Genomic DNA, 142,465 nt, shown 5'->3' on the forward strand with positions numbered 1-142,465 from the left:
GACTCTTTGACTCTTTGACTCTTTGACTCTTTGACTCTTTGACTCTTTGACTCTTCGACTCTTTGACTCTTTGACTCTTTGACTCTTTGACTCTTTGACTCTTTGACTCTTTGACTCTTTGACTCTTTGACTCTTTGACTCTTTGACTCTTGACTCTTTGACTCTTTGACTCTTTGACTCTTTGACTCTTTGACTCTTTGACTCTTTGACTCTTTGACTCTTTGACTCTTTGACTCTTTGACTCTTTGACTCTTTGACTCTTTGACTCTTTGACTCTTTGACTCTTTGACTCTTTGACTCTTTGACTCTTTGACTCTTTGACTCTTTGACTCTTTGACTCTTTGACTCTTTGACTCTTTGACTCTTTGACTCTTTGACTCTTTACTCTTTACTCTTTACTCTTTACTCTTTACTCTTTATTCTTTACTCTTTACTCTTTACTCTTTACTCTTTACTCTTTACTCTTTACTCTTTACTCTTTACTCTTTACTCTTTACTCCTTACTCCTTACTCCTTACTCCTTACTCCTTACTCTTTACTCTTTACTCTTTACTTCTTTAACTCTTTGACTCTTTGACTCTTTGACTCTTTGACTCTTTGACTCTTTGACTCTTTGACTCTTTGACTCTTTACTCTTTACTCTTTACTCTTTATTCTTTACTCTTTACTCTTTACTCTTTACTCTTTACTCTTTACTCTTTACTCTTTACTCTTTACTCTTTACTCTTTACTCTTTACTCTTTACTCTTTACTCTTTACTCTTTACTCTTTACTCCTTACTCCTTACTCCTTACTCCTTACTCTTTACTCTTTACTCTTTACTTCTTTAACTCTTTGACTCTTTGACTCTTTGACTCTTTGACTCTTTGACTCTTTGACTCTTTGACTCTTTGACTCTTTGACTCTTTGACTCTTTGACTCTTTGACTCTTTGACTCTTTGACTCTTTGACTCTTTGACTCTTTGACTCTTTGACTCTTTGACTCTTTGACTCTTTGACTCTTTGACTCTTTGACTCTTTGACTCTTTGACTCTTTGACTCTTTGACTCTTTGACTCTTTGACTCTTTGACTCTTTGACTCTTTGACTCTTTGACTCTTTGACTCTTTGACTCTTTGACTCTTTGACTCTTTGACTCTTTACTCTTTACTCTTTACTCTTTACTCTTTACTCTTTACTCTTTACTCTTTACTCTTTACTCTTTACTCTTCACTCTTTACTCTTTACTCTTTACTCTTTACTCTTTACTCTTTACTCTTTACTCTTTACTCTTTACTCTTTACTCTTTACTCCTTACTCCTTACTCCTTACTCCTTACTCTTTACTCTTTACTCTTTACTTCTTTACTTCTTTAACTCTTTGACTCTTTGACTCTTTGACTCTTTGACTCTTTGACTCTTTGACTCTTTGACTCTTTGACTCTTTGACTCTTTGACTCTTTGACTCTTTGACTCTTTGACTCTTTGACTCTTTGACTCTTTGACTCTTTGACTCTTTGACTCTTTGACTCTTTGACTCTTTGACTCTTTGACTCTTTGACTCTTTGACTCTTTGACTCTTTGACTCTTTGACTCTTTGACTCTTTGACTCTTTGACTCTTTGACTCTTTGACTCTTTGACTCTTTGACTCTTTGACTCTTTGACTCTTTGACTCTTTGACTCTTTGACTCTTTGACTCTTTGACTCTTTGACTCTTTGACTCTTTGACTCTTTGACTCTTTGACTCTTTGACTCTTTGACTCTTTGACTCTTTGACTCTTTGACTCTTTGACTCTTTGACTCTTTGACTCTTTGACTCTTTGACTCTTTGACTCTTTGACTCTTTGACTCTTTGACTCTTTGACTCTTGACTCTTTGACTCTTTGACTCTTTGACTCTTTGACTCTTTGACTCTTTGACTCTTTGACTCTTTGACTCTTTGACTCTTTGACTCTTTGACTCTTTGACTCTTTGACTCTTTGGCTCTTTGACTCTTTGACTCTTTGACTCTTTGACTCTTTGACTCTTTGACTCTTTGACTCTTTACTCTTTACTCTTTACTCTTTACTCTTTACTCTTTACTCTTTATTCTTTACTCTTTACTCTTTACTCTTTACTCTTTACTCTTTACTCTTTACTCTTTACTCTTTACTCTTTACTCTTTACTCTTTACTCTTTACTCTTTACTCTTTACTCTTTACTCTTTACTCTTTACTCTTTACTCTTTACTCTTTACTCTTTACTCTTTACTCTTTACTCTTTACTCTTTACTCTTTACTCTTTACTCTTTACTCTTTACTCTTTACTCTTTACTCTTTACTCTTTACTCTTTACTCTTTACTCTTTACTCTTTACTCTTTACTCCTTACTCCTTACTCCTTACTCCTTACTCTTTACTCTTTACTCTTTACTTCTTTAACTCTTTGACTCTTTGACTCTTTGACTCTTTGACTCTTTGACTCTTTGACTCTTTGACTCTTTGACTCTTTGACTCTTTGACTCTTTGACTCTTTGACTCTTTGACTCTTTGACTCTTTGACTCTTTGACTCTTTGACTCTTTGACTCTTTGACTCTTTGACTCTTTGACTCTTTGACTCTTTGACTCTTTGACTCTTTGACTCTTTGACTCTTTGACTCTTTGACTCTTTGACTCTTTGACTCTTTGACTCTTTGACTCTTTGACTCTTTGACTCTTTGACTCTTTGACTCTTTGACTCTTTGACTCTTTGACTCTTTGACTCTTTACTCTTTACTCTTTACTCTTTACTCTTTACTCTTTACTCCTTACTCTTTACTCTTTACTCTTTACTCTTTACTCTTTACTCTTTACTCCTTACTCCTTACTCCTTACTCCTTACTCCTTACTCTTTACTCTTTACTCTTTACTTCTTTGACTCTTTGACTCTTTGACTCTTTGACTCTTTGACTCTTTGACTCTTTGACTCTTTGACTCTTTGACTCTTTGACTCTTTGACTCTTTGACTCTTTGACTCTTTGACTCTTTGACTCTTTGACTCTTTGACTCTTTGACTCTTTGACTCTTTGACTCTTTGACTCTTTGACTCTTTGACTCTTTGACTCTTTGACTCTTTGACTCTTTGACTCTTTGACTCTTTGACTCTTTGACTCTTTGACTCTTTGACTCTTTGACTCTTTGACTCTTTGACTCTTTGACTCTTTGACTCTTTGACTCTTTGACTCTTTGACTCTTTGACTCTTTGACTCTTTGACTCTTTGACTCTTTGACTCTTTGACTCTTTGACTCTTTGACTCTTTGACTCTTTGACTCTTTGACTCTTTGACTCTTTGACTCTTTGACTCTTTGACTCTTTGACTCTTTGACTCTTTGACTCTTTGACTCTTTGACTCTTTGACTCTTTGACTCTTTGACTCTTTGACTCTTTGACTCTTTGACTCTTTGACTCTTTGACTCTTTGACTCTTTGACTCTTTGACTCTTTGACTCTTTGACTCTTTGACTCTTTGACTCTTTGACTCTTTGACTCTTTGACTCTTTGACTCTTTGACTCTTTGACTCTTTGACTCTTCGACTCTTGACTCTTTGACTCTTTGACTCTTTGACTCTTTGACTCTTTGACTCTTTGACTCTTTGACTCTTTGACTCTTTGACTCTTTGACTCTTTGACTCTTTGACTCTTTGACTCTTTGACTCTTTGACTCTTTGACTCTTTGACTCTTTGGCTCTTTGACTCTTTGACTCTTTGACTCTTTGACTCTTTGACTCTTTGACTCTTTGACTCTTTGACTCTTTGACTCTTTACTCTTTACTCTTTACTCTTTACTCTTTATTCTTTACTCTTTACTCTTTACTCTTTACTCTTTATTCTTTACTCTTTACTCTTTACTCTTTACTCTTTACTCTTTACTCCTTACTCCTTACTCCTTACTCCTTACTCCTTACTCTTTACTCTTTACTCTTTACTTCTTTAACTCTTTGACTCTTTGACTCTTTGACTCTTTGACTCTTTGACTCTTTGACTCTTTGACTCTTTGACTCTTTGACTCTTTGACTCTTTGACTCTTTGACTCTTTGACTCTTTGACTCTTTGACTCTTTGACTCTTTGACTCTTTGACTCTTTGACTCTTTGACTCTTTGGCTCTTTGACTCTTTGACTCTTTGACTCTTTGACTCTTTGACTCTTTGACTCTTTGACTCTTTGACTCTTTGACTCTTTGACTCTTTGACTCTTTGACTCTTTGACTCTTTGACTCTTTGACTCTTTGACTCTTTGACTCTTTGACTCTTTGACTCTTTGACTCTTTGACTATTTGACTCTTTGACTCTTAAACTCTATGTCTTTTCAACTTTTTGACTATGACTTTTTGAATGTTTGGCTCGTTACTCTTCAGTATTTACTACTAAACTCAGGACTCCTGAACAAAACGCATGATTAAAAATGTCCAACAAATAACAACTCACATATCAGGCATTCAACCGTGTCTTCCTGTTCAGTTGACATTACCTTAGATGTTCATGTTAGTAGCCTCTAGTTTATTGTTCTCCTGCCGCCCAACGAACGCCCCGTCGGAGTCGTCTTCATCTTCAGCAACGACAGTCACAAACAAACAGTATATGTGACTCATTCCAGCGAAGGCTCGACTACTTATCTCGTCATCGCACCAACATCGGAGGTGCCTGCTGCTGCAGCAGAAGAAATGTCGACGTCCTTGAGCTTTGCCGAGCGCTGCCAGTGACCGCAACGCAGCAGCAGACCGCTCCGCAGCGCAAGGACTTCCGCGAAGGGTCAACGCAAAAAGAAGGCAGAAACAATCCTACCTATGTTGTCTGGTGTTTGCCTGTCTCTCTCTCTCTCTATCAGACAGTCGTCTGTCTGATATTAATACTATGTGCGATGTGAGATCACAATGACTACCGAAGGAAGCCAGTTCGTGAGTCATCGCTCTTTTTTGTTTATGCACCTTTCCGTCATCATGTGCCATTAATTATATTTATCGATTCGCACCATAAGGAAGCACGGAAAATTATTGCCATAACAACGCAACAACTGCTCGATTGTTGTTGACGTTTCGCTGTGGTTGCGTACACATTTCGATAGACGCATTGAGACATTCCGTCGCTGCCGCTTTCGAAAAAAAATAATTCGTTTTCTGGCCGTTCTTCTGATGACTTCATATTTGAGCGGGAATGCATATGGTTTAAAATTATCACTGCAACAAAACCGTTCTTCCCGATGGGTGGTCCACTGAAGTCACCAGTATAGACAGTCGGAACACGTCACGCACTGTCAGCATTCTGCGGTTGGTTGCTCATGACGCCGGAGGAGACGCCATTATCGCCGTTGTCACCCCCAGGTTACGGGTTTCACGACAAACACCAATACCGACTATTGCGGTACTACACAGAAATGATTAACCGGTGAAATATGAACAAACGGTGTAATTATATGAAAATCACGATCACGATCTACATTCCCCCGGTGGTGTGGTGTCCGCAGTTACAGAACACCGCAGAGAACTCGTAGATCTTTGTCGGTACGGGAAGGGAGTGTGACTTATCCGTTTCCAGCTGTCTGATGTCCGCGCAAAGCGTTCGCACAAAACCATATTCTGCCGGACTCTGTCTGTTAGATTAGTCATCATACCATTGAAACATTGTTTGCTGGCACCGGTGCTGACTCAAAGTTTGAAGAACTTTCCTTTTCTGGTCATGACCTGGTTTTGTCTTCGGTCGCACAACCATGATCATTTAGTGTATTGACTTAAAAATAAAGAATATCCACGCTTGAAACAGATTACGCAACTTCTTGTCGATCATCACACATTACTCACTAATTAGTTCAGAGTGATGTCAAAATATGAATAATGCACGCACCATTCGACTTTCGTCGAATTCACCACACAGCTTCATGTGTGTGATCTAAGCTGTTTGACTTGCAGACACGATCGAAGCTAGTCTTATGAGCTCATAGTTTGAACTGCCCGAGGGAACAAATTGTTTACCGGTGTCGTAATTTATGAACATTTCCTACAGTATTCAATCAAAATATTCGAAAGCATTTGACTAGATATTAGAATTATTATTTTTTTCTATTTTTAATTATTTATTTCAATCAGTAATATTATCATTTGCAACCGGTTCGAATATCCAATCACACAAATTATCTCTGTAAAAATGTACATACATGGAAATAAAGTTCTTTCTTTCATCAGAAAAAAAGATGTTAAATAGTATTGCTTTTCAATATAATAACGATCGTAAATTGCACACGGCTATCAGGAATTCACGAAACTTCATTATGACAAAACGAAAAAGTTCGATTATCGCGGACATTGTTCACTGTACACACAGATAGGCAACTGACTACTGAATCAAAACAATATCTTAAAAAGCTGCACGAGTAGTGCTCATACAAACATGAACAAGTCAAAACGTGTTAAGACTGATCGATTTTGAAATACGTGCAAAGGGCCCTTAGATTTCAAATATGCATCGTTTAAGTACTAGAGTTGGAACAATATTAAAAACCTGTTTCTATCCACCTAGTGGCGTGATGTACTTTTCTTCCAAACAAAACATTTCATTGTTAGGGAGTAAATCAGCATAAGCTATAAACTGAAACAGTTGTAGGCAAGTCTTAGTGAGATTTTTCTTAATTTTGTATGGTCGGTCTAAATGATAATTTAAAATTTTATGCTCACTTCGGAGCTGGAAGCCGGATTCGGATAACACTTAATAGCATTCTAGAAAACCGTATTACGATTCAGTTGTATCGGTTGGGTTTTCTCTAAGGAAATGAAGTGAGTTCCTATTTGGAGTTTTTGACCAGTAGTTTGTGCTTAGGACACATAGCTGTTTTTACTTTGCTTTACGTTTCATCTTAGACTCGTCAGTGCAGAGCAGTTCAAATTGAACTGCTTAGTAAGGAGTGTATCGATAAGAAAATTCTGCACACTTGGTACTCGGAAAGTGGTGTCACGTACAAATAAATTGCAAAACGGGTGAAAGTTCACCACACCAGTGTCAAAATACTATCGAGAAGTTCGGTAAGACCCTTTCCATGAAGGATTTGCCCCGATCCGGTAGGAAAACGGGTCCCAGCTAGCCCGGCCGGGACTTAAAAGTGGTTGAGTACATCAAGAAAAACCCATCGGCGTCGACACGAGATTAGGCCAAACAGTTCAACACCAGCATCGGGATGATTCAACGGATCAAACTTAGGAACTCCCTGAAAACGTACAAGAAACAGAAGGTGCCGAAAAAGTCCCTGGTACAGCAAATTCATCCTGATGCATCCTGATCGACGACGAAAACTACGCCAAGGAAGACTCTCGAGCGCTGCCCGGACCGCAATATCATACGAAATCGGTGTACCAGGACCTGGACGACGCTGACACCACGGTGGCGATGGAAAAGTTTGGGCAGAAGGTGATGGTCTGGCAAGCAATTTGTACCTGTGGTTTGCGGTCGTCGATTTTCTTCACGAAGGGCACAATTAAGGCCACGGTGTACGAGGAAAAATGTTTGAAGAAGAGAATGCTGCCACTGTACAGAAAACATAAGGCTCCTCCTCTCTTCTGGTCGGATTTGGCTTCAGCCCACTACGCCAACTCCGTTCTGCAGTGGTTGTCAAAAAAAAATGTACAATTCATGGAAATGGACATCAACCCACCGAACTGCTCGGATCTTCGGCCAATTGAAAGGTATTGGGCAATTGTCAAGTGGCACTTTCGGAAGGAAGGTACAGTGTCCCAAAACACGCAGGAATTAAAAAAAACTGGACAGCTGCCACCGGGAAAGTCACAAAAGTAACTGTGCAGAATTTAACGAAGAATGTCAAGTCCAAAGTGCGAGCGTTTTACAGAAACTAGGATTTTCTTCAATATAATCAGTGAAATGCATAAAAATGTAATTTTTCTACAATATATCGAAACCTGATATCAAAATATTTTTTTTTCGCTTTTTTATTCAATAATCAATGTTGCTAACTACTTTTCGATACACTCCTTACAAACTTAAACAGTTCGACTTAAGCCGCTAAGCAGACGTAAAATTAATGCTATTTGCAAAATACTTTTTTAATTGGTACCGAAGTGCCATGTCTTTACTGACGTGACGAACGAAAACGTCGTTTTCGGCTAAAGACATTGAGTTTTGGGTGCCAATTAAAACAGTGTTTCGAAAATAGCATTAACTTTACGTCTGTTTAGTGGTGGAAGTTGAACTGTTTAAGTTTGCACTAAGCAGTTCAATTTGAGCTGCTCTGCAACTGACGAGTCTAAGACGAAACGTGAAGAAAAGCAAAATTTCCTTCCAAATGCTGAATCTAGAAACACTATTTAGATCAAACCCAATAGAACGCTATTTAACATGAATTTGATTCATACAAGAAACAGAAGCGCAAGATTTTGCATATCTCAGACACAAATAATACGCAACGTTTGTATGTGCGTAGCGATATCCTGCGCTCCTGTTACTTCTGCGTATGATATTCACGTTAAATTGGATAATATGTTTCAATCAGCTACATAACACAGCATGTATGTAAATATTATTTGCTGTTTTTATTGATGACATAACTCCACCACCACGGTATTGGTGGATAAATTTCGAATACATAACCACTATTGAATCAACAGAGCATCAAATTGCAAGAGCTAAAAATGTCACATTTTTTAACATTTTCAGTAAGGTTCAGTTTCTGTTTATCGGAGAATTTATTCGTCATATAACACATGGATCAATAAGTCCCGAGACTAAAGCAGAGATGGCGCTCGTAGTAAATCAGTAACCACGTCTTTCTAGAGTACTAACCTTTGCTTGAAACGGGTCAAAATTTATAGTCGATCCGACCTGAAACAGCTGAGTTATCGAGGTTGGAGTAAAGTCGTTTTGTAGTTTGTTTAAAAAATGGAAAAAATCGAGTTTCGTGTTTTGATAAAATATTGTTTTTTAATGGGTAAAAACACCGTGCTAGCGAAACAATGGATTGAAAAATGTTATCCGGACTCTTGTCCATCAAAAGCAACGATTTGTCGGTGGTTCGCCGAGCTTAAACGTGGTCGTACCGACACAAATGACGCGGAACGCTCGGATAGACCTATGGAAGACGTTACACCGGAAAATGTGAGTGAAGTGACAAAAATTATAATGAAAGATCGTAAAGTCCGTGAGATTGCAGAGATGACACAGATATCATATGGAAGTGTATTCACTATCCTTCATGAAAAATTGAGCATGAAAAAGGTTTTTTCCAAGTGGGTGCCGCGATTGCTTTCGACAATGACAATGCACCCTGCCACAATGCTCGCCAGATTTAGCCCCCAGTGACTACTGGCTCTTTGCTCGTTTGAAAGCTACTGTCGGGCCATTGATCAAGTTCGAAGATCAAATGACCGTGACTTTTGGTTCCGGAGATATGAGGGTATAAATGACGTAACCGACAAAACGCGTTGTATTTTCACCGCTCAATTTGCTCGGAGATGGCTAAACCAATTTTAACTAGCTTAGGCCCGTTTAAAAGCTTTTATTATGCCATTGATCAAGTTCGAAGATCAAATGACTGTGACTTTTGGTTCCGGAGATATAATGGTATAAGCGACGTAACCGACAAAACACGTTGTTTTTTACCGCTTTAATGTATATAATGATTCCAATATTTTGGGATCACCTCTAATTTCGTAAAGCACTATTGTTCAAAAGTTTAGGCACCTCGAAAAAAGTCCTCATGCTAAATTTGAGCTAAATCGGATATGGGTAAAGCACCCCTTCCCTCGGCGGTTAAGGTTTGAAAAATTGTCGATCTTGAAAAATCACCAAAGGAGGGGGTACATGAGATTTCCGAAATTGAAAAAAAAATTGTTTATGTCAAAAGCCTTAGAATTGCATGAAACGTGGAGATTTAGTGTCATCTAAAAAAAATTTTAAATCGTCTTTCTGGGAAAAATTTTGTCCCAGAAAGTCGATATTTTAACAAAAAAATTTATTCGAGATGCCACTAAATCTTGACGTTTCATGCAATTTTAAGACTTTTGGCATCAAAAATTTTTTTTCGATTTCGGAAATTTCAAGTTTAATAAAACGATAAAAAATATTTTTAGACGACTGTTTTGAAGAAAGGCATTATCACACCACTAGGTTTACCTATTTTAGCAATGGCGGTTTTCCAATGATTCTAGTATAAATGGATTTGAATGTGATTTTTATCGGTAATAAAAATCTAATCATTAATCATGTAAATTGTTATCATATTTTTTCTAGGACTAGTCCTGTATTGTAGATTATAGTATGACTAAATCAAGCTTATCAGTTTGTGCGTTCAATACACCAGACAAAGGATTTCATCACCCAATATTCGATTCAATACGTCACCGGCAGGCAACCCTTCGAGAAAATTGTTCCCGAGCTATCGCAAAAAAAACATGATTAAAGGTGTCACTCCAGCGCTATCTCAAACCATGACGCAGACAATTGAGAGTGTTTATCTCGAACGTGCTAGAAAAGTGCATAATAATCAACAATCGATCGATGTTTTCGTTTTTCGCTATCTCATCGTACCGCAGGATAACAAACAACTAATAGCGGACGTCACTTGCTCCGGTAAACAAAAAACAACGGATGACAGCACGGATGATGTTTATTGGTTCACATTAGCAACACTCATCTCATGCGCGAAGAAGAGTACGTCTAGGGTAAATCTCAGCTACATACATGACGAGTTGCGAAACAATAAAGGTGACATTAGCAACAACAAAAAATGCCAATGTCATCGACCAGCAATCACCATCGTTACCTTGCTCAAGGACTTAACCTATGATTCATTGCTATCAGTCTGAGTGGGTGGTCATTTCATTGATCAAAGCACGCCTACTCAGTCGGGTCCGACGCGACGAAATTCGTTACCCGCAAAAGCGCATACAATCGAGCATTTCGGTGCGACCCAGAAAAAAAACATGTGCACTCGCCTGCTAGTCTGGCAATGCAACCATGTGTCAGAGTTGTGTCGTCTAATGTCGTAATGTATTAACCCAACATGTAGCATGCTTTCCTTTCGAACCTCACCCGGGTTCAATCACGACTTTCTCCAGAACCAAGAAACACACGCGAAGACGTGTCATATTTAGTTAAACTGTTTAGAGCATGTACCATCACAAGCTCGCTCGCAAGGGTTATCGAAATAAAACAGTACGTTTTAGTTAACCGAAACAAAATTTATGTACACATACGATAAATCAGTTGGTACCGAAAGCGTCCAAATTACCTACAACCATCAACGTAGGCCAGTCACAGCAACAGCATGCAAAACCCGTATGCCTATAATGCACGGGCACACTGTTCGGTAGTGGAAGGAAACAGCAAACATCAAAACCAGAGAAAGAGAACGGCCTGAGCAGCATAGCGGAAAAGCGTAGAGGCCGCAAAAGTATAATCATTTAGGATGAGTCATACTTTTCTATACGTGCAGCAGCATCGGTGAAGCACGGCACGAAAGCGGGGCAACGCCGAGAAGAAGAAATATAAACACAACATCACTCACAACTGGTTGTACGTGGTTTGATATACATACCAGCATGTAATACATCACGGTGGTGAGTTTTCGATGTATGTGTGAAAGCCAAAAAGCTTCCCGGAGCTTTTTGTTTCGGTGATTTCTCATGCTTGTGAAGGTGATACTAAGTGGTGGGTTCGATTCTGAACCGTGTTTTAAAAACGGGGACTACAAACCTGTCCTAACTGACGCTGAAACGCTCTTCCAAGACCAAGACCAACATGGAAATGTAGCTCCCGAAGCAAATTACTGTTATTTAATCGCATTTTATAACTGGTTGACAAATTGAACCGATAATGCAACTGATAACGAACAATTTTAGAAATCAGCCAACTGAGTCAACTAACATTCAATTGTATTGCCATTTGCTTCAAACACCTGTCGCAATCAGTAAAAACTACCAAAGCTACCACAGTCCGTGATTGCGACTTACATTGCGATCATAGTTGATATCGGTGAATGTAGTCTTGTTACTAATACAACCTCAATATGTAATTGAAGAAACATTTTCGTTTTTGAAATTGTCCGAAACTGGCAAATATCCACCGAGGTAGATTGAATTGAACAAATCAAGTCTATCATTGGAAGTGAGTGTAGCTTTTAAGCGCCATCAGCCAGCTGGCTTCTATTTGGCACGGTTGTATGTTTTCGTGAAATCTGTTTCACGATTAGAAAACAATTTCTCGAGCATGGACAGAACTCTATGCCAAGCGCGTTGCGGTGAAAAGCACAATTGTATTTTGCAAATTATTTAAACTGCCACTCGTCACGACATTTTAAATAATCAAAATTTAAAATACATTAATTAACTGAGTTTATATCAATATTTACTACTCGAGTCGAACACCAGATTTGGTCAAATCTTGTTTTCATCTACCTAGCGATGTAACGATGCCTTTCTCATTACCGTCTATATTAAATAGCGTTGAAATTCTTTCTTCAAACTTTTCGGAACTCTAACGTCGGTGCTCAACACGAAAAACCGGGAATCGGTAATATTCAAAATGAAAATTATCTCTAGAAATAGGGTATCAGAGGTATTTTGGCCCACTTAAGGATTGATTTTATTTTGGCCCACTTTGTAAAAATATCCACCAAATGTTATAATATCTTTGAAAACCTTAGGTTAGGTGAGCCAAAATACCTCTGTTACGGTCGCAATGAAAATTCAGATCTGTCAGTAAGAAAACTTGCAAAACAGCTGCACGTTTTTCCTGCAAGAACTGTCCAAAAAGTTCCTAAATCTTTCGATATACGTTTGACAACAGCCAGGAAGGCTAGGGCCGGAACAAAAACGGATCTCAGGAAGCATCAGAAGGTGAAGCAAATATTGCAGAAAAGACTAGAGATCTTTCGGTACGTACTGGGGCTAGAAAAAATGAAAATATCTCCAACTTTCGTGCAAAAGCACCGGCAAGGTATGAAGTCGTTCAAGGGGAGAACTGTACCGAATCGTAATGATAAACAAAATGTGACGGCTAAACCCCGGGCTCGCAAGTTGTATCGCGAAATGTTTGGTTTGGCAGGCATTATGCAGTTGTGGTCGAACAAGCCAAAGCTTGATATCTACCGGAACGGTTAACAAAGGAATAAACCTCTAAGAATGCTTAAAGAAGCGATTGTTACCATTCCTACACAGCCATGGCATTTCCTCGCTATTCTGGCCTTATTTGGCATCTTGTCACTACGTCAAAGATGTTTTGGATATAAAGTGAAGAGAGCCCATGTTGTACCGAAAGAGACAAATCCACCCAACGCCTATCGAGCGGTTGGGCTCTCGTCAAGATAAAACTCTCTCAACACAATCAACAAGCTAAAACTTTAGACAAATTTCGAAAATCTTGAACAAAAACAACTAAATCTATTGCGAAGAATTCTGCACCGAGCTGGAATAAACTCAAAAGTTTGTAGTTCCTTTATGCAGCTAAATTAAGTACCTGTTATTAGTTTGAGGGCGACTAATAGTGCGCAATTGAATGAACATCAAATACATATTTGAGCGAACTAAAAGCAAATTTGTTTTCTTTCAAATTCAATCTGTCCAGATTTTGTCATAAATAAGTCTTAGCTTTGGTATTAATTGTTGAGATTTAAAAATATTTTCGCATAAGACCGTTCGTTTGAACACGGAACCGGTAAAACCAAAATGAGTTCATGTGACCATCAACTAAATTGCAATAGGTTTTGAATCAATTAGTTGGATTTTATTTTCGTATGAAGCGTCTGTACGAATGGAGTTATTCAAAATTTTCCAATTCAACACTCTGTAACTGTGGAAACTGAAGTCGGATACCAGATAAATTTAATTAAGAGTCAGTGAAAACATGAGGCGATTCGTATTATTATTATTATCCAAGTAACAATTTTTGTCATTGTAAATTATTTGTGATCAGTTTGCAACAAAAATGGGAGTGATTGTGACTTACATCTAACCTCTTGCGTAACTTAAAAAGCGCAGTTTTGACTAATGACTAGTGGCATATTGAAGATCACTTAAGAATAAATTTAAAACTAGTTATCGTTTTGTTGCAAGAACATGATAGAATAACATATCTTTACGCAACATGACAATAACTCATATCAAGTAAATTGTGTTGCAACTTGTCATCAACAACAATTCAGATAATGGATAAATTATAGAAGCTTTTCCAACCATTAAAGACAGAAAGCAATTCTAGTTGAATGTTTTAAAACACGTCTTCAAATAAACTTTGTTTATATTGTAATCAAAATCATCAAAGCTTTTAAGTGCTCGAACATTCGACTTTAAATCCCACCATGAAGAAAATGTGCATGTTGTTGAGATCGATTCTCAATCCTTATAATGCCGTGTTCGGTTTCATGGTAGTGCATCAAAGCAAAGTGGATATTTAGTAGCTTATTATTTTTTCTCAAAGAACATGTTTAAGAAATGCAATATTCTTGTAATATTTATGTTCCGTACGTACATTTCCTGAACCGCCATTAAATTATTGTAGTATTCAAACCACCTTTTCACCTCTACCGTATAACAAAACTCAGGGTAATATTGCAATCTCTTCGCCGTTACGTTGCCGCAATCAATTAAGAGCCATCTGAAATAAACTGTTGAAGGAGATCTGCACAATCAATTCGAGATTGGATTAAGTCCGCGACGAAAACAGCTTTTAGTGTATAACGGCGGACAGATAGCAAATCGAGGTGTATGAGCCTACATCGATTTTCGTAGCTTGGAAGATTCGATGGATCTCTCCAGGGCAGGCGACGCAAAGCAAAACGATTGGACTTGCGCTGAACAGTTTCAATGCACAGCTTATCAGTTTGGTAATATGGTGCCCGAACAACAACAGCATACTCCAGTGTAGAACGAACTAGAGCGCAATATAAAGTTTTCAGGCAGTATATGTTATTGACATTTTTTGAAATGAGAAAGATGAAACCTAGCATCTTGAATGCTTCAAAGAGGGTATATTCTATGTGATCTTTGAAACTAAGTTTTGAATCCACTAACACTCCTAGACCATTGATTGATGTCTCCCGTTTTAGTACAGCTTGCGAAATAGTGTATTCATACGTGATCGTTCGTTTACGAAAGAAGGAGATACGGGGCATTTAGAGGCGCTCAGAACCATTTCTTTGACGTGGCTCCGTTTAGAAAATACATCCAAATGTGACTGCAAGAAATTTGAATCTTTCAGATCTTTGATGAGATGAAACAGCTTGAAATTGTCGGCAAATGAAATTCAGATCATTTGGATACAGCAGAAATATGAATGGTCCTAGATGGCTTCCCTGAAAAACGCCAGAACTCACGATGAATAATGGAGTAACGCTGTCGCCAATTTTCACGGTCATACTACGACCAGTCAGATATGATTTAATCCAATTGAGAAAGGGGCCGCTACATCCAAGCCGTTTTACAATTGCAATTTGACGGTTAATCTTGTCGAATGCAGCAGTGAAATCTCTATAGACGGAATCCACTTGATGGTGCGCTTGCATAGATCAAATGATGTATGATGTATATTTAGCAATTGAAAAGCTATGAATCGATGAATGCACATAAAGAAGCGTCATAATTCTCTTGAGTTTTCAACACAAACCATGTAAAAACAATCCATGTTATCAAACTTCTCAGCAAATTCTCTGAATTTGACATCGAAACAGACACCAAATTTTCACATGTTAATAGATTTATATATCTCGGTTGATTTTTCATTAGGGCGTATAATCAAGTGACAGTTTCTCTTTAATCACTCTCTCTTTCGATTATTGTGATGTGATTAAAAAGATTTTCTTTGATATCACTATTCTGTTTGAAAGTCGAAAGTTTCGGGTATCATTTCATGCAAAGAGTTGAGTGAAAAACGTGGTAATTAATAGACGAGAAAGTAAATAAAGAGAAACTGTCACTTACTTATACGCCCTAATGACAAATTAACCGAGATATTATATTCTGTCATCATGCATGGCATGCTTGAATTTACATCAATTAAAATTGTCGTTTTTTCCTAAAAGTGTCAATCGTCCACGTCTTTTGTATAACTCAAAAATGTCACTCTTCGTCGCACCTGCAATCGCGAGAATTATGTAGTGACTGGTAAACATTTCTACATTGGATGATAACATACAGGGTAGTCGAAAAGTGGAGTCAATAAGCAACAAACACAATTGACCAGCCAAAGAAAAAGTACATAATTTAAACCAAACTGGAGCGTACTTTTTTGTCACTGAAAATGTGAAAAAATGTCTACCCTGTTATACAAAAAAAAACACACTCACAACACCAGGCCACGTGCATCCACCGTCTGTATCAACTATCATAAAAGCCCGGAGCTTTTAAAAATCATTTCCGTGTGACGTCATTCGCATTGCGGCGCACTGGTGTGCGTGCCGTTCGCAGCCGAGCCGATGGTACGACAGTATTGGTGCGACCCATCCGTCGATCGAATCGACTAACAGGAATGTGGTTGGTGGATGGTAAGCGAATTCGAGCTACTAGTCAACCGTCAGCAATTATTCGTACTTCTGTCGTCGGTTGAATAGCACACGCGCGTGTACATCCTTTTTTTTTTGTTGGTGTGTATTCACTACTTCGAGCCGTTGATTTTACGGTTCTCCAGCTGAAAATCCTGGTTCTGTTGTTACGATTCAGACTGACAGAATTGGAATCAAAGCTTCCAGTGAACCAGTTTACCGCTCTATCGGTGGACCGAAAATTCTATCAGCGTCCTCTCCGGAATAACTGTCGAAAACGCGCGAATGTTACATCGCCAGTACTAGGACCAAACAGGATTACTCGTCAAGGTTTGCGAACTCAAACAAAACCTACCTGTACCGAATTGAAAACAGCCCCGATATGCTAAACTTCGAGTGATATAAAGTGTAACCAAGTGGTTTAGCTTTAGTGACCAACAAATCTACGCATACATACAACCTGGTGTGTGTTTTTTTTGTATTAAAAGGTAGAAGGTTGTGAAGATAGAAGCAATTCAAATAGCAGTGTAACAAGTGCGAATAAATTGAGCCGCAGCGTAAAAAGAGGTAGTTCATACGAAAGCAAACGAGCTAAATAAATCGGTCTTAATTCTCCGACAGTTACAAGTACCTTGCATAATGTAAAAGTGAATAGAAGCGATTTATACAAACGAGTTGTTCCGTGTGTCTTACAATACTAATTACAACTGTAAAGTGATCTTGTCAAGTGAGGGTATCTGAGAAACACGAAGTATTTTCACTGGTGTGAAGCGAGTGAGATCATTTCTAAATAGGAAGAAAAAAAAATAAACACAGCAACCACGAAGAATAGTTTTCTGATTAAGTCACCACGCTTGCTCTGGTTCCGTTAAATATAGCCAAGCATCGTTTCATTAGCAACTGTCAGAACCCAACCTGTCAATTGTCAAAATTATCACCAATCAATCATCATCGCCGTCGGTCGCGTCGTGCTCCTCCAAACCGCCACCGTCGACAACATCGGTAACTAGCGGACCCGCCACAACGTCCACCAAGATGAGGATAAAACGCGAATCAACCTGCCTCGGACTACGCCTAATGCCAACGACGAAACTCGGTATGTATCGATTTGGACTGGGAGCTTCAGTTTCCTTCCTCACGCACTCGTCTGCCCTACCTACGACTTTAAGTTCTATTTTTGATCCTCAACACCGATCGCCTACGGTTCGGGAGAAAGTAGACCAAATGTTTCTGCAATGAGTCTTCCACCGAGCACTACTCCATTGGTCACGGTGAGTCATTCACCGAAACCATCCATCCAAACCCCTGCTGATGCCTCGATGCCAACGGTAGAGCACTACACGGTACAAACAACGAATTTATATTTTTATAATTAGACTCTCGTTCGTCCGCGCGCGCGACGCAAAATCCCCGCGTCGATCCCGAACTGCCGACACGCCGACAAAGTGTCTCCTGAGCATCCGTGGGAAATTAGTCTCGCCCCGGCTAAAATACCAGAGACAAGTGTCCGCGTCCGTGTCTCCGCGCTGTTCTGGTTGATTCAGGTGCCCCGTGTCTACTCCCTCCAGCCGTCGAGTGTCGTCTACCGCAGTCAGATTCGTCCGAACGTCGAAGGATTAACATGGCTACCGGTAGGTGCGATTTTTTTCACCGAATTTCCTGTGGAATCCTGTGGCACAAACCGTCGTTCGGTTTCCGAGCACGTCTCAATCTCTGAGGCCATGAGCGTTCAGATCGGAAGCAAAATATTGTGGTGTAAAAAATTGGATACCTTTCATAAACCATTAAACTCGGAAAAAGTTTGTTTATACAGCGTTTGAACGTCAAACCAATCAATCGAATGCGGTGTTGTTTTATGATCAAAACAAAGCGTCGTGATTTACGCAGTAGAACTTGTGCCAAGGTTCAGCACACATCATATTTGCAAATCATCAGTGCACTCAAGTTTGCACACAAGTTTCTGTCGTGCGACTGTTGAGTTTACACGCTAGATCAAAATAACTCAGAATCTCGAATAATATATAAAAAGATCAAAATTTCAATGACTTCTACTATCAATTTCAATTATTTTTTCGTTCAAAAGTTATGAAGAAGCTACTCTATTTCACGGTTTTTTCCATTTTTTCTGAATATGAGAAGGATCTTACTTATTTTTGAGTAACTTTTTCTAAGCCTGTACAGAATTGTGGGTGATATCAAGTAAGTGGAGCGCCCCTTTGAGATCCTTCAAGGGTTATTTTTCTGATCTTCAGAAAAGACATCACTAAGGCCGTAAACCATCTCGTGAATAATATAATTTTAGTTTAAATCTGACTGTTCAGTAGTCATTTTCTTCGTTGTCAAGCAAAGGCATGTTTGAGCACATGTTTGTTTGACAGTCATTATAGTTATTTTTAGATATTGATAAAAAATCTTGACTCAAACATACGACAACTGACTTGCAAGTCCAGCGCCGTTTGCATTGACCTACCAGTTGGATGGAATCGGACAGAAAATACTCAGAATTAGATAGTGTTTTTGTTCCGTGTAGAAATCTTCGTTGCACTGGAGACTTCGTCGAATTGCAGTTTAGTGCTGCAGCTACAATAATTCATACCTACGAAATAGTGTTGTTAGATCCAAGGATATCTCGGACTAGATCTAAGAAAATTCAATGGATCCGTAAATAAAATCTATGGAAATCAGATATTTTCACCGAAAATATACGAATATAAATATCAACAAAGTTCATAATCATGAGAAGATACTAAAAGTTTTGGCATGAAATATGACACTTGGGGATCTTCTTTTATCCTTTAATCCTACTTAGAAATCCGTTCTCGTTTTTTTCTTTTGAATTGGATGGGAATTGGCTAGTTTTCTAGCTCATTTTCGGTTGATTTGAATTCTTGCTCAGTTATTGAAAATTTTTCATTTCCATTTATTTTTTTGGCTTCGATTATAGAGGTCATAACCTTAAAGGTTTCAGATCATGTGCCTCTTCGGTCCAGAGAAACTTTTGTGACCCTTTTAATGAACTTTTCAGGTAACAATTTTGAGTCTATTGAATTGTCGCTGGAAAAGCTATGAAGTCGATAAACTATATCACCATTGCATTTTTCCAAACTCTAGTTTTCGGAAGATCGTATTTCTCCGATCGGTTCATAATACCAAGTAACTCATCTTTTCTTCTTTTCAGAATAAATAATTCTCAATTTACAATATTGAACCAAAGAAAACAAACGGTTTTCTATTTGTAAATCCAATAGAAGTTGACAAAAAATCCTCAATAACCATAATGCATACCATAACTTTCAGTATCTTCTCATAATTATGAACTGTTGATAGTTAAATCCGTATGTTTCCGTAGAAAATATAAAATTTCCGAACATTTTATCGCCGGGTTCATAGAAATTCTTAGATCTAAAGCCACTGCATTTTTATGTACTGTACCTTAGATCATTTTGCATCATTTTACTAAGATTGAAAAGATCCGGTTCAACATTTCAAAGTTCTACATATGTAAGATAGTGATTTGGCAAGACATCTGAAAGGAGAATCACTGGATCCATAACGAATGTAATGCTTTACGATAACAAATATTTCCAGAAAATTGTTTGTTATTTATTTAAACGAAAGAACCTCTGGAATCTACACAGCCTCTTAATTTTTCAATTCCATACTCGACGATGACCGGTTCTGTATCCGCAAAATATCCGGAATCGATAAAATTTAAACTGCGCGGATTACTATTTTCAACCGCTCCTTTCTTTATTTTGGATGGTAGCACTGTTTTCTGACTTCCATGTCAAAGTTCAAGTACAGAGATGCCAGGTCTGCAGATTTTTCTACAAATCTGCAGATTTCTTAGGGCATATTCAGGAGTGTTCTTGCTCTAGATGCATAATTTATGTCAGTTTTAAAATTTTAATCTGGATTATATAACAAGAAAAACTGGCAGTCCTACCAGTGTTTTACTCGTGTTTCAAATATAGAAAAAATAGTACGGCATCGTAGACCAGTTTTAAATTTGACAGAAGAACTGTTCAAATAAATAAAACTAGAATGGCTTGCTGGGGATACGTTTGTTCCAGTTTCAATTCTATTATAGATCTTCCATATAGAACTTCTAGCTGCTGAATTTGCTCTTATACAGTGCTGCAGACATTGTCTGTTGCAGACTTTAAAAAATCGAGTTTTTCACAGACTTTCGTCAAAATTTACAGACTAGAAGTTACCACGACGTTTTTTTCGCACAAGAATTGAAGCCTGAAGAGATTTGAAATTTTTACCTGACATCTCTGTTCAAGTAAAAAAAACTCATTAGTGTGTGGGATACGCATGGTTTTGAGAGACCACCAACAGTTAGTCTTTCGAGTTCTTTTACGATCACAGAAAAAAATAATCGAGTTTACCCGACATGTAACTCAATAATAATATGAAATAAACATTAGTTGAATCGATAACTTAATTAAAAACCATCATCGATGTAAACCTAATTTGAATAGCGGTGATTTTTCAATACAAAAGACTAAGTATACTAAAAAATAAAGCACTGATTAGTAGTTTTACGTCAGTGGCGTCTTGTTCTCATTGGTTCTCATTGGTTCTGTGAGAAGTTGTATGCACCTTCAGGAGTAAAGCTTCAGTGGCTTTTGCGTATGACAGTATAATACAAATTGCTGTCTCAGTTGCAACGTCCAAGCGGTTTTATTGATGAAGTAGTTGACAGATTTGCTCGCAAAAAAATTTTTTTTCTATTGTATCGATGATACGAAATAAGTTTAGTTATTTAAAAATTCCCATCCAAAAGTATATTGTTATTGCATTGTATTGAAAAACATAAGCGAATTCAATCCGACCTCTGATATCATACCACATAATCAGAGCACAAACTGCAAATTTACATTAAATTTTTTGCTTCAAATATGTGCATGGAAAAACATGTAAATTTACAAAATATTTTAATCTATGATGTCGGAAATTGCTCAACAAAGATGCTTTTTTTTATTTAATAACCTGCAGAAGGCTCACCAACTTCTAACTCTAGGATACCTAACCCTAACAAAACAACAACATTTGATCGGTACTAAATGTTTAAACAAGGCATGTAATGCGTTAAAAAATAACAGCCAACCAATAGACTATTCACATCAACTGACGGGAACTCGTCAAAAAAATCTAGGAAACTGGTACTGGGAAACCGTCGATTGATAATAAGATAGATTGCTAAAGATATTGGCATCTAAACGAGATCAGTCAATACAATTTTAAAGAAAATTTTGGTTCTCAAACGCGTCAAATCTCGATTGCCAGCAAAAACACTGAAAAAGGCGTCATGTTGAAGCGAGTTAAACAATGCCAAAAATTCAACAAATATCTTTTCATAACCACCGTATTCGTCTGATTTGGTTCCGTCTGATTTCTGAGTGTTCTTTAAACTCAAAAGGTCACTCCGGGAAACACGTTTCGAGTCGATTGAATAGACAAGATCCGAATCGAAGAATGCCATGCTGAAGCATTATTCAGGGACAGAAACAAACGTTGGTATAAATTGCATGTTATTGGAAGGGGATTACTTTGACGGAGACAAAATTGATTTAGGAGAATAAATTAAGACTTTTCATGTAACGCGAAAAACTTCTATTGGCAGTATCAAACATTAGTAAATTTTTGAAACGATTTACCAAATACGTGTCGAAAGTTTCGCAATGGCATACTGGTAAAACCATGATACAAATCCCGTTTCATACGCTTTAATTTTGCTTCTCCGACATTTTTTATAGTTAACAAGGACGCTCGGAATCTATCCACTTATTTCACCAAACAATCGTTTCTAAGAAGCTCGTATGCCTCATCTACACCGTTCGGACAGTTCCAATAATCTTCGACTGACATCACCTGTCGCACCACCACGATACCGGCTCCAGAACCAGAAGCATTCTATAGAACCGTTGAACGGACGTCATCATGCTGTTCCAACAACGAGCTTGAAAAAAAATCATAACATAGTTTCTGTGAATCAACCAACCGAACCGAACCGAACTCCAGTGATTCATCATCGGTTACAGTAGTGTGTCCAGTGTAAAGCTCTAACACGGCTTGGGAGTGATTCCAGGAAGTTTGGTGAAGCCAGCAATACCAACAAACACCAGGCCATATCCGGGAATTCTCTGCATCACCCGTCGATGATGAATATGCTATTCGATTTCACAACAACCCAGAGCATATATTTGTAAACGTTGATGGATCATATTCCGACTGGAATGTATGAAAATTCCTGGAATACTGGATTCAACGAAACGCTATCTAAGGTCTGATTATTTTTATCTCTCCGTCATCTTAGAAGATTCCAGGAACAAACTCGTGTACTTCGCGTGTACGATTTGCCATCCAAGATCCAAGCAGGAGATCTCGGTCATTGGCGGTCTACCGAATTGTCATGCTGGCGAGATTCTGCGTACCCCCCCAAAACAAAAAAAAACACTCCAACTTCAACTGCGACCGCGTCTACCAACTATTCGCATCATTCGCAGTCGTTGTACGTGGTGATGGATGAGTCATAACTCTTTGAGCCGTCTGAGCTGAACGGCAACCAGAGCACCAAGCGAGTTTAGTTTCAAAATATGTGAAAACACCAGCAACAACATCGGCAACCCAATCGTCGTCGTCGATGGGGAAAAGAGTAGAGAAAATCCGAAGCAGGAAAGAAAACGAAAATAATCCGCCCCTCGCATGCTGGCTACTCACCGCATACTTCGATGATATGTTGCTGCTGCTGCTGCTGCTCCGGCTGCTACTACTTCTACTACTGCGAGGGGAAACGCAGCCTTGGGGGTCTGCCGATGCCCAGTCGGTCTGCACAGGCGAAGATCGAGCGCAACCGCTTCGCAGCCGCCACCATACGGTTAATCCGAAATGGATGTATTATTTTTAAATTAAAACCTCTATAAACATCTGACTCATCGCCGCGCAGTGCAAGCGCAAAAAGTAAGGAGCATGGAGCAGAAGCAGGAGAAGCAACACTCTTCGATCAAAGGAAACCTGAGAGGGAAGCATTGCGTCTGTTTATAAAAAGAGTTCGTTTAATTATATGTGGTGGATTACGATGGAAGGAGGAAGAGAGAGGTAAGGACGCAACGTGTTGCGTTGTCGGTTTGGATCACATGGCCCGCTACACACAGGTTGAACCTGCACGGTCTGAACGGAATCGGAAAACGGCCTTGCATGATGTTGCGTGTGAGATTTAAGCGAAGGCACCTTCACGGCACCGATGAGACTGGCAGTTTTAGGTTCGATCGTTTTCGTTAAAGATGTTGGCCAGACATTGCAAATGCATGACATACCTAATGCCCTCTAAGTTTACGGGCTGCAAAAGATTACGATCGCAAAATGTTCGCACATAAATCACACTCATTTACGTACAATGTGTTCTAATAATGAACTGAAGTGGGTGCTATAAAACAATTTCCTTTTCTAAACTCCAGATCTTCGCAGGGATCGATCCCCAATGGATCATAAGACAAATAATCCGAACGTCTCGTAAATCTAGCTCCATCTGGCAGAGTAATATGTAAACAGAGGTGCTCTTTCAGTACTCTTCGACCGAATAATGACTGAGCTCATTGCTTCGAGGGCATATTCATAAACAAAAAACGCCTATCACCAAGCAGTACAAAATTTGCACCGACCTACGCCTCATTCCAAGCTTGCAGAATTTGTCTGGTGCTCGCAAAGTCTCCGATGGTAAACCAGGAAGAAACACAAACGGTAACCTCTCAACATAGAAACCATTTTCTGCTGATCGTTACTTTGCCAACCAACCAACCAACCAACCAACCGACCAACCAAAGCAAGGCTTGCTGAGCTGGCACAAGCAAAAATGTTAACCCGTTTTTTCTTTCTTTCTTTCCGCACTCCGCACACCCTCCCTTACTCCACGCAGCCTACATAGAAACGAGAGGAAAAAAAATCCAGATTCGACCTTTCCAAGTTTGTTTGGTGGCGGGTTTTGCTACAACAGCACACGAAACAAGTTATTCTCGCTTCGGAGCCCACGGATCAAACCAATGCTCGTCGTAAGCTAGCTGATCTGGCGACCGCTGAGAGCCGTTCGTGGTAGGGAAAAAGGTGCATATTTATCCACATAAATCAGCCACAAGTCCACGGAAAGGTAAACAAAAGGGTCGCTCAAAGGTTTGATGAGATCATTTGCTTGTTTGACCGCGTCCAGACATTCTTTCGTTTGCCACCTTGGCCACACGGAGGTCTGGTCCTACCTACCGACGACAAACAAACTCCACTACAACTAGATGCAAATGCAATTCCATTGAAAAGTTGTGCAACTCGTCGGTACTCGTCGGTGCGCAATCAGAGTATACAGGAATTAATGAATTTAATAAAACATCCAGCTTTCCACAAGGAGAGGCAGGGGGGGGGTTTATGCATCTCAAAAGAGAACCGTTTCGTTAGGTTATGCTTCGCGAACAACGACATTTTTGTTATTCTAATATTCGTCGACGAGTCTAACCGCATCTCTCTTTTTATTTTTGTTTTTCCCCACAGCTATTCACAATCCCCATAAGCGACACAAAGATACCTGCGACGATTCGTCGATCACACCAGGAACACGGATCCCGTTGGCTCGTAGTTGTTCCAGCCCGGCAGTATCTTACGGTAAGCGAAAAAGTTCCTATTCCAAATTTAAATTTTCCCCCATGTTTGAGTGAACTAGTGAAACTATAGATCTTATTTAAAAGACTGCCAGGCTCAAATGCAGTACTACATCGCAAATTATTCCGGTAAAGTTTACTCTCGATGAAATGGTTTCCGGCAAAATTATCCGCTCCCAAAGAGAACAATCGTAATTTAGGGGTTTTGGTTGCTCAAAACAACCGGCTAGTGCGAGGTTCACACAATTTATGTCAGTTTTAAATTTGAAATCGGGAGATTATAATGAGAAAAACTGACAACCCCAGCAGTATTTTATTCGTGTTTCAAAAATACAAAAAAATAGAACGGCAGCGTATGCCAGTTTCAAATTTGACAGTAGAACTTTGACTGTTCAAATAAATAAAACTAAACCGGCTTGCTGGAGATACGTTTGTTCTAGTTTCAGTTCTATTAGAGATCTCCCATATAACACTTTCAGCTGCTGAATTTGCTCTAAGAAGAAGGTAAAATAACATGATTTTTTTTTTGTTCGAGTAAATTTAATTTGAAATTTTAGCTCTTTCACTCAAAATAAAAAAAATCATTTTTCACTTATATTCTAGTCAAAATCCCTAGTTTGAGTTCTTTTACTTCCTAATGGAGATCAGAACTACTAAAAGTAATTTTCATTGACTCAAAATGTATGAAAATGACGAAAAATAAACGTCACTCTTAATTCCGCTTGCAAATTTTGACAACGAGGTCGAAGTCCAGTCAACGACAAAGTTTCTCTTTGTTCGCTTTCGACATTCAACCGAAACTTTGAGAATCGATAATGAAAGAAATTGTTACGTGTTTGTTATACAAGTTTTAGTTTCTGTGGAGGACAGAGACGCCAGGTGAAAATTTCAAATATCTACAGGCAGGATTGCAAAAGTCTCTATATCTGCAAAAAAATCTGCAGTCAACAATTATGTCTTGATGGCAGCAATTTTTCTATAAAGTATGACACGCAAAACTGACTTGGCGAGCAAAAAAAAAAAATTCGCGGCAATTTCAAAAGTCTGTAAATTTGGACGAAAGTCTGCGAATGCCTCGATTTTCAAAAGTCTGCACAACAAAAAATGTCTGCAGCACTATACAGGAAATCTGCAGATTTACAGACAAATCTGCAGATATCTGGCGTCTCTGATTGAGGAGCACACAAGAAGCAGTTGTCAAAATACTGGCGACACTGCACAAAGTGGCATAATGCACGGAACCGCAAAACAACCTAATTTTAAGTACATTCCACCCAATTTTGGGGTTCCGTTCAATAACCTAATTTTAGGTAAAGAGTCTCTAGGTAGTTTCCGTAAGGCGCGTATGAAAAAATACTTAAAGATGAGTTGAGTCGTATTGGCTCAATTTCAGGTTGATACGGTTTACTTAATTTTAGCTTATTGATCGAAACTCTCGCTGTTGGGTACTTTTGCTCTTTGTATTTTGACAACAATAGCGAATGAGAGAAAAGATTCGAAAGAACTCGAAATTAAGTAACAAGAAGTCAAATAATAGGTAGTTTTTATTTTGTGGCTATCCAAAACAGAGATGCCAGATATTTTTTCATAGAAAATAAATGTTTTGTATGAAAAATTTGTATTTATCTACACTTACTAAAAAAACGAAATTTCTACAATAAAATAATGCTACAAGATGTTATTCCAATAGATTATGGTTAAAGAATAACAGATTAGTTGAGCATTCATTCTTCATATCTTCGTAAGTCATTGCCGCACTCACAAGAATATTCATCGACGAAATTTAATAGTTTTCTAGTTCTAGTTCGAAAGTGTTGACTTCATAAGTTGACATGGAATTCCAATGCTCAATATTCAAACAACCTGTTTTCCTAAGATTGTAAGTAGAACCTTTATGCTCAAATTTGTTGCCCTATCCTGCTTATTCGCCCGGTTTGGCTCCCTCGGATTATTATTTGTTTTCAAACCTCAAAAGATGGCTTAATCATCGAAAATGCAGCATACGTGAGGAGAGATAAATGTAAAACCCGTAATCTATTGATATCAAAGGAAATTACGATGAATAATAAAAATAATAACAGTTTTTTTCATGTCCCAAGGAAGTTATTTTTCAGCCTATCTAGCTTAAATTTGATTTTTGTCGAAAATCTATCTAATAGTAAAATTTATTTACTAGTTAGATCCCTTACAAAAATGCATGATTAATTTTCGTTTGGAAACATCGTTGTTTTTAGATAGTAACTAATTTATTTCATAGAAATATATTTCAAAATCTAAGCAAATTTTTCACCTGACAAAAACCTAACCAAAATTTGCCGTTTGCTAACGTGAACAGCTCAAACCACTTTCCCGCATATGCGGCTTCGATATCGGAACATTTGCTCTTCAAATGCATCGTTTGCACCGGATTCCGGCGGAGAGTCGAGAAAGTTTTCTGACCGTCCTTGAAAATGGGATGAAACAGATCGCTGCCAGCAGGAGAAAGAAACGAAACAGATAACTTTTGTTGTTCCTCTTCCATCTATTTCTGGTGGCAGCAAACCGAATCGATATAAAGAATGAGCAGAGAAAAAAAGACTACTTTTAATTGCTTTCAAAATGGGTTGCCGGCTGCTTGCTGGCAGGTTGACGATCAAGCTGCTGTTGATCATCCAACAGGTGAAATTTTAGATTTGTGATTTCATCCGAACTCGTCTTCGTCGATCTTTTTTTTTTGTTTCGCCAGCACTGCTACTGAGCTGTCAGCTTTGATCATAATTCCACGGCGTCAATAGACAATGAAATATTATGATGCGGGCGACAATAATAACAATAATGTTTGACAGGTTTTCGATAACCAATCTTGGTTATTCGACGCTTGCTAAGATTTGCCACAGCTAAATACTTGAGCAGACAGCTCCTAGCTCTCTCTCTCTCTCTCTCTCTCACCCTTGGGGTGCTCGAGCTCGGTCTTGAAGTGCGGAATATTTTTGTAAATGACATCATTTCTCGCTTGACCACGGCTGCTGGCTCAGTAAACGAAGAAAGATGCCGCGAAACGATGAGTTCATATTATTTTTCACAGCTACCCGTCAAATGAAAACCAATAGGTTCTGGGCAGGCAGGCAGACAGACAGGAGGGACCAGTATCGGAACGAGGACATGTAACGCAAATCGTAGTTTGTTTGCTGTTCTTTCCCGGGCAATTGTGGCTTGTTTTCTGATTCAATAATAATTCAAAAAAAAACATTCCGGCCCTCGGTTTTGAATGTTGAAGTGATGTAAACTTTTGCAATTATGACAAATGGACTATTGTCCGAAATGTCATCGTGAAGATGGTGCCAATTTTCCGCATAACTGGTTGTTAGTGAACAGTTGCTAGTGAACAGGACAGGAGTAACGAACAAAAAACGATGTGTCTAGTTAATTAAATGTACGTTTGCCCTAAATTCTTATGAGGATGATTATCTACCAAGCAGTTTATAACTCTAGTTTGTCAATATTTTGTGCTATCTTGAAGATGGAATGGACGTACGAAGCATAAAAATTGACTAAATTTTCCAACGAAGTTCCGAAATTCTCCCGCAATTCACACGTTTGATTGCCGTGTGTGACGATATCGAATTGACTGTCAATCTGACAGTTAAGCAGTGCTGCCAGCTATTCGTGTGGGGAGATAACCTGCACCGAGCCAGGTCAATCTTGTTATCACGAATTACTTGTTTGTTTTTCTTCATTCACTCATCATCATCATCATCATTCTCAGCGGTGTTGCTGCATGGGCTTACATATGCGCTATATTTACGCTTACACAACATGCTTCGAACCGTTCCATCTTTTGTGCTGGAGTGATATTTTTTTTTCGTTGAATGAAATTCAATCCCTGGAGTTGTTTCATTGAACGCAACCGGAGGAAGCCGCGAATGTGGGGAAAAACAATAAAATTGTATAATGAATACCCATGCGGCATGAATGAAAGTGACGAGGATTGCTCGTTTTATTTTTTTTTTATTTGTTCCACGTTGGAGTGCTCCCAGTCAGTGGCGCATTGACGACAGATACAACACGTGTTATCGGGACTGTCAAACTTTCGGTAATAAACTGTGCGGTTTGTTGTTCGTATTACAACTATGCTGTCCAACGTGAAACAAAACGCAGCAACCCATCATCATGTCCGACTTGTCTGGGAATCTGTGACAGCGCTCACGATGACAACAAACTATGCGCGCGCGAGAGAGCGTGTGATATTAATGAATTACAATAGCGATAGTTTGTCGTTTCTCGCTCAACGACGCGTGCACGGGAGGACACACCCACGCGCGGTCATTTCCGGTTCGAAATTATATGGAACTCGGCCCGTCGAATCGACTGATGAATGGCTTTCGCCCTGACTTAACTGACTGGACTCTGTGAATGAGCTCAAATGGTTCTGCTTAGACGGGCTGTTTAGTGTGTCTGTCAAATCGACTGATATTACAAACTTCCTCGTTTATTTCTGTTTTTTTTTGTTTTGTTGTTGTTCATGACAGCACTTGTGGGCGACAATATAATACGATCCGAAATTGAATTGGACGGCTGGTACGAGGAAATTGTTTTGCATTTTACAAGGAAAACTAATGCAACAAAACTAATTTTAATCTGAAATCTGACAGCTTTCAGATAAGGTTGTACATTAAATTACATTCTTTGCTACGGGTTTGTAAACTTTCAACTTTCAACTAATCGCTTGTACAGAAAAAAATTGAGACAAACGCTGAGAAATCGTACCAAAAACACGTTCATTGAAGTCAACATGTCACAATTTGAGTATCGGTTAGAGAGTTACGTCAACCGCGTTGAGTTGTACGGTGTGTTTTCATTCACGCAATAAGAATAGGTCAAATTCAAGAGCTCTAGAATACATCGATTCAAATTGATGATTCCGATGGGAATTTTTGGCTACAATTATGTCAAGTTAGAAATCCAACATGCTACTGTGGGCAAAAAATAGTAAGACTTTGTTCATAATTTCAAAATTGTTCCTTTATTCTCCCAAATCTATTTCACCCCCTCAAAGAACTCCCCCTCGGCCACAATACACTTGAGCCAAAGTTTTTTTTCCAATCCTCAAAACAGTTGTTAAAGTCAATTTCCGAAGTAGCCTTCAATGCGTGTAGCGATTCACGTTTGATGTCTTCAATCAACTCGAAACGGTTTCCCCGGAGCGGTCGTTCGAGTTTGTCCAATAACCAGAAGTCACACGGAGCTAAATCAGGCGAATACGGTGGTTCGGGAACGATATTGGTTAAATTTTGCCGAAAAAATCACGAAGAATCAATGCAGTATGCATTATCGTGGTGCAAAAACCAAGAGTTGACGGCCCATATTTCCGGACTCTTTTTACCAATAGCTTTGCGCAAATGACGCAAAATACTCAAATAGTATTCCTTGTTGACAATTTGGCCAGTCGGAAGGAATTCGGAGTGCACCACACCTCGATAATCAAAGAAACCTGTAAAAAACTGACGTCCTGGACGTGGTTCGTCGTCAACGCGTTCTCGACCCTTGTTTGAACAACTTGTACCAATCTCGAAAACACTTGTCACCGAAGGCCTTTTGCAACATCCACTGAACGTTTCGGCATCAGAAATTTGATTCCGCACGCAAAATTTAATGGATCTTCTTTATTGAATAATTTCACTCATTGTAAAAATCGCTGTTTGCACTTTTAATATTTCAGAAATACAGCCGTATACTAAACACTAATGAATATTTTGACACTTGGCATAGATGTCACTGACAGTCATATCAACCTAAGAAAAAAAACATTTCGTCGAATAAGGTTTCCGCGCGAATAGGAGTATTGACAATACTTTGATCGTGTAATGGAAACTTCATTGGATTGGTGAAAATATAGTCAAAAAATCAAAACTGCTCATCTATACGACAATACTTTCTCTCCAGAGAGAAACTGTTAAATATGGGCAATGACCTCTTCTCTCAATATTTTAATATTCAGTTGCAATATTTAAAGCGCCAAACGCTTGATTTTTTTTGAAAAACTCGGACTTACTCGTGTAAGGGCCGCTAAATATAAGTCTTAATACTTTTTGCTCACAGAAATAAATAAATAATTCAATAAGCATGGATTTTTGTCGATCATTTAAGCTAATATTTCCTTTTCTAGTACTGAGCAAACGATAGAATTTGGCTCGAAAATGATAAAATCTAACTCTATTCACTTCTAACGAAAGTGAGTGAAATTGTACTCACTTTAGAGTAACATTGAACGAGCACGTGTACTTTCTTCAAATAAACGTCAATGATGCAGAGATGCCAGGTTCACAGTTTTATTTTTGTATTTCACAGATTTTCAATATTCAATTTCAATCAATAATATCAATTCAATAAATTACTGATTTCTTAGGAAAAACTCAGAGAAAATATATTTCTGATAGAGCACTGACAAGACCTTTGTTTTTTTGCTCGCTGAAACGATTTCGATAAGCAATGATGATATGGACAGATGACACTGGCAAAGGTTTACAGATTTTTGGTTCGATCACAGATTTTTCAAAAAATAACCTGGCATCTTTGCAGGTTGTACAGAGATGCCAGGTCTGCAGATTTGTCTGTAAATCTGCAGATTTCGTATATAGTGCTGCAGACATTGTTTGTTTCAGACTTTTGAAAATCGAATTTTTCGCAGACTTTCGTCAAAATTTACAGACATTTGAAATTGCCGCGAAGTTTTAAGTTTCTTTTGCTCGCCAAGTCAGTTTTCTAGAGAAATTGAAGTCTACAAACATTTTTCGAATTTACTTTACTTTTTGAAATTTTTACCTGACATTCAGCGATGTCAGATCTACGGAAATCTCCGTAGATCTACGGATTCGAACATTTTCTACGGATCTACGGATCCGTAGACAAAATCTACGGAAATTGGATTTTTTCTACGGAAATCTACGGAAATTACAATTTATCAACGGAGAACTACGGAAACTAGTTTTGTCTGGCGAGCAAAACAAAAAGCTTTTCACCGTGAGAGCTTCCGAGAGCTTGTCAATCTACGGAAATGACACTACTACTATCTGGCATCGTTGCTGACTTATCTGCTGATGTAAATCTGAGAAGGAATTTCAGCTGAATTTGACGATCAGTTTGAGAGAAAATTGTACCTCTTTTTGAGGCTACAGTAATGAAAATTTGAATCAGAAGTCATCTGGACATTATTTCTAGTTTCTAGTTCTAGAACCAGGGATTGTTAACTGTTGTTCAAAAGTTTGTTGGGCATTTATTGCATTTTTATCCGTTTTAATAAATGCATTCTTAAGACATGGGTTTTTTTTTATATATTGAACTTGTCAACTCAAAACTTTGGAACCAAAACTCGGATTCGCAAGAAAATCTGTTACAATCAAGAGAGGCGTTGTTTATATCAATTGAATTCATTCTTGGCGAACTTTACCGAATACTACGAAGATCTTGCCTCCTGCCTCTGGGTATCTGTTGAAAAAAGTAATTGCATAACGATATCTATACGAGAAAGGCAAAAAGAGTCGAAACCTGTTTTGACCTCCGCCGTTTTATGTTCTTGGTAGTAGTATCATCAACGCAACAGGTTAGACTGGGTTCGATCATCACAACAATGCGCTGTGCAAGAGCCAGAATCAAAAAACCAAACAAACTAGATTCGATTGCTCTGTGTGTTTCCCGAAAAGGGTAACCGTACCCAATGTTCATCTCAGCTCGATTCACTCTAGACATAGACAATCAAAAGAAATGTAATTTTTAGTTCCGTGCTTCGACTAATCGGACAAATATAGATACAACAGCTTTATGTTTTAGCCCGATGTGGGTTCGCAATTCTCATCCACTCCCACTCACGACCATTTTTGCAGCTCGATCCCGCGCTCGATGATCGGTTCGTTCAGGAATTCCGATTACTTCACACGGTGAAGAGTTCCGCAAACATCAACCCTCCTTCTTCTCCTTCCCGTTGCATGTGCGGGAACGTGAATCCAAACGGGAGTGATCGCGACCTAATACGGGAACCCGACAATATTGGTTTGCTCACTGCTGCGTGTCTGTCACGTATGAGCGCGTGCGTTGACAGAACTGTCAGAAATTTGAATTTTCTGCCGATCAAGCAGCTGGGGATTTGCGATCAAAAAACAAACCAACACTCTGCAAATGCGAATATTCACGGTGAAATGCAATCAAAGTAATCAGGTCCATTAAATAAATTCAGCATCATTTACTCAGTCGTCACTTACTATGATGTGAAATTTTTTTTTTCATTCAATACAGCGACTACTAGCACGTGTTTCGTTTGGCTATTTTTAACCTAGCTTGCTTGGGGGAAAGGTAGATAGATGGATTGGAGGCAAGTAGTCGTGATAATTTGCACAATTGGCAGCAATTTACCCAAGCATCATAACCAAGTGAGCGTGGAGAGGATGCGTACATCTGAACTTTAGTGCGATTGGCTGGTTGGCTGCCGTTACGGTGATCACACAAGTAGGCCGCATTTGTCATCACACATAACACTGTAACTGCCAGGCGGTGACCGAAAGGAAAGATACAAATAATCACGAGAATCACAATGCGACAGAAATGTGTGAATTGAACGTACGATATTTCGTCTACGAAGAAGCAACATTCTTTATTTAGATTAGCAAATCACATGACTCATATTCGTTCCGATGCGACGGATGCGGGAGGTATGATGGTATGGAAGACTGTCAATCGAATTGCGCAGTCACTGTGAAACGATCGCATTAATTAAATCCAGAACCAGACGCGTAATAATTTTCTCCTAGCTTGGAGTTTGCTAATGAACGGCATGGAATATTTCCTCATTCAGTAGTTTGCCCGGTTAGAGCTGTGTGTCAATAATAATTGCACAGCAGTGCTGGCAGCACCGAATTACTTGCCGCACTCAATGAAATCGATCGCTGATGGTCGCGGATTTTTTTTGGTTTGTTCAATTTTTTGCTGACAAACTGTGTGATTGTCGCCGTAAGGTAAGGTGATCAACCTGCCATTTCACTACACGACAATTTTCGATGTAGCAATATGCCGAATTACTGTTTTGAACTTTGAAATCTCGATTCGCTTCGCTCGGCTGAACACACAGCTAAACGATCGTGATGGCATTTTTGGCACATGATGATCGACACGAAGAAAAGCTTCTGAGTCGATAAACACGATCGTCGATTGCGACATTTAAAAAAAAAGTCGTGCGTGTTTTATTTCTCGTACAACTAAAACTAACAGATTTTGATCGCCACTCCAGACAAATAGTAACCGAATGTAACCGTCAATTGGTTTCATTACCCAATCGAAGGGAGAACTGTCAACTCCCATCCCCTTCCCGAAAAATCGGAATCAATATTATGTTACAATAAGCATCGCCTACTCGGTGCTTGTGTGTTTCTTATCGAACCAGAGCTCGTATCGTATCGTATCGTACAGGCCCAGCAACAGTGTTCAAAGTGTCAAACAGTGACTCATTTCTTACACTCACCCCTCGTTCGTTTCGGACATCAATTTTAATCACACCTCCTCCCCCTCCCACGCTGTGAGACCAGTTTGGTTTCTTAACTACAGAAGCACTAGAACTAGAAACATTGCACATAACGGCCGCTGGTTTATTGATGTATTTGGTTGTTATCGCCCTTTTGATGTTGGATTGCGCCGTTCTTCGTTCTTCGCCCCCAAAGGGACTCTGCGGGAGGACAAGTGTTTACATTAATTTGTTGGAAATTTATTACCGAGTGCCTGGCCGGAACAGCCGGAACCAGTCGCGCCAATCGATATCAATGACTCATACAAATTCGATTCAATTAATACAATTTTCCGTCTATTTCTGTTCCCTCCCTTTCCAACAGACATTGAAACGCATCCCGCATCGCCCGTGTTTCCACATCTACTGCTCGGCAACGGCCGGGACGCAATCGATCCGTCAACCGTGGGAGCAAACTGTGTTCTGAATGTGACCTGCCAGCAACCAGCGGGTAGTCTGCTGAAACCGGGACTCGAGTACAAACAGATTCCTGCCAGCGATACGCCCCATCAGAACATCAAGCAGTACTTCCAGGAGGCGTTCGATTTCATAGGTAGGTACCAACAAAAAAAAAGAAGAAAAAAAACTAAGCAAAGATTGGTGACTTCTTACCGACCGGAACCAACCGGGTTCGGGTCTGGCCAAATCAGCATTCCTCAACTGTCAATCGAACCGACGCCGACGGGTTTATTGCTCTAATTATAATTCATGACAACAACAAAAAAATGCGAAATGCGAAAAATATAAATCAAAGTGTGTAACAGCTGAGTCGCAAAACGGCTGCTACTACGCTTGTAAGTGGTTCGAAGTTTTGTAATAAAATTAGAACTTACGCAACAAGCGACCAACCGGAGCGCACCACTTGCGGGGACAGGTTTTACTTCAAAAACTGCATTCTTGCCTGTTTCAGTACTTATCCGACCAGGCAGGGCGCAATCAATGGTGGGTCCAGGACAACCTTCAAGCGACCCTAGACTCGGTGCAATTCGCGCGCGCTTACAAAAACAACCAGGAGGTGGTGTACTCAACAAAACATCATTCATAATTGCCTTTTGCACGTCGGTCGGTTGTTGATTTGCACTATCACTGCCTGGCCTGTTCTGTATGTGTGTGTGTGTGTGTGTTTTTTTCTCGTTTTCGCTGTGTTAGTAACACAGAACCGGCCACCGAGTACTGTTTTAAATGCATGACTCATCAATGTACCTCTCGCGTTCGGTGTTCGTGTTCTGCCAAACGTAGCATGCCTAGCCTTGGTCGCTGGGAGCCGATTTGTCGACTTCAAGTAAAAAGAGTAGTTTTCACAATTCTGGGCTACTGCGTTAAACCACGATTGTGGCTGTGACTTTCCAATGGCACATCTGTCTCACGATGAATAAGTAAAATCTTCCGCAATGAGTAATGATAAAAAGAAACAGTAACTCTTATCTATCCGCTATCAACGGCTGATAAGAGATTGTCAATTTGTCCCTTCTTGCACCACGTGGTCTGAGCTATAGCAGGGACAACCGTGTAAATTATTATTCAGGAAACACCGCTCAACCGGAAACGACACACAAACCAAAACCGATGTTCTCACGCATCGCCTATCGCAGTTGATTTGTGACAAATCTTCAATGCGATCAAAAACCAAGCTAAACGAACTCGCCGACTTCCGGCAACGGTGCGGTTTCAGTTTATTTTATTTTTTTGTCTATCGTTCGAGAACTACCAACGCCACTGACGCTGAGAGCTTGCTGTAGTCTGGTCATTCAACCAACAAATTTATACAGGAAGTATCGCAATCTCGCGTAAAATTAAATTCGTTAGATGATTTCACTATCGTTTATGTTTCGACTGAACCACGAATGGAATGCGCAGTAGTTAGAAGTCACCGGTCGTGTCCGTCCAAGGACATTTGGATAGCAGCAGCAGCAGCAGCAGAACGGAAAGTGATCAACCGATTTTTAAGGGTTTGCCGTTGGTTTTCGTAATTAGTAAACACCGATATCATCCTTCGGCAAACTCTACTGTCATGCGATCAGGCACAAAACAGATGAACCCTGCGGCCGACCGACCGACCGACCTGGCTTATGTCACTGCTATATTTGAGTAACTAATGGGCAGGCAAGAGAAACGACGATGAACCGCCACATTTCACCGACCTGCTTGGCCCCGGCCGCGCTGTGTCCCGCGGGCCAGCCCGCCAGTGCGATCAAACCTGCAATGGTTTGAGTTAAAATTAAATCTTACGTGGTCACACACCACAGCGCAGTTCGTTCGTTCACAAATGTAAATATAAATAAATAAAGCTTATTTAAAATGTTCAAACCATTGCCGCTGCTGCTGCTGCGCCACCAGCTGTGCCAATACCCGTCATCAACATCATCATCATCATCGTTGTCGACGCGCGAAGAATTGAGAATATTAAAGTTTCATTCAACTCTGGCTCGTATTGAGCTCGTTCCATCGTTTTACTGTCATCTGCAATCGACGGTACCGATAGTGATTGTGTCATTTTGCTCGACCGGAGTTGTGTGGCAAACTTTTCAAGGTACTTCGGTTTGTTTACATTTTATGGCACCTTATCGTGGCTCTTAGCATTCAAATTTCAGGCTATGGTGATGCTGTAATTAAGTTTAACGGAATGATGATTGTGTTACGATATTTTTATCTACCTATGCAAAATCACTTAAAACGGAAAAATGACGGATGAAAATTTTCGAAAAAAATACCACGGAGTTTAGCATCCGTATCTTCGCCCACCCAACGTTATTGTTTTACCTTTTAAACTATTCTGAACAAAAATTTCTAATGATCTCCAATCACACAGTTCAATCAATCGTCACACTTTTGAATCCGCAGTTGCACGAGAGTCTGCTTAGATTGATCTTGATTAGAAACCAACACCGAACATTGTTTGTCTCGATTTGTATTTGTTTTATAGCCGACGAAATTACACCAATATCCCAAATGTATGCAATTATATCTTGTTACATGCTTACGATAAGGATTTGGATATTTAAGTTTCTCTTCGCTAAGCTTGTGTTCAAGTTTTGTATGCAAGCAGTTATTTTTATAGCGTTAAGTTTCTCTACCATTCTGCGATTTCGGTTGAAGTAATTAACTTTTTCTCATTATCAATCAAATTCATCTTATATAAATTAGAAAAATAATCTTAAGCACTCTAAATTCACCCTGGGGTAGTTGTTAATTTCTCAGACTAAATGACATAACAATGACTTTCATCCGAGCTGGCATGACACAAGATCAGAGCATACCAATTAAAACTTCAAATCTTTTTATAGCACTTTTTGTCTTTCTGTGTAGCAACAACCTACCTCTGAAACGTTAGCTATAATTTCGCTTTTATTTATAGATTCGCGTATTTTCAGAAGCTTTGCTTTTGCATCGATTAACCAATCAGAACGATGCTTTCCCTTTGATATATCGCTTACTTCTTCGGAACCGTCGTCTATGGCAGGGAAATCCGGTATGCGCGAGAGATTTAGCAGACAAAATAGGACTATGCTCTCTACTAATCCAAATTTCAATCATTTATAATTGAAAATACGTGGCTTGACACATTCAGATCGAAACTTAGAAATATTTCCAATCAAATGATGAGATAATATTAATAATTGATACAAAATAGACTGAGCTGTAAGTGTTTAAAACCTGAGCACATTTCTACGTGTATTTTTCCTTGAGTTACTGATTTGCACTCCTATATAGAAAATAAAGATGTGTTCCACATCAACAGAAATTAGCCTAACCGAACATGTTCAACTTTGTACGGCCGCCACGCGGTTCAATTATCGATCATGCCCCTGTGACATCCTTCGCGTAAGCACCGACTGCCCTCGCTGGATTCTGAGGTGCGATTAGAGAGTATTACTTAAGAAGAACAGATCTAGAAATTAGCAGCAGAGAAAATTTGTTCACATTTCCAGTATGACAAACCATGCAAATCATGCTCGAACATACACAGAAAAAAACATATGAATTTTACAGGAGACATAATTCCACAAACAATACAATTCATAACTACTTAACTTTCCAAATGACGCAATATTTCACTTGTACAGAATTTAACAGGCTCCGAGTATCGACTAGCAAATGCGACTGCTTAATGAACTTAAATGCACCATTTACCAGCCGAACAGATATGTGCGTCTGTGGTTCAGTCGATTAACTGACGTACTTTTTGATCTAAAGGTTCTCGGTTCAAGTCGCACATCGATCTTTTGCTTTTTTTTTTACTTCATTCGATTTCAAGCCAAGTAATTTTCGAATCACGCAATTCTACATTGTTCTTGAATATAAATTTGTGTGGAATACGATGCTTCATTTATATGCATCTTATAACATGTAAACTCACAAGATTTTTTCGAACTGTTCAGAAACGACTGAATACTGTTTTTTTTCCTTTCAAAAAGCACATGAGTTTTTGCAGAACTTTCTTCGAATCGTTGTAACTCAAAAGCTGGCAATAGCATGAAAATGCTGTTCAAAAGTTGTAGAACATATTTTTTACTTCTATAAATGTAATTTTTTACTAATCAAATTCACGTAATGTAATGTTGCTTCTAAGAACAACTTTTTAATAAAAATTCTGCCATTTTTTTCATGTTTTTATCGTTTTTATTGGATTTGAATGATCAGTTAATTTTCTATTTTTGAAAAGGCATCATCTTTTTTTCAGTGTGTATGTTTTTTTAATCATTAATTCTCGGTTGATTTTTCATTAGAGCGTATAAGCAAGTGACAGTTTCTCTTTGTTTACTTTCTCTTCTATTAATTACCAGGCGATTTTCACGTTTACCACTCAACTCTGTAAATCAATAAAATGATACCCGCACAACTTTCGACTTTCTATCCGTGCTAAATTAAGGGAGTACATTTGTGTGAGTGCGGTATTTCGAACGCCCTTTCAGGAACTTTTGTTCGGAGTATTTTCAAAAATTGGAATAAGCTCAACGTTATTTTGACGGTTGATACAAGGTAAAAAAATACCGCGCAAAAAAAACACGTAACAATCGGAAATCCGCGTATAAAAAACCGTGCAACTGCAGAAATTTTTTGTTATGCCAAATATCTCAGAAATGCATGAAACGATCTGATACAATCAAAAAAAAATTTTGTTCTATAAAACTCGACTTTTGGGCTTGAACAATTTTTTGAGATTTCCGATATCGAAAAAAAAATTTTTTTTTATGCCAAATCTCTTAGAAATGCATGAAACGTTAAGATATGGTGAACTAACAAATAAAATAATTTGGAAAAAACGACTTCGAGAGACCGCGTACTTTCGAAAACCCGCTTAGAAAAAAAACCGCAAAATTCAAGAATTTTTGTTTGATGCCAAATGTCTTAGAAATACACGAAACGTCCAGATCTGGTGTAATGTATGTTTTTATTTTATTTTATAAACTATCGAATTTGAGAATGTTTTCTTCAAATTTGGTTTCAAATGCCGACTTATATTATTTATAAGATTATTTACATTATTGAACATAACGAAACGAACAGTGAAATTGAGAATTGAAGTGTTCAATATAATTCATGGAAGAGTACTAAATAAATGAGTAAGATGAGTAACCCAACCATTGTAACATACAATCTGTGTTGAGAATTGCACTTATCATGCTCTCAAATTACTAGGTGTTTGTCTCTTGAATGAATTGTCCCTCTAGACGGTACGTTGTCTTGTAATACTCTAAATGCATTTCAATTTGCAACTTATTCCCGGCTAATAGGAAAAATCTGACTGTGTGTGTGTGTGTGTATTAGAAAAGAATTACATTCCATAGGGTATCCATTTTCTTTTAGCCCCGATAATTATGAGCATCCCCTTCGCCAAATGCTAGTTCGTAACGAATGTCTTAGTTTGAGTTTCACCACAGTTGAACCACATAAATTCGAATTGGGAATCAATTCTAGGCATTCTAGGCCGGTTGGCCAGCTTGAAATCACTTAACAACTAATCGTCTATTTTCTGCGGTCTTCGGTCTAACTCCAACATCGATCGGTTCGGAAAGCGTCGCGATTTCTGACGCGAATGGAATTCAATTCTAATCACAAGTAATTGGTCTGGGTTCAAACCCGGGTAGAAGTTTGCTAACTTTATCATTAAAACCAAATAAGTCAATGGTTAAACTTAACATTATTTTGTTGAAAATGAAAAAAAAAATCTGTCTTTGTAATACCAAACCAAGGATAAAATATTTCTGAAAGACAAAAACTTTAACATTCAGAAGAGACAACTATTATAAACACTCCTCTTATCTAATTCTGAAGCAGTTTATTAAGTTGAGTTTTATTCGATTATGGAACTATTACATCAGTTCTACTTGATACAATTGAAATATTTCATCAATAACAAAATGAGATGCCATAACTGATATTGATGTTAAACAGTTATTAAAGACTGTCCCAGAAAGTATGGACGCATTTTGATTTCGCTGTTAATAATTCACAAGTGTTAGATATTCAAGTTTTATTAGATATACTGATAATATTAGACTACAACAAAAGAATATTATTCTCAACATTTGCTACTTAGCCATTGTAGACTAGCTGGCGCACCTTCTTGCGAACGTTCCTCATTAAATTCCATACAGACTTCTTGGCGACAAGTTTTGACACTTTTTTCCAATCATTTTTTAACTGTTGAATGGTTTCGGCTGTCGAGACATGTCTCCTAAGATGTGCTTTCGTTAATGCCCAAAATTCCTCAATTGGTAGAAGTTGTGGGCAATTTGGTGGATTCATGTCTTTTGGGACGAAAGTGACATTTTTGGTAGTATACCATTCTACCGTTGATTTCGAGTAGTGGCAAGAAGCAAGATCTGGCCAGAAGACAACAGGATCCTTGTGGCTTCGAATCATGGGTTGAAGTCGTTTTTGTAAACATTCCTTGATGTATATTTTGCTGTGCATTGAAGCAGTGGTGATGAAGGGTTTCGAAATCTTACCGCAGCTACAAATTGCTTGCCAGACCATAGGTTTCTTACCAAATTTTTCGACTTCAATCGATGTCTCGGACTGGTTTAACACTTGTCCTTCTCGCACCGTATATGTGGTCCCGGCAAGGCTATTACTTTGGTCTTTGTTTGCTATTTACAGCCACCCGGGAGGTTAGTGAATTTCAGACAAGTGTAAAACTGTCACATACGATATGATTGTTTGAAATGTCTAGAAATATTTCTAATAAATTAAGACATATAGAAGTGTGATTAATTGTCGTTTCCATTTTTTTTTTTTGGCAATCACTTTTTTGCATAACTTTCATTAGCACCCAACGAGAAAGCAGATTGAAAAAAGAATGAATTCTCACAGAGACGGAATTCACATCCATAACTTACGCATCCAAGGGAAAAAACTTGGAATTTTGTGTGATATGATAATTTTACTATAAAAATTACTGAAAATTTGACCGTTATCCACAGCAAATTTGTCCCTAATTCCTAAAATATTCCTATCCTGACAGCTGCTTAAGAATCTGCTTTGCAGATCGCAAAATGTCTGCTACTTTTCTAAGCAATCTGAAATATTTACAGAGAAATCCGTAGACCTGGCAACTCTGTTCGCAACAATAAACCGCAACCCAAACATTGTGAAAGTTCCAACAACAAACTTTCCGTGGAATCCCAAATGTGACAAGAAAGTATGTGTTTATTCGGTCATTTAATTTCATGCACGTCCACCAGACGGATGGAGGTCAATCGGTCGTTGTCATCGTTAATCCAACTCAAAACAATTCTTGGTTTCGCGCTGTCCCTCCGGTGTCCGTAAAACCGTAACTGAAACAGATCATGGAACTCTTCACACCTGCGCTGCAGCGCTCTGGGTTCCATTTGGTGCCATCTAACATGAATCATCCTGCACGGTACTGTGCTTTCGTACTGCCTGCTTTCACCTTGGGTAATATTTCGATTGCGCGGCTCATGCATCGACCAGAAACCCTAGCACTGAAAAGAAATCGTCGCGTTATCATCGTTCTTTTTTCTATTATGGCACAATGCTCTATTTATGGAGCCCCTTTATTATCAATGCCTGGTTTTGCCGCTACGCGCTCACCTTGCGGGTAACGTCGCGGGGCCCTTATCAACCCATAAGGCGCCTTTCGTTATTGAATAACAATGACTCATTCGATGAGCGCAATTGTTCTGCGATAGCGCTGTGTGTTCTGTGGTATTATTTTAAGTGCAACTGTATCGGTGTGGCTTCGTTATCAACGACCAGTTTGCCACGATAAGGAAGTTTACACAAGGCTGTTAATTACTACTTCTGAATAGTACACAATTGTAGACCCATATATGGTCATCCTGAAAATATGGACCGTGAAACCCAAACTGGTTGATTTGGGAAGCGATGGAATCATATGTAACAGGGACAGGTTTATATTTTCACAAGCGTGGTTGGCCGCCATTTTTTTACTATGAAAAGCAAAATATAAAAGCTGAAAAAAAACACACAACCGTTCAATGCGTTTCGATTGGCTGTGCTTCTTCCACTCACTTGTACTGAACGGTGTGCATTTAAAGAAGACTAACTACCTTGCTGACTTTTGCAGTAATGATTCGGCCAAGGAACGATGGTGTGGGCTATGGTTGAAACAATAGAAGCGAAGCGGAGACTACTGCCGTCCCCTCTCCTTACAGCGGACGATGAATCATAGTGCTGGTAACACAGTAGTTGTAATACCGACCGCAATCAATCAATGTTGTGGTACGGCGGCTTTCTACCTCGGTGCTGCGGTCTCTTTAACTTGCAACAGTTTCCTAGCATGCCATGACAAACGGTTGGTCGGTGGAACACTTGCCATAGGAACCGGCACGAAACCGACCAGAATAATTCTGCCTGAAGGGACTTCAAGGCCTACTCTCACCTGTAGAAAACTATGGAACCTCAAGTTGAAAATGGCATAATCACTAATTAGAAACGTTCGTTACGGTGATAAATGGGTCAGGAGAAGTGTTAACTGAATCGCAATTTTTCTCTTCAGTCTTAGTCTTTGTCGCACGGTGAAAACTAGAATAAATTTTTGAAATTTGAAATATAAGTAAATGTCAAACCGTCTGTCAAACTATCTCTTCTAACACCGTTGATGTTTGATAAAAGCCAAATTGAAACAGACCAAACCCTACGGTTACACCCTTTTATTAGTTTACCATCTCCCGGTTTAGTCATCAGCGATATGTCAGTCCGGTCCGACTAATAGTTTTTTTTTCTCTCGCGCCGTGCAATTAACATGGGGCGTAGAAAAAAAACCCTACCACTGAAGGATTGCGTGGTACTAATTACTCGTAGTCTTCCTTCGTTTTTTTCTCTCGAATCCCCACTGAACTAACCGCATCAGGTAACGCTATTTTGCTATCGGTTCATTAGTCACAACTTTGTTTCTTACTTGAACTTGTATTTGTTTTAAATTTTTTAAGGTTTTACGGTGAACATTTGTGCTTTGAATTTAGTTTGTTGTTTGGAATATTCTAACGTTCAAATTTAAAACAAAGAAGCAGTCTTAGGCTGTGCACTATTTCACGAAAAATTTTAGCATTTGGCTTAAATTTGACATTTTGATAGTTACTTTTGATCGAGTAATTAAATTTGACTTAAACTTCGATTCACACGGTAGAAAAATAAGTTACTCAAAGTCTGAGTGCTGTATTACCCAATCTCTCCTAAACCTTTTTAATCCCGCGCATATCACACAATCTCTCCTAAAAGTTTCTAAACCTAAATCTAAAGATTAAGTTTAGAGTGATAAGCCCCTTGATGGTTACCATCAATGATCACGAAAAACTTCTACTCTCAGTTTGTGTATTTTTTTAGTCCGAGAAGCCAAATTTGAGTAACTAAGGAACAACTCTTCATCAGGGTTGTTCCGCATTTCCTGAATATGAGTAGCATTTTAGGTGGCCTTTTACACCCGCTTGCATGTACCTGGCGGATTTCCCCCTGGCAGCGTTTGCCAGAAGGTTTTGCCGGAATGCTGGCAGAATTCCGACAAGAGTCTTGCAACAATGCAACAACCGTTTCCGGAAGAGAATTTCGCCTAGAGGTTATTATAGGTACTGTTTCTGCCGGATTTTTACCATACCAAACTGGAAGAATCGTTTTGAGTTGGTTCTTCATTTTTAGCGCCTTTGGGTTTTATTTTTTTCATTAACAAGTTAAATGAAGGGCAAAGATAACTTTTGAACTACCAAATATGACATGCTTCTTCTCTCAATATACCAGTATTTTCATTTCACTCACCTGGTCTTAAGACACGTTTTCATTTTTGGATGTACATGCAGAATTGACGAACATCAAATTAAGCCGAACAGAAAAAAGAAGGAAGAGAGATCTCGCAAGACGTGACGTGGCGAGAGAATGATGCAATTTCGCCTGCAAAATTTTGACAGCTGCCGGAATCTTGCCAGGCTTCTGCCGGCTGCCAAAGTTTCTCACTAGCGGGCCCGATCATTGAAAGTGTCATTACTAAAAAGTAATGTCATTTTCAATGATCGTGTAAGGGTAGTAATGATGGATTCTTCATACGAGTTTGGAATGCCATTACTTAATAACAGGAATATCAGGTCAATTTTTCAAAAATCTCTGTAGTTTTTTGCGCTAAACTGTGATCGATTTCAAAAATCTGTGTTCGATTTCAGAATCTGTGAAAATCTGTGATCATTTCCAGAAATCTGTGCCATTTATAAAATCTGTGCAGTTGAAGTTGAAAATCTGTGAAACACAGATTAATCTGTGAAACACAGATTAATCTGTGAACCTGGCATCCCTGACATTAATAATTCTCGTGTAAAGGCCGCTTCACACCTTTTCTAAGTGTGTAATTTCGGTAGACATTATATCTACACTTTTTGCTGAGGTATTTTCTTTGAAAAAAGTTCACAGAAATGAATTTTACAAAACATTTGAAGTTAGCCCTTTTTGGGATGATTTTTTTTCAGTGTCTTGGCTTATTTTTGACAACGAATAAAATAACCACTCGTGACTGTCAGATTTTAACCAAAAAGTTCAAATTATTCTCGAAATGACTCGCAGCTTGAAATTTTATGTGGGAAATGAATAGTAGAAATGAAACAAAAAACATACGCATCCCCAGCAAGAAGTTTTTTTTTCATTAGCATTAGCATTATTAGCATTAGAGACCGCCCGTGTGTTGCTACTCCGTTATTGATCTGGACCAATTGAGATTGCAAAATGATTTTTTGAAGTAACATGTTTGGGAATAACACATTGTTTCACACTGTGCAAACTGTATTGAACCATGCATGCTGATCAATACCGACGCCGGCCACGTCCGAATGCAGATCTACTTGGGAGGGAAAGGATTGTTAGTTCGATGCATGTTGCTACTAAGAACCGAGGAATCCTCTGCATTCCCACATGCATCACAGGAGAGGATACTTTGTTAGTAAATGTTTTAATAATGTTATCATGTGTTTATTGCTCTGGGTAGCCGGCTACCAAGAATGTTTTAAAGTATTATCGTTTTATGTGTTACTTTGTGCTGACAATATAATGCACGAAACAGTCAATCTCCGAAATTGACAAAACTCCGGACAGCCGGCTGTCGAGTATGCAGTCACTCGTTTATGCATCTACCTTTCGCGTTTTTTTTAGTCATGCAAAAAAAAACATATTCGGATTGATAAAAAAAAGGTATCATCTCACTGCTAGGTGGATTAAGCACGTTTTTATAAATGAAACTACGTGATACAAAATAAACGAGCGAATAGGATTTAGACAAAAAAGTTGATTCATTGCATTGAAATATTCTGAACAGTTATTATAAAATCATTTTAAATCACTAAACAAAGGTCAACAGATTTCTTTATTATTTTCGCTTTATTATTTCAATTATTTATTAAAATTATTAATTGGTTATATTAGTTGATCTGGGCAGCCGGCTACCGAGAAAAATATTAATTTACTGTTTGAAATATTAATATCAAGTGTTTTGCCTTTCTCTATAGAAAGGTATTAGAATTGCTGGAAAAACCGACTTTCGAACGGAGCCTCGGAGACCCATAGTGTTATATACCATTCGACTCAGTTCGTCGAGATCGGAAAATGTCTGTGTGTGTGTATGTGTGTGTGTGTGTATGTGTATGCACTTTTCGAAGATATTTGAACGCGCTCAATTTTCTCAGAGATGGCTGAACCGATTTGAAGAAACTTGGGCTCGTTTGAAAGCTACTGTCGGGCCATTGATCAAGTTCGAAGATCAAATGGCTGTGACTTTTGGTTCCGGAGATATGATTGTATAAGTGAAGTAACCGACAAAAATCGTGCTATTTGAACGCGCTCAATTTTCTCAGAGATGGCTGAACCGATTTGAAGAAACTTGGGCTCGTTTGAAAGCTACTGTCGGGCCATTGATCAAGTTCGAAGATCAAATGGCTGTGACTTTTGGTTCCGGAGATATGATCGTATAAGTGACGTAACCGACAAAAAGCGTTGTATTTGAACGCGCTCAATTTTCTCAGAGATGGCTGATCCGATTTTAACAAACTTGGGCTCGTTTGAAAGCTACTGTCGGGCCGTTGATCAAGTTCGAAGATCAAATGGTTGTGACTTTTGGTTCCAGATATATGATGGTATAAGTGACGTAACCGACAAAACACGTTGATTTTTACCGCTCTTATATATAAGGGTGCCAAAATTTTGGGATCAACTTTATTTTCGTAAAGTTCTAGTGCTCAAAAGTTTAAGCACCTCGAAAAAAGTCTTCATGCAAAATTTGACCTAAATCGGACATGCTTAAGGGGTGCTGCCCGGTGGTAAAGGTTTGGCAATTTTCGATCTTGAAAAAGCACCATAGGGGGGAGTACATGAAATTTCCAAAATCGAAAATTTTTTTTGATGCCAAAACTCTTAGAACTGCATAAAACATCGAAATTTAGTGTCATCTCGAAAAAAAAATTTTTTGAAAAAATCAACTTTCTGGGACTTTTCATATTTTTTCTAAGTCCCAAAAAGTCGATTTTTTCAAAAAAATTTTTTTTCGAGATGACACTAAATCTCGACGTTTCATGCAATTCTAAGCCTTTTGGCATCAAAATTTTTTTTTCGATTTTGAAAATTTCATGTACTTCCCCCTATGGTGATTTTTCAAGATATATGAAAATTTCACTAAGTGGACTAAGAAGGTTTTTTTTAGATTAGCATCACTGTTCTCATACAAATAGGAAACGCAAATGTCAAGCACTAGTTTGGAAAAATGATGCTGACTGTGTGACATAAACACTGAAGCATGCTTTTGTGAACTACTCGAATCAATCTGAATCAATTGGTGTCAAAATTAGTATCCAAAATTATTTAATAAAAGTATGAAACATATTTTCATGAGACTGTTATGAAAGAAGAGAAAGGCATTATCACACCACTAGGTGGATTAAGAAGGGTTTTTTACTATGTATTCAATATACCGATACATGTCATCTCTGTTATTAACTTTGTAATATAAACGGATTTGCGCAATGGTTGATTTTTATCATTCATTTTATAATCCTGAAAGACAATCAATAACATGGAAGAAGAAATCATTCCTAATAAAACTTTTCTACGAAGCTAGACGGAAATTGATAGGTTGAATGAAGAGATGATTTAGTAAAATAGAGTAATCAGAAGTAAAACATTGAAAATATCTGATAACTGAAAGGAAAAAGAAACTCCTGCAATTGTCGCCTTTTACGACATGGAAGCAGGAACCCAGTGGATCTATTCTTGGTTCATTTTTTTCCGCCGGATTCCACACGGCATCTAGGCTGGTACAGTCCGGAGAGAGCTAATAGGTACTATCAATCTCCTAGTGGACCCCAGCCCCTCCCAGCAAGAAGTTTTTTTTTCATGCGAATAATTCTAATGTCAAATTTGAAACTGGTATACGTCGCCGCTCTATTTTTTTCACAGAAAATGAAAATTAGCTATAATTTAGTTACTTTCTACTTGAATTCAAGCTGTTTTAAATCTTTGCCTTCATTCACTCTTTCGATTGTTGTCAAAACAAAAACAGTAATTTTACCCAACTGCAAAGTTTTTGTTCAGTAAGCCTTATTTAAATAAACCGAGATCAACATCAACAGACGTGTAAATATAATTTACCTTTGAGTAGATGTAATGAACCGCACTTCAAAATTGGGTTAAAAGTGCTCAAAATTAACTAGTTTTTCGGTTGCGTGTATGTTTCAAAATTAAACGTAGACTGTAGGTTTTGTTTTCATTTTTAGATTCAAATTTTAAACTGCCATAAATCAGCGTTTGTCAATGGAGTTTTAGTATAAGAAGCATAATTTGTGTCAGTTTTAAAATTTGAATTTGAAAATTATGGCAAAACAACTGGCAACCCCAACTCGTGTTTCAAATTCAAATAAAAAATGACTCATTTTTCAAGTTAAGGAACGAATCTGTCAAAGTTTGACTAATTTTACTGAAATCAGAAAAAAATAATGTTTAAATATTTAAGTAAGTTCAACTCTAAAACTGAGGTCTTTGCACTCAAAATAGCAAATCGCTTTTTCGCTCATATTTAAATGTATGAAAATTCGAACTTGAATAATTCTTCTTCCATTCCGAGAATGAAAACGCACCGAACAGCAAAATGCTGTTGACTAGAAAACTGAACGCTTAGTTTAATTTATGATTATATGCGAGAGCACTCATGATTTGAGTAAAATTTTACTCAAACCCATACTCAAATTTTGACACATAGGTCAAGTTTATGTATTTGAGTAAACGCAAAACAACCTAATTTTAAGTACATTTAACCCAATTTGGGGGTTACGTTAAAGAACCTAATTTTAGGTAAAGTAGAGTTATATTTACTCTACAGTTGAGTCGTATTGATTCAATTTCAGGTTGATATGGTTTATTTAATTTTGGCTTATTGAACGACACTCTCGCTGTTGGTTGGTTTTGCTCTTTGTATTTTGACTACAATGGAAGGAGCGAATGAAAGAAAAGATTCAAAAGAACTCAAAATAAAGTAAAAAGAAGTCGAAAAATAGGTAGTTTTCATATTTCGTGTAAGTTTTGCGTAGTTGCAGGGTTTTTTTTAATTTTTACAAATTTTCAAATTGACAGTAGAACTGTTCGGAAAAAATTAAACTAAAACGGCTTGCTGGGGAAACTTTTGTTTCAGTTTCAGTTCTGTTAGCCGTGTGCAATATAAAATTTCCAGCTAACCGAGACGAATGAAAACAAAACCTCTCGTTTGGAGTTTGGATATTTTTGGACAGGGAAACGAAACAAGAGCAAATTTAACCTAATCAGGAACCTTTTTTGCATACATAATCTAGTTCTACAGATGGTACCCATGGCATTCCTAAACCCAACAAATTTAGATAAACTTTAGATAAATATTTAGATACATTCATGCAAGCTTTAAACGAGAACACACGCTCTTCGGACGAAATAAGGGGTTATAAATTCTTCAGGCAGGGGTTGGAATGATGAAGCGGTTTTCCAGAGCAGGATGTGGGAGTTTCAGGAAATTAACTGTATTTTATGGTACTCCTCCCTAACGCTCCGATGCTAATGTGAAAAGGAAGTTGCGAGGGTGCCTGCACAGGAACAAGTTATCCTTTTTTTCGGATACTGAACAGGGGTCGAACCGAGCCACAGTTAAACTCTGGTAGATAGATAAACAATACAACCTGCTCACACCCGGTTGTCTGTTTGTATTTACACAGCGCTTATCTCAACGACAGCGCACGGTATGTAATCTTCCAACAATTGGTACCACCAGTTGAAACAAACAACCCGAAATCGTCGTCGACAGACGTTTTTTTTAGAAGCACTGTCAAAATATCGGTTTGACAACACCCAACCTGCTAATGGCTCTATCTCCGAGATACGGACACATACGGGGCTAGGGTTTTACCACCTCATTCGTTGCGAACAAAAGTGACTGATTATCGCAGATCAATCAAAGTTTGACGGCAAAATACTTTCGTTCCATCACACGGACACTGCTCCCGAGAAACGGAAAGACTTATCACTTGAGAAATATCCTCGAACGGCTGAACGCTGAGAAACGTGTTGACCGCAGCTCTGTTCTAGAGTCAATCATCTGGGCACCTTTTGAGCTACCTATAATTGTCTGTGAGTCTGTTCTCTGTAGCACAACCCTGAACCACGATAGCATCAATCAATCAAGAGTGTGATTATCACAAAATTTGGAAATATTTTCGTTTAGTGTGTGCGACTGGTGTGATTTGAAGCGTCACGAAAAGAAACCACAAAAATCTGTCAAACACAAGATAAGATTCAAGCACAGCATGCTGTGCTGGAGTATGGATGGCCAAGAAATAAACGACGGAGAAAAAAAATAATATGACTGAAAAACGTCCACCAGCACGTGACAGTCGTAACGTCGAAGATGGCTCTGGAAACGATGACACGTGTTAGGATGATAATCAGCTGCACACAGCCGGCAGCAGAGAGATAGAGAGAGCAGCCGTCTGCCAAGCGACCAATAAATTGGTTACGTGTAACGAATTAGTTTCTCCACATACACTCCTAGGTATGATGGTTTTTCATTTAATGCCGAATGTTGGGCTGAACGAGTAACCAGCATGCGATTGCGATAGTCCGCACGTTTACTGGCTCCGCCATCGCTTTCATCGTTTGCAACAACAAAATCACAAGCCACGGAACCGAACCGCGCTTTTCCTCGATGCTATTTTTACCAGCCAATGTTTACATTCAGTCGATACTCGCCGCCAACATAGCGAATGAAAGTTGAAACCCTTCAAGAAGGTAACCAGCCAACCACGAACATTACGACGCAGCAAGCCATTCCATTTCGAACGGGGAATGAGTCATCGCAAAATCGATTTTCGTCAAAATTGCTTCACTATTTGTTTGCTGCAGCGCGACCAGAATGACAACCCACACGCCACGCCGAACCAAATCTCCGTTGGCCAATAGTGGAAGCAATTCCACGGTGACTGAAACGCACCTGTTTTTACGTTTTTACTATTTCATTTTTCTGTTTGGATTGTTCGCACAGTTCTGCTCGTGATCGCAATGTAGCACAACAGATTTTGCACTGATAATGAACAAACGGCTGGCTGTCCAAACACATAGTTGCTTTAAATGCCCGCCAAATGTGATACAATTATTTTAATATTTGGGAAATGCTTTCGAAAGTAGTCACGCAAAGTTATCAACTTCGTATTTGAAACTTCTCGCATGAGTTGTGCAAACAATTAGCCGGGAATGAAAACATGCCATTTCCTTTGTAGCCAGCCAATCACGTCATCGCAGTAAACATCGCCGGCGGGAATTTACACTGACAGAGTCCTTATTTTTCAGCACTCCTCGAATGCATAGTGTAACAAGCGAGGCGGACTATGCGTGCACCGTAAATAAAGGAATTTCGATTTTCAACACAATCCTACACACTCGGGTGAGTTTTTCCGCGCGGGAGTGTTGATTAACTTGACACACTCACGAATAAACGTCACGGCACCAAGTAGAACAGGGACATTTCCCTATGGGTAACCCAATTTTTGGCTAGCGTGACCCCATCTGCGGGTGTGCCGACCAAAATCGCCGCTGAAAAGCCGACGGATATTTTCACTGCGCTTGTACAAGCAGGCCAAGATTCTAACGGTCTATCTGATATTCGGTCAGTAAAGGTTTTTTTTTTAAGTAAGTCGTAGTAGTGGTAGTAGTGATCTCGCTACGCCAGCAACTTTTGACATAAAGAGCCTACTTGATTCAAATTTTCAATTTTATGTCGTTTTCGATTAGGAAAACTGAAATTAATTCAGGGTACTCATCGAACAAACAAGTAGAACATGATTACACATTTTTTTCTAATTAAGCTAAAATTGTTTGTTGTCTTTATTACCTGATACAAATGCCTTCAATAACGAACAACTGAGTGGCTAACATTTTCTGATTCCTTTACTATACTGCACAGGTAGTAATTGTCACTTCGAAAAAATGTTCTTTTATTGTTTCCTAGTACAGCTTGAGGCATTAGACATGTTTAGTCAGAGTTCGCTATAGACAGTTACCTGATTCCATGAATAAGAATTCTATTCAATGGATAACAATATTTGAATACGACAAACAAACAACGATTCCAGATTGCCAATCGAACGAGAAAAGTATAGGAAGCGTCTACAGATTAGTTCTATTTAAGTTAAACGTTTTTCACTTGTAATCTTTTAAAAGTAAGTGGTTTACGGATAACATACATTTCATGTCAGAGAAACTAGGCTACGTTGCCCAATTGACTACTGAAATCCTGGCTATTCCCGAGGTTGTTTGGAAATAAAATTCTTTTAATTTGTTACTCTTGTTTCTACTGTTTGCTGCTGAACTGTACGATGAACTCAACTTCTAACTTTATTTACCATAATTTAATGAGATTCTTCTTACGGAAATCTCAGTAGATCTACGAACCTCGAGAAATTCTACGGATCTGCCGATCTGCATATTAAATTATCGACCACCTTTTCAGGCATTTGAGGGCGTATTTCAGCAATAACACGTTGAATGTTGGTTTCCAAAGCATCAATCGTTGACTTCACGTATTCCCACAACAAATAATCGAGTATCGTCAAATCACACGAACACGGAAGCCCAATTCACCGGTCCATTTCTCAAAAAAAAATGTTGTTGAAATGTGCATTCAATAAGTCGATTGTTTCGGCCGCGCAGTATGACAAGTGGCACCATCCTGTTGCAACCACATTTCGTTCACATCCTTATTTTGAAGATTTGACAACCAAAATGCATTGATCATGGTTCTGTATCTATTTCCATTCACGGTAACGCGTTGTCGTTTCTCATTTTTAATGAAAGAAGGGCCGATGATTTCACTAGTCCATAGACTGCACCAAACTGTACACTTATCGGGAATCGCTGCAATTTTGTCATATCCATTCAACCAAAAACGCACCTCATCTCTGAAAAGAATTTTGCGCTAGAGACAGTTTTAATTGAACACTGATTCTGGAAATAAATTTCCACGAGTTAACCTATTCAGAATGATTTGCCAAGCAATACTGAGTAGAAACGTCATTTTACACTGTCAAAACAAACTAATTCAATTTTGTTTCATTTTTAACCACGAAGATGCCCTCGATTCCAATGTTCATGAGTACAACGTAGACTAGTATGTCCAGTTTTGCTGAGTAGTTTCAGTTTCAGATAGTTTTGATACATTTTCCGCCCATCCATGAATAAGATTCTACGGCAATGAAATTAAGGTAATCTGACATCACTGTTTGTTTCATTACTCATTCAAATTGCATGGTTTTCGATAATAGATTTGTTTAATTATTTTCATTGCAGCTTCAGAAAAAACCTTCAAGTAATTGAACGAACAACTACAAATGCCTTGCTAAATCATTAACTTTAGAACAAAATAAAGTGTAAATTTACTTATCAATTTAATCGAGTTTTACATTATTGAGAAGAAAAATGATTTCAGTGTTCAAGCGGTCAACGTAGCCTAGTTCCTTTGATACGAATTGTTTGTTATCCGTATGACACTTGCATCTGAAGGACTGAAGAACTAATCTTTTGGCGCTTCCTATGCTTTTTGCGTCCAGGCAAAAATATTGAAATTTTGGCATCTGATCCTGGTATAAAAAAACACCGGTTTCGAAAACCAACTGAAATTCGCCAATTTCAGCATAGGTAAAGGACTTACTTTCGGAGTAATTCCCTTGCTCGAAAGCATTTAATTTTTACAATTTTTCCCTGGAGACAACGCTCACAAACCGAACTTGTGTATTCCCCTAAGCAATCCGAAGCTTGCGACGTTAGCCCGTTCAACAAACATTTCTAGAACCCTTGGGACCGAATCTCACGATCAACAAGCGAGTGAGGCGAAAAAAAAAACCTCTCAAAACCCGACCTAACGGTTTTGCAAACGCACCAGAATCCATTACCCTAGCGCGTTCGTCAATGTGAAATCCCGCAAACAACACAAACAACCAAAACCCTTCAAAAGTTTTCCCTTTGTTGGGAAAACAAAGATCAGCTCGAAAAAATAAAATAAAAGGAGGAGCCCCGTACGGGGACACATTCGGATCAGTGCTCGGTCGTTTGTGTTGATGAATGAAAAATGCCCGAAGTCGTGCCGTTGTTGTTCCCCCTTCGGATCAATCCCTCGGCTTTTGGACGACTGCCAGGCCAAACTGCAGGCAAACGCGGAAAGTATGACTCATCCTTGGTCTCTCGCAGCACAGCAGCAAGTGACAACGTATCGGATCTCGGATTGATTTTTTTTACGATGCTGATGCTGCCAAAAGAACCAACTAATGAGGGGGTGGAACCCCGAAAGGTATATTATTCTAATGGCTCGGTGAACCTCCTCCCTCTGTTTGAACCAGCGGAGCCAGCGGCGGCTGTGATAGTAAGTTATGGGAAGCTCATGGCAGAGATTAAAATAACAATAAAAATCTAAATCTCCCCCTCGGTAATGTGTGTGTTTGTGTGCGGATTTGTCCGTTTCTAAGTACGACGACCCAAAGTACCGGAACATCTTGCGGCTTGTGCGAAATCATTACGATAATGACTTTGGACGGCGGTCCAGTGAGCACCAGCATAATTGGCCTTTCGTTTCCGAACGATTAATCTGTAGCTGGGGAATCAAATGTTATCTGGTTTCCTGTTCATTAATCCGCCTTGTTCATCGTAACACCCTCGTGCCGTAAGTGTCGATAATAAATTTGATCCATCACGGCTGTCATCGACAGGAAGAAGATTGGAAATTTTGTGTTTCGGTTGGCGATAGTGCAGATAAACAATGGCGTCTGTGTTTGCAACTCTTACCTCAAGATGGAAGCAAACAGACGATATACGCAGCAGATGATAAAGCGAGAGAAAGAAAAAGAATTTAATCTTGAAATGACAAAAAGACTGTTTGAGTTTCTTGAGTGGATTGCGTAAACAGATCTACGGTACGGTTGTAGATAACGGCATCACATATTGTTTTAATAACAATCTTTCGTGTGTTTGACAGCTTGCCACACGATGACTAAGTCTTGACAAGTTATACGCAATTGCGTTTTTTTTTCTTCAAGTTCCGTCCGCTTGCATGGTTAGGGGTTACTTTTCTCCGCAGGCAGCCAGTAAGAATCCGGAGAAGGTTATGGCGTACAAATTTTATAGCTTCCTGACATACGGCCTGTTCTTTGCTCTATTGGGTACCAATGAGTCATAGATCATAAGGCGCAGAGCGGCGTCGGGTTGATTTCGAAGGGGTCACGGTTTCGTTTCTTATTGGTTCGGTGACCTCAACGCGGGTGTGTCCTCTGAAAACACCGACGAACGGAACGAAACGAAACGAAACGAAACGCCAAAGCAGCAAAACGATGAGTCATATCGCAATCTGTTCGACCAAGCGAAAACAAAGTGTACTGCGCAACACAACCGCTTGTGAGGCCCCCATCGACCGAACCCCAAACCAAAAAGCCGAACTCGAAGATCCAGGGTACCGGTTCGAGATACGCGTCGTGTTCATTCCTTACCACCGTGTGGAGAAGAGATATATTGTCGCCGTGGTGAGCGAAATCGACGGCGCGGCGAATCATGAACCGAAAACAACGGAGCGAAATCTACCGTCACTCGAATGACCTTTGTTGGATCGTGACGTCACTGTAAAGGCCGTAGGAAACCGCTAGTGGTAATAAATTGCCCATAGCGCTGCCATACACATCTAACATGTTCTTTTTTTTCAAGTTTCTTCATTCCCTCCATCTTCGCAACTTATGCTTTGCCCCGCTTACCTCTCTTGCACGGACGGCGGTAAAAGATACATTCAAGCTGCTCGGGCAGATCAGGTTTTTTTCCACCACCACAAGACAGGGTTCTCTCGCTAATGTTGAGGTGGAAAATCTTGTTTCAGAGCAGCCATGCTTTGTCGATGTGAATATGCAAACACACACACAATGAAGGCAGATTATGTCGACAGTTATTTCAACCTTTGCGCCATACTTCATGTAATGTTGGCATTACTTTAAGCACTCGATAGAAGCTTTGCAACAGTTTGAAAAAAAAAACTTCCGAAACGTCATCAGTTACTGGCCCTACCGAATCGTAAACACAAACAGATCAATAAAAATTAACGCAATTTCAACGCCTACTGTGTGAAAAATTACTCTCATCAATGCTCGGCCGAAGGAAATGAATTAACTTTTATTCAATTTACCGACCCTCACCAGAAAACGGCCAACAGCTCCCTCGTGTGAATCAAACGCAAACTGTTCGTTCTAAGGGTTCGAAAAGATTAATGACTGCCGTAACTAACATCTTCGATTGCGATTAGGTTCGGACGGAACCGAAGATGATGACAGGCTGATGTCATCTGATGTGCGCTACCGAATGCTACGGAACTGTTTACGTGTGTTTTCTCACGCTCAGGTATTACACAGGACTATTAACACCCTTCGTCGAGCAGGGCAGTGGCAGCTTCCGAAAATGGGAAAATTGAATTTTCACCAACAATGAAACTCATTTTTGACAGGTGACGAAAAGTGCTTGAATTCACTGCGAAGGAAACAGCATCATGATTTTTCATCTTTTCCCCCACCACGTTCCTTTTGAATTCGGAATATCCTGAAAATGTGTTCGAAACCACTTCTGCATCTGCTACTAATGTAAGGAGGAAAAAAATGTTTTACTTGTTATTCAATAAATGCGACTCCCGCAACTTCGTCGCTCTCGGTTGGTCCCGCGAGTCACGCACAGCATTTACCCGAACGAAAAAAAAAACAAGAAAAACACAAGGGGGAATAAATATTATTTTATTAGCTCTTTTACGTCCACGGCATCACGAGTGGGAACCTGAAAGCAAGAGCCCCTGAAAAGGGAAACAGGATACCGAAATGCTTGTAATCATTTCAAGAATGCATTTTATTACACCCCACATATGTGAAAATTTATCCAACCCCGGGCCCTGCTCCGTGCGACTCATTCCGTGACTGACGGTACGCAACGGCCCGGTTGCAGTAGTAGACCCAGCAGTTTCCCTTTTTACCGGGCTCGAGATTACAACAAATATAGACACTCATTGTACTGCTAGTGCGAATCGGAAGTGTTAAACTCCATCAGAAGAAGGAATGGTGAAGATGTCAGGAAGGCAGCAAAGCCATGGATGAATGAATCATCCCGGCAACGGCTGCGACTGCTACCAAATCCGAACCTAGATGCAGTCAACGGAAAAGAATGGATCGTTTCCATGTCCTGTTCATTTACGGTATTTATTCGCTGCCAGTGGCAGCGAATAAAGCACACCATCTGCCCCGGGGTGGACAATGACTGTGGAAGGAAACAACCCTCGGGCTGGCGAGCAATGGGAACCGATAAACATTGATTTTAATTAAATTTTACGATTGTTTCGGAAAGACCAAATTCCACCGTTTTTTTGTATACAGTGGGGTGCGACGGAGTGACCGATTTAACGCGTCATTTGACAGCCGATTGGTGAAATTGGTCAATCGGTTTTGTGTTGAAAGTAATCGAACCGAATGTGCCAATTGCTGAGGGTTCTTGTTTTTCAATTTATAATGTTTTCAAGTTTAGATTGTCCGTGGAAAAAGAAAAAGGATGAACAAATTACACTCTTAAATTTTGTTGCCGAATCTAGGTGAAAAATTTACCGAGATTTGTAAAAAATCGGCAAAATGTATGGAGCGGTTCTTAGTGTCAGTAAGATCATAGCACTAGTCATGCAATGATTGCGATGAAAATCGACTGCGAAGTCTGCTGAAACAGTAAGGTTATATTTCACGAAAGGAGTGTAATGCCAAGACTGCATTTTTGACAGTTACCTGGTCTATTGTGGCCAAAATTAGATTTTTTTTTATCGTCACAGCAAGCCACGATCTTTTTGACAATTTAGCAGAACTGTTTACATCTTCATGAGGTAACTTGGTTTTAGCTGTGACGGTAAAAAATCTTGAATTGATAATATGAAAAAATAATAAAAAATAGACTCGAAAAATAAATGCCGCTGAAAATTGGTTTTAAAGTATTCCTAAATGCGCAAGGATCAAACCACTTGAAAGATGTCGTGACAACGCTTCTCCGTGAAAATAAGCATGTATCTGAATAGTATACACTTATTTTTCTCCTGAATCTCGACAAAAATTTACCGAACTTTGAGAAGCCAATCATCCCAGTAGACTATGAACCAATTGAAATTCTCGGTATTAGTAGCCTGGCAGTACGCATTACCTCATTATCGAGATTTTCGTCATTTTTTTAAAGATTAATTCTGATTTCGGAGAAAAAAATTACCGAAAAAACGACATTTTACCAAAATTTCGGCGAAACATTTTTTTTTTTCAAAATATTCTGCGTATAATTTTTGAATTTTCGGCATTTTGAAAAACGAAAATTCAATTTATATTTTACATTCGATTCCAAAGAGTTACTGAATATCTCGGCAATAGCTCACACACACGGATACCGATAATTTCGGTAATTCTTTTCCCAAAACGACAAGAATCTCAGTGATTTATAGTCTTCAAGAAACCGAACAACTCGGTAAATTCAAATTAGCTGTCGAATGCAAAATACATTGCTCCAACATTTACCGAGATGATTATCTAGCCCTCAGCCGTTCAAATTTCGGCAAAGTTTTACCGAAATTCGGCGAAACAAAGTAAACGTGTAAATTCGGATGCAACTCCAGATTGAAAACTATACCACATACGAGCAAAATCACCGGCATTTGGTACATTTCATTTTAAAACGTGCAAAATGTCTTCACTGAGGTCTTTTTTAAGCGATTTGTTTCGCAGGTTTTTTACGTGGATTTTCGAAGATACGCGGTTTTTTTTACGTGGATTTCCGAACACGTTTTTACGCAGATTTCCAAAGTTACGCGGATTTTCGAAGGTTTGTTTATGCGGATTTTTGAAGTTACGCGGATTTCCGAACAAACGCGATTTTTTACGCAGATTTCCGAAGTTACGCGGTTTGTATCGCGGCTTTTTTACGCGGTTATTTTACGTAGATTTCCGAAGAAACACAGGTTTTTTTTTTACGCAGATTTCCAAAATTACTCGGATTTCCAAAGAAATGCGTTGTTTTACGAAGATTTCCGAAGTTACGTGGTTTTTTTACGCGGATTTTCGTAGTTATGTAGTTTGTTTCGCGGCTCTTTCACGCGGTTTTTTTACGTGGATTTCCGAAGAAACGCGGTTTTTTACGAACATTTCCGAAGTAACGTAGTTTGTTTCGCGGCTTTTTTACGCGTGTTTTTTACGTGGATTTCCGAAGAAACACGGGTTTTTTTACGCAAATTTTCAAAGTTACGGGGTTTTTTATGCGGATTTTCGAAGTAATGCGTATTTCCGAAGAAACGCGATTTTTTACGCAGATTTCCGAAGTTACGCGGTTTGTTTCGCGGCTTTTTTACGCGGTTATTTTACGTAGATTTCCGAAGAAAAACAGGTTTTTTTCACGCAGATTTCCATAATTACTCGGATTTCCAAAGAAATGCGTTTTTTTACGAAGATTTCCGAAGTTACGCGGTTTTTTTACGTGGATTTCCGAAGAAACGCGGCTTTTTACGAACATTTCCGAAGTTACGTTGTTTGTTTCGCGGCTTTTTTACGCGTGTTTTTTACGTGGATTTCCGAAGAAACACGGGTTTTCAAATTTTCAAAGTTACGGGGTTTTTTATGCGGATTTTCGAAGTAATGCGGATTTCCGAAGAAACGCGTTTTTTACGCAGATTTCCGAAGTTACGTGGTTTTTTTACGCAGATTTCCAAAGTTACGCGGATTTTCGAAGATTTGTTTATGCGGATTTTTGAAGTTACGCGGATTTCCGAACAAACGCGATTTTTTACGCAGATTTCCGAAGTTACGCGGTTTGTTTCGCGGCTTTTTTACGCGGTTATTTTACGTAGACTTCCGAAGAAACACAGGTTTTTTTCACGCAGATTTCCAAAATTACTCGGATTTCCAAAGAAATGCGTTTTTTTTACGAAGACGTGTTTTTTTACGCGGATTTTCGTAGTTATGTAGTTTGTTTCGCGGCTTTTTCACGCGATTTTTTTCCGTGGATTTCCGAAGAAACGCGGTTTTTTACGAACATTTCCGAAGTTACGTAGTTTGTTTCGCGGCTTTTTTACGCGTTAGTTTCACGTGGATTTCCGAAGAAACACGGTTTTTTTTCACGCAGATTTTCAAAGTTACGCGGTTTTTTATGCGGATTTTCGAAGTAATGCGGATTTCCCAAGAAACGCGTTTTTTTACGCAGATTTCCGAAGTTACGTGGTTTTTTTTACGCGGATTTTCGTAGTTGCGCAGTTTTTTATGCGGATTTTCGAAGTTACGCGGTTTTTTTACGCAGATTTTCGAAGTTACGCGGATTTTCGAAGCTATCCGGTTTTCTTGTTTTGTCTTAGAAATACATGAAACGTCGAGATCAGTTCTTATCCCGAAATTTTCCGATATCGGTAAAAATGTTCAATTGCCATTTTCCACGATAGTTTGAAGAATCGCTATAACAGATTGATTTCGGAAATAATCAAGCGAATACTTCGAAAAAAAAAATCTGTTTTCGCCGAAATTTCAGTTGGATGTCATTTTATTGTGATTTTGTGGTATCTTCCTAAACAAGCTGCTGACATGTTGCTGTTGCATGGTTTTTCTAGACTTGTCAAAGTCGCAGATTTTCGTCAAAATTCACGGACTTTTAAAATCTGCGCGTTTCACCGATTCCATGCATCAGCTAACGAGTTAACAGACTTTTTCAACTCTGTCTAGACAATAGAAATTCTGAGATCTCAGAAAGTAACAATTCAACTGACGTCACACGGAAATCTTCGCTGCGCCGGACTGTCCTGCGAAGTGCAGGTTAGTGCTGCAGCGATAATATTCACAGACAAATTCAGTGAATTGTTATGCCAAACTTCGGCAAACAAAAAGTTGTGCCTCACCTAAATATCTGAAGATGTTTTTAAACTAATCTAGGGAAAACAGCGTTTGGATTACTGAACAATCAGAAACTCGAAATCAGCCGTCGAAACAATCGTCTTTTTAGAAATTGCTAATAAATTTGTAATCTATTTCAGTATAAGAACAAAATCCGCATCTGTTTCCCGGGATAGATTGGCAGGAATTAGGGTCGAAGAGGTATGCTTGAGCCGGATAAATGCTTAAAAAAAGCCATCTATTGATGTATCGTTGACCGTTCTTCCCACTGTCACTTGTTATGGACTTTTTTTTATGACTCTACATTAGCCAAATCCCTTGGGCTGAGTTAATCCCTTCTGAAGGGCCCAACGAAGAGAAAGGGGAAAAAACCTTCGCATCTAGGGAGAAAGTACAATGAATGACTCATGCTTCCACGCTGCCGAATATCATTGACAGTCGAATCGTACGTAATTTTACGCATAACTGAACTTACGCTACCTACTTTTCGAAACCCTCGTGCCCTTCGAGCAGCCGATCGCCGTGTTTGCCAGAATTATGCTACTTGAAGTCACCTCTGAAAAATTGTGTATGCAGACTGAGCTCCAACAGGAAATGCTAGCGGACTCTACACGGGCTATAGGCGATAGACGTCATGACACACAAAAGTTGATAGGCCACACATTCGTTCCCACTTTACCTCTATTGTTGTTTCAAAAGTCGAATTGCTACTGCTGCCTGTACGCGATCAAGAAGCAGCACGCCCGATGACGGTTGATTGTTTGCCTGTTTTTCCGTTGATTCTTTCAGACATATGACTCACTCATTCCGCGTTCAATTTGTTTGGACGCTTTTGACAACTGTGGAGAAAGAAAAGATCAAATAAACACCCTCGCATCTTTGCGGCTATTAAAGTCATTGAGTATATGGGTTCCCTCCCCCCACATCTGCTGGTAGTAGAGAATCTAGACTGCGCAATTCACATTGGCTCTGCTTTGTTAATTAGTTGCGTGTATCGTCAGTGCTGCCAGCCATGCTGAATCATTAATCAATTTCCGGTTCAGTTCTGTGAAACCGTTGAGTAAGCTCTCTAATTGCACAACGGATAAAAACGAAGCGGAAAGCTAGACAATGCAAAACCCTTCTCTTCCTCCATCAGCGCAGATTTCAGATCTCTCGACGGATAGGGTAAATGTTATCCCTTCCCTTCCCGCCTCTATCGCCCTTCAATCACTATGACAGCAGGATCAAAATTAAAAACTAATCACGGCTGTTTGCTGCTATGTGGGATGGAAACATGGCCAGAAATTTGATCCGTCGTCGTCGAAAAACGTTCGCAGGATGAAGGGAGTCACAGCCAAAAAAAAAAAGATCCTGATTGAAATCAAATGCTTTTTAGTACAGTCTCTCTCTAGTAAACTGATATATATTACACATCCGCTGGTAATAAGGGATGAAAGAAAAAAACGGACGAAGAGGATGTCCTGGCGAGATGAATCATCCCCGTTGTGATGAATCATCTCTGGTTGTCATTCGGAGCCGAGAAGACAAGTATCAGTCATATCACGTGCCACACGCGTAGTAATGCGCACTGTTTATGACACTGCCCAAACAAATTAAAAACAATCTTTCCCATGGTTGGTTTCAGTGCTGGGGTGCTGGGGAACTCGTCATTTTAGTATGCCATTCTTGACCGCGCACCGTACCGGGCGCGCAGTGACATCATCATTGACTGTGGCCATTCGCATTGTTGAACCATTAATCATTACTCGGTTTGGCCGGAACTTGGATTAAGAATCAAATATTGACGGTTTCGGTGTTCATTTCAAGAGAGGAAACAAAATCGAATCGATAAACCACCACCACCACAACAAGTTCTAGAGAGCGACCTTCAGTCTCACGCGACTCTGGATTGCAAAGAAAACAACAAGAAACTATTATCGTAGTGATGGCATTCCGAGGGAAGAAGACGAAAAAAAATAAAAACCACTAGCTAGCAAATGCCAAAAATGTGTTCGAGCGATGAATCATACGACTTTATACGATTCGCTGTGCACGGGACTGCCCTCGATTTAGTTTGCCGTTTTCATTGTCATTGGTGATGTTTACAGCAAGCCACGAGTGTGATGCTTGTCTGCATGTACATATTCTTTATCAAATATATAAATTCGATATTTAATTCAATTTCTTTTGGATAGAGTAAAATCGACCAACTCAAACTAACTAAACTCAAATCACAAGAAGTGGTAAAAAATTTAGGCATTCAGACGAGTATGGGTACAACTACCCTATGACTCATCTAGATTTATAATTTTGTCAAAACGATTTTCATGCACCGATGCAAGCATTTAAGGTAAAATGGTTTCTGTAGAATTATGGCGACGGTGACAAATAATCTGACGTAAAATCGGTGTCTTTGTCTGAAATAACAACGCTGTTTTTACGTTTCGTCTTCGACTGTTCAGTGTTTAACACTGCTAATCAAATCTATCTGGTTACCTGTCGTACCAGAATTTTTGATTGCAACTTTTTTGTATTTACTGTACATAATCTATGAATCCAAAGTCGCTAAACTATGAAGAGAAAGAGAACGTATATTTCGCTAAACAGGGCTATTTGAACCTGAAAAAAATAACTTAAATTGGTCAGATTTCACTTATAGTGATTCTAAGTTTTCTACTTTGAAAAAAGGTCGAACTCGAGTAGAAAAGTGATTTTCATTTATTATGCTTTCATTTATTATGCTATAAACACATAGCCAAACAGACATGATATACGATCTAAGACAAGTCCTGACAACTAGTGGGGTGGTTTTGTTCCGGTTTTATGTCATAATGTGTCCCAAGTGTCGAGACGTGGAAGAATAATTTTTCCAAACAATTTTCTGATGCAGGACAACACTGCAATGGGTCTGTATGAGCTGTGATTGGAAGCCTGGTTTCCCCGGCTTTTGAATGGCGATAACTCAGGTGGAACAATATGTTGCTCAAGAAACTTGTTGAACAATTCCAACAAACGTCTTTTTGTGAGGTCGCGCTGATTCTTCACCAAGTTGAATTTAATTCTGTCCAACCCAGGAGCGTTATTGTTTCAAGACAAGAGTGCTATAGAAAATTCTATCATTGAAAAGTGGCTATCAAGGGAACCATTATTTGGGATAGACTCCCGAATAATGCTTTGCGTAGGAACAGAATCTAGGCAAACTTTCCTAGCAAAGTCAAATACCCATCGGTTCGAGTATTCCTCACTCTCATTTTCTTACGTTACGATTCCTCATTCGTCTGGCCGTGTTCCAAAGAGTGCTCATTGAGATTTCTCTAGACAAACCTTCGACCAAATGTCTCCAATAGCTGCATTTCTTCGTCCGAAGTATGCTCCTTGTACTTGGTGTTTAAAGTCAAGAACTTTTCAAAACTCTGAGGAGTTCCTCCTCCTCGTTTTAAAAACGTCTTGCAAGCATTTTGTTTTGCGTTTTTAGCAACTGAGCATTCTTTGTCCCACCAAGGGTTTGGAGACCTTCTGTTAGTCGTCGGACTACTAAAATTATTAAAATTGTAAAAATTATTAAAACTATAAACTTATCAAAATTGTTAAAATTATTAAAATTTAAATTAAAATTTATTGAAGTTATTAAAATTATAAAAATTACAAAATCTTAAAAATTATAAAAATTACAAAAATATGTAAATTATAAAAATTATAAACAATATAAGAATTATGAAAATAATAAAAATTATGAAAATTATAAAAATTATGATGATTATAAGTTATAAAATCTATAAAAATACTAAAAATTATAAAAAAATATGAAAATAATAAAACAATTGAAATTATTAAATTTATAAAATTTAAAAAATTATAAAACTGTTATACCACGATTTCTCCTTAGTCTCAAAAAACGCCTTAGTATTAGCGATGACCATTTAATGCAACTCTCCTTTCCGGAAGCTTTTTTTTTTTAATTCGAAACAAGAAAAAATAGTCGCTAGAAGCTAAATCTGGCGAATATGGTGGATGCGGTAGCAATTCGAATTTCAATTCATGGAATTTAACCATCGTAATGGTCGACTTGTGACATGGTGCATTTGATGAGCTATGAGAAAACGCGGCATCACCTCTTCAAAAAAAAATCTGTCGCCATCTATCTGTCAAACCGCCGTGTTAAATGGTGACCAGGTCGATCAAAATGATCATCGAATTTACACGAATTCAAGCAAAATTGAAACGAAAACTTGGCTTTTATGAAATTATTATTCTTGTCTCGAAATTTCTGAAAGTTTACAAAAATACTGAAAAAAACGCTAGAAAGGCTGAAATTCAAAAATGTTAAACAGTGACTTGGAATTTTATAAACAACATGCAATCTAAAGCGGCCCTTACACGATCATTAAAAGAGTCATTACCAAAAAGTTATGTCATTTTTAATGAACGTGTAAGGGTAATAATAATGAATTCTCCATACAAATTTGGAATGTCATTAATTAGTAATCATTAAAAATTCTAACCCTCGTGTGATGACCCTTTTAGAAAGAGTAACGTTTTAATTACTCAAATTTCGCTTCTCAGACTTAAAGATTGAATCTTTAATTGAAAGTAGAAGATCACTCATGATCATTAAAGAATCCAACTGTGAGAGCCCTGTCTGTTTGGCTGTGATAAAATCGTCAACCCTCAGTTCGCCATTTTATCACTATTTAACACCTTCCAGGGTAGTTTGATTGGCAGAAGGTTCGAAAATTCGAGTCATAGTTTGCTTCGATTGTTACAGCATTTTAAAACACCCCGATAAACAAAGGCTTGTCGCTAAGCAACGATCTAAAAGCACGATCGGAATTAGAAAATCGGAGCTAAAAATAATCCTTTCTCGGTTATTCATAGATTGGTCATACAGATAAGATAAATAAAATGAGCCAGCGGCCGTTTCCCGTGCTATCGCGCCTGAAGTCATCAACGTCAAAATCGAAAATTATCGACAGTGCTTCAATTTATAACGGTTTTTTTTTTCGTTTTCTTTTTTCCTTTGCAGAAGATGCCCGCAAAAAGGGTTCCACCGTGCTGCTGCACTGTCAGGCCGGTATCAGCCGCAGTGCCACGATTGCCATAGCCTATGTCATGCGGTACAAGGCCATCTCCCTGCTGGAGGCGTATCAGATTGTGAAGCTGGCCCGACCGATCATCTCACCCAATCTGAACTTCATGGGACAGCTGCTGGAGCTGGAACAAGCCTTGATCGCCGACGGGAAATTGGAACCGCCACCTCCTTCACCGATAGTGCCGCCTAGTCAACCACCATTTTTTCTTATCAATAACTGCAGTAAGTTTATCCCGCACGATGAAGAAATGGACGCCGATGATCATGAAGATCATGATGATGATAGTAAAAACAATAACCGGGATAGCGGTTGTAGCACTGCCAGCAGCAGTAGCACCAGCTCCACCAGAAGTAGCATCAGCCACGTCAGCAATGGCCGATGTCCACCACGATTGACACTGAAACTTCCGACATCGCCGCCATCGTCTCCGTCGTCACTGTCGTCACCTTCCTCGTTATCATCCTCATCTTCAACGCCCTCGCCCACGCAAACATTAGCACCTGTTCCTGCCACGCCCGTCAGCACCATCGCTCCCAGCTCATTTCCATCCTGCAGCAGTTCCGGTGTACGATCTGTACCACCCAATTCCCGCTCATGATAAGTTAGTTAGAAGTAGACTTTTCGTCCCTCTATTATGTAATCTTAAATTTGTGTGATACAATATTTTTAATGTGAGAGCTAATTTATGGATTTTTATTGAAAAACAAAACTACTACAACAAACGATCTATGTACATAGTAGCCCGTAAGGTACCGGCTTTCCTCTGTTAAATGAAAAAAATGGCATTGAGATAATGTGTAGTGAGCTTTTTCGTGGAAAGAGAAATATATCTTTATATGACTTTTAAAGATGAATGAATCGCCCATATCATCGTTGTTTCGAAAACATGTTAGTTGAAGAGAAGAAGAATTTATACCTTTGGATGCATTTAGCGTCATCACAACAGCGACTGGTAGCAGCAATCACAATTCGTGAAAATCGCAACAATCGCAAAGAAAACTCACCACCGCCATATTTGTTTTTCTTCCTTCAAAAAAAAAGAAACGAACTAAAATACTATAAAGAAAGCAAATTCTAGTCTCATTTACTATTTAAGTTCTAGTTACTTTGCACTAAGTTTAAAATATCAAACAACAGTAGTTTTACAAAACGAGCTAAAATAAACTAAAACAACCGATTCGGATCTATGTATGAACGTATGAACGATTCTGTTTTTATTTTCCTGCCATTACAAAACAAAAGAAAAAACGAAAATCTTTCTTTCATTCGCTCTCACCGCTCTAACCGTAAATTTAAATCCCGATGATGGAATGGTTGCATTACAAATCGCAAAAAGGCTGTGTTAAAGTTGAACCGAACATTTCAACTATCTACCTGCACTGATGTAAATTGAGCAACTTCGTTGTAACTGTAATGAAAACAAGAACATATGCTGAATATTTAAACTAAACTAGCAAACAAACTCGTTCACATATCTTTTCGAAACCAGTTAAACGTTGATTTCCTAACTTGCAAATTTCTCGGAAAATTATTCCAGAACATATGCCGTATGCCTTTTGGTTTGATTGGAGATAGTTTTTGTTTATAATATGTGCAGTACAATTTTTGCACTTGCGAGTTGTTTCGTATTATTCATGTTTTTTTTTAACAGAAATCAGTTTAACAGTACAACAAGTACAATAAAAAAAGGCACAAGTTAAAAAATGCACCACTGTTGCTGTTGAAACAAGCAGCGCTTCTAAGTAAAATCTTAATTTTGTATGTTTGCGATAGATATCGAGAGTCAATTTGTATAAAGGAAGAACAAAATACAATAAAATTCATATTTATTGAGCAAAAAAAACCTAGAAACTTTATTATATCCTTAGTTAATGTTGAAATTATTTAATGTAGGTTTTGTGTAAAATATTATGCTGTATCATGAGGAAAGTCGACACTCAAAAATATAACGCAAAAATGTAAGAAAGCATGTTCTTTTATTTCCAAACAAAAACATGAACGAAAAAAATCCCATTTTATTAAGCGAAATCATTTTTTTTTCAAGTACATTCGACTGTACTTCTGAGGGTTTCCGGTCGCAACTCGAGATATTTACGATTAAGTTCTACCCATTCTTCCACTCCCATAGCACAGACTAACAGACATGACAGTATGAGTAAATTCTTATAAAAATCATTTTTCGTGATGCACTAGTTCCACCTATATTGTACTGCGCGAACTATTTACTATCGGTACACCCCTTATGTTACGTAAAAGTTTTTTTACTAGTTGGTTCCCCCTCGTTTGTCAACACCGATCAGCTGCTTGCAGGGTTGCCTGATTTCATCAAAATATTTGAAAATGCATCGTCACAATAAATTATTGGATTACGTTAATAATATATTTAACATTTTAAGCGATGTTGGAAGGTTATTTTACTCAAGATTGTTCATCTAGACTATTTTTGATTGTGTTGGTAATATTCACCCGAAATTAAGTGACGGCAGACCAGAAGCAAGTAAATATTGTAACAAAACGGGTTCGATTTTGTATTGCGTTGGAGGATGAGAAGTAACACAATTATGTATATAGTTTTGGCAATATGTATTAAATCTGTATCCTACATGAAATTCGCATGAACGTATACAAATCAATACATTACAGGTAAGTATGAATGGCAACTCTGTTGGTAAATGAATAAAATAAACACAGTCTAGATGACAGACAGGATGTTTTTGATAGGGTAACGTGGCGACATCATGACATATGCGTGTACTGTCCCAACTAAAGGAATATTCGAAATGACCGTTAAAATGATTGAAGAATCTAATTTGAGTGTCCTGTCTGTTAGTCTGTGCCCATAGTAAAGTAAGACGTATTCACGTCAAAAACAACTAATATTTCGCATAGAATCTCCACATAATTACAATCATAAAGCCTTCTTCTACTAGTTTACCAGTTCGAGTGATCAGCATTGATTTATGCCTGGACGATCAATGAATTAATGGTAGAATAGATCATGGAATACCTATAACGAAAATGTCCCGACTAGGCGCTTCGAAAATGTTTGCTAAATGACTGAGCTCTTATTGAGGCGATAAAGTATAACGTTTGGAGCATGACTCTTGTTCTTCTACTCCGTTTACAAATAAACTCGGTATTCCTCAGGGCAGTAACCTTGACCCTCTACTGTTTGTGCTGTTCTTCAACTATGCTACTTTACTATTTGACGATGGATGGAGATTGTGTTCATCTTTAGGAGCTTCTAGATATATTGATTGACTGGTTTCGAAGAAACTTTTTAATAATCAGTAATGTAAAATGTTATAACTTTCCATCGTAAACCCAATCCCATTGTATTCAACTATCAAATTGATAAACAAACGCTTGATAGAGTCGAACTAGTCAATGACTTCGGCGTTTTGTTGATTGCTAAATTTAATCAATACCGATCAACTTTTATTACCAAAGTAACGTTTTCATTGCTTAGCTCAGCTTAGTTGACCACCCGTGAGTTTCCCGTGATTGATCAGAAACCAGTTGAAATTGCATATTGAACCAAATGCATGATACTTTGGGAGTCGTAGATCATGCTCAACGTGCAACCTTAACTGACTTAGAACTTGGACTGATCAATAACTTAGATGGCCACGTCCATGCAGGTCAATATGGGATGGGGACGGAATGTTAGTTCAACAATTGTTGCTACTAGTGACCGAGAAATTCTCTGCATCACCACTTATTACTTATAATATTATCATGTGTTTATTTCTCTGGGTAACCGGCTACCGAGAATACGTTTCAATTTTATCGCGTTTTGTATTGATATGTGCTTCCTACTAAAATACGAAATTTCATCCGATACTCGTAAAACTCCGGAAAGCCGGCTATCGGGAGGTTTGCCATCAATTCATACATTTGATTAACTGTGTTGTTTTTTTTTTTTGTTATAGACAGCCGTAATACTGGCAAGATATCACTCGATCATCATCAATTGAACAATAACGCCATGCGCGATACGAAGTAATGTCGATATCTACTTTCTAACAAAACATTAAAATACCAAAATGGATTCTGCTCGCAGTCTAAACTATATTTACATCCGTTCTTGATAGGCGCGATCGCAAACAATATCTGCACTGTTATAAACAACACGCGATCATCTTAAACTTAGCGTTTAACGCGAAGGAAAACAGATCAAATGTTCCCCGAACAATCGACGGAGTTTAGCCTAGCCTGATTTTTGGTAGGGAGAAATATAACAAGATTGCAAATAAGAAAAAAATTCGCTAAGGAACGCTCACCAGTATCCTGTTTTTTCTATTCGCATTGCTGTAAACAACTCGAGATGACGCACCACTACCGAAAAAATAATATAAAATAAACACTTGCGATTGGGTTTCCGGAAAATCAATTTTTGATTTTCAGTTCAAATCACACACGCAGAGAAAAAAATTGTAAATATAACCAAATTTGGGTTTCTCGCAACGATTTTTTTGTTAAAATAGTGACAAAAGAAAATCTGGTTTGATATAGAAAACATTGCTGCTTGAAACTACAAAACATGATAATCAATTTTACTCAGTGGGTTAGTTTGTTTCAAGCGACATTTTGATAAAAACAACAAATATTTCTCGTGTGCGTTCTTGTCATTTTTTTGACAAACAATTTCACAGTGAATTCAATTTGAAACATTTATTATGAATGAACGAACTTTCGATAAAGTTAAGAAATGTTGCGCTTTAAATTAACAAACTTTTTAGTTGAAATAAATTACCTTAAATTTAGCTATTTTAACTAACGTGTTTGATTGTTGAAATCATACATTTTTGTTCGTTTTTAGGAATGAAAAGATTTCTTTCAAACTAATTTACAAGGTAATTTTTGATACAACTTTTATTTCGATTTATATTTGTTATAAAATTCCTGAAAAACAATTTTTTTTTCATCATGAATTTTTCAAAATATTCAGGAGTTTTGTCGATCAACGAACGAATTCACATACCATAATCAAGGTTTTTCGATTTTTATAACATCCAACGGTTAGGTGCTCCATCAGTCCAGTTTTTTGTGAAGAGAATGTACACTTGAATTGTTGAAAACCTTAAACGAGAATGAATAAGCAGATAAAATTTTACTTATGAAACGCGTACAAACTTTATCCGCGAGAAAGAATGCCCTGGTTTATTCGCGCGGGAAAAAAATTCTCTGGTTCACAAGAAATAAAACTATTACGGTTCATTTAAACGGTAAAGTTAGTTGTATCTTAACACAAATAAAATCATATATAAATCGAACCAATTTTTTTTCCTGTTTTGAAGATATAGCTGAGTTGAATCAACAAGGACATGGCTGATAACATTAACTCAACTTTGGTTGACATGTAATAAATAGTTAGTTCATTTCAACAATAAACTCAGACGAAACAAATATACTTTTCGTTTGGTTATACCAAAATTTTGATTCAAATTAAACAGAGATTATTTTTAATGTTGATGGGAGAAATTGGTTTGTAACAATCATGATCTAGCTTGAAATAAACAGAAATCAAGTTCGAAAATCTACTAATCGATTTGTTATTTTAAACATGCTCAATTTCTCTGCGTGCACGAGTTCCTTGTAAATTTTCACACATTCCATCTAAATCTGGGAACACCGACAATGATATGCAGATGGTGCTTCGATCGGTTGATGTCGTTTAGTTTGGGCGGTAAATTCACAGTTTTCGTCGCTTGATCATTTTTTAGTTTCGCTAATCAGCAACATTCAATAAATAACGCTTTTCACAGCTGCACTATCACTTAAAACAACTGTTTCGAACAATCACTTCACTATAAGTTGTTTTATTAACATTGTAATTAGACTTTTTCTAGAGCAACACTTAGGCACCGCATGTACTCCCAGTGATGCCAACTCTCCCGCGACAAGTCGGTTTCATTACGTTTAAAGTACAAACAACCTTTTTTCTTACATGCTAAATTTCGAAATAAGAGCTGACTCTCTATAGCTAACGAGCTTCAGTACGAAGCTCATCCCCGCATAGCGTTTTGGCTACCTGGGCAGCCATGGCCACCAGAAGGCTACCAAAATTGATTCAGTTACGGTTGTCAAATCCAATTTGACAAAACAAAGTCGCCTGTATCCAAGTTAACCGAGCGTTTTCATCTTCTCACCTTCGCTGAAAATGTCAAAGATATCAATGTGGAAAAATCCTGGTGGATACGGTTGTATCGTTTGAGTTGTATTCCTGGCAGCGGTGAGGCAGCCGGTCACCAGATTGTCTGCCAGCCATATTTTTCCAGCTGGCAGCGTTTAGTCAGCCGTCTGGCAGCCATGCGTATGCGGGTCATAACTTATCCTTTACAAATGCTATCACAAAATTCACACTTACAGTTTCGTTCCATCATACCAAATCAACAATCTTGATGCTACTAAGCTTACTTAAGTCAAATTTAAATAGTTCTACATTTGCTTCGCATTTGTTTTTACCTCACTGATACCCAAAGACGTGTACAAATTACCAACACATTCAAGAATGATAAATGATTATACCTGTATAATGATCATTGTTATGAACTTATGAATCACATTGTCAAAATATTCCTCGATATGTCAAAAATGTGAATATTACAGCTGAACAATTTCGCAATAATACAGGTATCTATTTCATATTGTTACTTTTTAACACGATCGGAAGATTGTATTATTTCCAGCCGTAAATTCGTACAGGAAACGGAACCTACAATATCTATGCTTTCGGTGATACAGTTTACAATTCGGAACTCATCGCTTTTACCGGCAGACTTCTTTCCGTTACGAAAAATCGGAGCAGGACTTATCATCAAAATTCTCGAGTTAAGTACATTTGTCACTTACAGACAACTCCGTTGTCACTCCGTTGAAGATGAGCAATTTGAACAAGAAAAATTCGCAAGCAGCATCTCGCCAAGGGCGATACTCTGATCACAGATTAACACCGCGAAAATTGTCATGGTTACTACGCCACTCCGTTGATGTCGCTGAACACATGGACCCAGATGGGTTTGTTCCGTTCGATATTCTGCAGCAGATCAGCGGTGCCGGTCTAGAGCAAATTCAGGAAGCAATTACTAAAGATAGCAAAGGTCGCTATGAGGTTCGCGATGACGAAGTGCGGGCCGTCAACGGTCACAGTGTTCACTTTTGTCAGAATTATGAAATTCTACCTCAACCACCGGAATATCTTTACCATGCCACAAACAATAAAGCCCTTCCGCTAATTATGGCCGGTGCGCTGAAAAAAATGGGACGACATTACATACATATGTACGAGAAGCCACCTCAGAAGACGTCGGTACGGTACAGAATTTTAAAAATAAAACCTCCGAGTGGGCATGTATTTTTTCGAACTAAAAATGGGTACATCCTGTGTCAAGACGATATACCAGCCGAATTCATAGAAGTTGTCAGCTAGTATAGGAAATCACTAGCTATCACATAGAGTAAAGAATCAATTCTACGCTGGTGTTGTTACTAACATAGGTACTGATTTCTGATAATGGACAAGCCAAGTGCCTTCGTTTTAATCAAAAGGTAATGTCATAAACTTTAAATTGTCAGTGATACGATTGTATTTTTGTTTTTTGCCATGCGGTGTCCAAAATACTAGTATAAACATGATCATAATGCCCAAACAAAAAGTCCGTTTACTCAATTCCGTTATTTTACTTGTTAGTTTGGGTAAGTAAGCATTACTCACGGCAGGGTACGAATATCAGATTGTATCAAAGTAGGCTAGTTTAAATTTATAAACTCAGCAAATTACTTGTCATTTTCGTTTAGGAAACCTGAATCGATTTTTTTTTCAAACAAGAAATTTCAACCAAACTGGCTTGGGTTTGCACTAAACAGCGGTGTTGTGATCGAGCCGGAAATACAAATCAGGGTTCAAACCTAACGATTTGACACTAATTACAGTGGAAACTGGGTTAGGTTCGGCACCAAGCGAAAATGACATTACTGAAAAATTGTCTTATTGCATTTTATTATTTTTTTTTTTTTGCAGAAGGAATGCAATCCTTGATTGAAACGAAGCTCCTGTTCACGTTATTATCCGCGAGGGAATTTTATCGTGTTGCTGCTGAAGTATTCAACATAACAGTTACTTTGATAACGGCTAGGAAGTTTGAAACAGGATCCATGCCCATGGAATAAACTACTTATTCTGCATTATAATGCTTTTACTAACTTTTCATTATTTATATAAAGCATATTTCAAAAAACAAAATTTATCTAGTTTTACTCAATTGTCTACTTTCAACGGGGAATCCTCGCTTCTCTATGACGAAAATTAACATCAATAACGTATAAAAACAAGCCACTTTCGCTACGACGAACGGCAACAGCGACGACAAATCAATTGACGATGTGGCGACTAGTGAATCATAATCCCCGCTGGTTGGTAAAGCGACCGCCAATCCAACTTATAACGATGTTTCCAACAGCAACTACAACAACGAAAGCAGCGACGACAAATCAATGGACGAAGGCGCGACTAGTGCACCGCTCGATGATGATGAAAACGCCTCACTCTTTAGGTAAAGAACATTAGAATAACGCAGCAAAAGAAATTCTGTTTATATCTGAGCTAAAAATGCCTTGTATTTAACCTTTACCCCCGGCGAAAGACTATAAACTGGGGTTCAATAAACCTATTACTAACGATTAAAATTAGTATACCTGATGAACTAAAAACACCACAAGTAGAGCGAGAATATACCGTCGTTGTTGACCTCAAACGTGTTCGTTTGCAACCTCCTGCACGAGTTAAAGTTTTGCTTCAAGAGAAAATTCTTCCCAATCGCAAGGCCGTGTATTCGCTTCAATTAAATAAAACGAATAGTGTTACTAACGTGAAATTCATTGAGAACATAGCAAATGAATTCTTCAACAATAGTCTTACTGTATGGTGTACGAGAACACCAAATGCTACATTCCAGCGTGACACATCGGAAAAACAATCCCCAGTTTGACTCTAAGAAAACTAAGATTGAAGAGCGATATAATTGTTCCAATATTTCTGCGCCATTTTCATTCCAAGATTTCTTCTTAGCCTAATAATCGCTCTAGTCTCAGTGATGACTTCTGAGTTCGATGCAAGCTTCCTCTTTAAAAAAAAAGAACAGAAAATAGTCGCTAGGGATTAAATCTGGCAAGTATGGTGGATGTGGCAGCAATTCGAATTTAAATTCATGGAACTCTAACATTATAACGATCGACTTGTGATACCGGGCATATAATTAGCTGTGAGAAAACGCGACATTCACTTGCAAACAATTTTTCCATATTTAAGTGCTCATGGTATACATTTACTTTTGATGTTTTTACAGTGTTTCAATGTTCACTTGTAACTTGTGTTAATTCAGCACACCGGTAAATACTGGTTGATTTGCTTGATCTTACAAAAGAAGCGTCACTGAAAGCACAACAAGTAACACACTAATGAACCGAATGTCATGAAATTTCAGTAGATGACATTTGAAATATGTTTCTATTGAGCACTAGAAGAATTTTTAGTTAATGACACCTTCGTCTGTCAGTCAGACCGGAGACTTGGAAATGTGCGTGTGCACGATTTTACAATGGCAGCCTCTGACATTCGAAAAATCATGTCCGAACCCAGAGAATTCGTTCCACCGATTCTCATTTGATTTCCGCTGATTGTACCCATGTAAATCGCTGGTCACCTACAACAATCAGCTGGCCACATGGTTATATTGAAAGAAAGCTGTTCGCTATAGTAATCCACACGAGAAACTGTTTAGTGGTTTACGTTTAACTACTAGCTGACATAACAGTTCGAAATAATCTGGTTTGCACTGACGAGTCAGTATCGAAGCGTTAAGAAAATTGAAAAATAAAGGATGATTTTTAAAAACAGTATCAATATGGATTCAAATAGATTTTTTATTGCAATTGCACACACCTTGACTAATAACTAACCTAAATAAACGGAAACGTTATTTCGGAGTAATCGAACGGTGCTACCTGAGACGGTACGGTTCCCATCATGGGTGGCGGTTCTAAAAAAACCTGCTTTGGTGGCTCTTCATGTTCGGCGGCTATGTGCCGGGTGAGGGAAGCGTTATCCACAAACTTCCTACGACAGCAAGTGCACTCATACGGACTCTCTCGCAGATGATGATTCCGGATGTGAGCCTTCATACCTTCCTTGTACGTGAACAGTTTCCCGCAAAACTCACACGCATAGTTTTGTTCGTTCCGATGCAGTTTCAAATGTTGGGTGAGGTTGTTTTTGTGTAGAAAATCTTTCCCGCAAAAATCGCATTTGTACTGCCGGATGCCGGTGTGCACTACGTAGTGAGTTTTCAGTTGAGATTCGTTCACGAATTTCAACTCGCACCGGTCGCATTTAATATCTTTGAAGTGGTTCTTAAGATGATTGTTTATCTTCATCACTGTCTTCGTGTACGACTTGCCGCACAGTTTGCACGTGTACACTCTGTCCTGGCCCGGCTGTTGAGTAACCGTGTAGTGTCCGCTCCAATCCTTATGAGGTTTATAGTTTGCGTTCCCGGAATGAATCTTTTTATGTAAACCTAAATTTCCGGCCGTGTAAAATTTCATAGGACATAAATCACACTCATAGGTTTTCTCACTCATGTGCATTTTAAGATGCGAGTTATAGCTTTCCAAGGAATGCACTACCCGATGACACATACTACATTCGTACTTCTCGGCTTTCTCGTGCACCCGAGTTACGTGTTCTCTCAATTTGTTGCGTCTATGGAAAATTTTACCGCAATAGTCACACTCAAGACTCAACCGATGATCTCTCACGTGGCTCTTGAGGGCGGCTATCGATTTGCATACTTTCCCGCACTGATCGCACGTTGACGGACAGGGAGCGCTTTCACCCAAATGGTACGTTTTAACGTGAAAATCACGGGCCCGGTCATCGCAATATCGCCTATCGCAGTATTCACATTTCATCGGCTGGGCATGCATCTTCATATGGACATTCAACGATCGAACGCTTTTCAGTACGACTGTGACCATTTTACATTCCGTGCAAGTGTACGGCGTACGATCTAAATGAGTGGTCAAATGCTCCAGTAGCGCTTTGGCCGATCCCATCGATTCACTACGACAGATGTAGCACTTATGATCGTTCACTTTAGGTCGATTCTGTTCGTCCCCGGAGGGCCGAGATTTTCGTTTACCTTTTCCTTTATTGATTGCATTTGTCCTGCTCCTGCGGATACCTTTCAGCTTACATTTTGATCGGGGTTTATCAGGTTCATAGTCTAAATCACTTTCCGGTTCAACGGAATCATGATCCTTGTCAGTGGTAGATTTCAGCTCCTCGAATGCATCTATGGCAACTAAATGTTTAGCATCCAACGATTCTAAGCTCTCCAGTGAACTTTCGTTTGCATCTTCAGCAGTATTCAAATTGGGAAACGAAAGTACGATATCTTCCTTCAGCAAGTCGTGTAAATTTCTAAAGGTAAAAATAAAATAGAACACAAAAACATGAACAAATAAATGTATTTACTTACACGCTAGTATCATCCGTATCCCTGGTTTCAACCGATTTCGTGCTCTCTGGTAATCCCAGATTGCATTCTTCGGCTACTAGAACTTTATCCCGCAGTTTGCGCTCATTTTCTCGGAAAACCCTTATAGTTTCCTTCATGCGTATCAACGCGTTAGCACATGGTGTGCAGATGTTGGCCGGAAGGCCATCTCCTTCACTAACATCCAGCCGAATAACTTCGGTGATGAAATTGAGCAATTGTTCACGTTTGTAATTCCTAAAGATGGATTTAATCCGCGACTTTTCCGATAAGCACAAACGGCATATTTTACTGAGAATCATTGCTTTATTGCTTCGACAGAACACGGTTTCCAAACAACAAACCAATGCTATTAATACAATCGTTATGATTTCCCTGCAACAGCTGGACGGGAAACACTACACACAGACAGGATTTGTGTTTGAGAATGAACGAAATAAACATTGATCAACACCCACGATGAGCAGCAACAGCACTCACCGTGATTTACTCTTGTAAACTGTGAGTTCCGTGAGTGCCGATCCACTGGCAACTCAGCGTGTGCTTTCCCGCAGGGCTGCTGGAAAATAAATCGAAGGAAAATCGTGGAAAACGTCAAATACGCCAAAACTTTTCATTCTTCATCAGGCTCAATATTGTCCTCGGAAAAGTTTTACATTATTTGAAGAAAAACTTGTTTTATCATTTGTTCAAACAATAAAAACTTTAATATTGTATCTTTATCGTGATTGAAAGGAAAACCGGAAACCGGACCAATGGCGCCAAACTGGTGTACATATGGATGTGAGTTGAGATTGAATCGAAGAAAAATTTTTCATTTGACATCTTCTTACGATTTCTGATATAATGCAGTTTTATTCAAGCGAGAAAGCACGTAATCAGAAAGCGTAGGAGTACAAAGTCCCGAAAATAGTGTTCAACAACGGTGGACGACTTCACACACTCACGCAATCAACTATAAATTGCTTTCGCATAAAATGTCCATGGAAATTGCAATGAACGAGTACAGTGGTATTGCATCGGATCCTCCGGAAGGAACGGAAGACCAACGGCGTGTAATGATTCTCGATAACGAACAGCTGTTGCGAAAACCGGTTTCAGATGATGAATTCGATTTTGATTCGGCGTTTAGTTCCGAATCGAATAACGTGTTGACGGACGAAAGCATGGAAATAGCAATGCCGGAATGTTCGGCGAGCGGAGCACTGGAGTGCGATCGACTGCGGTCCCTGGAAGATGAACACGAAACCTTATCCTCCAATTTAATGGCACTAACATCACATTTTGCCCAGGTGCAACTGCGACTACGTCAGATTGTTGATGCACCTCAGCAGGAGCGAGATCATTTGTTGAAAAACTTGGAAGAGTTTGCGTTTTTGGGTATTCCGGAAATGCAACAAAATCCAGTTAAAAAGAACATTCCAGAACTGGTAGCCAACATGGATAAGGGTTCCGAATCGGTCGATAAACTTCGTAAAAAGCAGTATGCTTTAATCGATCAATTGAAAACTCAACTCATTGATTTGGAACGTTACGCTTACGAGTCCGGAACTGGCATACTTCCGCATACGATTCTGCTAGAGAAACAGAAAGTGATTATCGATGAAATCAAAAACAAAATTAATTTAAATTTGGACGAACTGGATCTTCCCCAGCTGACTTCTGAGGACCTAAGGAATCAGGTGGACACAGCACTGGATGAACAACTAGTGAATCCGCTGAAGATGAAGGAACAATTGGTGCTGCAACTTAAAACCCAAATTCAAGACCTAGAACGATTCATAAATTTTATACAGACCAATGAGAAAGCGGAGATCAAAAAACGTTTTCTTCAGCAACAGGAACTAGCAAAAGCAGAAGCAGCTGGTCGTGCGGAAGCTCAAGAGCGGGCTAAACTGCGATCACTTGCCGCCAGTCAACGTGAAAGCGAAACACAGAGGGCAACTGGGGATACCTCTTCGAAAAAAGAATCGCTCAACAGTAAAGCGTTCGGATTGATGGATAAAGCAAGCACGATACTGCAAATGTTTGCCCTATCACAGATCAACTGTAGAAGCGACAGGAATCAGGACGGTTTTCAACGCAATATGATGAAACGGTCCAAGGAGAACTGCTGGGGTGACATACGGGCAAAGTTGGAGATTGACGTACAGGAAGTGGTTTCGCTGGCGATGGAAAAACAAGAGGATATGCAACTTACGGATGCGTCCAATACGGACTATGAGAACTGGAGAACGGACAGTTCGCGAAAAAGCTACGAACTGACAATGATCGTGCGGAAGCAGCTGGCAAAAACCATTCAAGGTCTGATGCAACATGGACTGCGAGGAATTTCCGAGAGTAGCGGAAGCATTGTGCCGTTCATTTCGGGTTGTTTTTCCGGCGGTGGTTATCATCAGCAGCAACATAGTCAACCGAAATCCAGTCAGGAACACTTCTATCGAAGTGACACAAGCAGAAAAACCGACACCACCCGGATGACAAAAGCAGCCACAACTCCGCCCAGACGCAAATCTGATTTCGTGGAAGAAGACGAACCGGCGGAACCGAACATTTTTTCCCAACTTTATCAGGAGGAAGAAGACGAGGAAGTGGTGCCCTACAGCGCTGATGAATCCGAGATGCACGTCTGGGAGCTACTGTTGATATATTACAACATTAAGAACGGGGACCGATACAACTCAACTCCGGCGAGAAAGCTATCGGAGAGTTTCAATTTGGACTTGGTTGATGGGAGGCCACAGTCGAACAAACAGGTATTGGTACTTTTTTGTCTGATGATCGATAGTGTTCTATAATAATACTGTTCAATTGCAGAGCTTGCTCAGTACTATCAGTACGATAGTTGCATTACATAGCCCTTACAAGAGAAGCTACAACTCGCAGTTCAAGGCTTTCATATGTGCGGCTTTGAAGTAAGTACAAAGCGAGAATGTTTCTTGTAATGAAAGAAAAAACTTTTCTTTACATTTCGTCTTTGATTTGTCAGTGCAAGACAGTCTATGTTGAATTGTCATACCACCTAGCAGTTCAACATAAACCGCTAAGCAGCTTCAGCTTTGCGATAGTGTCTCCTCTATTCTATTATTAGTAAGCATTTTACTTATTTTAACAATGTAACTATTATTATTTTTTTACAGCGCCCAGAAGCTAAGCCAGTGGCTTCACTTGATCTACCAGTGCAAGGAACTGATCAGCTCTTACTACACCAGCTGGAGTTATGTCGCGAATACGGGATTCCGTGATGCGACAAAGACGCTGGACCGTTTGACCCAGTACCAGTTTGAGTTACCGATAGATTTGTCCATACGACAGTTTAAAAATATCAAAGATATATTTATTTAGAATGAACCGACTCAGTTCTAAACAGTAAACCCCATTTTTTTACGTTTCGTCTTCGACTCATCAGTGCATTAGCAGTTTCAATTGAACTGGTAATGCCACTTCGCGATTCAACATGAAGCGCTAAGCGAAGAATAAGACTATACCTTAAACTATTGCTAACTAGAATGACTCGTTGGAAATTTTCCTATGATGGGACAGCAGTGCAACATTCCTTTTTCCACATTTCCAGCAAACCAGAAATTCCCCCTTACACATGTTTCCTGTTAGAACTATAAAAAATATGCTTACTTCTCTCACATAGTTGTTAAACAATAGAAGAGCACGTACAATCGAGATTGCTGCAATAAGAGAAAACATTGCGACAACATCCTCAGAAAGTAAATTTAGGCCGCGTGCTAATCCTATCCAATATGACTAACTATACGATATTTATATGGAATGCCGGTGCAATAAAAAATTCAGCTACACTGATAAAAATAGGCACGATCAAATCATGGGAATTCAAACTATTACTCATTTTCAATCAACTTTGATAATTTTTGCTATCTGCTATAGAGTTTTTCCAGTGTATAAGTGCGTTTCTGCATGGAAAAAATAGATTTCACAAAAACATGATGCAATTGAAACCCAACTGATTACCAAAGTGCCATTCACGCTTAATTCCGCATGGTTTAAAACTTAATTTTTTTTTTCTTTACAATTTTAGAATGAGTTCCGATGAAAATTTTTAATGTGATACTTGAAAAATCACATTTATTTCGTGATATAAGTTTGAACCTAAGCTAAAACTATGATTTTCGTTATTGCTCTGATACCGAAAAAAAAAATTGTATTAATTGACTATCAAATATGATGATATGAAATTGTTAACGACGATTAAAGAAAGTGTAGTTGAATGAAACATGAAACGAGAATAATTTTAAACAAGTAGGCCAGCGTATCTATTTTTCTCAGTGTTCCTATCGTACTATAGTAATTTCGTTTCCTCGTAGACGGGAGATTATATCAAGAAAAAGCAAAGGAGAAACCGAAAAATATCGGAGAATGAATAAAACAGAAAGTTAAACAATAAAATTATGCAGCTTCATGAAAGTATTCTAGTCAATATAATGTTGTTAAGCTACAGATGTAACATATGAAAAGTATTTAATAAACAAAATGTTTGTAAAGTTCTGTATCAGTATGCAGAAATGAAAAAGAATTATAATTAAATTTCTGTTATTCTTTATTCGTCTTTCTTCTCAAACCATTTGATTCTTTGACATCGTTCAAGATGACTAACCAGCGAGGCTATTGGTTATCAGCTCGCGTTTTTGTCACTGTTTTTTCTTTTCTTTTTTTGTTGCTGTCTTAGGTATCGTAAGAGAAATTTCGTCGCACCAATATTTAGTGCTGGCAATGCAGGCACAAATTTTATTAATGTAAGATAAACTATCATTGAATCGATTTTTGGATATAGCCGTTACGATAATTCTTCTTGGATAGTTTGCGTTTCGATCTCAGTTCCTCGTCAAAATAGCTTCCTTCAGAATCAAACGTATTGCTCCCATTTATACTCACAATTTCATCCTCCGAAGCAACAATTTTAGGAAGAGATTCAGTTCTTTTTCCATAATTTTGACCAACATCAGATGTAGGTATTTGCGAATCTTTCAAATCGGAATTATCTCGAACATATTGTGCTGAACGAAAGATTTCAGAATATTTCTCTCGAGTGTTTTTTTAAACCTGAAAAGTCACTGTTTGAGCTGTCTTCCGTGGAAGAGCCTGTCCCAAGTTCTCTGCTGAGCATCACGTAGGCCATTCTCTCTTTCTCTCTTCCGTTACAATGTCCGCATGTTCGTATACTTAGTACAGCTCGTGATTCATGCGGCTGCGCCATTCTACATTCTCTTCTTTACCACCGAATATCAAGCGCAGGATTTTTCTCTCGAAGACGCCGAGTACTCGAATATCTGTTTCCTTCAAAGACCATGCCTCGTTGCCATGTAGGATAGTATCAACGACTTCTATAAAGCAAGTTTTGTGCGCGTCTGTGGGCTACGGGATTTCAGCCGGTTACGGAGTCCGTAGAAAGCCTTATTATTAATAACTATATTAATAATGTAAATAAATCATATCACTCTTGATAACCGATATTAGATATTTAGTTAGATTACACGTTACATTTCAAACTATTTCAAGTACTATTAGCCAGCCAGCTACTCTGATAAACTTATTTGAATATTTTGGATTGAGATTTGTTCTATATATTATTATATATTATATTATGAATGATTTATTCATCGTAAAGATAAAAGTGGAACAAATGAATGAAGGGCCAAATCTCCTGACACCCGGCTGTCTGTAATTCGGCGAATTCTGGGACTTTATCGATTCGTATACCGTATTTTCTATTGAGATCGCTTTGTTAAACGAAGCCATATCGCAGGTTTTCTACCATCCCTACTAACACATCTCCTATTCATGTGATATTCGTGGAGATGCAGTGGCACCCACGGTTTCTAGAAACGAGTATCGGACTAATATTCCTTCCCTGCCTCAGTCGCACAGCCTTCGGTCGTGGCCGGCGTCGTTATTGATCATGCAATGAAAAGTTTTGAGTGATTGACTCATTGCCTTACTGGCTTTATCTTACAGAGACGATGGTTTTAAAACACTAAACGAAATATCAGTTGGAAAGTATCACTTTAATTGATTATACAGAGCAAAAACGACTGTGAAAGCACGCGAATCTACATACTCGAAACGAAACGAGTTTCAGGGGAAAATGTCGTTTTCGCTTGAAAAAACTGAAACTGGCCCGGGGCGGTTGCATCAAACAGACACTTTTCACATAACTGTGTTGGTTTCACACTTGACAACGGGGATTTGAGCAAACCTGATATAAAAACCAGGTTCGAAAAGGACTCGATTCTCCGTTCAACAACGTTGATATTAGGTTCGAAACTAGCTTCAAAAAAACGGTTTGACAGCAGTTAGTGTGGAAACTGGATGAGGTTTGGCATTAAACGAAAACGACATAAGTGTGTATAAATGTACGCGAGATGATTGCGAAGCTTAAAGCAAGTTTAGCAGCTTCAAGATAATAATATAACTGAAACTGAAACAAACGTATCCTCTTCTTCTTCTTCTTCTCATTTGATGTGACAGCTGTCACATCTGTTTATGGCACAGCTATTTGCTATAACGCGTCAGTTAAACGTATCCTCAGAGCAAATTCAGCAGCTGCGAGATTCATTTGGGTGGTCTATAATTTAACTGAAACTGAAACAAACGTATCCCCAGCAAGCCGTTCTAGTTTTATTCGCCCTTATTCTGAATAACGACGTATTGATTTTTCGATCGAATGTGGTTCGATCGAATCATAGCTACCTTTGATTTTGCTAGCGTTATGGGGAATACAAATGAAATACGAGCGTAAAAACGATACGACGTTATTCAGAATAAGGGCGATTTATTCGACCAGTTCTTCTGTCAAATTTAAAACTGGTCTACGATGCCGTTCTATTTTTTTGTATATTTGAAACACGAGTAAAACACTGCTGGGGCTGCCAGTTTTTCTTGTTATAAAATCCAGATTTAAATTTTGTAACTGACATAAATTATGCATCTAGAACTAAAACACTCCTGAATATGCCCTCAGCAAGCCGTTTTAGTTTAATTTATTCGAACAGTTCTACTGTCAAATTTAAAACTGGTATTGAAGAATCCAATTAGAGTGATAACCACGAGATAGCGTTATGATGATTCTTTTGACATATTCCATGTATTTGGAAAAAAAATTTGGACAATTTTTTCAACTTGCGTTTGTACGAATGCAGATGGCAAAACCATACAAATATGGGTAAAAAAATTAATTATTCACGTGTTGTCATCAAACATATGATTTAAAATTGTCCTATACACTTGAAAATCTCGGATAAAATTTGAAATTTTCAGTTCACATACAGATTTGATTCAGATGATAAAACATGAGTATAATGTGCGAAACAATAATTATCTGGATAGAACTTTTCGGGTGTTTCGGTAGTTGTTAAATAAAACATGTTGTTTGCTTGAAGTCCAATCGAAGAAGAGACCAGCTCTTTCTCAGACCATGCTTTTATCTTTCATTTTCAGGTAGTCATTGTCATAAACACACTAATTGAATGTTACATAATATCTAGATAAATAGTTCATAGTAAAGCGCAGTTACACTGGAAGAATTTAATATTCTGATCGCTGATACAACAATGAGTAGACTAATAATACAGCTTTTGATCATAATTTCTCAATTAATCTCAATATCCAACCATAAAAACAAAGAATTTCCCAGATATCAAAACAGTACCCAACCTCACTTCTTCGGATTTGATATTTCATCTTACGATTTCTCCTTAAATATCAATCAAACACGTCACGGAAAGTTACTGAATCATCAATGATCGATTTTTTACCAAATTTTCAGACATTTTTGCATGTTAGTATTCGGGGAAAGCTTCTAGGAGATGGCATTCTGGGGAATGGTACATTCTGTTGTGTGTCTTTCTACTAATTAGTACCTTCGTGAATATGGTTTTCTGGAGAACGATACATTCTGGGGAAAATACTTCGTTGCTTTATTTTCTAGGAAATGATTTTCGGGAGAAAGTCGTACAACCGTTGAAACACGATCGAACAATTTTTCAATCGTATTTCAAAATGAGTCGTCGAAATAATCTATTCTCTTTGCTAAATCGTCTAACTTGCATGCACGCAACGTATCGTCAAAGACGACTCCAAGGAAACACTTTGTTTTGGGACAGTTTCTCTCAATACACAAAATATATTTATCCTAGATATAGCAATATAGTTTTATTAGTGAACAACATGATCTCAATCTTACTTACCGTGACAGCCTAGCCGTTGTAACTGCCCGGGGGAAGCATCATCGCAGTACTTCCACCGGCGGAATAGATAAACCCAGCCGGATAGTGAACTCGATCTAATTGCGCTGTTGTAACGTGATGATACTGCTGCAACTGCTGGTGATGTAGTACTGGCTGCTGCTGTTGCTGTATATGTTGCGATTGAGATGATTCTGACGACGACAACAAGGAATCGTGATTCGTGTCCACCGTCTGGACCGCTGAACTGGAAGGTGCTGAAGCAGTTTGCGTTTCAGAAACAATAGTAGCAACAGCAGAGCCGACTTCTGAGGCTAATTTTGATTGGGCCGTTTTGCGTGAACGGCTGCTCGTTTTGTACAGTTTGACGCCCTTGAACTCCATACCATGTTCACGCATTTTGTGTTGGGTTAGCATATAATTGAATCTGCGGAAAAAGTTGATAAACTCAATAAGCTTGCCTCTATTCGTCGTCTACATTTTTGCTTACCTATAGCCAGCTCCGCAAATTTCGCAGGTAATTCTGTCTCCAGTATGTTTCATAACGTGTAGTCTCAGCTGATTCGGCAGAAGGAACGCCTTTCCACAGTACGTGCATTTATGTTTGAGTGAACTTTCATCAGAATGTTTGTTTTTCATGTGTCTCTGAAGTCCTTTCCGCCAGGCGCATTTGATTCCACAGATGTTACAGACAAACGTTTTCTTCTCATGCAACGACTCGATATGCATCTGTAGCTCTCGCCGAATATAATACTGTTTTCCGCAAATGTTGCACACATAATCTTTTTTATCGCTATGTATTTTAAGATGAGAAGTGAAATTACCCTTGTGCACAAGGATCTTACCACAAATGGGGCAGATTCTACTGGTTTCACCAGCCCCGGATGTTGATTTTACCCGCTTCGATTTAAGTTGGGGCGTGGGTTTTTCCGATTCGCTTTCCTGGTCTGACACTGGAAAATCATCTACAATCTCCGATGTTGTATTCCCGTATTCTGCATTCTTTTTAGGCTTCTGACCAGGCTTCTTTCTATAGTGGCGTTTTTGCACAGGTTCATCATCGGAATCACTTCCCATATCACTCTCATAGGTTACCTTTGCGTGAGAAGATTGCGGTTCAATCGTTAAAGAATCTGAGAGAGTCACATTGGGTTTGCACTCATCATACTGTTGCGAATCCGAGCTCACTCGGTCATCTTCCAACACGACGAAGTCTTCATCTTCCGATACGTCATCAGGAATTGGTCTTTCTTGTTTCACATCGAGCACTTCTGGACTGCCGGGCTGATCAACATAATCCGAACCATCGTCATTCTCTTGTTTCATGTCCTCTAGAAACTCGTAAGAGGGTTCAGTTTTCAGGAATTCTTTTGCAACAAAAATCCCATCTAGTCGGCGTTGTGTTTGTTCACACTGTTTAACAAAATTCAGAACATATTCTGCCGTTTCCATGCAATTTTCGCAAATCCCTTGTGGAAAATGATCCTTTGAGTAATATTGTCCAAGACAGAATTTTAAAAACGCCTCGCCATCCTTTAGCTGATCCAACTGATTCTCCAACGGACGTTTGTCTTTTTTGCCACACAGTCTACAGTAGATTCGAGGATTTACTTCCGCCCTAACGCTATTGCTCTTCTCGGTATTATATCTGCCTATCAGTTCGACTGGGTTCGGCAAATTGACATGCATCGTGGGCCAGGCCTCCGTAAACAAACGAGGCATTTTGTAGCTACGATCAATGTACTTTTCCTCGAAGTGCTTTTCGCACACACGCGAATTTTTGGGGATCTGTTTATTTTTGCGTTTTTGTGCCCAAGCCGTTTGACTCCACCAGCGCTGCAAGCCATCCGATTTGTATGCACTCATAAACACCACTTGTCCCATTTGCGATGAACATCCCGGGATGAAGCAATCCCGACGGGTCGGTTTTTTCTGCATTCCGCAATTAATATGCACAACAACTAACACAATTATACAATTTTCACTTTTAGAAACTCGAAAGAAAATTTAAGAATGAAATAAAATACAAAGTCCGCTTGTTTATGTTAGATTTGATTAATTTGACATACGCTCTACACTGACTGACAAAAGAGTTTGTTTCTACACGGTGTCAGAAACTTAGACGATGTTAGGTTTTATTATTGGTTGGAACAATGACGCTAAAATGAGATGTAGAGGCGCTACTTGTGTGGAAAAATTGGAATTTTTTTAATTACATCTTCATTTTTAACGTTTTCTTATAAAAATGGACAAATTCATTTAAAAAATCAAAGCAGAATTGGAAAAAAAAGTTTTTTCTGAGGTGGTCATGTTGATCTAATTTTATTGTGATAAATCTAATGTTTATTTAGAATGGAGCATTACACTTGGTTCGATACCATTTTTCAAATGATTGGAAATAACAAATAAAGTATCCAAAATGAACGATACTCGTTCGCTTAGTATCTAAAATGAACGATACTAGTACTTTCTAGAATTCCGTAACAAATTGTTGACATTCGCTGGAAATCCTATCTTAGTCAGCATCGTCCATTCCTCTAGCTGGAGTGTAATGGAACGGCAAAACACAGACTAACAGACAGGACACTCAAATTTGATTCTTCAATCATTTTAACGGTCATTTCGAATATTCCTATCATCCTATCACGTTACCCTATCAAAAACATGATGTCTGTCATCTAGACTGTCTTTATTTTTTTCATTTACCAACAGAGTTGCCATTCATACAGAATTACCTGTAATGTATTGATTTGTATACGTCCATGCGAATTTCATGCAGGATACAGATTTAATACATATTGCCAAAGATAAACTGAAGATTACAATGTTCCATACGTTTCATTGAAAAATGTTGGGTCAGTAATCGTGAACCAGTTGGTTCAGTAATAATGTAATTTTATTGACCCTCCGTTAACAAGCGTCGACTAGTTCCGACAAAATGCCATGGAAACAATACAAGTTAGAAAGGAAGCACACATATGTTTACATTCAGCATATAATGATTTCTTGCCACAACTGATGCTTCATGGGATGAGGCTATAACAAACTAAATAAATTCTAGACAATGGTTCTAAGTAGTTTTCACTTTCTTATTCTAAGAATCACTGATATAAAGCGAAATTTCTCAATATCGTTCATACTGTAACTTGATATTTTTCCAAACATAAACAATCATTGTCATAGTTACGACGCATCTAGTGATCAGACACTTGTTGTTTTGCTTCAAAATACTCAAATTGACAGTGAACCGAGCTCATCGAGGGGTCCTATTCAAATGATACCTAAGAAATCGCAGACTACTCTATCTTGAGTTTATCTTTGATATTGCCTAAACTATATACATAATTGCGCCTACTTCTCATCCTCCAACTCAATAAAAAATCGAACCCGTTTTGTTACAATATTTACTTGCTTCTGGTCTGCCGCCACTTAATTTCGGGTGAAAACTACCAACACAATAAAAAATAGTCTAGATGAACAAATTTGAGTCGAATAAATGGTTACCCTCCAACATCAAGAAAAAGTTAAATATATTATCAACGTAATCCAATAAATCATTGTGACGATTCATTTTCAAATATTTTGATGAAATCAGGCATCCCTGCAAGCAGCTGATCGGTGTTGACAAACGAGGGGAAACCAACTAGTAAAAAAACTTTTACATAACACAAGGGGTGTACAGATAGTAAATAGTTCGCGCAGTACAATATAGGTGGAACTAGTGCATCACGAAAAATATTTTTTATTAGAATTTACTCATACTGTCATGTCTGTTAGTCTGTGGGCAAAAGTCGCCTGATTTGTAGACTTGCACATTCGTCCAGTGAGCGAAATATCAATGACATTTACAAAGTCACTGTCATTCGAGTTGATCGTGTACTCAGAAACGAAGGCATCGTTACTTAGTCCGTCTTTGATACAATGTGGTTGATAGCAGTGATGAGATAAAAGATTTGTAATCAATTAATTAATCACAAATTCATTTTTTTAATTGTGCAGCACTGAAATGTTATTATTTAAAAATGAGATCCCATGCTAACTTGGAATGTCAACATTTTCAAGCTAGATACATACATACAAACATATGGATTCCGAAAGTTGAAAAAAATACAACAATTCATTTTTATCATTGTATTTTCCCGTGAGCGCTGCTGTGGAATATAAACATGTATATAGTGATTGCTCATGTGTATTGTAGTGTAGCACCGACTATACTCGCTCCAATGTTGAACTAACCAAAGCATCCTTTATAGTCCTAAGCCGGTGTAGTGCCACTGTTGAAAAAGAATATTTGAGCTCTTCATATTTGAGCTCTCTATCAAAATGGCTGGTGATCACATACTTATGATATGAATCTAGATCTCCAATTTCGTCTCTTTTGGCTATCTGCTCCCGTATTAACTCACTGCATCCGACATCTCGGATTACGTCCAAGATTTAGTTGGAGACAGGATGGTATGTTTGTTATTAGTCGGCTTGCTTCCCAGCAGTTGATCCATTTCAAAATGGATTCAATAATTTTAAGTGCAAATTTAATAAATCCTTAGTGTTCCGACCGAAATAGAAAACTTTTTTACAGCAGACGTGGTAACGCACAGCTCAAAACTGCAATATATTTGTCGTTAATTTTTTCTTCGTGAATAAATTTACCTGGTTTACATTAAGTAATCTTCTCCGATTTTCAATTCTCGATCCGAACAATGTTTTCCTTTCCTTCACCTACTATCCTTTCATAAATATTATAATTAGTTCAATTTCACAATTCTTGCAATGTTTACTTACAAACTGAATATTTTAATGTTTCCAAAATCAAAATTCTTATAATTTCATCAACTTATTTCCGAAATCTATAAACCACGTTTCTTGCTCATAAATTACTTTCTTCTTGCTTCTCTTACGTTCACACCGATAAGTAGCGAGCAGCGTTGCCATTCAGTTCCTGTCAACTCGCTTTTCGCCAGGGCTTGCGGACGTTCCCAGTGGTGTTGACATTTCCCCCGACCGTAACTCTGGTCCATACTCACAACCTTGATCAGATTTACCTTTAATCTCTAGTAAGGCTAACTTGGAAACTGGACGTCTAAAGACACCTTTCGAAGTTCGAACCATCGCTTGACGTATCCTTCCATCTTGGCCTCGAATGACATGCTCCACGATTCCCCGGACCCAAGTCCGCCAGTTGTCACCGTCGATGATGAATACGAGCTCTCCTACTTTAATCGATTCTTTGTCCTCGAACCACTTAGTACGATGATTAACAAGCGGTATATACTCCTTAATCCATCTCTGCCATAGTACGTCAGCCAACTTCTGTGATTTCTTGTAACAGTCTCTCAATGCTTCTGCAGAACAGGTCGGCATGGTAATCTCTTCACAGTTTCCGGCTGGAAATCCGCGCAAAAAATGATTTGGCGTCAACGATTCGGTTTCAGCTCCGTTATGTGGAATATACGTCAACGGTCTAGAGTTTACCATATCCTCAGCTTCGGATAGCACGGTCAATAGAACCTCATCGCTCAAAGTTCTTCCATCATGAATCGCCTTCAACGCATTTTTTGTAGATCTAACAAGGCGCTCCCAACATCCTCCCATGTGGGGCGCCGCCGGTGGATTAAAATGCCAACGTGTTCGGGCATCTGTGAAAACATCAGCGCACTCCATATCAATTTTTTGAACTTCCTTTTTGAGCTCATTGCTCGCTGCTTGAAAATTTGTGCCGTTGTCGGAAAATATATCCAAAGGTACTCCACGGCGACAGATGAATCTTCGTATCGCCATCATACAGGCTTGGCTGGTTAGGCTATGAGCAACTTCCAGATGTATAGCTCTCGTAACCAAGCAAGTGAACAAAGCGACCCAACGTTTTTCTGATCGGCGCCCTACTGTGACGATAATCGGTCCGAAATAGTCTAACCGACGACACGACCAGGCACTCCGAAGGAAGATAGGAATAAAAAGCGTTCGTAAGTGATTTACCGCCAGTTACCACAAATATAGCGACCCCTTGATAATGATAAAAATAATCTTCTTGCGCAACACTGTTTAAGTTGCTACGAGCTAGTTGCCACGGAGCTCCATAATAAATAAACAAACCATTTGAGAAAATGTAGAAAAAGTTTTATTAATTTAAATTTTGTGCCATCAGAACCAAATTTAAAGACTTGAAATTATTGTGAAGAAATCGAGATTGTGAAAGCTGTACGAGGCCCTGCGACCCATCGGCCGTGAACTGATACCCCTAGGGGAATATAACTGTCCGGCCCTCGTTTAACATTTACTTCTAAAATACAAACAGATACCCATGTTTACAGCGCTGAAATGGAATTATCAAATATGACGGAGTTAGACGCTTACACAATACGCATAAAATTTGGCTTATTGAATTCATTTATTCCGAATTGCAGAATCATCCTGCACCAGAGCCAGGTTCAACAGTTTATCATGTATTGGAACAAATTAAAAAAATGTAAGATACTATCAAGCTAATGTTACAATGCTCTTTGTGTATTTACGGCGACCGGAATTGGAAGTAGAATGTCAAATCTGACACTAGGTGTATTGCTGCCACAGACAGGAAGTTTTAGTTTAGGAAGTCATTACAAAAGAATAAATATAAATTTTGTTTATAAGTATATTCGTACCTGCATATGAAGTGCGATTTTGGCATGGATAAAAATATAGTTCAGAAATTCAAGTATCTTTGATTTGCTGCAAATGAGTTTCTTGCATTTCGTACAATACTATACTGATATACCAGATCGACTCAGCTATATCATTCATATTCCGTTACTAAATTTTAATGATTATGACTGAAGTTTGAAGTTTGCTACCATTTTGTAACTCGTGTACATAGCGGAGAGCCGTCATAGATCTAAGTCTGATTACGTTAAAATATTTAACTAGCATCGGTAGATATTGAAACATTGCGTCATACCAACAACGCAGTACCCAATACAAAAGTTCTTGGCCGCATACGGCAACCTGATTGCAGTGGTATTACAAGAAATTTTTCGTATGCTCGAGACCTAGCTGAGCTAATCGATCTAATAATCTAACGCGTGATGATGATGCAGAATTTGCAACTTGCCGCGAAATAAGGATATTCCTCTCGAGGCACTTTGTTTTGTTTACTTTCTTCAAGTCTTCAACATGCAGTAACCAAGGTTTTGGTAACTGTTTATTCAAAACTAATAATTGATCAACTTGTGTTGCTAGTTTTAATAGTTTTTCAGATAATTTCATTTTGACATTACCAGTTACTGAGGGGTAGTTAAATTTGCGATACAGTTTTGATAGGCGAGTGGCAGGTCGTGTCGTCGGTCTAACCCAACGTGACTGAACGGTCTCTGATGAGGCACGATACGCTGCGATGGTAGAGGTGCCATTCTTGGGATAGATGGACGAGATTTGCGAACTTTACACCAACAACAATCTTTCACCGCGTGCCACACAGCTGCTCTTAGCTTCGGGATATAAAATCGCTGACGAATTTCATTCACGATGGTCTCTCTATTAGCATGACCAAATTTATGATGATAGTGTAACAGCAATTTTGTGGTTATATTATGCTGCTTCGGCAACACCACGGGGAAACGAAGTTCAAACGGTAGAAATTCGGCATATGCGGTCCTTCCTTCCATCCGGATCACTCCGTTTTCATCTAAGAGAGGCGAATGTTTGTACAGTATACTGTCTTTATCGATTGATCGTTGTTTTTCACGAGGAAGTTCGCGGTTCTTCAGTAATGTTTTCAATTCATTTCCAAATTCCTCGCGTTGTGCCTCCTGCCACAGATGGTTTTCGGCTCGTTGATATTCTTCACGCTTCAGCGGTGTCACGATTGATATAACAGAAATTTTGATTAATTTTCTCACTTTGGCCGCAGCCGCAATCGTTTCTATGGGAAGGCCTTTGATTTTTCTTCTGCAGTTCGACACAAAACGAAGCACGCAGGCCAGACAGCGCACCAAAACACTCCATTTGGAAAAGCGACTCGAATCTATGAGCGAATCCTGTAAAATAATCTCGTGAAATAAGTGATGTGCTCTCATTTCCTCCTTTACGTTGGCAGGCGGGACTTCATTCCTTGGCCAATTTTCCTCTTGAGTGTTCAAAAAATCTGGCCCGGTCACCCATTCTCCACAGAGTGTTAGCGAAGATGTGCCGCCCCACTTTGTCAGTATGTCGGCGATGTTTTTACTCGTTGGCACCCAGCGCCATTCTACAACCTTAGACTGACTGAGAATTTCGCCAATACGAAAGGCTACAAACTGGGAATACTTTTTATGATCAGAGCGAATCCATGAAAGCACAGTTTGAGAATCAGACCAGAAAACTCGTCGTCTAATCGGTAAAGAATGCGATTCTTGAACCATGTGTGCCAGTCTTGACCCTAGTACCGCTGCTTGGAGTTCTAATCGCGGTATAGAGAGATGTTTTAACGGCGCTACTTTAGATTTAGCTGCTACTAACGCACACTGTGGTATGCCATTGACTAAAATTCGGAGATAAGCCACGCACCCATATGCATTTTCACTTGCATCTGTGAATACATGTAGTTGGAGCGAGTCATAATCTGCCTGTGTGGCTTCGGGAAAATAACAACGCGAAATTTTTATTTTGGTTACATCTGCCATCGACGTTGTCCACCTCAACCATTTCTCTGCATTCACATCGTCTAATTTTTCATCCCAGGAACAGCCCAGTCGCCACAGATCCTGTATGATGATTTTCCCGTAAATTGTGTAAGGAGCTATCATGCCAAGTGGATCGAAGAGGCTCATGACGCAACTTAAAACTTCGCGCTTCGTCGGTCGTCTTTCTCCCGAAACAAATGGACGAAGGTCTTCTCGCAGTGTGGGGCAAAAGATAAAAACATCTTCTTCCGGATTCCAGGAAACGCCCAGAACCCGTTCCGTATTACCGGATTTACTACAGTTGAAATTGACTACATGATGATCTCGTCGCTCACCGAGTACACCCAAAAACTCTTTACTATTCGAGACCCAATTTCGAATTTGGAATCCGGCTTTGGAATGAATGAAGCTTACTTCTTTTGCTCGTTTTACCGCCTGTCGCACTGTATCTACGCTATCGTAGTAATCATCGACATAGTGCTTCTCCATGATAGCTTTTGTTGCTTCTGGGTACTCCGCTACGAAATCGTTGGCATTTTTGTTTTTGATAAACTGCGCCGAACACGGAGAGCTCGTCGATCCAAACGTTGCCACATCCATTATATACACTTCTGGTGGGTCACTGGAGTTCGAACGATAGAGAAACCTTTGATATTGTTTGTCACTGTCGCGTATGAGAATTTGGTGATACATCTCTCTTATGTCGGCTCCGAAAGCGATACGTCTTTCACGGAAATGACTAATTACGACTGGTAAGCTTGTAAGAAGGTCTGGCCCTTTTAACAATACAGAGTTCAGGGATATTCCTTGGACGATAGCAGCTGCATCCCATACTAAGCGTATCTTTCCTGGCTTTTTTGCATTTAGTACAACGTTTAAGGGTAAATACCATACTTTTCCTTCCTCGGAACTCGCTAATTCCTGTGCCGTTGCTTTGTGAGCATAGCCTTTGACTACATACTCACCGATCTGTTTCTCAACAGCTCGCTGAAGATCAGGGTTCTTAGACAGTTTTTTCTCTAAGTTACTCATACGTTTTACTGCCATCGGAAAACTATTTGGTAGCTTGGGATGATCGACTCTCCACAGCAGCCCAGTTTGAAACCGATTACCGATTCGCACGGTCGTTTTTTCCAAAATCTCTCGAGCTCTCCGTTCTTCAGCAGACTCCGGCCGAACAGCGACAGTAACTCCCGACTCATCCAAGGTATAATGCGCTCTGAGCAGATCATGCAGATCCAGGTTCGACATAATATGTGTGACATGATGTCCGGTGAATCCTTCTAGTGTATCACTACTATCTTGATGACCGTATACAGTCCAACCTAGCGGAGTTCGTACGGCTATTGGTTCTCCTGGATTTCCAATGCGTGATTCTAATGGAGCATACACATGGAGATGCTTTAATCCAATTAGGACTCGAGGGGTTCCTTGCATGTAGTCAGCTACTGGCAGTCCGTTCAAATGTTTGTAACGCGCCGCTACGTCCGAAAATTTCAGCCTTTGCTCGGGTAGTTGTAGTTGTTCAACAGTGTGCACATTTCTTAATAAGTACTTGTCACACGAGTTTCTTGCCGATATCGCAAGATGTAGACGCCTAGAGTCCCGCTCTAGTCTCGACATACCAGCCGTCCATTTAACGAGAATCGGTTGAATCGTACCATTCAGCTTTATCTGATCAGCTATTTGATCTTCAATTAAAGAATACGAAGACCCTTCATCTAAGAAAGCGATTACATCTACATAGTGTGCTCCATTGTGCAGTCTCACGGGGACCATTCGGAAAATAACTGGTTGATTGAACAATGTATTATGAACATTACAAACGGTCTCTCTAGGAGAAGCAGCGTTTCTTGCTGGGTGAAGCAATTGGTGATGACGTTCCTTACAACCATCTACATTACAATAACCTTTGAAACGACATCGTGTCTGACCATGTTCGTTGAGACACATTTGGCACAGCTTCCATTTTTCGACTTCGCGCTTCCTACCATCCAACGACATCTTACGAAAATTCTCACAAAGACGGATTCGATGGTCTATGCGGTTGCAAATTCGACAAGGTTTACGATTTATAGCTTCATCTCTAATGGATGAGCTTCTATTATGAAGCTCCAGTTGAAGTTGAGACTGATCATTAACACCAACATGAGTGTGTAAGTAGGCTTCGCGTTCTTTCTCCTTTCGTTTTTTTTCATTTCGCTCTCTGCTAAATTTTCCAGTTTGATCTGATGCTATATCTACGTAAATTGATATTTCGCTTGCTTCAGAAACTATTTCTGATAGAAAATTTGAGAAAGTCGTCAAATTTACTTCCCGCTGCTGTCTTTTGTACCGTACCCATTCCAGTTTGTTACTCGATGGAAGCTTATCAACTAGCTCTTGAATAAGCATAGGGTTGATTAAGTGATCCCGCATTTCCGCTGCAACCATATGATCGCAGAGCTGTTGCACTATCATACCGAATGAAATAAAAGTATGCAACCTATCGACACGAGGAGCTTCTGCCTTCCTTGCTTTTAACAGCAACGTGTGAAGTAGATGTTCCGGTCTACCATATAAACATCTTAAAGTTTCAATTACTTGAGGAACGGTTTCGGGAAGCAAAAGTCGACTTCGGACCGCCTCCAATGCCGGGCCCTTCAAGCATTCTTACAGTCTGCCAAGATTTTCGAGGTTAGAGTAGTTACATGCACTGTTACCGTTATTGAAGCTACTTATAAATAAAGGCCACTCTTCTGGCTTTCCGGTGAACACCGGAAGTTTCTGGAATGGTCCTTTTCGTGCTGCTAACATTGCCTTCGACAAGCTCGGTTCGCTACGCAGTGAGTTCTCTTGATATTCATCGTAATCTGGTTCACTGAACTCTTAGGTACTTTCATCGTCGGATTCGGTCTCGTTTACCGCAGAGAACAATTTATGCGTGGACTTGCTCTGCTTTGTATCTTTGGGAGTGGAGTTATTTGGAAGCGCACCCAAACGATCCGCAGAATATTTTTTCTTCTGCATTTTGTCGCTAGTGGTTTGTGCCTTTTCCTTCCATGTATCCGTGAGCATATTGCGCGATTTTCTGTTCCTTTGTGGATTTATTCCACCGACTGCACTTTCCTGTGAGTTGCGATCACGCCGGTATTCCTTTAGCATTTGATTCCGCTTCTGTTGAAATTCATCGTCGACGAGTCTTCTCATTTCCAGCATTTCTCGTTCCAATTCCAATTGTATCATACGTTTTTTACGTTCTAATTTCAATTGAGACAAAATAATTTGTTGTTGCTCTTCTCGAAACTTTTCAAGCTCTTGTTCTTGATTTTGGTTTGATGTTGACGAAGAGCCCTTTTCTTCTGAATCATTTTTGGTGGGCGACTCCTCCGTTTGTTCCAATGCGGCACATTTTGCACAGCTCCAAGACTGATCTTTAATGTCGTCAGTCACTCCGACACATTTGAAGTGGTACCACTGTTTACATTTCTCGCAAAACGCCATGTTTTCATCAGCATCATCCGGCTTATCGCAAGAGGCACAGTTATACTCCGATATTTCGAGGTTATGTTCGTCTCCGCTTGAGGACATATTAAATTTTTGAGTTTTGTTCCGACCGAAATAGAAAACTTTTTTACAGCAGACGTGGTAACGCACAGCTCAAAACTGCAATATATTTGTCGTTAATTTTTTCTTCGTGAATAAATTTACCTGGTTTACATTTAGTAATCTTCTCCGATTCTCAATTCTCGATCCGAACAATGTTTTCCTTTCCTTCACCTACTATCCTTTCATAAATATTATAATTAGTTCAATTTCACAATTCTTGCAATGTTTACTTACAAACTGAATATTTTAATGTTTCCAAAATCAAAATTCTTATAATTTCATCAACTTATTTCCGAAATCTATAAACCACATTTCTTGCTCATAAATTACTTTCTTCTTGCTTCTCTTACGTTCACACCGATAAGTAGCGAGCAGCGTTGCCATTCAGTTCCTGTCAACTCGCTTTTCGCCAGGGCTTGCGGACGTTCCCAGTGGTGTTGACACCTTAGTTTCAAATTTTACCATTAAGATAACGAGAAAAGGAATATTCATTGTGCATACTTCAACGTTTGCCAATAAACTTACTGAAAACAAACAAATAATCCGTGTACCCCCCAAAAATATCAATACCGATTAACAAATACGATTCGCTGGATGGATTTAAAAATCTAGCGAATTCCAGCTGTATTGAATAGTAAATGTTTAATCTAGTAACGATAAATAAGATAAATAAATTAACTAGTTAGACGAAATTTTTGCACTAGTTATTTTTTAATCTGTGTTCCCTTAATTTCACAGGTTTCGATGAATTTATCAAAAAACAATAATACTTCACGATGTTCATTTATTTACGGATTATATGGAAATTTTCTTCGAACGTCGATAATGACTGATGAACAAGTCAGTATAATTATGGCAGGAGGATGTTCAGAGCAACTGTGTGCATTTTATAACTATTAATCGGAAACGGAATCACCCAGTACGGTGCACTTCTTACCTGAATGGTTGTTCGTGATGAAATGTGTGAAACAGTTCTTTTACAATGCGATTGACCTGTTGAAGTCGTACCCACCGCAATTTGTCATGGCATGCTATGTATTGATCATTATGAATTCGTTTGTACCCACACAAACTGTACCGATGTACTTAATCGTTTTATTCATTCCTAAAAACAAGCAAAACCCTGGTATTAAATTCCTACTTATGTAATTTGATCTTCTGTCTTTGCAGTCGACTCATAACACAGAACACACTTTCAAAATTTTAATCTAGAATTATAGCCCACCCATATGAATCTGGCAGCTGCTGAATTTACTTCAAGAATTTTTCCTGATCGGGACTCGAATATACAATAACTGGCTCGCCAACCCGAAATGCCAATTTTATTTTCATCCCTCTAGCATTCAAAATAACCTCAAACAAACTGGTTCGGAATCCGGATCTCAATGTTAGTCCCCCTCCCCCTTCGACTTGCTAAAAAACCCAAGTATATATATGAAATAAGAGAAAACATTTTTTCTAGCCACCGGCTGAAAGTCTCTTTAATAAAGAAAACTAACTAACAAACATTTTTTCTCACATTTTTAAGTCAACAGTTCGTGTAAGAGCAAATTCAGCAGCTAGAAGTTCCATATAGAAGATCTATAATAGAACTGAAACTGGAACAACCGTATCCCCAGCAAGCCTTCTAGTTTTATTTATTCGAACAGTTCTTCTGTCAAAACTAAAACTGGCAGACGCTGCCTTTCTATTTTTTTTTTCTACACGCTGCCAAAAAATTACCTAATTTTAAGTACTTTTCACTCAATAGAGGGGTTGTGTGCAGGAAGCCAATTTTGGGTAAAATGGGTTTTACTTATTTATGAGTAAAAACATCAATAGTACTGATTAGGTAGAAACTACGCAAGCGATATAAAAATCAACTTGGGTAATTTGATTTCAGTTTTCGTTCGATGGTTTGAAAAATAAAACGCAAACAATAAAGTCAACTATGATTACTTTATTTATTTAATATTTATCTTTTTACATATTTCAACAATGTAACTATATCATTGAACTACCAAGGCTGTTCTATTCAGCTGCTGGAACTGCACCGTTGAGCGATCGAACGTATCTCAATATCTTCCATCGCCTGAAATGATATTGCGGTGTAATTATTATTTTAAAAAGAAATTATACAAAGCTACTCACACTGCGATTGATGACAATCATTGAATTATTCTCCCAAAACCGGCAATTTTACAAAATAATTTCACTCACTTCAAATCTGACCGATAGTTTCTGCAATGCAACACACAAAATTTTTTCACCCAACAGCAACTTATTGAAGTAAACTACACTGTTGAGTGAAAACTACTCAACCGATACAGTACTTTTCACCCAACAATTAAAAACATGCTTGATTACTTCATGTTAGGTGAATTTAAGTCAACCGTTGGGTTTTTTTTGGCAGCGTGTATATTTCAAACACGAGTAAAACACTGCTGCCAGTTTTTCTTGTTAAAAAATTCAGAAATAAGTGATGTGCTCTCATTTCCTCCTTTACGTTGGCAGGCGGGACTTCATTCCTTGGCCAATTTTCCTCTTGAGTGTTCAAAAAATCTGGCCCGGTCACCCATTCTCCACAGAGTGTTAGCGAAGATGTGCCGCCCCACTTTGTCAGTATGTCGGCGATGTTTTTACTCGTTGGCACCCAGCGCCATTCTACAACCTTAGACTGACTGAGAATTTCGCCAATACGAAAGGCTACAAACTGGGAATACTTTTTATGATCAGAGCGAATCCATGAAAGCACAGTTTGAGAATCAGACCAGAAAACTCGTCGTCTAATCGGTAAAGAATGCGATTCTTGAACCATGTGTGCCAGTCTTGACCCTAGTACCGCTGCTTGGAGTTCTAATCGCGGTATAGAGAGATGTTTTAACGGCGCTACTTTAGATTTAGCTGCTACTAACGCACACTGTGGTATGCCATTGACTAAAATTCGGAGATAAGCCACGCACCCATATGCATTTTCACTTGCATCTGTGAATACATGTAGTTGGAGCGAGTCATAATCTGCCTGTGTGGCTTCGGGAAAATAACAACGCGAAATTTTTATTTTGGTTACATCTGCCATCGACGTTGTCCACCTCAACCATTTCTCTGCATTCACATCGTCTAATTTTTCATCCCAGGAACAGCCCAGTCGCCACAGATCCTGTATGATGATTTTCCCGTAAATTGTGTAAGGAGCTATCATGCCAAGTGGATCGAAGAGGCTCATGACGCAACTTAAAACTTCGCGCTTCGTCGGTCGTCTTTCTCCCGAAACAAATGGACGAAGGTCTTCTCGCAGTGTGGGGCAAAAGATAAAAACATCTTCTTCCGGATTCCAGGAAACGCCCAGAACCCGTTCCGTATTACCGGATTTACTACAGTTGAAATTGACTACATGATGATCTCGTCGCTCACCGAGTACACCCAAAAACTCTTTACTATTCGAGACCCAATTTCGAATTTGGAATCCGGCTTTGGAATGAATGAAGCTTACTTCTTTTGCTCGTTTTACCGCCTGTCGCACTGTATCTACGCTATCGTAGTAATCATCGACATAGTGCTTCTCCATGATAGCTTTTGTTGCTTCTGGGTACTCCGCTACGAAATCGTTGGCATTTTTGTTTTTGATAAACTGCGCCGAACACGGAGAGCTCGTCGATCCAAACGTTGCCACATCCATTATATACACTTCTGGTGGGTCACTGGAGTTCGAACGATAGAGAAACCTTTGATATTGTTTGTCACTGTCGCGTATGAGAATTTGGTGATACATCTCTCTTATGTCGGCTCCGAAAGCGATACGTCTTTCACGGAAATGACTAATTACGACTGGTAAGCTTGTAAGAAGGTCTGGCCCTTTTAACAATACAGAGTTCAGGGATATTCCTTGGACGATAGCAGCTGCATCCCATACTAAGCGTATCTTTCCTGGCTTTTTTGCATTTAGTACAACGTTTAAGGGTAAATACCATACTTTTCCTTCCTCGGAACTCGCTAATTCCTGTGCCGTTGCTTTGTGAGCATAGCCTTTGACTACATACTCACCGATCTGTTTCTCAACAGCTCGCTGAAGATCAGGGTTCTTAGACAGTTTTTTCTCTAAGTTACTCATACGTTTTACTGCCATCGGAAAACTATTTGGTAGCTTGGGATGATCGACTCTCCACAGCAGCCCAGTTTGAAACCGATTACCGATTCGCACGGTCGTTTTTTCCAAAATCTCTCGAGCTCTCCGTTCTTCAGCAGACTCCGGCCGAACAGCGACAGTAACTCCCGACTCATCCAAGGTATAATGCGCTCTGAGCAGATCATGCAGATCCAGGTTCGACATAATATGTGTGACATGATGTCCGGTGAATCCTTCTAGTGTATCACTACTATCTTGATGACCGTATACAGTCCAACCTAGCGGAGTTCGTACGGCTATTGGTTCTCCTGGATTTCCAATGCGTGATTCTAATGGAGCATACACATGGAGATGCTTTAATCCAATTAGGACTCGAGGGGTTCCTTGCATGTAGTCAGCTACTGGCAGTCCGTTCAAATGTTTGTAACGCGCCGCTACGTCCGAAAATTTCAGCCTTTGCTCGGGTAGTTGTAGTTGTTCAACAGTGTGCACATTTCTTAATAAGTACTTGTCACACGAGTTTCTTGCCGATATCGCAAGATGTAGACGCCTAGAGTCCCGCTCTAGTCTCGACATACCAGCCGTCCATTTAACGAGAATCGGTTGAATCGTACCATTCAGCTTTATCTGATCAGCTATTTGATCTTCAATTAAAGAATACGAAGACCCTTCATCTAAGAAAGCGATTACATCTACATAGTGTGCTCCATTGTGCAGTCTCACGGGGACCATTCGGAAAATAACTGGTTGATTGAACAATGTATTATGAACATTACAAACGGTCTCTCTAGGAGAAGCAGCGTTTCTTGCTGGGTGAAGCAATTGGTGATGACGTTCCTTACAACCATCTACATTACAATAACCTTTGAAACGACATCGTGTCTGACCATGTTCGTTGAGACACATTTGGCACAGCTTCCATTTTTCGACTTCGCGCTTCCTACCATCCAACGACATCTTACGAAAATTCTCACAAAGACGGATTCGATGGTCTATGCGGTTGCAAATTCGACAAGGTTTACGATTTATAGCTTCATCTCTAATGGATGAGCTTCTATTATGAAGCTCCAGTTGAAGTTGAGACTGATCATTAACACCAACATGAGTGTGTAAGTAGGCTTCGCGTTCTTTCTCCTTTCGTTTTTTTTCATTTCGCTCTCTGCTAAATTTTCCAGTTTGATCTGATGCTATATCTACGTAAATTGATATTTCGCTTGCTTCAGAAACTATTTCTGATAGAAAATTTGAGAAAGTCGTCAAATTTACTTCCCGCTGCTGTCTTTTGTACCGTACCCATTCCAGTTTGTTACTCGATGGAAGCTTATCAACTAGCTCTTGAATAAGCATAGGGTTGATTAAGTGATCCCGCATTTCCGCTGCAACCATATGATCGCAGAGCTGTTGCACTATCATACCGAATGAAATAAAAGTATGCAACCTATCGACACGAGGAGCTTCTGCCTTCCTTGCTTTTAACAGCAACGTGTGAAGTAGATGTTCCGGTCTACCATATAAACATCTTAAAGTTTCAATTACTTGAGGAACGGTTTCGGGAAGCAAAAGTCGACTTCGGACCGCCTCCAATGCCGGGCCCTTCAAGCATTCTTACAGTCTGCCAAGATTTTCGAGGTTAGAGTAGTTACATGCACTGTTACCGTTATTGAAGCTACTTATAAATAAAGGCCACTCTTCTGGCTTTCCGGTGAACACCGGAAGTTTCTGGAATGGTCCTTTTCGTGCTGCTAACATTGCCTTCGACAAGCTCGGTTCGCTACGCAGTGAGTTCTCTTGATATTCATCGTAATCTGGTTCACTGAACTCTTAGGTACTTTCATCGTCGGATTCGGTCTCGTTTACCGCAGAGAACAATTTATGCGTGGACTTGCTCTGCTTTGTATCTTTGGGAGTGGAGTTATTTGGAAGCGCACCCAAACGATCCGCAGAATATTTTTTCTTCTGCATTTTGTCGCTAGTGGTTTGTGCCTTTTCCTTCCATGTATCCGTGAGCATATTGCGCGATTTTCTGTTCCTTTGTGGATTTATTCCACCGACTGCACTTTCCTGTGAGTTGCGATCACGCCGGTATTCCTTTAGCATTTGATTCCGCTTCTGTTGAAATTCATCGTCGACGAGTCTTCTCATTTCCAGCATTTCTCGTTCCAATTCCAATTGTATCATACGTTTTTTACGTTCTAATTTCAATTGAGACAAAATAATTTGTTGTTGCTCTTCTCGAAACTTTTCAAGCTCTTGTTCTTGATTTTGGTTTGATGTTGACGAAGAGCCCTTTTCTTCTGAATCATTTTTGGTGGGCGACTCCTCCGTTTGTTCCAATGCGGCACATTTTGCACAGCTCCAAGACTGATCTTTAATGTCGTCAGTCACTCCGACACATTTGAAGTGGTACCACTGTTTACATTTCTCGCAAAACGCCATGTTTTCATCAGCATCATCCGGCTTATCGCAAGAGGCACAGTTATACTCCGATATTTCGAGGTTATGTTCGTCTCCGCTTGAGGACATATTAAATTTTTGAGTTTTGTTCCGACCGAAATAGAAAACTTTTTTACAGCAGACGTGGTAACGCACAGCTCAAAACTGCAATATATTTGTCGTTAATTTTTTCTTCGTGAATAAATTTACCTGGTTTACATTTAGTAATCTTCTCCGATTCTCAATTCTCGATCCGAACAATGTTTTCCTTTCCTTCACCTACTATCCTTTCATAAATATTATAATTAGTTCAATTTCACAATTCTTGCAATGTTTACTTACAAACTGAATATTTTAATGTTTCCAAAATCAAAATTCTTATAATTTCATCAACTTATTTCCGAAATCTATAAACCACATTTCTTGCTCATAAATTACTTTCTTCTTGCTTCTCTTACGTTCACACCGATAAGTAGCGAGCAGCGTTGCCATTCAGTTCCTGTCAACTCGCTTTTCGCCAGGGCTTGCGGACGTTCCCAGTGGTGTTGACACCTTAGTTTCAAATTTTACCATTAAGATAACGAGAAAAGGAATATTCATTGTGCATACTTCAACGTTTGCCAATAAACTTACTGAAAACAAACAAATAATCCGTGTACCCCCCAAAAATATCAATACCGATTAACAAATACGATTCGCTGGATGGATTTAAAAATCTAGCGAATTCCAGCTGTATTGAATAGTAAATGTTTAATCTAGTAACGATAAATAAGATAAATAAATTAACTAGTTAGACGAAATTTTTGCACAAGTTATTTTTTAATCTGTGTTCCCTTAATTTCACAGGTTTCGATGAATTTATCAAAAAACAATAATACTTCACGATGTTCATTTATTTACGGATTATATGGAAATTTTCTTCGAACGTCGATAATGACTGATGAACAAGTCAGTATAATTATGGCAGGAGGATGTTCAGAGCAACTGTGTGCATTTTATAACTATTAATCGGAAACGGAATCACCCAGTACGGTGCACTTCTTACCTGAATGGTTGTTCGTGATGAAATGTGTGAAACAGTTCTTTTACAATGCGATTGACCTGTTGAAGTCGTACCCACCGCAATTTGTCATGGCATGCTATGTATTGATCATTATGAATTCGTTTGTACCCACACAAACTGTACCGATGTACTTAATCGTTTTATTCATTCCTAAAAACAAGCAAAACCCTGGTATTAAATTCCTACTTATGTAATTTGATCTTCTGTCTTTGCAGTCGACTCATAACACAGAACACACTTTCAAAATTTTAATCTAGAATTATAGCCCACCCATATGAATCTGGCAGCTGCTGAATTTACTTCAAGAATTTTTCCTGATCGGGACTCGAATATACAATAACTGGCTCGCCAACCCGAAATGCCAATTTTATTTTCATCCCTCTAGCATTCAAAATAACCTCAAACAAACTGGTTCGGAATCCGGATCTCAATGTTAGTCCCCCTCCCCCTTCGACTTGCTAAAAAACCCAAGTATATATATGAAATAAGAGAAAACATTTTTTCTAGCCACCGGCTGAAAGTCTCTTTAATAAAGAAAACTAACTAACAAACATTTTTTCTCACATTTTTAAGTCAACAGTTCGTGTAAGAGCAAATTCAGCAGCTAGAAGTTCCATATAGAAGATCTATAATAGAACTGAAACTGGAACAACCGTATCCCCAGCAAGCCTTCTAGTTTTATTTATTCGAACAGTTCTTCTGTCAAAACTAAAACTGGCAGACGCTGCCTTTCTATTTTTTTTTTCTACACGCTGCCAAAAAATTACCTAATTTTAAGTACTTTTCACTCAATAGAGGGGTTGTGTGCAGGAAGCCAATTTTGGGTAAAATGGGTTTTACTTATTTATGAGTAAAAACATCAATAGTACTGATTAGGTAGAAACTACGCAAGCGATATAAAAATCAACTTGGGTAATTTGATTTCAGTTTTCGTTCGATGGTTTGAAAAATAAAACGCAAACAATAAAGTCAACTATGATTACTTTATTTATTTAATATTTATCTTTTTACATATTTCAACAATGTAACTATATCATTGAACTACCAAGGCTGTTCTATTCAGCTGCTGGAACTGCACCGTTGAGCGATCGAACGTATCTCAATATCTTCCATCGCCTGAAATGATATTGCGGTGTAATTATTATTTTAAAAAGAAATTATACAAAGCTACTCACACTGCGATTGATGACAATCATTGAATTATTCTCCCAAAACCGGCAATTTTACAAAATAATTTCACTCACTTCAAATCTGACCGATAGTTTCTGCAATGCAACACACAAAATTTTTTCACCCAACAGCAACTTATTGAAGTAAACTACACTGTTGAGTGAAAACTACTCAACCGATACAGTACTTTTCACCCAACAATTAAAAACATGCTTGATTACTTCATGTTAGGTGAATTTAAGTCAACCGTTGGGTTTTTTTTGGCAGCGTGTATATTTCAAACACGAGTAAAACACTGCTGCCAGTTTTTCTTGTTAAAAAATTCAGATTTAAATTTTGTAACTGACATAAATTATGCATCTAGAACTAGAACACTACCAAAGACATCATATTAACAAGATATCCAGCTCTCACATTTCCCGAAAAAATCATTAACAACATCCTTTTTTGCGAGCATGTCGTCTCAGACGAGTCCGCATCTAATCTCGTATATATCTGAATATGCCCTAAAACTGCAATCATCATTTTATTAGTTTAAATAATGAAACCTAGATGGCGAACCATATTATATTATTTTGCGTTAGATCGTCAATCCAGACCATTCTTTTTTTCTCAGTGAAGTTTAAATAAACATGAAAATGACGTGCATGTGACAAACTGGAAGCCCATTGCAAGATTTTATGTTTTTGTCGAAAATTCAAGCAAAATCTCACAGTTTTGAAAACGGAATGAATTTCGACAAAATTTGTCGTCTCTGTTGCGACCGCAGCTCTCGACTATACTCGATTCTTGAAGAACGCTATACTTATTCACTGAAGAGTCTATTCAGTGATATTTTACAAATAGAGGTAAATAGATTGTTTTATAAGAATGTTTAAGATAATTGCTAGAACATGTTTGCTAATATACTGACTACACTTTCTCTCAGATTTCTGCCGATGATGATTTACCACAACAAATATGCGAGTTGTGCAGGTCTACATTGAGCAAGATGCACGAAACCATTAAGGCCTTCCGTGAGAATGATCGTATGTTGCGGTTGCAGCGATATGGAGAATTGATGCAGGTTGACATAAAAGAGGAAATATTCGATACAGAGGAAACGAACCATGTTTTTATTCAGGAATTGTGAGTGCCTTTGGTTCATTGAAATAAAAAAATTCAGAATAGCATTCTTTTCCTTATAGGAACATAGACGTTGGTGATCAAAACATGTTGACGCAGAGTATCGAAAACGATCAGCAGGCTACTAGTGACTTGGAACTGCATGAAGAATGGTTGCAATCGGATACCGAAAGTCTTCCTGATACTTTCGAAAAAAAGAAAAAATCTGCCAACAAGCAACGCAACAGAAAACAAAAAGATGATCGGAAACAAGCCAGAGGGCGCAGAGGTGGACGACCCAGAACCCGCTTTGAAGACCCAAACCGTCCTCGGCTTAATGATTTTATATGTTACATATGCAAAAGCGATTCATTGGGTACGCCTGAAGCTTTACTTGCTCATCTAGATTCTCATTTGAACATGATACCTTACACTTGTACCGCTTGTGTGTTGGAAACCGTGGTCATCAGCAGGGTGACGACGCTCAACATTCACATGAGGATGCACGAAAATCCACACAAATGTCCCCACTGCGATCGGCGATACAGCAACAAACGGGCTATTGATACACATGTGCAGACATTTCATCTAGGCGACAATGCTCCATGCCCTTCGCCCTGTGATCAGTGTGGTAAGGTTTGTTCTTCCAACGCATCATTAAAACAACACCAAAAATTGCATACCAGTGGATCAACCTGCGAAATTTGCGGGAAAATATTTATCGGAAAGCACAAGCTTCGCAGACACATCGAAAGAATCCATGAGAAAATAAAGAAATTTGAATGTTATTTGTGTCAGAAAAAGTTGTCCTCTCTGACCGCACTACAAGTTCATATCAAAACAATGCATTCAACGAAAGAGGTGAAGTGTGTTTACTGCGACAAGAGGTTTGTTTATTTGAAATTAAATGTTTTATAATTAAAAATTTCTTCTATTAATTGCAGTTATCCATCTGAGCTATCTCTTCGTTATCACCTGAAAAAGCACGAACAGAATCCCAATGTAAAATTTTCGAGTAATTGGAAAGACTACTACACTTTCGTGGAAGCGGATGAAGGAACCAGACCAGAGGATAGACTAAAGAAGTGTAATTTGTGTGGATCTGTGTTCAAGTCCATTGCGCCCCATATGCATTTGGTACATTTTCCGACGGAGTATAAATGCGAATTGTGCGACATGGTATTCAAGCGTAAGTCGTCGTACAATACTCATGTCCTAGAACACAAACATGGCAAGGCCCACAGGTGTCCGATCTGCGGCAAAGAAATTTCCGACAGAAAAAACTTGATTGCCCATCTAAGAACAAAAAAACATCGGGATCATCCGCTAAGTAAATGTCTTGATTGGCTAAATATACAAAAAGGACCTGATAGAGTCGTAGTTAAAGTTGACAGAAATGATTCGGAATGCGAAACGGAAATTAAGCCTGAGATCCAAAAGTTGCTTTAATCACTTCATCATTGTTACCCACTTAGCGTCTTTTGGAGCTAACTCACCACGCTGGCCGGCTGTTCATTTATAGCTAAGCATTTTTGCAATCAATTGTTATATTCACGTATTTGAACATAGACCTTTACTAATCTATAATAAATTGTCATTTTTATTCAAAACCTGAATTGATTGAAATTCCCTATAACGTGAGGCAGTAACATATTCCCTGTAAGAAGTGGATCACAACAATGTCCAATAAAGAAGGAACTTGTTCAGGACCGATTGAATTATTATGGATTGACTTTTATTGGACGCGCACCTTTGTTCTTTTTTCTCACTGCTTTTGCGGATGTATTTGATTCATGCTAATTCGTGATTCGTAAAAATCTGACTGCTTAAAACATTGACTACATCCAGAAAACATAAGCCAAGAAAAGTATACGAAAATTTCAAATCTGTATGTAATTTTATAGTCGCATTTAAAAGAATTATAATCGCCCTCCTTCCCCAGTAGGCCTATTCGTTTCGGAATTTCTGCGCATCTTGTGTCCTGGATAAGCTTACATCAATCCTTGAACTGCGTTGGAGAGTTCTGCGAGTAAAACTGACCAGCACTGACAGACTCGAACAAATCAGGAATTCCACAAGACAGTAACTTGGGATTTTTGCTACTTGTGTTATTTTTCAATGATGTCTGATTTGCTTTGGAGAACGGTTACAATCTTAAAATTGTACCTCGTTATTCGTGCTGTGGAGAATTGTTGACGATTACAACATGCACTAGATTTGTTCGTAGATCGGTGTTGCCGGAACAAACGTCACGTTTCAACCACAGACTAACTGTCATGACACGTGACGTTGATAATGTATTTAACGTTTTTAGCAATGTTTGAAGGTAACAATTTATTTTTCTCATCGTTATTCAGATAAATGGTCTTCTCATGTACGTGGAACCGATTATTGGTTTGTGGTATATACATAGCAGTAATATTAATATTTTCTTCGCACGGAATGTGTAAAAAGTTCATTATTGGGCCCGATTAAAAATGAACTTGTACCCAAAGTTAAACTCAAAAATATTCAAGCTCCTGCAGCCTTTCAGTCATCGGCACGGAAATACACCTTATCAACAATGTCAATTAGAAGGAAAATGTTTACTTTTGGGTAATTCACTGGCAGCGTGCAACGAATAAAATCGATTGAAAATTTACTGCAGCATATTCGGAAATCAAACAGTATTTACTTGGTCGCCTCAATTGAGAAACTGTGTAGCGAATCTGAGTCCTATAGTTTCGAATTGGAATCTTGTTTTGATATTCGCGACATAACGTTAAATTTAAGTTACTGTTTTAGGAAATCGGCCGGAATAATGGATTTCGAGAAAATTTGTCGTCTGTGCTGCCAAAGCATCTATCGATTGAATTCTATTCATATTGCAAATGATATTCCAACGAAAGATCTATTTAGTGATATACTACGACTCGAGGTAGTTAAAAATATAAAGTAGGATAACTCAGAAACAGATTCGGATTTTTCTCAAAAAAACTGTATTTGCTATGAAATATGTTTCTGTGGGTTTCCATGGGAACCAGTAATGTATGCTGTTTTTATTCGTTTCCAGATCTCAGTAGACGATAATTTACCACAACAAATCTGCGAAATGTGTCTCTCTACATTGACTGAAATGCACGACAAAATTGAGGCTTTTCGAGAAAACGATCGCATACTCCGGTTACAGCTCCTTGGAGATTCAACAATCGATATCAAGGAGGAAGCAATTAATATTGATGAGAAATATACACCCACGTATGAACTGACTTATATTTTGTTTTGATAAAGAGTGACATTTTTTTTGTTTTGTTTTAGCGATGCTGATGTAGAAAGCATATCGATAATATAAGATATTGCAGATAATCAGAACTCTAAAGATCAAGGATCAGACAAACAATGCTCAGAGTCCATTACGAAAAGTCCGTTCAATATTGTTATTGTAAAAAAGGACACACCCTTAAACAGTTTACCCGGAAAACATCAGAAACATAAACAAATCAAAATTCGCAATAGTGAACGGCAAACCCTACCCGATAAAAGCTCGATTCGCCGTCGATTGAATGATTTCATATGTTATGTTTGTAAAAGTGATTCCCTGGGTACACCCGAGGCATTGTTTTATCACCTCAACAACCAGTCGGATGTGCTACCTTTCACTTGCACGCTCTGTATCTCGGAATCTATTGTCATAAACAAATTGACCACACTTAACCTGCATTTGAAAATGCATCAAAATCCGTTCAAATGTTCACACTGTGACCGGCGGTACAGCGAAAAACATATCGTCGATAGGCATGTACAAAAGTTTCACCTCGGCGCCGACCGTCCGGGCCCGTCGCCTTGTGAGGTTTGTGGCAAGGTTTGTTCTTCGCAGTCATCTCTACTGCTTCACATGAACTTGCACACAAACGAGTACACCCGTGAGATTTGTGATAAGGCGTTCGTTGAAAAACATAAACTTCGCGAACATATAGAACGAATGCATGATAAATTGCGAAAATACGAATGTCATTTGTGCCAAAAAAAGTTAAGTTGTTTAAGCTCCGTGCAAGGTCACATGAAACGGATGCATTCGGCGAAGGAATTTGCATGTGAATATTGCGATAAAAGGGTTTTTTTTTTTAAATTTCAATCTATTTTCAGAATGTGTGAAACGTTCAATTGATTTTTTGTAGGTATGCTTCGAAACTTTCCCTCCGTCAGCATGTAAAGATTCATAAACACAAACGTGCTTGAAAGCTGTACCACGCTTTAGTGGAAATGAACTAAAACGAACAAATCAGAGAACATTTGAAAATATGTAACGTCGTGCTGTTGTCAGAACTATGAACGTTTGGCAAATCGGTCGATTGGTTGAGCATGTCGGAGTCTGATTTGGATGTTCAAAGAGCAGATGATGGAATAAAATGAGTCATCCAGATGAGTATTAAACTCGAGAGAACCATTATTTTTCTTCAAATGTGAACAATTTTTATGTTCAAATATCACCAAATAAAGCACAAAAATTAACTGTAAAATGTTATTGTTCGTTTTGTTTTTATTTCAACTGAATATTTAACCACTATTGTAATACTCGTTTACCTTACCTATTCAATTGAATCGATACTAATGGAATTTGTATCATAAGTGATACCTGTGATTTAAAACAGAGCTTATTCTAAACGAAGCTTGAGTTGGAAAACGGAAAAAAATTCGCCGGATTGACATCTTCCGGGGTAATTCAATCGCAAAGCTGAATCAGTTGTATGCCACCCTTTCTCAGCCGTTTCCGTGGTGTGCCGCTTTGTTCGTTTTCATTGAATTCCAAACTGTGTGCTTGAATCAAATGTTGCATGTGCATTTGTTTTGTCCTGAAAAGGGAAATTTTATTTTTTTCTTCTTCATAACTAGCACTACCGTCTATTTACCTGAAAGCAGAACCGCAGATATCGCATATAATCTTCGTATCGCTGTGTGCTAAAATATGAACCTTCAAATTGGCCGGAGAAGAAAAAACTTTATCGCAACGGAAGCATTTGTGCTCGTTGGATTCGGTGTCGGTTTCTAGTTCCCTGGCTGGACGCTTGGACCTTTTTTCATCGTGCACCAAATCCAAATGATAACGGAGGTCGTTTGTCGACTGGAATCTTTTATCGCATATCTGGCAAACATAACCATTCTCGCTATCGTTGTGAGTTTTCACGTGCCGATGATAATTGGCGAGATCTTTGAATATTCTACCACAATCCAGACAGGTTCGCCATTCGGAGTTAACCTCGCCTTGCTCTGTTGGACTGGACAGCAAATCTTCCGAGTCATCCGAATTCGATTGCTCTAATAAATCACGTCGAGACGGTTTCTTTTTGCCTGTGCTATTCAACGGTGTCGTCCTGGAGGCTTTGTTCTTCGAAGTAGGTTCTTTCACTGTGTCGTTCTTGCTGTTAACATTAAACCGTAGTAGCAATTGTTTCTGAGACTGTTCACATTTCTTAACGAAATTTGCAAATTGTTTCATAATTTGTATGCAATGGTCGCAAACCCCAAGTGGAAGTCCCAACTGATTCTTATACTTCCCCATGCAGCATTCGGTAACTTCCTCCAAACCGGGAAGTTGATCCAATCGTCCGTTGAATTTAGTAACACTCCTCTTGGCACAGAGCCGACAAAAATATTCTTTCGGTTCCGGTTTATTCTCTTCCTCGATAACCTGCTCCAGAAGAGCAAGTTGCAGTGTCGGTATGGTTCCCATGATTAGTCGAGGTTTCTTTTTACTTCGGTCTATGAAGCGTTCTTCGAAATGCATTTCGCAGATTTTTGCATTCATTGGCAGCTCAGTTTTATACTTGGCCGCCCAAGCCGTTCCCCTCCACCAATGAGGCAAATCTCCAAAGGACATGTTGAAGAATGCCACATCGTTCCATCCGACGTACGCCGAACAACCGGGAATGAAACAATGATCAGCGCTTTGTCGTATTGGAACCTGAAAACGAGAGGAGAGAATTTTGAATATGAAAACAAGCCATTGATTGAAGACGAAGACGATTTATTATTTTCTGATTCTCACCATTTGTATGAGATCCGACTCCATAGTTATTTTCAAATACGAAAACTAGAAGTAATTGAAAGAAGAAACAAAGATAAATGCACGAAACAACTCGCAATTTATATATAAGATTCAAGAGAAGATAATTGTTGGTACACTTTGTATTTATATTTCATTGACACCTGAATTGCAACTTGTGTGAAACCTGCAGCTAAAATTTTCCAAGGTGGTATATAGCGACATCTGCTAGTGAGTAGCTATATTATTCATAACGCTACTTCACAGATTTCTAACGATCGTTGATGATATTCCCCGGTGGCACATTTTTGAGCGTATGAGCAGTATGAGCATGATGAGCATAAATAACATAAGGGCTGAGGCCAGTGTGTTTCTGGGCTTTTTTTCACGGTTCAAATCTGATTTTCTCAGAAACGGTGACGAATATCAAAAAACCCAACTGACAATCTTAGAAAATTATTTTAGATTATTCTGTGAAAATTTCAGAATGATCTTTTTTCTGATGGAAAGTCTTTTTTCTGATGGAAGAATTGCGTCGCCGTCTTTCAACTTTTTCATTGAATATCTCGCCTTCAAAAGCGTGGATCAAAAATCTATCCTGATAATGTCTAGATAATTGAATTTAGATTTGATTAGTGCATAAAAACATAAGTCGATTTCTATGGCGGCGCCATTTTTTTCTGCTTCAAAATATGAGAGTAATAAAATCAGCCCAAAAAGGCTGCCAAACAAGCGGTAGCTCTATTGGATTGTATGTGATGTAGTCAAACTTGTAACCGAAAATATCAAAACTTTCTTGCCCACCCGGCCACATCGAGTCATTTTTGTCCCTTAAGAGACATTGGTTAAAAGCGCCACTGTTATAACTAAAAACAATAAAATACTACAAGGTACGTCTGCTAACGATAACAACAAAAGCATTAATAATGAATTAATAAACGAATGTACGATTTGCGAACCAATAGCCCCTCTAGCGGCACTGGATGGGAAATATACTGTTTCTCCCTTACAATCACCTCACATTTCAATGGTATTGTGATATTCCATCTAAAATATCTGATTAACTCGAGAATTTTTTATCAGTTTGAATATTATATCAATACCTCTGGCTGGAAGTCTCTTAGATAAAGAAAATTTTGTCTTTAACTTCGTAAAGCTTCGAGCATAGGCTGTTGAAGCTAAATTAGCTGAGATCCGGTTGTAAGATTTGGAGTTTTTCGACGTAAGTTTGTAAACTGCTAGAAAGGTGCCGAAATTTTCCGTGCCGTAGCATTGAGGTTGAGTTTATTATTTCGGATAGGGTTTTCGCCGTTTACTGCGTTTCCGCAGTTCACGAGTGCACTCTGGATGTGAATCTTTGGCTTTGGCATTTTTTCTCTTCTTCCCCAGTTTGTGTGTGGCCAAATGTTTTCGCAGCCTCGTGGCCGTAGAAAACTTTTTCTGACACTGGTCACATTCGTATTCCTGCACATGACACTTTAAATGAGAAATCATAGTGCTCATATTGTTGGCTTCGTACAGGTCACAGTAGTTGCATTTTAAGTGCATTGGACTCCGATTTAGCACAGTATAGTGCTCGATCCAAGATTTAGTGGTATAGTTATCGTTCTGGGCATGATTCTGGATGAATTTGAGCACAAACATTAATTTGAGCTTGCAATAATGAACACTGATAATACCTTTAGTTGATGCAGAATCAGGTTGGCGGAAGTGTTGTACACTTCAGAACACATATGACATTCATATCTCAGAATCTGACTATGTTTCTCGAGATGTATTTCGTACGAATCAATCGTTTGGAAGGCCTAAAATTACGAATTATTTGTAGATGTTGAACGAAACCTAACAGAACGTTTTACCTTGGGGCAGAACTGACATATGTGTTCATCTGTTTCGGATTTATTTTCTTGCTCGACTACTTCAGGAAGTTGCAGTGTCGGTATGGTTCCCACCATAAGTCGAGCTTTCTTTTTACTTCGGTCGATAAAACGTTCTTCGAAATGCATTTCACAGATTTTTGCATTCATTGGGAGCTCAGTTTTATGTTCCGCCGCCCAAGTCGTACTGTCCCACCAATGGGGTAAATCTCCAAAGGACATGTCGAAAAATACTACATTGTTCCATCCGACGCACCCAGCAGACGCCGAGCAGCCGGGAATAACGCAGCGACCAGTGTTTAATCGAACCGATCGAACCTGAAAACAAAGAAACGTTAAAGATGCAAACAAGCCATTGACGACGATGATTACCATTCTATTCCTCACTATTTGTATTGCGTCTGACTCCATAGCTATTTTATGCGTACACCAAGTAGAAGTAATTAAAATTAAAAGCGGAAAATTATACACGAAACGATTTGCAATTTATGTATGATTCGATAAAAGATTATTTCGAGTTCAGTTGTATTCGTATTATCAAATTAAAAAAAACCGGGATTTCAATTTCTGTCCAGCGATGCCAGGTAGCAATTTCAAATATTTTCAGATAGGGTTGGAAAAATTTGTGAATTTAAAAAAGCCTACGAGAATCAAATACACTACAAATAATGGTTCATGGGTTTCGAATAAGTAAACAAAATAAAGGGCACGATAGTTTTGAAAGTTCGTTAATTTTGACAAATGTCTGTGAAAAAAATCGATTTTTAGAAGTCTGCAGGAAAAATAATTTCAACTTCAAATTATATCTGCAGACATGATGGCATCTCTGCTTGTTTGAAACTTATGTGAAACTTGCAACTCAAACTTTCCACGGCGGTATGTAGCGCCGTCTGACTGTGGATAGCTATAATATTTATAACGTTTCTTTACGCCAGAGATGCCATTTATACAGATTTATCTGTATTATACAGATTTTTACATACGCATACAGATTTAATACAGAGTACAGATTTTATAGATTTTTTAAATTTTATACAGATTTATACAGATGTCACAAAAAGTAAGAAAGAACAAATTTAACTTTTCTGTCTGAGAAATCTTTTAGTATTTGATTCCAGTGACGATATAAAAGTCTATCAATCAACGGATAAATCACAAATTAATATGAAAATCTGTGAAATCCATTTATATTATAATTTGAAACCAATTTGAACTGATATTCAATTTTTTTCAATGACTGAGTGAAAACATCTATTGGAGAAGCCAAATGAATGAAAAACTAACAGAAAAGATGATTTTTTGGATACGCTTAAAGACAGTACTTTATTTAAGGAAGTAATGGCATCATGAAACTTTACTGTCAAACTGAGAGTTGTATGAACCGACTTGACGTTGCATATTGGGCGTTGAAATTCCATGTCAAATTAAAAAGTCATCAATTTCAAACTAGATAAATATATGGAATTGCAATTCAATTGTGGAAAAAAAAACTATGGAACTTCGTCGTTGAATTGACTGATTGAATCTACCATCCTACAACCACAACCTATTGGAATAACATGATGATAAATTTTTTTGTAAGAATTTCATTTTATTACTGAATACAGATTAATACAGATTTTTTATACAAAGAATACAGATTTTCTATGAAAATATCTGGCATCTCTGCTTTGCGCGGTTAAGTTGAGGTACCCATTTATATGAGTTATAATGGGTTAATATTCTTTTCTCAATAATGGGTAAAGCGAATATGTGTCAAAAATTGATGATTGACTGATTCGCATAATTTTCAAGCCAAATCCACGAACGATCGATAGAGGAACTGAGCAAAGAGTGGCTTTCGTTTGTAGAAATACCTTTTCATCGATTCATACAATCAGACAGAATGAGAAGTGAAAAAAAGATACAAAGGGATTTCAGTAAAAAGAACCATACATTTGACAAACATAACTGTTCAAAAAATAAAACTTGAGATCAAAATCAGCTGATTTCAACGTAAATAATCAATCAGTAATGCAATTTTTTTACGGTTTACTTTATTTATTGCACTAGAATTAGGGTCGATTCTCTCACAACAACTAATATACAGCAGATAGTGTTTTATGACATCATAGGGAAGTAATTTTCAAAATTTGAGAGTCGAGATGAGTATCAAAACATCGCAGTGTTTGGGGCTCAAAACGCGAGGTGCTCAACGTAATCGGTGTACATTCAAATGGCTTAAATTGAATTACCATTGTATGCAAGCTAGAACGCAAGTGCCCATAAGCGACTGCTGGTCTGCTCGGAGTGCCTATATTGGCGAATAGCTATGTGAAGAAAACGATTTCAAACTGCAGTGAATTTTCTTACAAACAAAGAAATCTTTACATAATTATCTGTTCTCTGTGCATCCCTCCTGAAGAAAAAAATGAGTAATGAGCCAATGATGGTATTGATATTATCTACTACAAGTTTGAATGTGTGTTAAATATGCGAACCGTCTATATTTCGATTGGATTGTGATAAATCACTTAATATAACTTAGACAGGGTAAGAGATGTTTCGAACATCAATTGCATCTAACTTCGTAAGCCTCTGAACGTAAGCTGCTGAGTTTGCTGTGTTTCACTCGGGGCTGTAAACGGCGAAGATGTTGCCGGAGAGTTATCATATGCTGACGGATGAGCGGTTCCAGAGGACTGGGGTTGAGTTTGCGATGTTGCCGCTAACTCTGACTGCGTTCCCGGCGTAGACAATTGTTGTTGCCGTTGGGGAGTCCACTCCGGGTGTGAAGCCTTCAAATGTATTCTGAGATTGTTTTTGGTGGAGAATACCTTTTCGCAGTATTTGCACTTTTCTGGTTTTTCACCAGTGTGAGTGGTATAGTGTGCTCGCAGCTGTTTGGCAGTGGCAAACTTGTGCTGACACTGGTCACATTCGTATTCCTTGAAATGGGCCTGTAAATGGGATATCATGTTGTTCACCTTGTCTGTTTGATACCGGTCACAGTGATTGCATTTGAAGTGCATTGGATTCCGACTTAGCACAGTATAGTGCTCGATCCAAGACTTAGCTGGTTTATAGTTGTCGTTCTTGGCATGAACCTGCATGAAATTGAGCACACACACAAAAATCAGCTTGAGTCATGACAGTTATGATCACATTTATTACCTTAAGGTGCAAAATAAGGTTGCAGGAAGTATTGAACTTTTTCGGGCACAAATGACATTGATAACTGCGCTCCTGGCTATGTTTCTTGAGATGTACATCGTATGATTCAATCGTTTGAAGAACCTGAAATTACCGAAACGTTCTCACATGTTGAACGAAACCAAACAAAGGGGATTACCTTTTTACACACCACACATTCATACCCGCGATTCTCATCATGCAATCTTTCGTGATTTCTCCGCTTGTTGGGATGATTAAATACCATATCGCATTTACTACATTTCAACTTAGTTGTATGATATTTCATGTGCTGTTTCAAAGCCGTCTGCGATCCGCAAGTTTTACCACAAATTTCGCAATTGACCAAACAGGGAGCACCGCCTCCTAGGTGGAATGTTTGTGTATGATAGTACTTACCGGCCGCATTACTATAACGACGATCACAATAGTCACATTTAACAGGTTGAGCATGCATCTTCATGTGAGAGTTTAAGGTACGAACACGGGTTAGGACCACTGTTTCCATGACACATTCTTTGCAAGTGTGCGGGACCCTATCAATGTGAACAGAAAAATGTTCAATCATAGCCTTCCTAGATCCCAGAGATTCACTGTTGCATATATAACATTTGTAGTCGTGTAACGATGGTACCGAGTCTTGCTTAGGAAGTGTTTTTTTCGCAATGCGACCGCCTCTTCTTTTTTTATGTGGCTTAACCATACCCTTTGGCCTGCCTCTCTTCCTCTTAACTGGTTTGTCTTTTAATTGTGCTTCTAACAAATCATCTTCAGATTGGTCATCAGTGTCATCATTTCCTGGTTTCGACTCGTCTATTATAAGTTTAAACGTCTCATCTCTGTCTTCATCGTCGTCTATATCTGCTTCCATATCGGAATCAATCTCAAACTTTAACTGCTTGTTTTCACTCCGGGTTCTTTTCGTTCCTCTTTTTGCAACGATTCTCCGTTTTTTCACTCGCGGTGTTTCAACTGTTTTAACATTCAAAGTTTCATGTTCTGATTCAGAATGTATGGGACTTGTGAATGCCGTATCGTCATCTTCGATTTCGGCCTCAACTTTGTTCACCATTAGCGTAGATTTGGAAGATACATCATTATTTTCTAGTTTTTCTCGGGGTATAACCGCTGAACTCTTTTCATTTTTCAAGCTGCCTTCTGTCACAGCAGATTGAGTACCTGCACTACTGTTGTTGCTAGACGTCTTCCGAAAAACCGTCAGTGGAAGATCTTCTTCTGCATCGCTGTTCAAAATTTCCTCCTTAACTTCGTTGAATTCAAACCTAATGAAAAAATAAGTAAAATATTGCACAAACTAGAACAAAAGAGCTTACAGTTGGACATTTAAGGTTTTGTTTTCATTCAAAATTTCATCTTTACAATCTGACTCCTTCTTGATTGATATCTCTGCCAAAGTCTCTTCGCCATCAATCCGTTCTTCTTCCGTGTCATTGTTACTATCGTCGTTACGGCGGTTATATTTCCTCTTCTTGTCTTGTCGCAGTTCATCCACAACATCCGGTAACTCAGCGTCATCTTGTAATTTATCTCGTAGTTTCTTATCGCTCTCGATGAATAATGTAACATTTTCTCGAACGCGAATAAGCTTGACGGCACATGATTTGCATATAAGTTTTGGAAGCTTGTCATCTTCTCTTACCTGATATAATAGAATAATGCAATAGGCACTATAAAATTGTCTATATTTAATTCATTTTTAAACTTACCTCCAAGTTGACAAAATCTCGAATGATAAATACCAGATTGTGATTCCTGAATATTGTAAAAATCGACCGCAATACCACGGTTGTCGATAGACACAAGCGGCACATTCGAATTCTTCGATTTTTCATTGAAACAGTTTATAATATTCCCGGAAAACGATACTTTAGGGAATTTTTTGCAGACGATTCATAAACAAACAAAAATATCTGTACCTATCTTTTGGCATACGCGATACACCCATAATTAAACCTATCATACAAAAAAAATCTACACTGAACGAAAATATTGGTGTAAAGACTGATGTCGTACCATCCCGCTTGAAACAATGTCTAGCCGCCGGTTAGATCCCAGAAACTGCCCGCCAATGGAATTCGTTAGTTGAAGCCAAAGACAAGACGAGACAGCTGGCTTCTTATTTTTTTTTTGCCTTCCATGAACCCTGCTGAATTATAATTGATAGTTGACTGTATGTGACTAGCGACATTGGCAGTGCAACCAATTTCTTTTAACCATTGATGCATGTTATACACAATCCATTATTCAAATAATAAAACTTGTTATGTTAACAAAAATTCCGTCGTATTTTGTGTGGTATTGAGTTATCCAACATTTGGAGATTTTATAAATATCTATATAGTGTACCTACAATAAACGAAAAAAATGGAACCAATTAAAGCACCTATAACTTACTGGTATCTTGTAGTATATATCAGAAACTAATTTGAAAAGAAAAATTGAAATGGAAATGACCGTACTATCTGATACCGTTTTTCATTGCATTCAATTCCAACAAGCAGTTATTACCAGATTCATTTCGTTTCGTCTGAAGTCTGGCGAATCTAAAAAATCCCGCAAAAAGAAATATGATAGCCGAAGTATGACGATCTAATACTACGAAACTTTGTATACGTGTTGGTAAAATAAAATAATATTTGTTGAATTTAGTTTATTTTGAGTTTAAATTTACTTCAGACATTTTCACTAATCTTGCTGCAAAAACACTGCGAAATTCGATGAGAATAGCCCTGTGGTAACGAAAACAGTACAACACCAAAAACGTCAAATGGGCTCCCAAACACGGAACTCAGGCCCATAACGCGAGCTGTCTTGTCTTGTCTTAGGTTGAAGCCTATGACAGGACCTGACCATTGTTAATCCACTTCGATTATTGTGATGTGATTGAAAAGATTTTCTTGGATTTCACAGTTCTGTTTGAAAGTCGAAAGTTTCGGGCATCATTATATGCAAAGAGTTAAGTGATAAACGTGTAAACCGCTTGGTAATTAATACAAGAGAAAGTAAACAAAGAGAAACTGTCACTTGCTCTTACGACCTTCTGAAAAATTAACCGAGAATTATGAATTTCAATAGGATTCAAGTTAAATTTGTTTTTAATTCCTGTCTATGTGGAAAGTATACGAGTACATTTAACAATCACTGGGTGATACGAAGAGAAAGCCTGAATTCACGAAGTGTGATATGGCTGAGAATAATAATTATGTTAGTTGTACTTGAGAATAGCACCAAATCTTTGCATAAAAAGCCAGTTGTCTGGTCCTGTCCTAGGTTGAAGCATTCGTGTACATGAAGGTCATCTTTATAAATGAGTGCGTTCAATGCCATTATCCGTGTTAACATTCGACATGAGATCGATCATGATATCCCGGATGTCATACCGAAAAAAGTGATATGCGTTGACATAAAATTGTGTGGGATATCAATGGATGTGGCACGTGATTTCACAAGATATCAAGTATATTCGCATAACCACACGATTTTTTAATTGAAATAATATGATTCATTTGAATAGTACACTTTGTTGTATCATTACACAAACAAGATCATAGATGAATTGAACAAATTTTTTTTTTATATAAAGGTATAGCAGAATTGAATCAACATTGCCGATAACATCAATTCAACTTTGATTGACATGTAATAAATAGTTAGTTTATTTTAAAATAAAAATCAGCCGGAACATTTTTTTCCATTTGATTGGACCAAAATTTTTATTCCAATCAAACAGAAAACATTGTAGATGTTGAAGGAAGAAATTAGTTCGAAACGATATTGTAGCTAGAAACCATAATAAACCAAATTCAGAAATCTAGTAACAGTTTTGTTAATTTAAACATGCTCCATTCCTCTACATGTACGCATACACACCCTAATAGAATAGAATATGCTAGAATATGGTTTTCAAAACCAATGTTGGTTCTTTAAAAAACACTGGTTGAACCAAATTAAAATTGTTATTGTCAGTATTTTATCCACGTAAAAATTCAATCGATCCCTTTTACTGACTCGCTAACATGTTGTTCAATATTTATGGCATTAGGAGGAAAGTAAATAACTTCTAGCAAACCATCATCACTCTTGAGATTACACCCATCGTGGTGAGCATAGAGTTGTCCAAGAAATGAAAAGCTTTAGGTTCCCGTCCGTTATCTTTGCTGAACTTACGCCCAGCAATAACAAGTTTCTCGTCAAACCTTTCCCTAAGAAACTAGAAATTGTTACTCTGGAGATCTCTCGGGTTCTCAGTCATTCCATTAAAATTCTCTCCATTAAAAAAAGATAAAAGTTATTGTGAAACCTTTTTCTGTCAGTTTCTATTCTCAAAGCTTCGGTTGAATATCGACACTGCATACTGTGAAATTTTAACTGAAAGCTGCAAATGAAAAGGAAAATTATTAAAGACCTTGAAACTTAAAATTCCGCATTCGATGGAGATCCGTTCCTGTGATGTCACTGCATTTTTCGAAGTTGTTATAAATTTACCACTTTTGTGATTACCTTTTCTAATGCATCTTGGCGCCTTTCAAAACTTCCCACCTTTGCATGCAAACATCCCGCATACGCTTGGCTGCCAGATGGCTGACTAAACGCTGCCAGCTGGAAAAATATGGCTGGCAGACATTCTGGTGACCGACTGCCTCACCGCTGCCAAATATACAACTCAAACGATACAACCGTATCCACCAGGATTTTTCCACATTGAAATCTTTGACATTTCCAGCGAAGGTGAGAAGATGAAAACGCTCGGCTTACTTAGATACAGGCGACTTTGTTTTGTCAAACTGGATTTGACAACCGTCACTGAATCAATTTTGGTAGCCGTCTGGTGGCCATGGCTGCCCAGGTAACCAAAACGCCGTGCGGGATAGAGAGAAATTAACTACGCAATAAAGCAGAGACACGAGTTATTGTTCCGTAAAAAGTGTACGTTTTATTTGGTGCTAATTCCACGATTTCTCCGGTTACAAATATCGGCCACTGTCTACAACAGAAGTGTATTGTTCATTTTTTTTTAGCTAAAGGCAGCGTAGTGTGCTTGCATTTTATCGACTTGCTTCCCGGCGGCTAGTTAATTTTCTATGTTAATTGAAAGGAAACTTGAAAGCAAACATTAATAAAACATTAGTTTCCATCTTTACCACCGAAAATTGGACAAAAATGTTTTTTTTGTATGCTACTACACTGCCCATACTTGCATATCAGTCCCATATCGATTTTTGCCAAAGCTTGAGGAATCAAATCTATCCTCAATATACTCTCAGAAATTGCAATTAAAGTTGAGGGTTTGTTCAGTAAAATGTGAAAAAATATCAACTTATGTCTGTCCCATATGCGAAGTACCCGCATATCAGTCCCATTCAGTGCAAATTTTAATAATTTCATTTGTTGTGATACTGGAATAGCAAATGTAAGTAATAATACCATGATTTAGCATTAGGTAGCACAATAAATAAAAAAATCGGAATAGCAAAGTTTTAAGTAATAATACCATGATTTAGCATTAGGTAGCACAATAAATAAAAAAAATCGGAAATAACATTTTAATCGTCTTTTTCTCGACGTGCCGATTTTCCATACGGGACTGATATGCAAGTATAGGCAGTACAAGATAGTTAGTTAGTTTTCCAGAATCACAAAGGCTTACCAGCTAACTTGCAAAAATCAAACAAATAATCTGCGTCTTTCCTTAACCAACTATCAGTCGTTTCGATTAGCGGATAGGATAGGAGTCATAGGGTAACAGAGGTATTTTGGCCCACTTTAGGATTGATTTCATTTTGGCCCACTTCATAAAAATATCCACCAAATATTGTAATATCTTGAAAAACCCCTTCCACAATAGGTAATTTAATGTGATTAGCTTCAAATTGATGCAAAATTAGTTACTTAACATCGATAAAATCCGATGAAATCGATAACGTTTGTTAGGTGGGCCAAAATATATGAAGTGGCCAAAATACCTCTGTTACCCTACTCTAAATTAGCAAATTCCAGGTATAAAAGTAGTTAATTCCTAATCAAATTCTGGACGTTTTAACTGGGTCGCACTGTTTCTACCATAATTTCTTTATCGTTTTACTCGCGGGTTTGCAATTGTCAAAAAATATCGTTAGTTCGATGCAAGAGGCTGCCGCGCAGAGAGATCTTTCACATTCATCGCACTTTTTGTTGTTGCGGTCTCTGTTCAATTGAGTGTGTTAAAAACGTGAACGGTTCTGCGGAAGAAAATTCTACATTTTCATCGGTCCGGAACGCGGTCTCGCGATGGCACATAACTACATTGTCACCGCCCAGAAGCCTACAGCGGTCACGGCTTGCGTAACCGGTACGTACCCATCGGTAGATTCGATTTTTCCTTGATTTAGTCGAGCAGTGACAAGCTGTATAGGAAAAAGATGGAGCCCTTGCAGAAAGCGCTCGTTCTGTTTTTGTCAGCCTATTATTTTTATCGCTTGATGTTAGTTTTTTTTCGAGGTTATAGCATTATTTTTATTTAAGCTTATATGCCGAAATAAAACAAAAAAATCTGTGCATTGTTGACACCGACGTCATTGTTTGTTTTTTTCCCCGATTGTATTACAGGTAACTTTACGACATCGTCAGATCTAAATCTGATTGTAGCTAAAAGCTCTCGGCTGGAAATCTATCTCGTAACACCGGAAGGGCTGCGGCCGATCAAGGAAATAGGCATCAATGGCAAAATAGCGGTGATGAAATTGTTCCGTCCTGCGGTAAGTTTTCCGGTTCCAAGTGCCATTATAATCGTGTTTAATAAGTTTGTTTTGTTGTGTTGTTTCTCTAGGAAGCCCAAAAGGATCTTATCTTTATTCTTACTCATCGCTACAATGCGATGATTTTGGAGTGTTCGGTCCAAGGCGACGACATCGATATAATCACAAAGGCCCACGGGAATGTAGCGGACCGCGTTGGCAAACCGGCGGAAACCGGTATCCTAGCGGTTATCGACCCGAAAGCGCGAGTTATCGGGATGAGACTGTATGAAGGTCTGTTCAAAATAATTCCTCTAGATAGAGATACTCACGAGTTGAAGGCTACCAGTTTGCGGATGGAGGAGATGCACGTACAGGACGTGGAATTCCTGTACGGTACGCAACATCCGACACTGATTGTTATCCATCAGGACCTCAACGGAAGACACATCAAGACGCACGAAATCAACCTCAAAGATAAGGATTTTACGAAGATAGCCTGGAAGCAGGATAACGTTGAAACAGAAGCTACAATGTTGATCCCTGTCCCGATTCCTCTGGGAGGCGCAATTGTAATCGGTCAAGAATCAGTGGTTTATCACGATGGGGATAGCTATGTGGCAGTGGCACCCGCCATCATTAAGCAAAGTACAATTAACTGTTATGCGAGGGTGGACAGCAAGGGTTTTCGATATCTTTTAGGTAATTATGTTTGATGAATCTTTGACAATAGTATTTTCATAGGTTTGTGCTCCTACAGGTAACATGATTGGAAATCTGTTCATGATGTTTTTGGAGACGGAAGAAAATAGCAAAGGTCAGATGAGTGTGAAAGATATTAAGGTGGAGTTACTGGGAGAAATCACTATTCCGGAATGCATTACATACTTGGATAATGGCGTACTATTCATTGGATCACGGCACGGGGACTCGCAGCTGGTCAAACTGAACACTACAGCCGGGGACAACGGAGCTTACGTGACCGTCATGGAAACGTTCACCAATCTGGCTCCGATCATTGACATGTGTATTGTCGATCTGGAACGGCAAGGTCAGGGCCAAATGATTACGTGCTCAGGAAGCTACAAAGAAGGTTCGTTGCGAATCATTCGCAACGGTATTGGCATTCAGGAGCATGCTTGCATAGACCTACCGGGTATTAAGGGTATGTGGGCTCTCCGAGTTGGCATCGACGACAGTCCCTATGATAATACACTTGTGCTGTCGTTCGTTGGCCATACACGCATTTTGACACTGTCCGGTGAAGAGGTAGAAGAAACCGAGATACCGGGATTTATGAGTGACCAACAAACGTTCTACTGTGCCAATGTAGACTTCGGACAGATCATTCAGGTAACCCCGTTGACGGCACGGTTGATTCAGTGTGATAACAAGTCGATGATTTGTGAGTGGAAACCGCCAGATGATAAGCGCATTGGAGTGGTTGCCTGCAACTCGTGTCAGTTGGTGTGCGCAACGGCACGGGATATCTATTACATTGAGATTGAGGCTGGGAAATTGATTCATAAGAGGTAGGCTGTGACACAATGTTCGGCATCAATTATTCGGTAATGCTTTGTAATTTCAGCACCGTCACGTTGGATTATGAAGTTGCCTGTCTGGACATCTCCCCGTTGGATGAAAATGCATCTCGATCGGAGCTTGTCGCTGTTGGTTTGTGGACTGATATTTCCGCCTGCATTCTACGATTACCCAAGCTGGAATTTGTACACACCGAGAAATTGGGAGGAGGTAGGATTTTGGAGCATCGATTAAAGAATAATTAAATTTATTTTTTTTACCTTTAGAAATCATACCTCGTTCGATTCTAATGGCTTGCTTCGAAGGCATCATATATTTGCTGTGCGCTCTGGGCGATGGGTCCATGTTTTACTTCGTGCTGGACAAACATACCAACCGCTTGACCGATCAGAAAAAAGTTACCCTCGGTACGCAACCGACGATTCTGAAAACGTTTCGTTCACTTTCGACGACGAATGTGTTTGCCTGTTCCGATCGTCCGACCGTCATCTACAGTTCGAACCACAAGCTGGTGTTTTCGAATGTCAACCTGAAGGAAGTGAATCACATGTGCTCCCTGAACGCCGAAGCCTACCAGGACAGTTTGGCCCTGGCGACGAAAAACTCCGTGATTCTGGGTACGATTGACGAGATTCAGAAACTACACATCCGTACGGTACCGTTGGGTGAATCGCCTCGGCGAATTGCGTATCAAGAAGCTTCGCAAACCTTTGGAGTTATTACGGTTCGGATGGACATACAGGATTCTAGCGGGCTGACACCGTCGCGCCAGAGTGCTTCAACGCAGACGTCGAATGTGACTTCTTCGAGCAACATGGGACTGTTGAAGCCCGGTGCAAGTAACACCGAATTTGGCCAGGAAGTCGAAGTCCATAACTTGCTCATAATCGATCAGAACACATTCGAAGTTCTGCACGCTCATCAATTCATGCAAACGGAGTACGCGATGTCACTGATTTCGGCTAAACTAGGCAACGATCCCAACACGTACTACATCGTCGGTACCGCCTTGGTTAATCCGGAAGAACCGGAACCGAAGGTCGGTCGAATAATTATTTACCTCTACGCGGACGGAGCGCTCACTCAAGTCAGCGAGAAAGAAATCAAGGGAGCTTGCTATTCGCTCGTCGAGTTCAACGGCCGTGTCCTCGCGAGCATCAATTCAACGGTGCGCCTGTACGAATGGACCGATGACAAAGATTTACGACTCGAGTGTAGCCATTTCAATAATGTGCTGGCACTTTATTGCAAAACAAAGGGTTTGTTCCGTTTGCCGTTGGACTTCAGAGTGTGGTGTTTGTTCTAATTGTTTCGATCTTCCTCGGACAGGTGATTTCATTTTGGTCGGTGATCTGATGCGATCGATTACACTGCTGCAGTACAAACAGATGGAAGGCAGTTTTGAGGAAATTGCTCGCGACTATCAGCCCAACTGGATGACGGCGGTGGAAATTTTGGACGATGATGCCTTTTTGGGAGCGGATAATAGTAACAATCTGTTCGTTTGTTTGAAAGATGGGTACGTTGTTTGTGTATGGCACTGTGGTTTGTTTGAGGTTGAAAGGTCAAGTTTCTCATCTAAAACTGGGTTTTTTCGAGCTATTGATATGGTACTATGCAACCAAAGTTTTGAACGATTGATATTCTGTATTAAACAGTTCAATCTGCCATAATAACACTTATAAATGTGCAGTTGAACGAGTGGCATATTTGTTGGATCAAAGTTCGAAGAACATCGAACACATGAACTAAGAACATAGATTACGTTCGCCAAAATTTAGTTTTGTCTTGTAACTTTCAAAATTATAAGAATAGCCCAAATGTATGCTATTATCCAACCACTCAGCGTGTGTTCAAATATTGCTTGCATGCAATTTTATTTATAACGTCAAGCTTCGCTTACGAATTGATCAAAGCAAACCTATCAGAACATCAAATAGTTTTGTAACGCTGCATGTGATGCCTACTGTCTAACTTCATCTGACATGTTTCATGTAAGACTGAAGCTTTAGCACGTGTTTCGCTTAAATTCACAGTTTCGCATTTGCTCTGTAAAAGCGATGTTTCCCAAACCTATTGCTTAGTCCTTCGGAATCATCGTTTCCGTTACGGAAAGCCAGTAAGCCAGCATGGCGTCTTAGAATTTAGGCAGTTTAAAATTGATGCGTAATAAAATTTCCCATCAATAGATGAAATAATGTCAGTCATTGAAACAAAATTGACTGAGCTGTAGGTGTTCAAAACCAATCCACATTTTTGCACCCCCTATATAGAAAACAAAGATGTATTCCTCATCAAAAACCAATCCCAATAGGAATGAGTTTTCTATTCCCATTACAGTGCGGCAACGACCGACGACGAGCGACAACAGATGCCCGAAGTGGCCCAGTTTCATCTCGGCGATATGGTTAACGTGTTCCGTCATGGATCACTGGTAATGCAGAACATCGGCGAAAGGACGACGCCAACCAGCGGATGTGTACTGTTCGGTACGGTTAGCGGGGCGATCGGTCTCGTCACTCAGATTCCACCGGACTATTACGAGTTTCTAAGGAAATTGCAGGAAAATTTAACCAAAACCATTAAATCGGTAGGAAAGATTGATCATTCCTACTGGCGAAGTTTCCACACGGAAATGAAAACCGAGCGTTGTGAGGGATTTATTGACGGTGATTTGGTGGAAAGTTTTCTCGATCTCAGTCGGGACAAAATGAACGAGGCAGCCAGACAGCTGCAAATTGACGTAGACGGTACCAAGAGGGAAGCTTCGGTTGATGATATAATCAAGATCGTGGAGGACCTTACCAGGATACATTGAACATAATTTACTTTCATTATTTGTGTTGAACCAGTGACGTAGTCAGAACAGTTGTACGAAAATCACTCGCCAAACACGTTGGTTCCAGAACAAAAGGCGTTATTCGGGCTGTGTGATGAAGTATACCAGCTCCTTTTCAATTCATCGATGTCAGAGAGGAACATACCAAGTACACAAGCACATCCAACACAAAGTAAGTTCACATAACCTTACTTTAATCTTAAAACATTATTTCCTGTACGTGAGATAATAAAATAAGGAATGGATGAAACCCAAATTCACTGCACAACCCATTACAATCCGAATTTCTCCAAGCACAAGTTGTTTTAGTGAAGAGTATCTAGTATACCGATGTACATTTTGTACTGCCGCATGAAAAAATCTTTTTAATCAATTATATTCGTCAGACTGGACAGGAATGTTTCAGAGAAAGCACATCATTTCGAACAACTTCGTAAACATTCTACCCTAGCAAACTAAACATCGATACCGCTTTTTATTCAAGACTCTTCAATCAACTTAAATCTTTGGTGCTGTTCAATCGGTACTACATTAAAGAACTTCTTGTAAATTGTTTGGTTCTCTCTACCCGCGTAGATCCTCTGTATCCACGTGTGGTCCCAGTTCGGTTCCAGCTTCTCGCACGTTACATAAACTCGTCCATGTTCGAGAGCAAAAATTGTTCCGTTTTTGCCGAATCCCACCTAAAAAAGCATAGAAAACTATTTAACTTATCCAAGAGCGAGAACCAAGTGAAATTACATTCAATCCCGGATGGAAGCGAGGAGTACGCTGGGTAACTAGTATGGTACCTGCGGACACATAGTGACCGTCTTGGACTTTCCAACCACGATGTTTAGGACGACCGTGATCGGGAGGATTTTTTGTACTGCCGCCCGTTTTCTTCGAAGCATTGCGAACCAAAACTGAAACAGGCTAGTGTCAGCTATTCAATATTACTAGACATTTTTATCATCTTACTTGTAAATGGCGATCTTAGTTGGGTGAATTCGATGCTTAATTTACGAATTATACTCATTTTCTATTCAGGATGTCTAGAAATAAGCAGCCCACAATTACTTTCATGTGTCTCAGTGAGTTTGTTTTTTTTCCTTTGCTCTATGTCATTCTCATATTTCTCAAAATGTCAGTGGTGGTTAAGGGTGTTGTTACCATGACTATATAGCCCTGTCATTAATCTTATTTCTGACACGATGAAAAAAAAGCTAGTGGCATATTGACTTTGAAATGAAATCACGTTTTTTAGAACGGTCAATGATGGATGGCTTCATCAACATTCACTTTGAAGAGTAATTTCGAATGACTCGGCACTCGCTGAGAGTAAGTCATAATAGTAAACGGCAGAGAAAAGTTTTCTCTTTCGTCTGGTGTTAAATTTAATACTCTATCGGCTTATTGGTCGTTCTCAAAAAAAAAAAACGCGTGAAATGCAGAGGCGTTGCTCATGTAGAGTTGATTCTTTCAGTCAGAGCGGTTAACATTAGTTCGAAAATTTTAATGTTTTTAATTTACCCATTTCTGACCGAAACGGAAAAATTCATTCGAAAAAATCATTACAGAGATCGTTTTTGCTATAGGGTGGTGATATCGATTATTCCTGCGAAAAATTAAGTTTATTTAAAATGAAGCATTGTATTTGAATCAATATAATTTTTCAAATTCTCGGAAATAGGTAATAAAGTATTTAAAATAAATGAACCCAACCCAAATTCTTGGAATGTTCATTGTTTAATCGTAGTTCACACTAGAAAAAGTAGCACTGATCACTTTCTGATGAGTTTTCTTACCCTTCTCATTTTGATATCCATTTGTATAGCAGCCCTTACACGAGACAATATTATTGTCAATACAAGGAGTATTGACAATACTTTTGATCGTGTAATGGAAACTTCATTGGATTGACGAAAATATTGTCAAAAAATCAAAACTGCTCATCAATCCGACAATACTTTCTCTCCAGAGAAGAAACTATCAAATATGTGCAATGAACTCTCCTCTCAATGTTTCAATGTTCAGTTGCAATATTTGAAGCTTCAAACGCTTGATTTGTTCGAAAAATGCGGACTCAAGTTACCAAGTCAATTGGATTGACGGTATTGACAATACTTTGGATTGACAATAATATTGTCACGTGTAAGGGCTACTTATTACTGAAAAAAAAACGGAGAAAATGATTAAAATCACTGCTACTGATATAAGAAATTCAACAGAATTATCCTTTTCTTAGTTGCTTTTTTCATACGCAGGTGTCTCTATCGGCAATTCAGTTTTGTGACAATGGTCTAATCCAAGTCTGAATGTGTGATCCTATGTGGAAATTTTTAGTGGGAATATGTTGAAAACTAGAAACATTATCTCGGGAAACGTTTTGCCTTTCATCTTGCAGCTTTTTCTCTAGTGTTTAGGAATTTTTTTTGCTTCGATTATAGAGGTTTTAGCCTTAAGGTCACTCTTCTATTCGGGTTAGAAAAATTTTCTGACCCTATATACGGGCTCGCACACTTTATCATTTCGTATACAAATATAGCAGTACACACTGTAATGTCACCATTGTAACATTCGGGTCAGCTTCCCTGCCATCCTGTCAATTATAAGCTCATACAGTTATCATTTTCTTGCAGATATGCAACAACTTACAAATTAGATTCAGAAAACTGTTTTAATATATTTGTTTCTTACTTACGTACCAAAGATGAATTGCGGGTCTGATACCAAATCATCCAGATTTATTGTTTCTCATTTGAAATGGTCACATATCTTTTTTGGAAAACTCACGAGCTACATTCATTTGCACACAACACGACAATACTTAACTTTTCACAATATGACGGCTACTCAAGTCCAGTACATGACGGCTACTCAAGTCCAGTGCTCATGGTAATTATAGAATTTCAATAATGTTCGGTTAGAAACCGTTGGTAAATATTTTCAGTCTTACTATATTCAGTCTTACTATATTCATAGTAATATGGTAATATGGTAAGTACATTTAGAGGCATACGTGTGCGAGGAGGATGATTGCAAGTTTATCTGTCAAAACACAAGGGAAAACAAATTTCCACTTGTAAAATTATTTATAAATTATTTACAACATCTTTTAATTTTTAATAAATTTTTTACAACCACCTCAATTCTGAATCTCGATTGAATCGGAGTATTTCAAACGAATGTGAAAATTTGCATCAGCAATCCGATCGAGTGATAATTTTGTATGGAAAACTCGAACTCGATCGAGATGCAGAATGCAAAATTTCGCATTCGATCGGAACAATCCGATTCGATCGAAATACGGATTTGTTCTTCCGAAAAATTATTTTTCGTATGAGAAAATCATTACCTTCCTCTGTTATTTTTGCAGTAGCCAAGATTCTGTTTCAAACAATGAAAATTTTCAGTTCTGATTTTAGCATGAGAGAAAATGTTATGTTGATCATTTTCAAAAAGTTTTATTCGTCACGTACATTATGAAATTCCACTTGAAGGACCATACAGGCACAGACTAACAGACATGACAGTATGAGTAAATTCTTATGAAAATAATTTTTCGAGATGCACTAGTTCCACCTATATTGTACTGCGCGAACTATTTACTATCGGTACACCCCTTGTGTTACGTAAAAGTTTTTTTACTAGTTGGTTTCCCCTCGTTTGTCAACACCGATCAGCTGCTTGCAGGGATGCCTGATTTCATCAAAATTTTTGAAAATGAATCGTCACAATAAATCATTGGATTACGTTGATAATATATTTAACTTTTTCACGATGTTGGAAGGTAACCATTTATTTGACTCAACGTTGTTCATCTATACTATTTTTTATTGTGTTGGTAGTTTTCACCCGAAATTAAGTGGCGGCAGACCAGAAGCAAGTGAATATTGTAACAAAACGGGTTCGATTTTGTATTGCGTTGGAGGATGAGAAGTAGGCATAATTCTGTATATAGTTTTGGCAATATGTATTAAATCTGTATCCTGCATGAAATTCGCATGGACGTATACAAATCAATACATTACAGGTAATTCTGCATGAATGGCAACTCTGTTAGTAAATGAAAAAAATAAACACAGTATAGATAACAGACAGGATGTTTTTGATAGGGTAACGTGGCGCCATCATGACACATGTGAGTACTGTCCCAAATAAAGGAATATTCGAAATGACCGTTAAAATGATTGAAGAATCTAATTTGAGTGTCCTGTCGACTTCCGGTGAAACTCTCAACGGGTGAGCACGTTGCATCGTGTTAGTCCGGGGAAAATTCGAGTATTTCGCAAGAAAGAAAGGATTTTCAGCCGTACTTTGACGATTCGACGCAGCCACACAGCGAGATTTTCGCTTGTAGTCAAGTGAAAAGAAAGTCCACTGGACTATAAACGAAAATTAACTGGCAATATAGCCTTAGTTGCTGTGCCATCAATTCGGCGTCATCTCAAGGTGACGCCAACCAGAAAGGAAGAAGAAGAAGAAGAGTGTCCTGTCTGTTAGTCTGTGATACAGGCGCACAAACTTAACCAATTTTTTTTCATGAATAAACATTGAACTGTCAAAAATAACCATGTTTCAAATTTTAACAAAAAGTTAAGACAATTCGCGAGAAGATCCACGGTCTTAATGAAATTGATTTTTACTTGGTTCATACTTGCTAAACTTATGAAACTCTTAAATGTTTTTTTCACAGTGTAGGTACGGGTACCATTAAAAAGAAATGAACAGTTTGGCTTTTGACCGCCAGCTGCCTTAACATAAGTGATTTTCAATAGTTTCAATTATGCTACACTGCTACCTTGTTCAATCATTCTTACGAACGTAGATTTAGGTCAATCGGTTCTATCCGGAATAACATTTTTGTTTTCTTTGTAGTGGCATTGGAATTCGTTTAGGCTTAAATTCAAATGACTGTCTGTCGAAAACGAGCATAAATTATAATAAACATGTATTGGTACCCATGTAAAAAACATCTGTTCCGTTATCTATGAGTGCCGGTGAAAAGATCAAAACAACATGCAATCTTCGTCGAAACGAAATGTGTAGGAACTACCTACATTATTAAATTTGAAGAATCTCCAAAGTATTCCAGTGAATGCCTGTAACTAGTTGAAAACCGGATCTAAATTAACGATATAATAATAATTGTCATTGACTGCTTTTAATCGCAATCAGTCCTACTTAGTGGTGAAAATGTTGGATCAATCAAAGATCAAGAAAACTTCAACACGAATGGAACAGCGACAAGGATATGATGCCAGTTTGCACAAGATAGCTTCCCAGCTAGGAATCGTAGGAATAGCTTTAATGCTAGTCTGTGGAGCAATTTCCAGTTATTTGTGTACCAATTTACCGGATGCTTTAACGCGTGATGATTTGGAAAATAATCCTGGGGCGTTTATCGCTGAACGAGCGTGGGAAAATCTTAAAGCGTTGAACGGGTTTGGTCCAAAACCAACAGGGAGCGTGGCAAATGAAAAAATAACTGCTGACTATTTGAAACGTGAGATCGAGCTGATCAAAGCCAGCAGCCATACTAGTCAAGAATTGCTGATGAAGCATCAGATTGTGAGCGGTGGGTATGCAGTGAGATCTTCGGGAACCAGCCTATATAGGAACGTACAGAATCTGGTTGTGATGCTAGTTGGAGAGAAGCATAATGGCACCAGTCAAGCTTTGATGATAAACTGCCATTTTGATACAGTTGCCAGCAGTCCCGGTGCTAGTGACGATGGGGCTAGTTGTTGCGTAATGTTGGAGATCCTGAGAGTTATGTCTAGGCATCACAAACGGAACCGTCACTCGATTATATTCCTTTTCAATGGGGCTGAAGAAACACCGTTGCAAGCTGCCCACGGATTTATCACGCAACATCCTTGGGCAAAACAGGTAAAAGCTTTCATCAACTTGGAATCCGCTGGATCGGGCGGGAAGGAGATACTGTTCCAGAGTGGTCCGCAACATCCATGGTTGATTGAAGTGTACGCCCGTGCCATCCGACATCCGTTTGCCCAAGCAACAGCAGAGGAAATATTTCAGTCCGGTTTAATTCGATCGGATACTGATTTTCGAATTTTTCGAGATTTCGGTCGCGTGCCAGGAATGGACTTTGCTCACATAGTCGAAGGCTATCGGTATCATACAAAGTATGACAGTATTGACTATTTATCGATGTCTGTTCTGCAGCGAACGGGTGATAATATTCTAGCGTTGGCACGTGAAATCGTCAATAGTGATGAGCTGGTTAACAGTAGCAATGAACAGTCGTCCAGTAGAGGATATTCTGTATTCTTCGATTTCATGGGTCTGCTCTTTGTCAGTTACTCAACAGATACAGCCATAACCATTAACACATTGGTTTCGATTCTGGCAATTTTGGTGCCATATTTTGGACTCAGTCGCACTGTAAGAAACGTTGGAGAAGCAGCCATCGCCAAGGAGATCGTTTATGGTTTTCTAGCTATCGTGCTGGGAGTGGTTTTAAGCATTTTTGGTTGTCTTGTCGTGGGTTGGCTACTTGACACCATCGGGCGAGCCATGACTTGGTATTCTACCCCGTATTTAATCTTAGGTTTGTACTGTGGCCCGGCGTTGTTGTCACATTGTTTTGTGCAGACGACAGTAAACAGATTTTTAAACGAAAAGAAGGTAAACTAGCATAGCAATCCATACTTAATACTCCGTTACTAATTCGTTTCCCCTTTTCAATAGGCGGTGCTGAATCTGTCGCAATTCGTTCAATCCAGACTAATCGGAGTCAGTCTGTTCTGGGCGTTGCTAGTAGTTTTGTTGACCTTTTTCGGGATACGCAGTGCCTACATATTCATGGTGTTACTTCTGTTATCGCTCATGTCGTCACTCGTTACGGTTGCGCTTGGCTATCAAAATACTGTTCGAAAATGGCTTCTTGTACATCTTGGCTTTCAGTTCATTACAATGCTGTGGGCAACACAATTCTACCATTTGTTAATAAAAATGTTCGTACCCATTGCCGGTCGCGGGGGTGCCGCTAGAAACCCAGAATATTTTGTAGGTTCGATAGCAGCTGTTTCTACTCTTTTGATCAGTAGTTATCTGCTTCCGTTGGTTGCCCTACTGAAGGAAACCTCGTATGTAACCGCACGGTTAACGATTCTCATTTTGATTGCCGTTTTGTTAGCTTGCTTCACACAAGTTGGTTTTCCGTATCGTGATGATAGTTCGAAGGCACCTACTCCTCAACGGCACTTTGTAACGGTGGGTTGAACATGTTTTTTTTTTTCTACAACCGTATTTGAGAAGACATTCTGTTTCAGCATGTTCTGCGGGTGTACCACGACAAAGATGGACTGCTGAGAAGAAAAGATTCTGGATTTTTATTTCGTGAAATGGATCGTAACTCATATCGCGTGATTCGAAGTGTTGTTGCTCCGGAATCGATGGTAGCAATGCAAGATATGAACACGTGTGAGACTGAAATATTTTGTGCCGTTCCGTTCTATTCAATGTGGCATCAGATTCGATTTGAGTAAGTGATGTTTGAATTCTCAACCTTATAGCAAAGTTGGCATAATTGTTTTTATATAGTAACTATTGGATGCCTGGACCAGAACCGGTTGCGGATAAGGTGGTTAAACTCGTTCATCAAAGGAAGGACCAAATCAGTGATCACGTTCAACGGCTAAGTTTCACTTTGGAAGGTAGCATTCAATCGTCATTAATTATTGGGCCAAAGCCTGGAGTGAAACTTGCTAACTGGAGTCTACTGAACGAAGTAACTCCGTCCACTCGTTTCAACAATCAGTATGGGCATTTTGTACTGATCACTCATGGGCTACCGGGGGAGCCTTGGAATGTGACGTTGGATTTCGAACACGAAGATAAAGATCACAAAGGATTTCTAGCAGACATAGCAGTCGTAACAACGTTTTGGGAGTTCCACCGAAATCATACGAGTGAATTTACTGAACTGATAAGTAAATTTCCTACGTGGGCCCATGTCGTACCATCCGTTGCAGTGATGAATGTTTACGTGTTTTAGTACATTAAAAAAATTAACAAATTTATCAATTGACTTTTCTCACATTAATAATCTCACATACCAAATCAACTTAGACCAAAACAAAGTTTCACACTTAGCTCACATACAATCAATCAATGTATAAAAAGGCGCGTCTACAGATACTAGCAATACCCTCAAAACTTCGAACAACAAAAATGGAAATAAAACGGAAATCAGTCACAATAATACTTTTGACAACAACAAACGCCGACGATGAAACAATGGATGAAAAGACGAACCACAAACAAAGTGTTTTTCAAACCTGGAATGGAACGAAATGCAAGCTTCTTTTCCCCAATAAAACGAGATCCAACAAAAAATATATTTTAGCTAAAAAAATTGCTCAATCGGCCACGTAACACTAGCACGTGAATGAGCCTGAAAATGTATTTCTTGAATGAGAGCAGTATGTACTCGAAGAAAATGCAACATTTTCTGTGATAACTTTTTATGAGTGAAAATTAATGAAATTCTTCGAAAACCTTTACATTTGCAAAATTTGGTTACAATCTGTCAAGTGGTTATCGAGATGCCTTCCAAGCAAGAAGTGCTTGAACAAAAAAAATTGTGTTCGGTTGTGGAAAACCCAACGCCGTCTTGCAGATGCAAAATCGACAATTCTACTATGTCTCGTGTGGTAAAATCGTTTAAGAAGATAACCGCGTAAAAAACCATCGACGACTCAATATATTAAAAAAATCATCCAGACTTCCGATTTAGAATTTCAACCTCAGCAGTTAGGGAACAAAATTTAGGATAGGAATTTTAGATCTGGATTCTGGAACTAAATGTTAGATCTGAACTCCGAAATTGAATTTTGGAACCATGACTTCTGAATCAGAATTTTATTCCTGAACTCAGTTTCATAATTTAATTTCTGAACTTAGTTTTAGAATTCAATTCCAAAGTTCAGTTCCAGAATTTAATTTCAAAATTCAGTTTCAGAATTCAGAACCTGCATTCTGAAACTAAATTCGGAAGTTGAATTCTGGAACTAGATTTTGGAACTAAATTCAGTTCCTTTATTCGGGTTTGAAATTCAAGTTCAAAATTCAGTTTCATATTTCTAGAACTTTCGTTCAATACCCCATTTTCTACTCCGGTTTTCCACAACATTTACTTCACTATGTTTCTTTCATTCTCTTCCGTAACATCACCATCATCGCCCACGGAAGGCCACTCCAGTCGACCAGCAACATGCGGGCCACAAAATGATACGACCACCATCGAAGTACCTACGCCATCCGGACAATCCCCATGTAAGATCCAGTCCACCAGCCGTTTCCGACCACCAACTGAAGACTGTCTCCCCAGATTTGCGGTGATCAGCATACGACAATGTGAACCAAATACAACATCATTATAAAACAATAAATTATCCTAGTCTTAAGTTTTGTTAAGAAATGCACTCGGCATCTTAGAGCTAAGGCAGTGCGCCTTATTAAATATATGAAATTAAATCTTGAGTTAAACTCATGAACTGAATTCTCTATCGGTGTTCTGAACCAGAATTTTGCGACTGGATTCGGATCCTGTTCCATATTTCGCTTTTAGTTAAGTTTAAGTTCCTGAACCCTAGTCCAGAGAAGCTGTCATTCGCCATTAGGCCCTTTGGTCTTGGGACGATCGAGTTCATAGCAGTTCAATATGAACCGCTAGCAATAAATCATATACATATTGTATAGGGATAGGAAATCACTTACAAACAGAATTTTGTATCTTGACTTCAATGTATTCGTTCTAAATAAAATGATGAACCAATGTTACCATCGACACCCCCTTTGATGGAAACATGCGCCAACGTGAATTTCGACCGGTGTACAGTTTCGAAACCGTAGCGATATCGATCCAACAAAACGACTAGTTTTCGCTTCGATCAACCGTAAAATGTCCTACCTTTGTTTGGGTCCGATAAGCGCGGGAAAAACACTTTTGCTAACTTGTCTACAGAATCCGGACTCCGTGACATTCACCTCGCACTCGGTCCCTAGTGTCGGTACCAATTTGTTCACCATTAAAATTCCACCGATCGTGATCGACGAGAAGGACATAAATGTGAAACCATTGCCACCGCCCCGGAAGCGAGATGTAGCACAAATCCGTGAAGTTGGAGGCTGTCTGGCGCCAATTTGGAGAGATTATCTGAACAAACCGGTCGATAAGATTATTTATGTGGTGGATACGTCCAATCTGTGCCAAATTTCCGCAGCTGGTTTGTTAAAGAAGAACGTTTCGTGAGTAGTCGTTCAATCACGGGATGCTTTGTATTCTTCCAGGTGTTCTGCTCTACTCTATGTTAGCTGAACCAAGATTACAGAAGGCAAAATTTTTGTTGGTACTTTCTAAGATGGATCTAGCCTATCGTCAGATGCGGAACGAGGCTCTTCTGATGCTGCAGATGGAGAAGTTTAAAAAACAAATTCAGCAGGAAATAACGATTGTGGAGTTTAGTGCAATCAACAAGGATGGGATTGATTCCATTTACAATTGGCTGGGTGCGTAATCGATCCACTATAGCTTGAACTTGAAAAAAATACCAGTTAAAATAAAGCGTTTAAAAATAACTAAAACAATGTTACTTCTATGTTTTTTTAAATATTTTTTTCACTTCATTTTTGTTTCAAAATTTTCTTTACGTTTCGTGCTTAGCTAGGAGACTCGAACTGCTAGTAAAGTATTTTGTATACCGAGTTCGCCATAGGTCCACCAGCCAGCCTCACCAAAATGCATTGCTTGCATTGAATGGATTCAAATATTACAGAGAGGCTTTCGATCTGTTATATTTTTGCATGGATGAAAGACTACGTCTAATTCAAAATACGAAAAAAACCGTACAAACCGTGGTCAGGTTTTGAACATCTACAGCTCAACCGATTTTAAACAGTAATTTGAAAACATTGCACTTACGGCTTGGAATTATTTCCTATTGAAGTACTTAAAAATATACATTTCAGATAAACAGGGGTCGGAATTTTTTTCTTCTTCTAATCGTTGTAGCTCGGAAACTGTTAATTGTACAAAAAGGGCGTCGAAAAAGTTGTAGAAAATTGATTGAGCACTTAAAAAAACAAATAACAGAATGGCAGTTTATTATATATGGCGCTTGTCTTACAAGCCAGTTGTCGTATGTTCGAGCCCCGGTCTGGGAGAATTCTAGCCTTGAATCTAAGTTTGTGAAAATCGGTTTAGCCATCTCCGAGAAAAGTTAGTGCAGAAAAACGTTACATAAACACATACGCACATACACACACACACATAGACATTTTGTGTACTCGACGAACTGAGTCGAATGGTATATGACACTCGATCCTCTGGGATCGGATTATAAAAAAACACTCGATTTTATCATCATGGGGAATTTTTTTCAAACTGACAAAATCGAGTGTTTTTTATAATCCTTATAATTTTGACACAAAATGCGCAACTTCCGAAACGTGGTTTTTGCTTCTACTTTAACCTCTATTTCTCCGATTTTGAAAAAATTATGAGTTTCGGGTGAGTTATCTGTCTAATTCAAAGTGGTTCGAAATTCCCCATTCTCCCCTGTATATTTTTCTACATTAGAGTGCTTAACACCATTTTTGTACACACTTTGAGTAAAAATGTTTTTTCAAAAACGCATGCACTTATGCAGCTTGTTCAAGATTATTTTTCGTTTGGTTGATAAAAATATACTTACTGAAAATTTTAATAGCTGTTTGACAGTTAGTTTTTACGAAAATCAGTATTTACAGAAGTTCGATTATTGAAAGATAGTTTC

General features: G+C 38.7%; 13 protein-coding genes across 18 annotated transcripts; 8 read left to right on the forward strand and 5 right to left on the reverse strand.

The window, feature by feature from the left end:
* The first annotated feature begins 16,504 nt into the window (after window positions 1–16,504).
* LOC131436063 (dual specificity protein phosphatase 10-like) lies at window positions 16,505–68,590 on the forward strand. Of its 2 annotated transcripts, none has more exons than XM_058604525.1 (4): window positions 16,505–17,559; window positions 25,008–25,118; window positions 34,966–35,193; window positions 66,558–68,590. In XM_058604525.1, the coding sequence occupies exons 1-4, from the start codon at window positions 17,499–17,501 to the stop codon at window positions 67,220–67,222; spliced, it is 1,065 nt and encodes a 354-aa protein (XP_058460508.1). In that variant the 5' UTR covers window positions 16,505–17,498; the 3' UTR covers window positions 67,223–68,590. The 2 variants fall into 2 exon arrangements, with proteins under 2 accessions (XP_058460508.1, XP_058460517.1); XM_058604534.1 differs by lacking the exon at window positions 16,505–17,559 and adding an exon at window positions 17,931–18,094.
* Window positions 68,591–72,986: 4,396 nt separating this feature from the next.
* LOC131436077 (probable RNA 2'-phosphotransferase) lies at window positions 72,987–74,869 on the forward strand. 3 transcript variants are annotated; one of them, XM_058604562.1, is made up of 3 exons: window positions 72,987–73,260; window positions 73,317–74,175; window positions 74,651–74,869. In XM_058604562.1, the coding sequence occupies exon 2, from the start codon at window positions 73,508–73,510 to the stop codon at window positions 74,054–74,056; it is 549 nt and encodes a 182-aa protein (XP_058460545.1). In that variant the 5' UTR covers window positions 72,987–73,260; window positions 73,317–73,507; the 3' UTR covers window positions 74,057–74,175; window positions 74,651–74,869. The 3 variants fall into 3 exon arrangements, with proteins under 3 accessions (XP_058460545.1, XP_058460527.1, XP_058460535.1); XM_058604544.1 differs by having other exon boundaries at window positions 72,988–73,260; window positions 74,648–74,869; XM_058604552.1 differs by having other exon boundaries at window positions 72,988–73,260; window positions 73,333–74,175; window positions 74,648–74,869.
* Window positions 74,870–76,556: 1,687 nt separating this feature from the next.
* Window positions 76,557–88,451, reverse strand: LOC131428362 (uncharacterized). Its single transcript, XM_058592304.1, has 5 exons — window positions 86,886–88,451; window positions 86,413–86,822; window positions 81,855–81,865; window positions 78,165–78,580; window positions 76,557–78,106 (listed from the first exon to the last, which is right to left on the reverse strand). The coding sequence occupies exons 1-5, from the start codon at window positions 88,331–88,333 to the stop codon at window positions 76,585–76,587; spliced, it is 3,807 nt and encodes a 1,268-aa protein (XP_058448287.1). The 5' UTR covers window positions 88,334–88,451; the 3' UTR covers window positions 76,557–76,584.
* On the forward strand, window positions 78,791–82,739 carry LOC131436089 (RUN domain-containing protein 1). Of its 2 annotated transcripts, none has more exons than XM_058604576.1 (4): window positions 78,791–78,965; window positions 79,035–80,938; window positions 81,000–81,097; window positions 81,323–82,739. In XM_058604576.1, exons 2-4 carry the CDS (start codon window positions 79,160–79,162, stop codon window positions 81,525–81,527), a joined length of 2,082 nt encoding a protein of 693 aa, XP_058460559.1. In that variant the 5' UTR covers window positions 78,791–78,965; window positions 79,035–79,159; the 3' UTR covers window positions 81,528–82,739. The 2 variants fall into 2 exon arrangements, with proteins under 2 accessions (XP_058460559.1, XP_058460568.1); XM_058604585.1 differs by having other exon boundaries at window positions 79,046–80,938.
* Window positions 88,452–91,327: 2,876 nt separating the features above from the next.
* LOC131425583 (uncharacterized) lies at window positions 91,328–92,173 on the reverse strand. Its single transcript, XM_058587586.1, has one exon. The coding sequence runs from the start codon at window positions 92,171–92,173 to the stop codon at window positions 91,328–91,330; it is 846 nt and encodes a 281-aa protein (XP_058443569.1).
* Window positions 92,174–108,027: 15,854 nt separating this feature from the next.
* Window positions 108,028–110,070, forward strand: LOC131436101 (zinc finger protein 37-like). The gene is made up of 4 exons (XM_058604598.1): window positions 108,028–108,238; window positions 108,319–108,518; window positions 108,578–109,381; window positions 109,439–110,070. Exons 1-4 carry the CDS (start codon window positions 108,071–108,073, stop codon window positions 109,941–109,943), a joined length of 1,677 nt encoding a protein of 558 aa, XP_058460581.1. The 5' UTR covers window positions 108,028–108,070; the 3' UTR covers window positions 109,944–110,070.
* A 1,017-nt stretch (window positions 110,071–111,087) lies between these two features.
* On the forward strand, window positions 111,088–112,980 carry LOC131436111 (uncharacterized). Its single transcript, XM_058604609.1, has 3 exons — window positions 111,088–111,411; window positions 111,547–111,731; window positions 111,792–112,980. The coding sequence occupies exons 1-3, from the start codon at window positions 111,295–111,297 to the stop codon at window positions 111,823–111,825; spliced, it is 336 nt and encodes a 111-aa protein (XP_058460592.1). The 5' UTR covers window positions 111,088–111,294; the 3' UTR covers window positions 111,826–112,980.
* Window positions 112,981–112,995: 15 nt separating this feature from the next.
* LOC131425589 (zinc finger protein 3 homolog) lies at window positions 112,996–116,956 on the reverse strand. The gene is made up of 6 exons (XM_058587600.1): window positions 116,766–116,956; window positions 116,376–116,711; window positions 116,196–116,321; window positions 115,807–116,136; window positions 113,384–114,435; window positions 112,996–113,326 (listed from the first exon to the last, which is right to left on the reverse strand). Exons 1-6 carry the CDS (start codon window positions 116,802–116,804, stop codon window positions 113,197–113,199), a joined length of 2,013 nt encoding a protein of 670 aa, XP_058443583.1. The 5' UTR covers window positions 116,805–116,956; the 3' UTR covers window positions 112,996–113,196.
* A 1,903-nt stretch (window positions 116,957–118,859) lies between these two features.
* Window positions 118,860–121,532, reverse strand: LOC131436118 (putative zinc finger protein 286B). 2 transcript variants are annotated; one of them, XM_058604620.1, is made up of 5 exons: window positions 121,292–121,532; window positions 120,899–121,224; window positions 119,725–120,847; window positions 119,547–119,669; window positions 118,860–119,479 (listed from the first exon to the last, which is right to left on the reverse strand). In XM_058604620.1, the coding sequence occupies exons 1-5, from the start codon at window positions 121,415–121,417 to the stop codon at window positions 118,955–118,957; spliced, it is 2,223 nt and encodes a 740-aa protein (XP_058460603.1). In that variant the 5' UTR covers window positions 121,418–121,532; the 3' UTR covers window positions 118,860–118,954. The 2 variants fall into 2 exon arrangements, with proteins under 2 accessions (XP_058460603.1, XP_058460612.1); XM_058604629.1 differs by lacking the exon at window positions 121,292–121,532 and having other exon boundaries at window positions 119,725–120,879; window positions 120,945–121,098.
* A 4,170-nt stretch (window positions 121,533–125,702) lies between these two features.
* Window positions 125,703–130,935, forward strand: LOC131436131 (DNA damage-binding protein 1). The gene is made up of 8 exons (XM_058604640.1): window positions 125,703–125,913; window positions 126,171–126,319; window positions 126,391–127,000; window positions 127,059–127,830; window positions 127,887–128,050; window positions 128,107–129,099; window positions 129,170–129,359; window positions 130,181–130,935. The coding sequence occupies exons 1-8, from the start codon at window positions 125,853–125,855 to the stop codon at window positions 130,656–130,658; spliced, it is 3,417 nt and encodes a 1,138-aa protein (XP_058460623.1). The 5' UTR covers window positions 125,703–125,852; the 3' UTR covers window positions 130,659–130,935.
* A 178-nt stretch (window positions 130,936–131,113) lies between these two features.
* LOC131436135 (large ribosomal subunit protein bL27) lies at window positions 131,114–131,785 on the reverse strand. The gene is made up of 3 exons (XM_058604654.1): window positions 131,640–131,785; window positions 131,421–131,584; window positions 131,114–131,362 (listed from the first exon to the last, which is right to left on the reverse strand). The coding sequence occupies exons 1-3, from the start codon at window positions 131,695–131,697 to the stop codon at window positions 131,159–131,161; spliced, it is 426 nt and encodes a 141-aa protein (XP_058460637.1). The 5' UTR covers window positions 131,698–131,785; the 3' UTR covers window positions 131,114–131,158.
* Window positions 131,786–135,233: 3,448 nt separating this feature from the next.
* On the forward strand, window positions 135,234–138,709 carry LOC131436144 (endoplasmic reticulum metallopeptidase 1-like). Its single transcript, XM_058604666.1, has 5 exons — window positions 135,234–135,362; window positions 135,540–137,312; window positions 137,376–137,900; window positions 137,960–138,171; window positions 138,231–138,709. Exons 2-5 carry the CDS (start codon window positions 135,858–135,860, stop codon window positions 138,682–138,684), a joined length of 2,646 nt encoding a protein of 881 aa, XP_058460649.1. The 5' UTR covers window positions 135,234–135,362; window positions 135,540–135,857; the 3' UTR covers window positions 138,685–138,709.
* Window positions 138,710–140,513: 1,804 nt separating this feature from the next.
* Window positions 140,514–141,278, forward strand: LOC131433836 (ADP-ribosylation factor-like protein 16). The gene is made up of 2 exons (XM_058600470.1): window positions 140,514–140,917; window positions 140,982–141,278. The coding sequence occupies exons 1-2, from the start codon at window positions 140,593–140,595 to the stop codon at window positions 141,206–141,208; spliced, it is 552 nt and encodes a 183-aa protein (XP_058456453.1). The 5' UTR covers window positions 140,514–140,592; the 3' UTR covers window positions 141,209–141,278.
* Window positions 141,279–142,465: the final 1,187 nt, after the last annotated feature.

This window comes from Malaya genurostris, chromosome 1 (assembly GCF_030247185.1).
Source record: "Malaya genurostris strain Urasoe2022 chromosome 1, Malgen_1.1, whole genome shotgun sequence".
NCBI classification, from domain to species: Eukaryota; Metazoa; Arthropoda; class Insecta; order Diptera; family Culicidae; genus Malaya; species Malaya genurostris.

Excerpts from the sequence above, each read along its gene's own strand:
- LOC131436063 (XM_058604525.1), top strand. The coding sequence starts at position 17,499 with ATGAGGATAAAACGCGAATCAACCTGCCTCGGACTACGCCTAATGCCA. Across the intron at positions 17,560-25,007 it reads AATGCCAACGACGAAACTCG|CTATTCACAATCCCCATAAG; the intron begins GTATGTATCGAT and ends TTTTCCCCACAG. Across the intron at positions 25,119-34,965 it reads CAGCCCGGCAGTATCTTACG|ACATTGAAACGCATCCCGCA; the intron begins GTAAGCGAAAAA and ends CCTTTCCAACAG.
- LOC131436077 (XM_058604562.1), top strand. The coding sequence starts at position 73,508 with ATGAGCAATTTGAACAAGAAAAATTCGCAAGCAGCATCTCGCCAAGGG.
- LOC131436089 (XM_058604576.1), top strand. The coding sequence starts at position 79,160 with ATGTCCATGGAAATTGCAATGAACGAGTACAGTGGTATTGCATCGGAT. Across the intron at positions 80,939-80,999 it reads GGCCACAGTCGAACAAACAG|AGCTTGCTCAGTACTATCAG; the intron begins GTATTGGTACTT and ends GTTCAATTGCAG. Across the intron at positions 81,098-81,322 it reads TTCATATGTGCGGCTTTGAA|CGCCCAGAAGCTAAGCCAGT; the intron begins GTAAGTACAAAG and ends ATTTTTTTACAG.
- LOC131428362 (XM_058592304.1), bottom strand. The coding sequence starts at position 88,333 with ATGCAGAAAAAACCGACCCGTCGGGATTGCTTCATCCCGGGATGTTCA. Across the intron at positions 86,823-86,885 it reads ATTTGCGGAGCTGGCTATAG|ATTCAATTATATGCTAACCC; the intron begins GTAAGCAAAAAT and ends CTTTTTCCGCAG. Across the intron at positions 78,107-78,164 it reads GATACGGATGATACTAGCGT|AAATTTACACGACTTGCTGA; the intron begins GTAAGTAAATAC and ends TTTTACCTTTAG.
- LOC131425583 (XM_058587586.1), bottom strand. The coding sequence starts at position 92,173 with ATGGCGATACGAAGATTCATCTGTCGCCGTGGAGTACCTTTGGATATA.
- LOC131436101 (XM_058604598.1), top strand. The coding sequence starts at position 108,071 with ATGTTTTTGTCGAAAATTCAAGCAAAATCTCACAGTTTTGAAAACGGA. Across the intron at positions 108,239-108,318 it reads GTGATATTTTACAAATAGAG|ATTTCTGCCGATGATGATTT; the intron begins GTAAATAGATTG and ends ACTTTCTCTCAG. Across the intron at positions 108,519-108,577 it reads CATGTTTTTATTCAGGAATT|GAACATAGACGTTGGTGATC; the intron begins GTGAGTGCCTTT and ends TTTTCCTTATAG.
- LOC131436111 (XM_058604609.1), top strand. The coding sequence starts at position 111,295 with ATGGATTTCGAGAAAATTTGTCGTCTGTGCTGCCAAAGCATCTATCGA. Across the intron at positions 111,412-111,546 it reads GTGATATACTACGACTCGAG|ATCTCAGTAGACGATAATTT; the intron begins GTAGTTAAAAAT and ends ATTCGTTTCCAG. Across the intron at positions 111,732-111,791 it reads GATGAGAAATATACACCCAC|CGATGCTGATGTAGAAAGCA; the intron begins GTATGAACTGAC and ends GTTTTGTTTTAG.
- LOC131425589 (XM_058587600.1), bottom strand. The coding sequence starts at position 116,804 with ATGGAGTCAGACGCAATACAAATAGTGAGGAATAGAATG. Across the intron at positions 116,322-116,375 it reads TATGTCAGTTCTGCCCCAAG|GCCTTCCAAACGATTGATTC; the intron begins GTAAAACGTTCT and ends TCGTAATTTTAG. Across the intron at positions 113,327-113,383 it reads ATCTGCGGTTCTGCTTTCAG|GACAAAACAAATGCACATGC; the intron begins GTAAATAGACGG and ends TTCCCTTTTCAG.
- LOC131436118 (XM_058604620.1), bottom strand. The coding sequence starts at position 121,417 with ATGAAAAATCGAAGAATTCGAATGTGCCGCTTGTGTCTATCGACAACC. Across the intron at positions 120,848-120,898 it reads AAAACCTTAAATGTCCAACT|GTTTGAATTCAACGAAGTTA; the intron begins GTAAGCTCTTTT and ends TTTTTTCATTAG. Across the intron at positions 119,480-119,546 it reads ACCTTATTTTGCACCTTAAG|GTTCATGCCAAGAACGACAA; the intron begins GTAATAAATGTG and ends AATTTCATGCAG.
- LOC131436131 (XM_058604640.1), top strand. The coding sequence starts at position 125,853 with ATGGCACATAACTACATTGTCACCGCCCAGAAGCCTACAGCGGTCACG. Across the intron at positions 127,001-127,058 it reads GGGTTTTCGATATCTTTTAG|GTAACATGATTGGAAATCTG; the intron begins GTAATTATGTTT and ends GTGCTCCTACAG. Across the intron at positions 127,831-127,886 it reads GGGAAATTGATTCATAAGAG|CACCGTCACGTTGGATTATG; the intron begins GTAGGCTGTGAC and ends TTGTAATTTCAG.
- LOC131436135 (XM_058604654.1), bottom strand. The coding sequence starts at position 131,697 with ATGAGTATAATTCGTAAATTAAGCATCGAATTCACCCAACTAAGATCG. Across the intron at positions 131,585-131,639 it reads ACTAAGATCGCCATTTACAA|TTTTGGTTCGCAATGCTTCG; the intron begins GTAAGATGATAA and ends AGCCTGTTTCAG. Across the intron at positions 131,363-131,420 it reads GCTTCCATCCGGGATTGAAT|GTGGGATTCGGCAAAAACGG; the intron begins GTAATTTCACTT and ends ATGCTTTTTTAG.
- LOC131436144 (XM_058604666.1), top strand. The coding sequence starts at position 135,858 with ATGTTGGATCAATCAAAGATCAAGAAAACTTCAACACGAATGGAACAG. Across the intron at positions 137,901-137,959 it reads CTCAACGGCACTTTGTAACG|CATGTTCTGCGGGTGTACCA; the intron begins GTGGGTTGAACA and ends ATTCTGTTTCAG. Across the intron at positions 138,172-138,230 it reads TGGCATCAGATTCGATTTGA|TAACTATTGGATGCCTGGAC; the intron begins GTAAGTGATGTT and ends GTTTTTATATAG.
- LOC131433836 (XM_058600470.1), top strand. The coding sequence starts at position 140,593 with ATGTCCTACCTTTGTTTGGGTCCGATAAGCGCGGGAAAAACACTTTTG. Across the intron at positions 140,918-140,981 it reads GTGCCAAATTTCCGCAGCTG|GTGTTCTGCTCTACTCTATG; the intron begins GTTTGTTAAAGA and ends GTATTCTTCCAG.